At 45.1% G+C, this 144,179-nt stretch overlaps 1 protein-coding gene across 1 annotated transcript; it reads left to right on the forward strand.

The window, feature by feature from the left end:
- The first annotated feature begins 22,732 nt into the window (after positions 1-22,732).
- TMEM41B (transmembrane protein 41B) lies at positions 22,733-108,570 on the forward strand. The gene is made up of 7 exons (XM_069223635.1): positions 22,733-22,959; positions 61,363-61,480; positions 72,232-72,360; positions 82,371-82,464; positions 87,703-87,807; positions 96,555-96,693; positions 104,792-108,570. Exons 1-7 carry the CDS (start codon positions 22,884-22,886, stop codon positions 104,959-104,961), a joined length of 831 nt encoding a protein of 276 aa, XP_069079736.1. The 5' UTR covers positions 22,733-22,883; the 3' UTR covers positions 104,962-108,570.
- The last annotated feature ends 35,609 nt before the right edge of the window (positions 108,571-144,179 follow it).

Raw genomic sequence — 144,179 nt, forward strand, 5'->3', positions numbered from 1 at the left:
ATGAAACGCATTCACTGGTCCCTATTGCGCTTTGCAGGTCTGCAACCAGGGGTCTGACTGTACTCAGACTCTCACTAATATTTCAGCCCTGGTCGCTTCCCCTCAAAGACGCCTTCCAGAGGTTAGTAAATCTGGGAATCTGGTGAACCGGGCGTGTGACTCAAAATTTGCACACTTGTTACTCGGTCCACTTCACTATTTCCTACTCTAACTCCTCTGTTCTAACCGAAATATCTGTTAGGCATTCCCAAATGAATGTCTCTTCTAGGGGCTGCCCCCTAGGTAATGCACTACTGTCGTCCAGGGCTGCCCCCTGGGTAATACACTGTTGTCATCCAGGGGCTACCCCCCTGGGTAATACACTACTGTCGTCCAGGGACTACCCCCTGGGTAATGCACTGTTGTCGTCCAGGGGCTACCCCCCTGGGTAATACACTACTGTCATCCAGGGGCTACCCCCCTGGGTAATACTCTGTTGTCGTCCAGGGGCTACCCCCCTGGGTAATACACTGGTATCGTCCAGGGGCTACCCCCCTGGGTAATACACTACTGTCGTCCAGGGGCTACCCCCCAGGGTAATACACTACTGTCGTCCAGGGGCTACCCCCCTGGGTAAAACTCTGATGCCGTCCAGGGGCTACCCCCCTGGGTAATACTCTGATGCCATCCAGGGGCTACCCCCCTGGGTAATACTCTGATGTCATCCAGGGGCTACCCCCCTGGGTAATACTCTATACTGTCTTCCAGGGGCTACCCCCCTGGGTAATACTCTGTCTTCCGGCCCCTGGGTAATACTCTAAAAGTCTTCTAGGGGCTACCCCCCTGGCTAATACTCTAAATGTCTTCCAGGGGCTACCCCCCTGGGTAATACTCTAAAGTCTTCCAGGGGCTACCCCCCTGGGTAATACTCTAAAGGTCTTCCAGGGGCTACTCCCCTGGGTAATACTCTAAAAGTCTTCCAGGGGCTACCCCCCTGGGTAATACTCTAAAGGTCTTCCAGGGGCTACCCCCCTGGGTAATACTCTGATGCCATCCAGGGGCTACCCCCCTGGGTAATACTCTAAATGTCTTCCAGGGGCTACCCCCCTGGGTAATACTCTAATGTCTTCCAGGGGCTACCCCCCTGGGTAATACTCTAAAAAGTCTTCCAGGGGCTACCCCCCTGGGTAATACTCTAAGTCTTCCAGGGGCTACCCCCTGGGTAATACTCTAAAGTCTTCCAGGGGCTACCCCCCTGGGTAATACTCTAAAAGTCTTCCAGGGGCTACCCCCCTGGGTAATACTCAAAGTCTTCCAGGGGCTGTGAGAAAGTAGCCTCTTTCTAGCCTTGTTACCCCCACTTTTGGCCTGTTTGTGAGTGTATGTCAGGGTGTTTTCACTGTCTCACTGGGATCCTGCTAGCCAGGGCCCAGTGCTCATAGTGAAAACCCTATGTTTTCAGTATGTTTGTTATGTGTCACTGGGACCCTGCTAGTCAGGACCCCAGTGCTCATAAGTTTGTGGCCTATATGTATGTGTTCCCTGTGTAGTGCCTAACTGTCTCACTGAGGCTCTGCTAATCAGAACCTCAGTGGTTATGCTCTCTCATTTCTTACAAATTGTCACTAACAGGCTAGTGACCAATTTTACCAATTTACATTGGCTTACTGGAACACCCTTATAATTCCTTAGTATATGGTACTGAGGTACCCAGGGTATTGGGGTTCCAGGAGATCCCTATGGGCTGCAGCATTTCTTTTGCCACCCATAGGGAGCTCTGACAATTCTTACACAGGCCTGCCACTGCAGCCTGAGTGAAATAACGTCCACGTTATTTCACAGCCATTTTACACTGCACTTAAGTAACTTATAAGTCACCTATATGTCTAACCTTTACCTGGTAAAGGTTAGGTGCAAAGTTACTTAGTGTGAGGGCACCCTGGCACTAGCCAAGGTGCCCCCACATTGTTCAGAGCCAATTCCCTGAACTTTGTGAGTGCGGGGACACCATTACACGCGTGCACTACATATAGGTCACTACCTATATGTAGCTTCACAATGGTAACTCCGAATATGGCCATGTAACATGTCTATGATCATGGAATTGCCCCCTCTATGCCATCCTGGCATAGTTGGCACAATCCCATGATCCCAGTGGTCTGTAGCACAGACCCTGGTACTGCCAAACTGCCCTTCCTGGGGTTTCACTGCAGCTGCTGCTGCTGCCAACCCCTCAGACAGGCATCTGCCCTCCTGGGGTCCAGCCAGGCCTGGCCCAGGATGGCAGAACAAAGAACTTCCTCTGAGAGAGGGTGTGACGCCCTCTCCCTTTGGAAAATGGTGTGAAGGCAGGGGAGGAGTAGCCTCCCCCAGCCTCTGGAAATGCTGTGTTGGGCACAGAGGTGCCCAATTCTGCATAAGCCAGTCTACACCGGTTCAGGGGACCCCTTAGCCCTGCTCTGGCGCGAAACTGGACAAAGGAAAGGGGAGTGACCACTCCCCTGACCTGCACCTCCCCTGGGAGGTGTCCAGAGCTCCTCCAGTGTGCTCCAGACCTCTTCCATCTTGGAAACAGAGGTGCTGCTGGCACACTGGACTGCTCCGAGTGGCCAGTGCCACCAGGTGACGTCAGAGACTCCTTGTGATAGGCTCCTTCAGGTGTTGCTAGCCTATCCTCTCTCCTAGGTAGCCAAACCCTCTTTTCTGGCTATTTAGGGTCTCTGTCTCTGGGGAAACTTTAGATAACGAATGCAAGAGCTCATCCGAGTTCCTCTGCATCTCTCTCTTCACCTTCTGCCAAGGAATCGACTGCTGACCGCGCTGGAAGCCTGCAAACCTGCAACATAGTAGCAAAGACGACTACTGCAACTCTGTAACGCTGATCCTGCCGCCTTCTCGACTGTTTTCCTGCTTGTGCATGCTGTGGGGGTAGTCTGCCTCCTCTCTGCACCAGAAGCTCCGAAGAAATCTCCCGTGGGTCGACGGAATCTTCCCCCTGCAACCGCAGGCACCAAAAAGCTGCATTACCGGTCCCTTGGGTCTCCTCTCAGCACGACGAGCGAGGTCCCTCGAATCCAGCGACTCTGTCCAAGTGACCCCCACAGTCCAGTGACTCTTCAGTCCAAGTTTGGTGGAGGTAAGTCCTTGCCTCACCTCGCTGGGCTGCATTGCTGGGAACCGCGACTTTTGCAGCTACTCCGGCCCCTGTGCACTTCCGGCGGAAATCCTTTGTGCACAGCCAAGCCTGGGTCCACGGCACTCTAACCTGCATTGCACGACTTTCTAAGTTGGTCTCCGGAGACGTGGGACTCCTTTGTGCGACTTCGGGTGAGCACCGTTTCACGCATCCTCGTAGTGCCTGTTTCTGGCACTTCTCCGGGTGCTACCTGCTGCTGAGAGGGCTCCTTGTCTTGCTCAACGTCCCCTCTCTCTCCTGGTCCAATTTGCGACCTCCTGGTCCCTCCAGGGCCACAGCAGCGTCCAAAAACGCTAACCGCACGATTTGCAGCTAGCAAGGCTTGTTGGCGTTCTTTCGGCGGGAAAACACTTCTGCACGACTCTCCACGGCGAGAGGGATCCGTCCACCAAAGGGGAAGTCTCTAGCCCTTTTCGTTCCTGCAGAAACCTCAGCTTCTTCTGTCCAGTAGAAGCTTCTTTGCACCCGCAGCTGGCATTTCCTGCGCATTTGCCCATCTCCGACTTGCTTGTGACTTTTGGACTTGGTCCCCTTGTTCCACAGGTACCCTAGATTGGAAATCCACAGTTGTTGCATTGTTGGTTTGTGTCTTTCCTGCATTATTCCTCTAACACGACTTCTTTGTCCTTAGGGGAACTTTAGTGCACTTTGCACTCACTTTTCATGGTCTTGGGGAGGGTTATTTTTCTAACTCTCACTATTTTCTAATAGTCCCAGCGACCCTCTACAAGGTCACATAGGTTTGGGGTCCATTCGTGGTTCGCATTCCACTTTTGGAGTATATGGTTTGTGTTGCCCCTATCCCTATGTTTCCCCATTGCATCCTATTGTAGCTATACATTGTTTGCACTGTTTTCTAAGACTATACTGCATATTTTTGCTATTGTGTATATATATCTTGTGTATATTTCCTATCCTATCACTGAGGGTACACTGTAAGATACTTTGGCATATTGTCATAAAAATAAAGTACCTTTATTTTTAGTATAACTGTGTATTGTGTTTTCTTATGATATTGTGCATATGACACTAAGTGGTACTGTAGTAGCTTCACACGTCTCCTAGTTCAGCCTAAGCTGCTCTGCTAAGCTACCATTATCTATCAGCCTAAGCTGCTAGACACCCTATACACTAATAAGGGATAACTGGGCCTGGTGCAAGGTGCAAGTACCCCTTGGTACTCACTACAAGCCAGTCCAGCCTCCTACATTGGTTGTGCAGCGACGGGATAAGTGCTTTGAGACTACTTACCACTCTTGTCATTGTACTTTTCATAAGAGAAAAATATAAAAAACAAGGTCAGTGCCAAAAAGTTTTGCATTTCCTCTTTTCACTCTTTTCTAAGTGCTGAAAAGTACTTCTAACTTTCCAAAAAGTTCTAAAAAGTTTAAAAAGTTTTTTTTCTCTGTCTTTCTAAAAGCTCTGACAAACTTTTTATCTTTTACTATCACTTTAACTCTCTCTAAAAATGTCTGGCACAGGCCAAAATGTTGATCTGTCCAAACTTGCATATGACCACCTTAGCTGGAAAGGAGCAAGGAGTCTCTGTGTAGAGAGAGGTTTGAGTGTAGGGAAGAATCCTTATTTGGAATTATTGCTTAACATGCTTAGAGAACAAGATAAGGCCATAGGGGCCACATCTGTTGAAAAAGTAGCAAATGGTTCCCAATCTGATCCAGGGACTCCCCCAGGAAAAGATTCAGGAAAGAAACTTCCTAGCCTGCCCATTACTAGACAGTCTAGCATAGTTGGTAATGATGGAGAGCCTCACCATACAAATAGTGTTGTCTCACATGATAGCAAAAGCATTTATTCTCACCATACTGGTAGTGATGTTTCTGTTAGCCAAGCTGTTAGGGTGGCTTCTGTAAGGGACAGGTCTCCTTCTGTCCATTCTCACCATACTTCTGTTTCAAGGCATGTCCCTCCCACCCACCCTGATGACAGATTGTTAGAAAGGGAGCTCAATAGATTGAGAGTGGAACAAACCAGACTGAAGCTCAAGAAGCAACAGCTGGATTTGGATAGACAGTCTTTAGAATTAGAGAAGGAAAGACAGAAGTTGGGTTTAGAAACCCATGGTGGCAGCAGCAGTATTCCCCATAGTCATCCTGCAAAAGAGCATGATTCCAGGAATCTGCACAAGATAGTTCCCCCTTATAAGGAGGGGGATGACATTAACAAGTGGTTTGCTGCACTTGAGAGGGCCTGTGTTGTACAGGATGTCCCTCAAAGGCAGTGGGCTGCTATCCTATGGCTATCATTTAGTGGAAAAGGTAGGGATAGGCTCCTTACTGTGAAAGAAAGTGATGCCAATAATTTTACAGTTCTTAAGAATGCACTCCTGGATGGTTATGGCTTAACCACTGAACAATACAGGATAAAGTTCAGAGAGACCAAAAAGGAGTCTTCACAAGACTGGGTTGATTTCATTGACCATTCAGTGAAGGCCTTGGAGGGGTGGTTACATGGCAGTAAAGTTACTGATTATGACAGCCTGTATAACTTGATCCTGAGAGAGCATATTCTTAATAATTGTGTGTCTGATTTGTTGCACCAGTACCTGGTAGACTCTGATCTGACCTCTCCCCAAGAATTGGGAAAGAAGGCAGACAAATGGGTCAGAACAAGGGTGAACAGAAAAGTTCATACAGGAGGTGACAAAGATGGCAATAAGAAGAAAGATGGTGAAAAATCTCAAGATAAGCATGGGGATAAGGGTAAAACCAAAGATCCCACTTCAAATCTTAAACACTCTTCAGAGGGTGGGGATAAAACTAATTCTTCCTCTTCTTCTCAACCTGCACACATTAAAAAGCCTTGGTGCTTTGTGTGCAAAAACAGAGGCCATAGGCCAGGGGATAAGTCCTGTCCAGGTAAAACCCCTGAGCCTACCACCACTAATACATCAAGCTCTAGTGCCCCTAGCAGTAGTGGTACTAGTGGTGGGACTGCTGGCAACAGTCAAGTTAAGGGTGTAGTTGGGTTCACTTATGGGTCCATCATAGAAACTGGGGTAGTCAGTCCCATGGCAGTTTCTGTCACACCTAGTGGCATTGGCCTTGCCACACTGGCTGCTTGTCCCCTTACAATGGATAAGTACAGGCAGACAGTTTCAATAAATGGTGTTGAGGCCTTGGCCTACAGGGACACAGGTGCCAGTATCACTTTGGTGACTGAAAACCTAGTGGCTCCTGAACAACACATCATTGGACAACAGTATAAGATTATTGATGTCCATAACTCCACTAAGTTTCTTCCCTTAGCTATAATTCAGTTTAGTTGGGGTGGAGTTACTGGCCCTAAGCAGGTGGTGGTATCACCTAGCTTACCTGTAGATTGTCTCTTAGGTAATGACCTAGAGGCCTCAGGTTGGGCTGATGTAGAGTTTTATGCCCATGCAGCCATGCTGGGCATCCCAGAGGAATTGTTCCCTCTCATTTCTACTGAAATGAAAAAGCAAAGGAGAGAAGGCCTGAAAACTCAGGATCCCTCTCCATCAACAGGTAAAAAGGGTATCACAGTATCCCCTAACCACCCTACCATTCAGGATAGCATTCCTGTGGTGGGAGAAACCTCTCCTGGGGTGGCACCTGTTCCAAGGGAATCATCAGCTGGCAAAGCTGGACTCCCTGAGGTAGAAGTACCTCTCTGTGGGATAACTAACATTGGTGAGAAAAAGAGCACCATTTTAGTTAACATGGAGCATCCCTCCAACCCTCCCAGAGAAACTTTAGTGCAGAAACCCTGCACTGCCTCACAACACTTAGGACAGCATCCCTGCCCTAGTGTGGAGCTCAAAGGACAGCATCCCTGCACTGCTCCAACTCATGAGAAACAGCATCCCTGTTCTCTCTTCCAGCCATATGGACAAAGTTTTTGCCCAGCTATGGCTTTTCTGAGACAGCATCCCTGTCTGGCATTTCCATCATTACAAATAGGTTCAGTGGACAATTCCCACTGCTCTAAACTAAAACTTACTGATAGAAACTCTGAAAATACATCTTCACATTGTTGCTTAGCTACAAAACTTCAAACAGGGTGGTTTACATCCCCACAGGGAAGTAACCATATAGTGGATGATAAAAGGAGTAACCAGTCTATTGCAGAGCTACTCTCTACTTATCACCACTTAGACAATAAAGTCTCAACTGGCCAAGGTTAGCCTTATTGTCCTTCGTTTGGGGGGGGGGGTTGTGTGAGAAAGTAGCCTCTTTCTAGCCTTGTTACCCCCACTTTTGGCCTGTTTGTGAGTGTATGTCAGGGTGTTTTCACTGTCTCACTGGGATCCTTCTAGCCAGGGCCCAGTGCTCATAGTGAAAACCCTATGTTTTCAGTATGTTTGTTATGTGTCAGTGGGACCCTGCTAGTCAGGACCCCAGTGCTCATAGGTTTGTGGCCTATATGTATGTGTTCCCTGTGTAGTGCCTAACTGTCTCACTGAGGCTCTGCTAATCAGAACCTCAGTGGTTATGCTCTCTCATTTCTTACAAATTGTCACTAACAGGCTAGTGACCAATTTTACCAATTTACATTGGCTTACTGGAACACCCTTATAATTCCCTAGTATATGGTACTGAGGTACCCAGGGTATTGGGGTTCCAGGAGATCCCTATGGGCTGCAGCATTTCTTTTGCCACCCATAGGGAGCTCTGACAATTCTTACACAGGCCTGCCACTGCATCCTGAGTGAAATAACGTCCACGTTATTTCACAGCCATTTTACACTGCACTTAAGTAACTTATAAGTCACCTATATGTCTAACCTTTACCTGGTAAAGGTTAGGTGCAAAGTTACTTAGTGTGAGGGCACCCTGGCACTAGCCAAGGTGCCCCCACATTGTTCAGAGCCAATTCCCTGAACTTTGTGAGTGCGGGGACACCATTACACGCGTGCACTACATATAGGTCACTACCTATATGTAGCTTCACAATGGTAACTCCGAATATGGCCATGTAACATGTCTATGATCATGGAATTGCCCCCTCTATGCCATCCTGGCATAGTTGGCACAATCCCGTGATCCCAGTGGTCTGTAGCACAGACCCTGGTACTGCCAAACTGCCCTTCCTGGGGTTTCACTGCAGCTGCTGCTGCTGCCAACCCCTCAGACAGGCATCTGCCCTCCTGGGGTCCAGCCAGGCCTGGCCCAGGATGGCAGAACAAAGAACTATCTCTGAGAGAGGGTGTGACGCCCTCTCCCTTTGGAAAATGGTGTGAAGGCAGGGGAGGAGTAGCCTCCCCCAGCCTCTGGAAATGCTGTGTTGGGCACAGAGGTGCCCAATTCTGCATAAGCCAGTCTACACCGGTTCAGGGGACCCCTTAGCCCTGCTCTGGCGCGAAACTGGACAAAGGAAAGGGGAGTGACCACTCCCCTGACCTGCACCTCCCCTGGGAGGTGTCCAGAGCTCCTCCAGTGTGCTCCAGACCTCTGCCATCTTGGAATCAGAGGTGCTGCTGGCACACTGGACTGCTCTGAGTGGCCAGTGCCACCAGGTGACGTCAGAGACTCCTTGTGATAGGCTCCTTCAGGTGTTGCTAGCCTATCCTCTCTCCTAGGTAGCCAAACCCTCTTTTCTGGCTATTTAGGGTCTCTGTCTATGGGGAAACTTTAGATAACGAATGCAAGAGCTCATCCGAGTTCCTCTGCATCTCTCTCTTCACCTTCTGCCAAGGAATCGACTGCTGACTGCGCTGGAAGCCTGCAAACCTGCAACATAGTAGCAAAGACGACTACTGCAACTCTGTAACGCTGATCCTGCCGCCTTCTCGACTGTTTTCCTGCTTGTGCATGCTGTGGGGGTAGTCTGCCTCCTCTCTGCACCAGAAGCTCCGAAGAAATCTCCCGTGGGTCGACGGAATCTTCCCCCTGCAACCGCAGGCACCAAAAAGCTGCATTACCGGTCCCTTGGGTCTCCTCTCAGCACGACGAGCGAGGTCCCTCGAATCCAGCGACTCTGTCCAAGTGACCCCCACAGTCCAGTGACTCTTCAGTCCAAGTTTGGTGGAGGTAAGTCCTTGCCTCACCTCGCTGGGCTGCATTGCTGGGAACCGCGACTTTTGCAGCTACTCTGGCCCCTGTGCACTTCCGGCGGAAATCCTTTGTGCACAGCCAAGCCTGGGCCCACGGCACTCTAACCTGCATTGCACGACTTTCTAAGTTGGTCTCCGGCGACGTGGGACTCCTTTGTGCGACTTCGGGTGAGCACCGTTTCACGCATCCTCGTAGTGCCTGTTTCTGGCACTTCTCCGGGTGCTACCTGCTGCTGAGAGGGCTCCTTGTCTTGCTCGACGTCCCCTCTCTCTCCTGGTCCAATTTGCGACCTCCTGGTCCCTCCAGGGCCACAGCAGCGTCCAAAAACGCTAACCGCGCGATTTGCAGCTAGCAAGGCTTGTTGGCGTTCTTTCGGCGGGAAAACACTTCTGCACGACTCTCCACGGCGAGAGGGATCCGTCCACCAAAGGGGAAGTCTCTAGCCCTTTTCGTTCCTGCAGAAACCTCAGCTTCTTCTGTCCAGTAGAAGCTTCTTTGCACCCGCAGCTGGCATTTCCTGGGCATTTGCCCATCTCCGACTTGCTTGTGACTTTTGGACTTGGTCCCCTTGTTCCACAGGTACCCTAGATTGGAAATCCACAGTTGTTGCATTGTTGGTTTGTGTCTTTCCTGCATTATTCCTCTAACACGACTTCTTTGTCCTTAGGGGAACTTTAGTGCACTTTGCACTCACTTTTCAGGGTCTTGGGGAGGGTTATTTTTCTAACTCTCACTATTTTCTAATAGTCCCAGCGACCCTCTACAAGGTCACATAGGTTTGGGGTCCATTCGTGGTTCGCATTCCACTTTTGGAGTATATGGTTTGTGTTGCCCCTATCCCTATGTTTCCCCATTGCATCCTATTGTAGCTATACATTGTTTGCACTGTTTTCTAAGACTATACTGCATATTTTTGCTATTGTGTATATATATATCTTGTGTATATTTCCTATCCTCTCACTGAGGGTACACTCTAAGATACTTTGGCATATTGTCATAAAAATAAAGTACCTTTATTTTTAGTATAACTGTGTATTGTGTTTTCTTATGATATTGTGCATATGACACTAAGTGGTACTGTAGTAGCTTCACACGTCTCCTAGTTCAGCCTAAGCTGCTCTGCTAAGCTACCATTATCTATCAGCCTAAGCTGCTAGACACCCTATACACTAATAAGGGATAACTGGGCCTGGTGCAAGGTGCAAGTACCCCTTGGTACTCACTACAAGCCAGTCCAGCCTCCTACAGGGGCTACCCCCCTGGGTAATGCAGTACTATCTATTACACCAGCTAGTCTTCTGGTCTGACCAGGGAATCACAGTGTAGTAATAACATACCATCAAAACATTGCTTTAACCCCCTAGCTAGTCTTCCGGTCTAACCGGGAAATCACAATTTATTTTTTACCACACAGCATAATATTGCATTAAAACATTTAAACCCCACATAAATCATGCATGCATTTTGTCATATTATAGTTGCCAAAAAAAATCATGCAATTAAAAATAATAAGGTACAAGCCCGACCTCTCTTTACCCCTTTAGGACTGCAACATCTGGAATCCCCGACTGCCTGGTTGAATAGGCAGGTGTAATCTCACCTGTTTATGTTGCGCGCAGTGTTCTATTCAAGCAGTACAGACAGATTTTCCTTCAGCTGCGTCCGGAGAAGAGAAGGAGGGCTCCTGGCTGGCTGCGCCAAATGTTGTTGGCAGGTCACGAATAAAGAAAGACAGGATTCAGTTTGGCAAGTAATATGAGCATTTATGAATAACGGCCGGGAGGACAGCACAGCTCTAAGTCTGAAACTGCCCTCCAAATCATCAACTCAAGCAGCCCTTTTTATATACTTTTGCTACCTTGAATGCATCTTATCACATGTCATGCATTCTGATTTAAGTGCTCATGTGGTACATTGTGTCACTGCGTTCGTCAGCATAAAGCCGCATTTCTCATGAGAAAGCGTCTGTAGGAAGTTGGCTCTGTATGTGCTATTTCCAAGTAAGGAATAGCATGCACAGAGTCCAAGGGTTCCCCTTAGAGGTAAAATAGTGGTAAAAATAGATAATACTAATGCTCTATTTTGTGGTAGTGTGGTCGAGCAGTAGGCTTATCCAAGGAGTAGTGTTAAGCATTTGTTGTACATACACATAGACAATAAATGAGGTACACACACTCAGAGACAAATCCAGCCAATAGGTTTTGTTATAGAAAAATATATTTTCTTAGTTTATTTTAAGAACCACAGGTTCAAATTTAACATGTAATATCTTGTTTGAAAGGTATTGCAGGTAAGTACATTAGGAACTTTGAATCATTTCAATTGCATGTATACTTTTCAAGTTATTCACAAATAGCTATTTTAAAAGTGGACACTTAGTGCAATTTTCACAGTTCCTGGGGGAGGTAAGTTTTTGTTAGTTTTACCAGGTAAGTAAGACACTTACAGGGTTCAGTTCTTGGTCCAAGGTAGCCCACCGTTGGGGGTTCAGAGCAACCCCAAAGTTACCACACCAGCAGCTCAGGGCCGGTCAGGTGCAGAGTTCAAAGTGGTGCCCAAAACGCATAGGCTTCAATGGAGAGAAGGGGGTGCCCCGGTTCCAGTCTGCCAGCAGGTAAGTACCCGCGTCTTCGGAGGGCAGACCAGGGGGGTTTTGTAGGGCACCGGGGGGGACACAAGCCCACACAGAAATTTCACCCTCAGCGGCGCGGGGGCGGCCGGGTGCAGTGTTGGAACAAGTGTCGGGTTCGCAATGGAAGTCAATGAGAGATCAAGGGATCTCTTCAGCGCTGCAGGCAGGCAAGGGGGGGGCTTCCTCGGTGAAACCTCCACTTGGGCAAGGGAGAGGGACTCCTGGGGGTCACTTCTGCAGTGAAAGTCCGGTCCTTCAGGTCCTGGGGGCTGCGGGTGCAGGGTCTTTTCCAGGCGTCGGGACTTAGGTTTCAGAGAGTCGCGGTCAGGGGAAGCCTCGGGATTCCCTCTGCAGGCGGCGCTGTGGGGGCTCAGGGGGGACAGGTTTTGGTACTCACAGTCGTAGAGTAGTCCGGGGGTCCTCCCTGAGGTGTTGGTTCTCCACCAGCCGAGTCGGGGTCGCCGGGTGCAGTGTTGCAAGTCTCACGCTTCTTGTGGGGAGATTGCAGGGTTCTTTAAAGCTGCTCCTTTGGGTAAAGTTGCAGTCTTTTTGGAGCAGGTCCGCTGTCCTCTGGAGTTTCTTGTCGTCGTCGAAGCAGGGCAGTCCTCAGAGGATTCAGAGGTCGCTGGTCCCTTTGGAAGGCGTCGCTGGAGCAGAGTTCTTTGGAAGGCAGGAGACAGGCCGGTGAGTTTCTGGAGCCAAGGCAGTTGTTGTCTTCTGGTCTTCCTCTGCAGGGGTTTTCAGCTAGGCAGTCCTTCTTCTTGTTGTTGCAGGAATCTAATTTTCTAGGGTTCAGGGTAGCCCTTAGATACTAAATTTAAGGGCGTGTTTAGGTCTGGGGGGTTAGTGGCCAATGGCTACTAGCCCTGAGGGTGGGTACACCCTCTTTGTGCCTCCTCCCAAGGGGAGGGGGTCACAATCCTAACCCTATTGGGGGGATCCTCCATCTGCAAGATGGAGGATTTCTAAAAGTTAGAGTCACCTCAGCTCAGGACACCTTAGGGGCTGTCCTGACTGGCCAGTGACTCCTCCTCGTTGCTTTCTTTGTTCCCTCCAGCCTTGCCGCCAAAAGTGGGGGCCGTGGCCGGAGGGGGCGGGCAACTCCACTAAGCTGGAGTGCCCTGCTGGGCTGTGACAAAGGGGTGAGCCTTTGAGGCTCACCGCCAGGTGTTACAGCTCCTGCCTGGGGGAGGTGTTAGCATCTCCACCCAGTGCAGGCTTTGTTACTGGCCTCAGAGTGACAAAGGCACTCTCCCCATGGGGCCAGCAACATGTCTCTAGTGTGGCAGGCTGCTGGAACTAGTCAGCCTACACAGACAGTCGGTTAAGTTTCAGGGGGCACCTCTAAGGTGCCCTCTGGGGTGTATTTTGCAATAAAATGTACACTGGCATCAGTGTGCATTTATTGTGCTGAGAAGTTTGATACCAAACTTCCCAGTTTTCAGTGTAGCCATTATGGTGCTGTGGAGTTCGTGTTTGACAAACTCCCAGACCATATACTCTTATGGCTACCCTGCACTTACAATGTCTAAGGTTTTGTTTAGACACTGTAGGGGTACCATGCTCATGCACTGGTACCCTCACCTATGGTATAGTGCACCCTGCCTTAGGGCTGTAAGGCCTGCTAGAGGGGTGACTGACCTATACTTGCATAGGCAGTGAGAGGCTGGCATGGCACCCTGAGGGGAGTGCCATGTCGACTTACTCGTTTTGTTCTCACTAGCACACACAAGCTGGCAAGCAGTGTGTCTGTGCTGAGTGAGAGGTCTCCAGGGTGGCATAAGACATGCTGCAGCCCTTAGAGACCTTCCTTGGCATCAGGGCCCTTGGTACTAGAAGTACCAGTTACAAGGGACTTATCTGGATGCCAGGGTCTGCCAATTGTGGATACAAAAGTACAGGTTAGGGAAAGAACACTGGTGCTGGGGCCTGGTTAGCAGGCCTCAGCACACTTTCAATTGTAAACATAGCATCAGCAAAGGCAAAAAGTCAGGGGGCAACCATGCCAAGGAGGCATTTCCTTACACAACCCCCCCCCCCCCCAAACGAAAGAGGATGAGACTAACCTTTCCCAAGAGAGTCTTCATTTTCTAAGTGGAAGAACCTGGAAAGGCCGTCTGCATTGGCATGGGCAGTCCCAGGTCTGTGTTCCACTATAAAGTCCATTCCCTGGAGGGAGATGGACCACCTCAACAGTTTTGGATTTTCACCTTTCATTTGCATCAGCCATTTGAGAGGTCTGTGGTCAGTTTGAACTAGGAAGTGAGTCCCAAAGAGGTATGGTCTCAGCTTCTTCAGGGACCAAACCACAGCAAAGGCCTCCCTCTCAATGGCACTCCAACGCTGCTCCCTGGGGAGTAACCTCCTGCTAATGAAAGCAACAGGCTGGTCAAGGCCATCATCATTTGTTTGGGACAAAACTGCCCCTATCCCATGTTCAGAGGCATCTGTCTGCACAATGAACTGCTTAGAATAATCTGGAGCTTTTAGAACTGGTGCTGAGCACATTGCTTGTTTCAGGGTGTCAAAGGCCTGTTGGCATTCTACAGTCCAGTTCACTTTCTTGGGCATTTTCTTGGAGGTGAGTTCAGTGAGGGCTGTCACAATGGATCCATATCCCTTCACAAACCTCCTGTAATACCCAGTCAAGCCAAGGAATGCCCTGACTTGAGTCTGGGTTTTTGGAGCTACCCAGTCCAGAATAGTCTGGATCTTGGGTTGGAGTGGCTGAACTTGGCCTCCACCTACAAGGTGGCCCAAGTAAACCACAGTTCCCTGCCCTATCTGGCATTTGGATGCCTTGATAGAGAGGCCTGCAGATTGCAGAGCCTTCAAAACCTTCTTCAGGTGGACCAGGTGATCCTGCCAGGTGGAGCTAAAGACAGCAATATCATCAAGATAAGCTGTGCTAAAGGACTCCAAACCAGCAAGGACTTGATTCACCAACCTTTGGAAGGTGGCAGGGGCATTCTTTAAACCAAAGGGCATAACAGTAAACTGATAATGCCCATCAGGTGTGGAGAATGCTGTTTTCTCTTTTGCTCCAGGTGGCATTTTTATTTGCCAGTACCCTGCTGTCAAGTCAAAGGTACTTAAGAATTTGGTAGCACCTAATTTGTCTATGAGCTCATCAGCTCTAGGAATTGGATGGGCGTCTGTCTTGGTGACAGAGTTGAGCCCTCTGTAGTCCACACAAAACCTCATCTCTTTCTTTCCATCTTTGGTGTGAGGTTTGGGGACTAAGACCACTGGGCAAGCCCAGGGGCTGTCAGAGTGCTCAATTACTCCCAATTCCAGCATCTTGTGGACTTCCACCTTGATGCTTTCCTTAACATGGTCAGACTGTCTAAAGATTTTGTTTTTGACAGGCCTGCTGTCTCCTGTGTCCACATCATGGGTACACAGGTGTGTCTGACCAGGGGTTAGGGAGTAGCGTTCAGGAAACTGTTGTAGGACTCTCCTACAATCAGCTTGCTGTTGGCCAGAGAGGGTGTCTGAGTAGATCACTCCATCTACTGAGCCATCTTTTGGGTCTGATGACAGAAGATCAGGGAGAGGTTCACTCTCTGCCTCCTGATCCTCATCTGTTACCATCAACAGATTTACATCAGCCCTGTCATGGAAGAGCTTAAGGCGGTTCACATGGATCACCCTCTTGGGGCTCCTGCTTGTGCCCAGGTCCACCAGGTAGGTGACCTGACTCTTCCTTTCTAGCACTGGGTAAGGGCCACTCCATTTGTCCTGAAGTGCCCTGGGAGCCACAGGCTCCAGAACCCAGACTTTCTGCCCTGGTTGGAACTCAACCATTGCAGCCTTTTGGTCATACCAAAACTTCTGGAGCTGTTGGCTGGCCTCAAGGTTTTTGCTTGCCTTTTCCATGTACTCTGCCATTCTAGAGCGAAGGCCAAGTACATAGTCCACTATGTCTTGTTTAGGCTCATGAAGAGGTCTCTCCCAGCCTTCTTTAACAAGAGCCAGTGGTCCCCTTACAGGGTGACCAAACAGAAGTTCAAAGGGTGAGAATCCTACTCCCTTCTGTGGCACCTCTCTGTAAGCGAAAAGCAGACATGGCAAGAGGACATCCCATCTCCTTTTGAGCTTTTCTGGGAGCCCCATGATCATGCCTTTTAATGTCTTGTTGAATCTCTCAACTAAGCCATTAGTTTGTGGATGGCATGGTGTAGTGAATTTGTAAGTCACCCCACACTCATTCCACATGTGTTTTAGGTATGCTGACATGAAGTTGGTACCTCTGTCAGACACCACCTCCTTAGGGAAACCCACTCTGGTAAAGATACCAATGAGGGCCTTGGCTACTGCAGGGGCAGTAGTTGACCTAAGGGGAATAGCTTCAGGATACCTAGTAGCATGATCCACTACTACTAGGATATACATATTTCCTGAGGCTGTGGGAGGTTGTAGTGGACCAACTATGTCCACACCCACTCTTTCAAAGGGGACCCCCACCACTGGAAGTGGAATGAGGGGGGCCTTTGGATGCCCACCTGTCTTACCACTGGCTTGACAGGTGGGGCAGGAGAGGCAAAACTCCTTAACCTTGTGGGACATATTGGGCCAGTAGAAGTGGTTGACTAACCTCTCCCACGTCTTGGTTTGTCCCAAATGCCCAGCAAGGGGAATATCATGGGCTAAGGTCAGAATAAACTCTCTGAACGACTGAGGCACTACCACTCTCCTAGTGGCACCAGGTTTGGGGTCTCTGGCCTCAGTGTACAGGAGTCCATCTTCCCAATAGACCCTATGTGTTCCATTTTTCTTGCCCTTGGACTCTTCAGCAGCTTGCTGCCTAAGGCCTTCAAGAGAGGGACAGGTTTCTTGTCCCTTACACAGCTCCTCCCTTGAGGGTCCCCCTGGGCCTAAGAGCTCAACCTGATAAGGTTCAAGCTCCAAAGGCTCAGTTCCCTCAGAGGGCAGAACTTCTTCCTGAGAAGAGAGGTTCTCTTTTTCTGACTGTGTTGCAGTTGGTTTCCCAACTGACTTTCCTTTTCTCTTGGTAGGCTGGGCCTTTCTTCCAGACTCCAGCTCTACTTTTTCACCCTGTGCCTTGCATTGTGCTCTTGTTTTTACACACACCAGTTCAGGGATACCCAGCATGGCTGCATGGGTTTTTAGTTCTACCTCAGCCCATGCTGAGGACTCCAGGTCATTTCCAAGCAGACAGTCTACTGGGATGTTTGAGGAGACCACCACCTGTTTCAGGCCATTGACCCCTCCCCATTCTAAAGTTACCATTGCCATGGGATGTGCTTTAGTCTGATTGTCAGCGTTGGTGACTGTATAGGTTTTTCCAGTCAGGTATTGGCCAGGGGAAACCAGTTTCTCTGTCACCATGGTGACACTGGCACCTGTATCCCTCAGGCCCTCTACACTTGTCCCATTAATAAAGAGCTGCTGCCTGTATTTTTGCATGTTAGGCGGCCAGGCAGCTAGTGTGGCTAAATCCACCCCACCCTCAGAGACTAGAGTAGCTTCAGTGTGGACCCTGATTTGCTCTGGGCACACTGTTGATCCCACTTGGAGACTAGCCATTCCAGTGTTACCTGGATTGGAGTTTGGAGTGGAACCTTTCTTGGGACAGGCCTTGTCTCCAGTTTGGTGTCCAGGCTGATTACAGCTACGACACCAGGCCTTTTTGGGATCAAAGTTTTTACCCTTGTACCCAGGATTGTTTTGTGAAGAGGCTCTGGGCCCACCCTCCTGTGCAGGTTTTTGGGGGCCTGTAGAAGACTCTTTACTATTTTTATTTTTGGCTGTCTCACCACCTTTCCCCTGGGGAGGTTTTGTGACCCCTTTCTTTTGGTCACCCCCTGTGGAAGTTTTGGACACCCTTGTCTTGACCCAATGGTCCGCCTTCTTTCCCAATTCTTGGGGAGAAATTGGTCCTAGGTCTACCAGATGCTGATGCAGTTTATCATTGAAACAATTACTTCACAGGTGTTCTTTCACAAATAAATTGTACAGCACATCATAATTACTTACACCACTGCCTTGAATCCAACCATCTAGTGTTTTTACTGAGTAGTCTACAAAGTCAACCCAGGTCTGGCTCGAGGATTTTTGAGCCCCCCTGAATCTAATCCTATACTCCTCAGTGGAGAATCCAAAGCCCTCAATCAGGGTACCCTTCATGAGGTCATAAGATTCTGCATCTTTTCCAGAGAGTGTGAGGAGTCTATCCCTACACTTTCCTGTGAACATTTCCCAAAGGAGAGCACCCCAGTGAGATCTGTTCACTTTTCTGGTTACACAAGCCCTCTCAAAAGCTGTGAACCATTTGGTGATGTCATCACCATCTTCATATTTAGTTACAATCCCTTTAGGGATTTTCAACATGTCAGGAGAATCTCTGACCCTATTTATGTTGCTGCCACCATTGATGGGTCCTAGGCCCATCTCTTGTCTTTCCCTTTCTATGGCTAGGATCTATCTTTCCAAAGCCAATCTTTTGGCCATCCTGGCTAACTGGATGTCCTCTTCACTGGAGTTATCCTCAGTGATTTCAGAGTTGTTGGTCCCTCCTGTGAGGGAACCTGCATCTCTGACTATTATTTGTGGAGTCAGGGCTTGAGAAGCCCTGTTCTCCCTAAGTAGGACTGGAGGGGGGGAATTTTCCTCCAAGTCACTATCTTCATCCTCTGTGTTGCCATCCTCAGAGGGGTTGGCCTTTTCAAACTCTGCCAAAAGCTCCTGGAGCTGTACTTTGGTAGGTTTGGAGCCCATTGCTATTTTCTTTAGTTTACAGAGTGACCTTAGCTCTCTCATCTGTAGATGGAGGTAAGGTGTGGTGTTGAGTTCCACCACATTCACATCTGTGCTAGACATTATGCTTCTAAAAGTTGGAATACTTTTTAAGAAACTAAAACTGGTTCTAGAATCTAATTCAAACTTTTAACAAACTTTTAAACTCTAAAAAGAAATTCTAACAGGGACTAACACAAGGCCCTAGCAGGACTTTTAAGAATTTAGAAAACTTTTCAAATTGCAAAAATCAATTTCTAATGACAATTTTGGAATTTGTTGTGTGATCAGGTATTGGCTGAGTAGTCCAGCAAATGCAAAGTCTTGTACCCCACCGCTGATCCACCAATGTAGGAAGTTGGCTCTGTATGTGCTATTTCCAAGTAAGGAATAGCATGCACAGAGTCCAAGGGTTCCCCTTAGAGGTAAAATAGTGGTAAAAATAGATAATACTAATGCTCTATTTTGTGGTAGTGTGGTCGAGCAGTAGGCTTATCCAAGGAGTAGTGTTAAGCATTTGTTGTACATACACATAGACAATAAATGAGGTACACACACTCAGAGACAAATCCAGCCAATAGGTTTTGTTATAGAAAAATATCTTTTCTTAGTTTATTTTAAGAACCACAGGTTCAAATTTAACATGTAATATCTTGTTTGAAAGGTATTGCAAGTAAGTACATTAGGAACTTTGAATCATTTCAATTGCATGTATACTTTTCAAGTTATTCACAAATAGCTATTTTAAAAGTGGACACAGTGCAATTTTCACAGTTCCTGGGGGAGGTAAGTTTTTGTTAGTTTTACCAGGTAAGACAGACACTTACAGGGTTCAGTTCTTGGTCCAAGGTAGCCCACCGTTGGGGGTTCAGAGCAACCCCAAAGTTACCACACCAGCAGCTCAGGGCCGGTCAGGTGCAGAGTTCAAAGTGGTGCCCAAAACGCATAGGCTTCAATGGAGAGAAGGGGGTGCCCCGGTTCCAGTCTGCCAGCAGGTAAGTACCCGCGTCTTCGGAGGGCAGACCAGGGGGGTTTTGTAGGGCACCGGGGGGGACACAAGCCCACACAGAAATTTCACCCTCAGCGGGGGCGGCCGGGTGCAGTGTTAGAACAAGTGTCGGGTTCGCAATGGAAGTCAATGAGAGATCAAGGGATCTCTTCAGCGCTGCAGGCAGGCAAGGGGGGGCTTCCTCGGGGAAACCTCCACTTGGGCAAGGGAGAGGGACTCCTGGGGGTCACTTCTGCAGTGAAAGTCCGGTCCTTCAGGTCCTGGGGGCTGCGGGTTCAGGGTCTTTTCCAGGCGTCGGGACTTAGGTTTCAGAGAGTCGCGGTCAGGGGAAGCCTCGGGATTCCCTCTGCAGGCGGCGCTGTGGGGGCTCAGGGGGGACAGGTTTTGGTACTCACAGTCGTAGAGTAGTCCGGGGGTCCTCCCTGAGGTGTTGGTTCTCCACCAGCCGAGTCGGGGTCGCCGGGTGCAGTGTTGCAAGCCTCACGCTTCTTGCGGGGAGATTGCAGGGTTCTTTAAAGCTGCTCCTTTGGGTAAAGTTGCAGTCTTTTTGGAGCAGGTCCGCTGTCCTCGGGAGTTTCTTGTCGTCGTCGAAGCAGGGCAGTCCTCAGAGGATTCAGAGGTCGCTGGTCCCTTTGGAAGGCGTCGCTGGAGCAGAGTTCTTTTGAAGGCAGGAGACAGGCCGGTGAGTTTCTGGAGCCAAGGCAGTTGTTGTCTTCTGGTCTTCCTCTGCAGGGGTTTTCAGCTAGGCAGTCCTTCTTCTTGTTGTTGCAGGAATCTAATTTTCTAGGGTTCAGGGTAGCCCTTAAATACTAAATTTAAGGGCGTGTTTAGGTCTGGGGGGTTAGTGGCCAATGGCTACTAGCCCTGAGGGTGGGTACACCCTCTTTGTGCCTCCTCCCAAGGGGAGGGGGTCACAATCCTAACCCTATTGGGGGGATCCTCCATCTGCAAGATGGAGGATTTCTAAAAGTTAGAGTCACCTCAGCTCAGGAAACCTTAGGGGATGTCCTGACTGGCCAGTGACTCCTCCTCGTTGCTTTCTTTGTTCCCTCCAGCCTTGCCGCCAAAAGTGGGGGCCGTGGCCGGAGGGGACGGGCAACTCCACTAAGCTGGAGTGCCCTGCTGGGCTGTGACAAAGGGGTGAGCCTTTGAGGCTCACCGCCAGGTGTTACAGCTCCTGCCTGGGGGAGGTGTTAGCATCTCCACCCAGTGCAGGCTTTGTTACTGGCCTCAGAGTGACAAAGGCACTCTCCCCATGGGGCCAGCAACATGTCTCTAGTGTGGCAGGCAGCTGGAACTAGTCAGCCTACACAGACAGTCGGTTAAGTTTCAGGGGGCACCTCTAAGGTGCCCTCTGGGGTGTATTTTGCAATAAAATGTACACTGGCATCAGTGTGCATTTATTGTGCTGAGAAGTTTGATACCAAACTTCCCAGTTTTCAGTGTAGCCATTATGGTGCTGTGGAGTTCGTGTTTGACAAACTCCCAGACCATATACTCTTATGGCTACCCTGCACTTACAATGTCTAAGGTTTTGTTTAGACACTGTAGGGGTACCATGCTCATGCACTGGTACCCTCACCTATGGTATAGTGCACCCTGCCTTAGGGCTGTAAGGCCTGCTAGAGGGGTGACTGACCTATACTTGCATAGGCAGTGAGAGGCTGGCATGGCACCCTGAGGGGAGTGCCATGTCGACTTACTCGTTTTGTTCTCACTAGCACACACAAGCTGGCAAGCAGTGTGTCTGTGCTGAGTGAGAGGTCTCCAGGGTGGCATAAGACATGCTGCAGCCCTTAGAGACCTTCCTTGGCATCAGGGCCCTTGGTACTAGAAGTACCAGTTACAAGGGACTTATCTGGATGCCATGGTCTGCCAATTGTGGATACAAAAGTACAGGTTAGGGAAAGAACACTGGTGCTGGGGCCTGGTTAGCAGGCCTCAGCACACTTTCAATTGTAAACATAGCATCAGCAAAGGCAAAAAGTCAGGGGGCAACCATGCCAAGGAGGCATTTCCTTACAGCGTCTAATTACACATTTGCAGAAAAGCGAAGGTTACATATCTATCACGTGCACATTTAGTGACAAACAGCAATACCTTTTATCTCACGTTCTAAGGCTGTCTGTAGCTCCACCTTTCCTAACTCCAGGCTTGGAGCCCTCCCCGACTGTCTGGCCTCCCTCACACAGCTGCTGACCTTCTAGCATCAAAGCTTTTACATTCCTGTCCAGAAACTCCCTTTCCTCATTAACGTGGATTTGAAATGCGTGCCTTTCCTGTAACTATATTATCGAGTTATGATTCAAGCTTCCAGGCCTTTCTACGTGTAGGTGGTTTGTGGCTAACTATGCCTTTGTCTCTCATCTCTGTCTCCTGCACTGGCCTTTTACTTGGATGCCATGAGCACTCGGGGCCTGTATTCCTCTCTGAGCATATATGATTCTGCACATTTTCCTCCCAACTCTTGCTTTAGCAAAAATGGGCCCACTCTTTCTATATTTTCAATAACAAACCCTTCTTTAGCCTCACCCACTCAAAGGCCACCGATGACTGCATGTGTCTAGGGCAGCGCCACTCGCCCGAAACGGTCGGAGGGACTGGATACCTAAATCACCCCCGTCCCATCTCACGGTGTAATGACTGGGACAAAGACGATGGATGTGGAAGTATTGTTCTTGCCACTGGTCCACGTTCACGCTATAAACAAAAGCAATGCCAAAATGACAGCCAAGGTGGCTTAGGCGGTTCGCAAAGTTACTCTACTCTCATACCACCTTTTTGGTAACAAGAAAATAGAACTATTGCGAAAGGCAAGTAATCCAAATGAAAGAAAAGGGAGTCTTTCACGTGTACGAAAAATCAAAGGCTTTTTATCCCTGTACGACACAACCTTTTTGTACCTTAGGTACAGCCGCATACTTCCACGAATCAAACTTTTTAGGATACGTGTGACAAACTATTCAATCACTCCCGAGCCTTTCTCCAATCCGAGATGGCTGACGCACAAGAATCTGGATTGGCCTCTTGCTGCTCTCGTGCTTCCTTCTCTGTGACGTCACGTCAGGTCTGCGGCGCGTGCCGCGCGCATGGGCGATGCGGGTCTAGTCGTACGATGGAAGGGTTGGAGTCAGCAGGAGAGGGAGGAGGTCGGGAGGGAGTAGGAAGTGAGGCCGGAAGTGCCTGACAGCACCGGCTTTACACTTAGTGGCCACACTCCGATCCTCTTGAGCTGTCCTTGGACTACGGCGATCCCGGAGCAGCGAGGAGGAGATGGCTGGAACTAAAGTACAGGAAGTGAACCGGAGACAGGAGACGCGTCATGAAGACTCCGAGGACTTGATTAAAGGTGACTTAAACCGGTTGGGTGATTTGACAGATCTGATGTGGGAGGCAGGGGAGGGGTCGGCACTTCTTTCACATAAAAACACCTATACAATTACACATTCCCGACCAGTGCGGGGAAACAGTGAGGACGGGTGCCGCTCTCATACCATCCTCAGAGAAAAGCTATGCGGACACTATGTAACCCCTCTTCGACCGTATTAAAGTCCCCGATCCCCATCTTCCTGTCATGTCTCCAAAACGCAAATGCACGCTGTGTACTTTCGCCAGGCATGGAGAACACACTTTCACTCTCCCTCGCTTCCTCTCTCCCAAACTCCCCACCTTTGACACTCTTGCCAAGTATTCAATTTTTTTTAATTTCACGTACTACCCTAAGCCCTCTGAAATACAAAAATACTGTTGTTCTCCCCGCCGACCCTATAGTTCCATTACTATCTTGACCTAGGCTGTTTCTTTGTGACCCCTCTTCAAATCAGTCCCCTTTCTCCAGTCAGATGATCCATTTGTTGCTCAAGATGACCCCTGGGGTCACAGATTGGCAAAACTGTTTGCTCAGGCCTTTCAGGCTTCACTACTTAATCCAACTTCTTCGACCAATCTCCTCTCCCTTTTTCTTTTACTGCAGCAGTAAAAGAAGTAGTACTGAAGACAGATGTTGTCAATTTTACACACCTTTTAGCTTCTTTCTTGAATGGATATATCAACTACCTCTCACTCTCAGTTTGAAAAATCACTAGCAAACTTTTCCTTTCTGAACACTTTCATAGCACCCCACACTGTCTTCATTTTTTTAGCCAGTTTGAAACCCCACCCCTCTGTCTTGGTGCTAATTAAAAATGTTCGAGAAAGGTTACTGTGTGACAAGGCACATAAAAGTGCCTAGATTGTGTTTTGGCTTTGCCCTCAGGGATTCTCCTACCTCTACTATATTTTATAATCTGTCTCTCCAAGATGCTGACCAGAGGCTTATTGTGCGTGCTGATCACTGAATGAGTTGCAGCTGGACACCATGCTGTACTTCAATCCTTTATTACGTTTCATACAAGTATCAGGAACAGGCATACTCCGTCCGTCTCTGCCCACCGCTCACTGTCTCTCTCTCCCCGAATCCCCGATCCTTCAAGGTTCTATAATTCTAGCGTCATGGCAACTGCGATGACGCAGTAATTGACTGTGCATTGTTGTAACGTAGGTAATGTATGTAATTCTTTACACTTATGTATATTGATAGATTAGCACAGTCTTGTGCTATGATGTAGCATTAGAACCTTTGGTGTGGGGAATTCTATGGGTGGCGGTTGGAGTGGAGGAAGCTGGTGGTGAAGGATCCTCTGCCTGTACAATGTTGTCTGGGGCTGCTAAATAAAGAACCTACATCAAAATAAGACTGCAGTGATTACTACATGCATCACTTCTCTTCCTGGGAGCCTGGTTTGATCTCTGACAAAGGTTTCTCTTGATTATGCCACTCCCTGGTTGTCTTGAGCAATATAATTGTGCCCTTTCCTCCCTCTTTACCACCTTGCTTGGCATATCATCTCATTTAGGTTCCCAGACACCATTTTGTGCAGGGCTTTAAGTGGGATGAAAATACTTTTGGGGTTGTCTCTCAAAGGTCTGTGGCCGATGTAATTAAGGGTGTGGCCTAAAACACCTAAGCTAAAAATCTGTGTTTAGCATAGTGAGCTCGACTGGTATTTTGCTGCTTCTATTGTTGCATTCAGATATTTAATAGAAGTAACATTACACCTACAATGAGCCAGGGCTATTGGCTTCGTCAATGGTTGTTATCTACATAAGATAAATAAGCAACAACTATGGCGTTTGTATATAAAATTGAAAATGCTTCAGCTCTGAAATGATGAGACTGTAAAATAACTATACCAAGTTTATTTGAAGTTACATCAAAGGCAGTGAAGAATGGTAGTGTTGCAGAGTTATGATTATTTTTCACCCTGAGGTTGAGGGTAAAATTGGGGAGCCCAATAGGGACCCGTCTCAACACCTATTTTATTTATTTATTTATTTATTTATATATATATATATATATATATATATATATATATATTTTATAACTGCTAGTGCTGAGCACTGGAAGGACCTGGCTCACTTAAAGCCCTGATTGTTTGCATATTTGTACCTAACCGTTTTTGTTCCACTTACACACACACACACACACACACACACACACACACACCCACCCACCCTTCCTTAGACTGTTGAAAAAAGAGCATCCTATTACCTGTCATCCGATACACCACAATCCATTGCCATCATTCCATAAGCCTGTAATATTAGGGATGAATTTGATTAAATGTGACACTTCCTACTAAAGCAGCCTTGATATCCCTGCTCAACAGACTTAAATCTGCTCCATCTCACCCTAAATGCTGTGAAAACTGTTGTGAGATGTTCTTCATCGACAAACTAGACAACTATAGTAGCTTTTTCTTGAACCTCTCTCTTCAGACCCCGGGTAGTGACCTTATTTCGTCAAAATGTATGCTTTTAAATTCTCCTCATTCTGCCTCATATCTACCTTCTAGTACCAGGCTATTTGGCTTATGGTGCACAGCAGAGCTCTATGTCCAGAGCCTTCTCATTTGGTGTTCATATTTGTGAATTGCCTTAACCATGCCTGCTACACCAACTTGTCGGCAAGTGTCTCCACTACATTCTGACTTTTCTTCCTTCTAACATCACTGCTTTGAATTTTCTCTCCACTCAAGGTGAAACCTCCATCACAACCAACAAACGTTTTCTTAAAAAGCATCCCATTTGTCATGAAGAACTCAACATAAACCACCTTTTTACCCAGACTTTCATCACCCCCATTCCCTGTGCAGCTTACTGAGCTCTCTATTCTTTTGAGGAGAAATATTATAAAGCAGATTAGTGGCACCCTCCTATTGTAAAACAGTGCACACATACAGACTACATTTGTAGTTGTTGATACTATGGTTTTATTGAAGTCCTTCTCTTTTGTTAAACCAAGCACATAAAAAGTTAGGGGAGGAATGCTTGAAATAAGCCTGACCACTGACAGGGGTAGCGTGCCAACCCATCATTCTTTTGCCCACCATGTCACCTTAGTTTTGAACCAGCCATATGCAAATCAGCCTTGATCCTCCAGCAGGAACAGTCCAGCCCGAACTGCCAGGCCAGGTCCTATTTGAACCAAAACACAAGCAACCCAAGACCGGTTTTGCCCTGATTGTACCTCATCATTCAGTTGTAGCTTGATTCCAAGGGCACAGTGAGAACAGGACTCAAGTCAAGGCATACACTTGGCGCTCTGGGCAATGCATCAAACACCCAAAAGGTGATTGGAAGAGTGCTTGCAATACGTCTAACCACAGGCAATCACTTGGGGTAGCATTCCAACTAATCATTCTTTTGCCCACCATGCCACCTCAATTTGGATTCAGTTATATAAAATCAGTCTTGACCCTGCTCCGATAGGAACAGTGCAACCCAAACTGCAAAGCTAGGTCCTCCCCTGAACCGGAACGCAAGCTCTGTTAATATAAAGCCTGATTGGGCTCCTCAGTTAGGCGTAACTTCCAGTGGGACAGAGAGCACAGGACCCACGTATAGGCATAACCTTGCCACTTAAGGTGGCACATCAGGCACACAAAAGGTAATGGTAGGAATGCTAACAATAAATAAGCCTTTTGTGTATTTGACCTTTTCTTTTGTTAACCACTTTCCCCCATTAGATTAATCTGTTGTAATTATCTGTGCTCTTGCACATTTTGTTAGACTGTTCTTTTTTTCTAAGAAAGGTAACAAGGCAGTTCATCTTGAAATGGTAGGAATGTTCTAAGGGTTTTAGAATAATGTGAAAAAGAAAGTACATCATAAGATCCTATGGACATATATCACTTTTATTTCACACTAACCAAGACCTAAGAATAGGTAAACCTAACAAAATAACACATACAGAATTCACGTTGTCATCTTTTGTTACACAAAAATATCATCTAACATTCAGTAGTCTAAGGTGAAAAAGTTATTGTACCCTTTGACTCGTTATTCTTATTGTATGCCATGATTCACTATCTATATACAATAACCTTAGGTTAGTGCTTCTTGAAAGAATTTATCAATCTCGCGCATCATCTGGGAGGAATTCTGATTCGCCTCCCCTCCTAACCCCCTAAAAAACTTTTAACTTCAGTGGTATTCGAGCACATTTACCTATCTACACAGCCATCTTTAGGTCATACCAGTCATATTGGACTCTATGACTGAGAGACATCTAGGTCCTATGGTGATCCTGGGCCAAATAGTTACTTCACCGACATTATGCTTAGCTGTTGTTATGAGGTCATGTGGTTATATGAAATCTTTTTTACCTCAAAATAATGCAGGTGTGAAGTATAGCCAAACAACTCTTTGTTCTCATCAGAAGTCTTGTGGCTCATTTAGGTGCTGACTTTCAAACCCAAGCCACGCAGCGATGTTGGTTTGGAAATACATATATAATTTTTCTTTGCTACACTTCCCTAAAAATGAAACGTGGTCTGCCTTTTCCTAATGGTAACATTATGAAGTCTTAATAGTTCCTTTATTGACAGAGGCATTTAGGTTCATGGATGTAGCTTTGAGATCCATTGTAATCTCTTGGATTATCATAATGTCTGATTTGCTTCACTGCTGATCGAGCTGAAATACACACACACACACTGAAAAGAATCTTTAGTATGCAACTCTTAGTCTACGAAATACATTTATTAAATCACTCTGCGAGGTTTGTAAAGGAAGGTCAGTACAACCGAAAATGCACGTTTGAAATGTACTCATTAAGGAAATGAAAACACGTACAAAGAATCTTCAATCTATAAACGGCAAATATATATATGCAAAGACACATATATATATATATATATATATATAAACATACACAATGCAAAACAGATAGTAGGGTTCATCACCATGGAGCACAGTTGCTTCATCTTTCTCCCGTGAGCACAAAGTTGTTGGCCCCAGATCGACTGCGAAGAGAAAGAGATGTACCCTCATGGGAAGGATGACAGGCATTGGCGTCCTGACCCTGCCAGAGGTCTCTGAATCACTTCACTTCCATCTGGGTTTTGGCCCTCTTATATCTCCCTCAAACAAGCCAGAGAGGAAATTTCTAGAAAACCCCTCCCGCTCCACAAGTTGCTGTTAAAAAATGCTGGCTACTTCAGGTCAGTTGTGAAAGGAACATGTTGGAACTGGCCAGGATCCCAAGGTGCTCTCTCAAAATAAAAGCGCTCCTGCTGTACCATAAACATCATCTTAAAATTCTGGAGTCTTTCTTCAGTGATAGATCTAATATTGTAAGCTGGGAAGGCTTTAAAGCACCATCTTTTCATCTGCCATGTGGCATACCTCAGGGCTCGGCGTTGAGTCCAACGCTCTTCAGCGTCTATGTGGCCCCCTTGGCAAGACTTATCCGATCTTATGGTTTTATCCCATCCTCTTATGCTGATGACGCACAACTTATCATTCCGGTGTCCAGGAGCAATTGGGAGGAAGTGGCGGATCGGTTTAATAATTGTATGCAGGATATTAATAGGCGGATGAGACAGAACTGGCTTAAGCTCAATACAAATAAGACGGAGATTGTCTTGTTTGGTTGCAGTAAGGAACTATGGAGTTCGCGATGGTGGCCGGATGAATGTGGGCAACTACCTATCCCGTGTATAGCTACTAGAAACTTGGGAGTGATCTTTGATGACTCACTAAGCTTTAAACCACAGGTTAGTGCTATAGTCAAATCTAGCTATTGGACATTGAACATTTTGAGAAAAATTCTACTGTTCCTGAAGCAGGAGGAAAGAATTATGGTTATGTTAGCATTGATTATGTCCAGATTGGATTACTGCAACTCTCTGTTGTTGGACATTGATGAGAGTTCCTTGAGGAAACTGCAGTTAATTCAGAATAATGCAGCTCGTATGATTCTGGCACTTCCATGCTTAGCTTCGGCTTCCCATAGCTTTAAGTGTCTCCATTGGCTTCCGGTTGGCAAGAGGATTATCTTTAAAGCCCTCTGCCTAACCTTTAAATCCCTATATGGGAACGGTGCTGAATACCTGGCCGATAGGCTTAGGTGGTATCATCCAGGACGAGTCCTAAGATCAGAGAATTCCTACCTGATTCAGGTTTATCAAACGCTGAGAGTCAGGTGGGGAGATAAAGCTTTCACAGTGGCGGCGGCCAGATACTGGAATGCTCTTCCATTAGACATTAGTAAAGAACACAATTTCGCGATATTCAGGAAGCAAGTGAAAACTTGGCTGTTTCCACGGTAGGGTGATTGGCCTTCGGTCGCCCTCTCGTTATTTATCTCCTCGAGCGATTCGATGCTAAGGCCGGAAAGCGCTATATAAATTCTCATATACATATACATACATCATCCTAGCACATCCATAGCTCTCTAAGCCCTTGGTGAGAAAGAACACAAGCATAATAACATGAGCAAAAAGCACATTGCATAACATGGGCACGGAAAAATGCTTGCAGCTTCTGCACTTCTAATATCTGTACCTCTAACGTGGCAGTGGCTAACGCTAAAATAAATTCAATAGGCAAAATGAAGCTGGTGGTCACCAATGTGACGGTGTGCTGCTTGGCTAAGTGCAACGTGGAGTCAGTGGTCAAAACACAAATATCATTACACTGATCTTCAAGTACATTTTTCTGAACACCCCCCGCTGGGGAGTTTTTGGCAACCATCTTGAACTTTCTCAGTTTGTAAGTCATCTTTCTCGCTGAGGAACGAGAGACGTCATATTATTTAGAAATGGCAGTATAACCCTACCCGATAATTATTTGTCTGAGAGTGTCAGATCTCATTTGACAAAGGCATGATATTTTGCTACAAACCTAAGTCATTCTGTTTTTTATAAACAAGAAGAATCACTTCCTGGTGATCAGGGAATTAAGCTCATTTGTTTTTTTTCGCAGCACCAGATTCCATTTATCCTCTTGAGTGATATGGAAGCACTAAGGACGCTCTTCGTTTTTTACACACAGTTTTTGAACTAGCTTTTTTTTTTTGTTTTTTAATAATCTCAGTGAAAATTATGTGGTATTTGTCAAACGAGTTTGGATTTATTTATTGTTATAACTTAGTTAGATCTAGATGAAAGTGATATATAGTGTGTAAAAGCATAGAATCCAAAAATGGTGTGCTTTATGTTTGTCATCACTGTGCATTGAGATACTACATGTTTAGAGGTTCATCCAAGATGAAAGGATTTTTGACTGGTTATGATGGACTAGAATCTGAGTGTTGCACGTATGCATAATGAAACAAAGGAGCACATTTAATTGAGAAACGGATCTGTCCAAGCAAATAGTCTTGAAGCTATATTATTTTGAGAGTTCTGGCTAGGCACTTAGTAAAGCATATGCTTTTCTTGGGGTTAGTGCCGCCCAAATAGGATGCATTTCTTGCATACTTACAGGAAACGCAATGAACATTTTTTCCTTGAGCTGGAGTAAGGTGGCTCAGTGTTCCAATTGGTGTTCCCACGCTGTACGTCTTTGAAGATGGTTTAATTTCTGCTCATCTGTTAAAGTCTCTGATTTAGAGGATGTTGGTGAGTGGATCTATCAAGGAAAGTAGCAATTTCCATATATCCTTATCACTGACCTGCTGCTACATAGTTACGTTGTTGATAGGATTTTTTGTTATCCAGTGATATCAAAATTCTGTATTCTGGTTCAGGGCGTTACTTAGTCAACCAATGCTAACTTTACAAGCAATACTTTCATTCCTATTTTGGCAGTCAGAGGTATGTCCTTGGTAGTTATTTCAATAAATAACTGATGTTATATGAAGTTTAAAGCGTTTGTCTATCCTAAACATGACTTTAACGTCTGCTACCAGGGTGCATTGTTAATTAGTTCCTGCTAATGTCGTGACGATTTGCCTTTTTATTTGAGTGCAGATGTTTTTGTACCTGGTCTTGTTTGTCCGGTTTAACTAGACCTTGGCATTAGTTATGAAATTGGATGCCAAGAAAACTCTCAGGATTTACATCACTATGATTTCCATTCATTTATTCACTGTTCCTCCTTAATGTTTTTGGGGAGTCTTGTAAAGTCAATTTGTAGCATCAATAGGCTGATTACAGGCTCATACTTTCCCAATTCTACAGATAAGTAATATCATGCCCATGCTAAAATAAAAAAATAGAAATAAAAAAGCTCCTTTGTCACCATCACCCATTTCCTTGTTCACCTTCTCTTCAGTGTTTTCTTCGGTCTGGATTCCAGCAAATTTAATAGAAATACAATTTCATCAGGGTAGCATTAGGTCTGTCGTCAAAATTGTGTGTCGTGCTCTGACTTGCTCAGAAAATGCCAGAGACCGACTTTACTAATTGTGAAACTAGCGATCTGTTTAGGTAAGGAAAAAAAGGTGCAGATTTGCTAGGAACTGCACTCCAAGAGCGTTTTCTGTTCCTGATTTGAGTTTCCTTTTTGCCTTTCACATAAATTACGTTTGAGGGATAAACCACCATATTATGTGCCTTAAATTATTTTCCTGTAATGCCCAGTAAGAATCTTGAGATATGAATACTTTTAATCACCTTGTAGTGGCTACTGTTTTGGAGGTTAATGCTGGGCAGTCAGAAGCATTAGTACTACTAACTCTATGCCATGCAATCTTCTATTTCTGAAAATTAAATTCATTTAAAATTCTTTGAACATGCAATCCTTTTAAGTAGCCTTGCTTTATTAATTTGTATTTTGCTGTATTTAAATGTGTGAACAACTTGAATGTTTGTGTTTTAATTTTTTTTCCTTGTCAAAATAATTCCCTTTTGCTATGACACTCTTGAAGATATACACGTATACACAGGTATACACAACCACTTCATACATTTGCATGAACAGAATGTTGTCTTCTTGCTGCAATTTTTGCTTTTCCTTCTGTTATCTGAGGGTTATCTGTTCCCCCTCAAATTCCTGTTTCTGATTTGTATAACTGTCAAAACCAGTTCTCAAGACAATGCCCAGCAGCACTTCTCCAACAGATGGGAAAACATAACTCTTTATTACAGTGTCATACCAAAACATTGTTCGTAGTAGTGCCAGCTTTTGAATTTATTGCTAGATTTCTCATACTAATTTTACCTTGTGCACAACAGTGATGGTGAAGAAAGGACCAGGGGCTATTGTTCATTGTGTCAAGCACAGTTGGGGGCTGCAGGACAGACAGTCTACTGGGACCTAACTCTGGTAGTTGAAGTAATTTGCCAGATGTGTCCTGGGTTCTGTCCTGCTATGGCTCTAAACTAGTCCAAGAACACTCTTTCTGCAGTCGACTCTTGCATTAGCAGGTTTCAGCGGTCAAATGTTTAGTCTAGATGGTAGTGTTGGTGTCCAGAAAGGGGGGGGGAATAAGAGCTCAGGACTCAGCTGTCAAACAGAAAACACTATAAATTCTTTGTCAAATCATATGCTTAGTTTAGTAAAAAGTAAATCCCTTATTATCACAGTAGAGTCTAATAGAACAACATTCAGTATGGCTCAGCTGCAAGGACGTAAGTCCAACTACGATGTTATTTAAGTGGTCCACCAGCTATAATTCCCTCTTTCGGTTCTAAGAGTAGTTTTCATGTCTAGATCTTATATTCTGATGTACTTACAAGCACAGATGCAATTCACTAGGCCTCTAATCACTAAGGGGAGTCTAGATCAATAAACATACCCAAGTTAAAGGGATTGCTTAAGCAACATTCACTATTTCTGCATCGGAACTCTGCACATTTAGTTCAGCTTTTTGTGCAATGCCCCATTATCTGCCTACCCTGTTGCAGTCGACTGACCTTGGTGGATGCTCCTCTGGCTGGCACTCTCTGCTGATATGTGACTGTAGTGATGGTTTAACTTGGGACTGAAGCAGCGATGGGGAAGAAGGTCAGCAGGCATCTGTCCTGGCATATGCAGCCTCCAGGATAGGTAGGTGTGACCTCGGGCCATGTTCACATGGAGCATTGCACTTTGGGAAGTTGCAGCCTCTAGACTGTGATCAACTCCTTCAGCTGCAACTGCAGCTCCTCTTATGGATTCTCCTAGGGATGTGCAGCAGCAGGACCACGACGTAAGGCATAACTTGGGTATATGAGTGTGCAGGATGATTACTTTGCTTGATTTCTGTACCTGGTCCGCTGTGAGGGCCACAACTGGAGACCCTGAATGACATGTGTTAGTTATGTCTACCATTGTAAGGGCAGTCTGCAACGTCTGGGTGGTCCTTATGACTAGGAACACAGCTGGCTATCCCTCCTGAACAATTTCTCCTCATGCATGGCCTTAGCACTCTCCTTCCTTCCCTGAAGCAGGGAGGCAGGTGTCTAGGGGCTAGGCAGATCATCAGCTTCGTCAACAGTTATGCTGACTTCAGGTGTTGTCCCCTATCCTCTGAAAAACTGCCTGCCATGCAGACACCAGCCCTGGTTACACAGCAGTTCTTTGAGTACTCTGCGGAGCAGTCTTTTCCTTGGTCCAATAGTACTGGGAACTTGAACAAGTTGGGGTGGTGTGGATCCCACTTTTATACACATTTTCAAAACAGGGGATGTAAATCCACATCTAAGGGTTCATAGCTGTGTGGGTTTTTCCCTTCCAAATGTCATATTCTTGCTGCCCCACAGACACAGCCTTTGTGGAAGGTAGCAAAGGTGCTGATTCGCAGCAGGAGTATACAAAACGACAATACAAAGAAGTCTTTAGACCTTTGTACTCGAATATCAGCAGTAAGAATGTGCATACGAATTGGTATGCCCTGCCTAGAAACGTCCTCACCTTAAAAAACATAAACTGTAGCCCCCACCTCTCACCTTTGATATCTACCAAATCAGCAGCCCTTTCCAGTCAAGGTCATCATTGAATTTCTAAGGGAGCTCTGTCTTTATCCTCCCTTACAGGAATGCAGGCAATATGCTTCCACTGTCAGGAGAAGCTGTCCTCACCCATCCTGTGCCATGCTAGGCCAAGGGCATTCAGAGTGGAACCCACTGGTCCCAGTACTTGGCACATACCGCACACTGAATCCTTCTACCAAATGTACTACACATACACTCAGTCAACAAACACAAGGATGACGTACAAGGTTCTGGGCTTCACACAATAGCAGAACTTTGCATTAGAGGGTCAGGAGTCTGCACCCTTTATAACCATCAGGCTTGGTCGTACTAAAGATTCACGAAACATGGTACCCTGTCAGCACCGCTGTATGTGGTGCACACAGGGCAGTAACACTAGTCCAGTGTTATGTGCAACCCAGCAAGTCTCAGAACAGGTTCTGGACCTTGCATTACCAGGGGATAGGCCTGTCCCTCTGTGCACACACTAGGCTAGCAGGATGCGAGGGCCATGGTAAAAAATGAGATACTATTTTATTAAGCAGTCGGGTACACGCCCATGTGGGGGAGTTTTTCGACTCAACACCATTAAAGCCAGTGACAAGCTTTCTCAGAAACTCTTTGGTCAATCAATCTGGGAAAGCCCATAATTTGTTCTTTCATATTCCACCTTCAGCTTTACCTTGTACCTGTCAAAGTCACTGTACCCTTCATATTCAAGTCTCTCTTTACTTCCAGAAGAGACCTCTTGTATGAAAGCATCTCTGGGTATAGCTCAGAAAATAAGAGGCTGGTCCTTCCCCATCATCACTGTGCATTTTTTGATAATGGCTGATAACACTTGGTTGTGCGGTCCACGTTTTCAAAGTTCACCATCTCAGTTCCACCAGTGATCATATTGTTTCTCCAAGTACTCCCAAGCTGTGCATACAATTGCCCCATCAATGGGAGGAGTTCTCGATCTCATCTCAACCAGCTTCAATTACACTATACATAATGTTTTCCTCAAAGTGTCAGCCTGTATTAATGATGTGACTCAGAGTACTCTAAAGCTGCTTTCCTCATCAAAGACTATTGAGATGCTCAGACTTGGCATCCAGGTCCTTCACTTCATTGGTAAAGTTCCTCCAGGATTTGGAGCATCATCTTTGGTCTCCTGTTCCTTCTCCACTGTCTTCATTCTCTTGGCCAAGCCCTCCATCTCGCTTTCCTCAGCCTTCAATCCTTTGTCACTAGTTTTCTCTGCTATTTGGAAGTGCATGTCATTACTGCAGTTCTTTTATCATAGGTGAGCTTCATTCCTCACCAGACTCTGTTGGTGTGATATTCATGCTCTTGCCATGCACTACACTCTTGGGCTCAAAAAGTCTTCCTTGTGTCTGTTTGTCACCTATGTTCATTCAGAAACATGTAATCCGAGGCCAGCTCTAGCAGATAAGTATCTGCAGCCTCCCCGAAACCTAGGAGCCCAAGCCTTATTGCACAGGTTCACCAGTACTCCAAGATTGATTGTATTTTGCTTCTAAATCCACAATTGTCCGTATGCCAACTATCTCATTGTCAGGGTTCTTTTCAATAGCTCATGTAGTAAAGTCTCTTAGCTCTTCTTTCTGTGGTGTTTCCCTTTAAGACTGCAGCCCTGGTTAGACAATGGCACTCTGATTGGGCCTTTCAGGCCCCATCCAGCCATTTAGCCAGCATCTTTCTGGCCACCCTGGCTGTTGTCCCAAAAGCAAATCAAATAAGTCTGTCCCCATCAGCCGTATCATTTGATCGCATTCAGGGTACTGCAACACTCTACAACAGGGTCAGGTGGAGCACATAACCATACTGTTCTCCATCTGCAGGTCCCTCTGCAGCCTAGCCTGCAGGATGTGGTCCCGGTCTTTATAATGAAGTAGCTTAGCCACCATAGGGTGAGAGCTGTGGCAAGCGGCGACTGCGCCAGGACTCTGTATGCCCTCTCCTAAGAAAAGAAGGGGGAAAGACCTTCTGATGCCATGCTTCCTTCTGCCATTTTTTGAGGAACAGCAGCATGTTAGGCCCCTCAATCCCTCCCGGCAAGCCAGTCACCCAGATATTATTTCTCTGGGCTCTGTTTTCAGCGTCCTCAACCCTATATTTCAGGATCTTGACTGTCCATCACAGGTGCAATGTGTTCTCTCAGGGATTCCATCTCTGGGATCAAGTCAGTCAGGGTGCGTTCTGTGGTTGTAACTCGTTCTGCTAGGCACTGTTGGTCATCCTTTAGGATCCCCATATATGTCACAGTTGTGTCTATCTTTAGTTCTAAGGCTTCTCAGGTGTTGATAATCGCCTGAAGTATGGCATCCAACGTGACCCTCTCCATGGGCCCCAGGCGATCAGCTGTGGCCTTATCTCTCTCTCAGTATCACTTGGCACCAAGGAACAAGGTGCTGGGGGGGGTGGAGGTTAGGGGGGAGTGGATAATTTCTTTCTTTTTGGTTGTTTTGCCCATTGTAGCATTAAGCGGGAGGGCAACCAATTTAGGAGTCTGGCAGCAGCCCAAGAGTCTTCAAATCCAGGGGGATCCCCAACAGTTCAGATGTAGCCTTTAGAGTCCTTGCCTGGGAGGTCAGCAGGGCAGTTTTCCTCCAGACAGTTCCTGCAGGGAGTGCTCACAGGAGCCACCGGGGGAAGCGGTACAGTCAGGGCATCCTAGCCCCAAGGCAGCTATAGCTCACACCCATTATACACAGGTCCTCTATCACTGCCCAGCACCTGCTGCCCTTTGTCTGCAAGGTCAGGGCCTGTTTGCCCAGCACGTGTACCATAGAAGTCAGCCTGGTTCAGAGGTCTGGAACTCTCCCAGACCTCTGTGCCCCCCATCATTGTGAGCAGCCCTACCACCTAGGGTCTTCAGATCGGTTTAAAGTCCACCAGGGGTGGGGGATCAGCACATAACTGATACAGCTGCGTAATCAGGGCCCCATAGGGGGACCTCTGCACCTGTGTGCGCTAGGGGCTCTCCACTCGGGAAGCATGGGCAATACTCTGGGGTCAGCGTGAATATCCTCACTGTCTCAGAAGAATCTTGCATCCAAATACAGATTCTCCTGTGGCCGCTATAATCTTGGCTGCCCTCTGGGACCGGGCTTTCTGCTACAGCCCGCAATTGGCTGCAGGGCTCCCCAGGCACTCCCCTCCTATTGGGTTAACATGGCTTTCAGTCAGTTTCATATAATCAGACACCGCAGCGGGATGGGGCCGCAGATTGCCTCTCACTGTGCACCAGAGCCATAGATGGGCCTTCTCCCACCCTTCAGGGGACCCCTTGGGCACGTATTAGCTCAGGATGCCGCTGGATGTAATTGGCCGGTTGAGAGCAGTGGATCCCCAGCTTCACTCTATTGGTGTTCGGCCACGCCCCTCTACTCGGGACTTCTATATGCCTTTCTGCTCTTACCAGTCCTGCCCAGCATTTGAAAGAAGACCAGGCCCAAGTCATCCTAGTGGCTCTGAACTGGGCATGGAGAATTTGGGGTTCAGAACTGCTAGGCTTGAGCATGTTCTCCTATTACGTTCCCTGTCTGGGAGGACCTGACTCACAGCAATATGACAGAGTTCTGCACCCGGACGTTTGCACTTTCCAACTTTGATTGAGCAGCAGCAGGCGAACACCTTTGGCCTTTCTTTGGAGGTGGTTGCTGTTATCTTGGCAGCAAGGCTTCTTGGCAGCAAGGCTTTCCCGTATAAAAACTGTATGCGCCCGTCCTGTGGATTAGAAATTTGTGGCTTGGTGAGACACATGCCAGATTGACCCCCTCCTGGGCAAGTTATGACATTTTATTTGTTCTTTCCCTCTCCTGGTAAGACCTTACTGTTGGCACAGTTAGGGGTCATCTTTAGGCCCATTCAGCCTTCTTACGGTTGCCAGATCAGCCATCACTGTTGTGATGTGATTTCTGAAAGGGATTCAACATATATTTTCCCCTTCTCCATTTGTCATGTGTCAATTGGATTTTAATCTAGTATTGACATATCTGATGTGCACTCCATTCAGCCCGCTTCACAGGTGTGCCTTACGGCTGTTTATCATTAAGACTGTGTTCTTCTGGCCATCACCTCTGCACAGGAGTGAGTTGGCTTTAGGCTCTTTGTATCAGTCCACTATACACTACCTTCTTTTCAGACAAACTCGTTCTGCTTGACTCAGGCATCTGTCCTGCCAAAAGTTGTGACACTATTCCTCCATGGTCAAACTATCACTCTGCCAGAGGAGGAGTGACTCCTTTGCTTGGACCCCAAGAGAGTGCTAAACTTCTACATTGGTCATACCAAAGAACATTGAGTGGACAATTAGTTCTTTATGGAGTTCTCTGGAGTGAAGAAAGGAAATGCAGTGCAGAAGAGAACATTCTCCCACTGGATCGTGACTGCATTGGTCATACCATAGAACATTGAGTGGACAATTAGCTCTTTGTGGGGTTCTCTGGAGCGAAGAAAGGAAATGCAGTGCAGAAGAGAACATTCTCCCACTGGATCGTGACTGCATTAAGATCAGCTATATATTGGCTAGAGAACAGCATCCAGAGACTGTGTGCTCCTTCTACAAGGGCCAACACTACCACCACTGATTTAGCAAGCGTAGTCCCTGTCCTGCACATTTTCCAGGTAGCTACGTGGGCATCCCTCCATACTTTCGTGAAGCGCTATTGTCTGGACAGTCAGGTTAACCAAGAGGCACATTTTGCCTGCTCGGTCCTGTATGACTTTCTGGTCTGAGCCCTTCAAATAGGTACTGCTTTGGTATCTGCTCAAAAGGTGAGGAATCTGTGGTTAGGTGTCTGTCAGAATGATAAGTTACTTACCTTCAGTAATGCTCTTTCTGGCAGAGACTTAAGCTGCAGATTGCTTACCTTTTGAATACTCCCACCACCAGGATGTGATGTTAAAAGCAATACTGCTAGAATACCTTTACTATCTTGGCTAACATCCGAGATCACGTGCCTCCGCATTTGTTGATATATCACATGGTAACAACAGTGTTCATTCTCAATAAAATAAAATCCCCCTTCTGAGGATATAGGGCCAAATTACAAATAAGCCCTCCACCAATTCCAGACAGTTGATATGTAACAGATCCTGACCCAACCATCTGCCCCAGTGCCAGTGGAGACTTGGCAGCAGTGGGCTCCCCAGCCCCATCTGCTGGTACTGGATTCTTTTATCACCTCCGACTACAACCTGCAAAGGGCTCTGCCATTCCACATCTCCATATGCTGTAACCACCATGCCAGTTCTCCCTGTGCCTCCTGAAAAAGAGGAACTTGTCCGAATGTACCAGGCCCCATCAATGGTTTTGGGACTTGAGGTGTGCAGGGCTCTGTAATTGGCTGTGAAATATGGTTTGAATTGATGAAGTTGTGAGACAGTCCTGGCCACTTGCCTTAATTATGTTCTGAAACGTACACGCCAGCCTCAACTTCTTCTTGATACCCTGATTTTTTTGCAGAGTAAGTTTTAGTTGAAAGATTTGTTTGACATTTTTGCAAACTTTCGGTAATATAGACAGGAGAAGTCTTATTATGTATTGGTCCTGAAGAAGCGTCATAGGATCTTGTTAGACCACTGTACGCGAAACATGTTGACCATGTCCTAGGAGCCCGACGATAATCTCCTTAAGCTCCAGCACCATGCAGAAAGTGGTTGAGCATTATTCCTCATTTTACACTTTCCTTCTGTTTTTAATCTTGGTCCCGGTCTTATTCCATTGATTAATTAAATTGACTCGCTCCTATAAAGACTGGGAACCAATTTTAGCTTTCACTCTCCTGCCAGGATTAGCGCCTGACCGCAACACCAGGTCTTGTAGTGTCCGCTACCACGGCTGCTACCTAAAAGATCTCCGGCAAAGTTCCCCCTTACGGGGAGCCCGTCAGACATTGCAGCGCCGGTCTGACGAGGAGCTACCCGATGATGAAGCATGACATCCTCTCAGATGTGTGAGGGCTCTTGCTCCTGAACTTTAATGTTCCCCTAGTGATTATATTTTTCCATTTGGAACAGTGTACACCTTTTTTGTATGTTCAGTTAATTGGGAGACCGTACACTGGACCAACTAATCTCCCAGTCCCTCCCTTTGTTGATACTTTAGTTGAAAGATCGCCAGATTCCCTTGGAAGTCCGAGCACTCTGTTGTTTGAGTGAGTACAAATTTGACAACTTGACATTCACTATTTTATTGTAGAATCTGAAGCAACCGAATCGTCCGGAACAGGTGGAGTGTCACCATATCTTGATCCTATTCCCGAATGATGAGGTCATCAGAGTACACTATTACCCTGCACAGAGGAACTCCACTATTGGTTTCATCAGCTTCTTTAAGCACCACGGGGAAATGAGAGGCCAGATGGAAGTACCTGAAACCTGTACCACTGCCTGGCAAACTGAAACGGAACAAAATAATCTGAGCAGAGAAATTTTGGCACTGTGAGACGTGCATCTTTGAGGTCCAGGTGTACCATCAAATCTTGCAAAAGATGGATGCCATCCATTTTGAAATGCTTGTATAAGGTCCAAGAATTTAACTCTTTCAAAATTCATACCAATCTACACCCCCTGCTTTTCTTCTGCACCAGTAATATGTTGCTTACAAACCATGTGGGTTGGGGCTCTGAGAAGTAAATTGCATCTTTGGCAAGCAATTCTGCAATTTCTGCATATATGAAAGTACTCTGTTGTACTCTTGTAGGGGAGGGGGTGAAGCAGTTGCTTATGTTTTGAGACCTGACTTGGTGTGCCTTCAAATTGTAGCTTGAAACTTTTTATTAGCTCTAATGCCCTTGCATCTCTTATGATCATCTCCTATGCACAAAATTCCAAAGTGTTCACCGCAGAGTAATCTGCGGCACTGGAATCAGTATTACCTGAATATCCTGTGGTAGAGCTTCCACCTATTAACGCTCTTCTATAATCATCTCTGTGATACCAACCTCAGCCAACTTTGGTACATGTGGGGACGAAATTGTGACTTCTTGCACTGATGTGCAAACTGCCTCATCTTCCGAAGACATATCCTCGCTGAGGGCCTTGTACATAAGTATGGCCTGGCGTTCAGCCTTGGATTGCGTGGCCTCCCCAAAAAAGGCTGACTGAAATAGTTTCTTAAATGAAGAAGGGCCCTTATCTAAAGCAGTGAAAGTGGAAACAAATTTTCTTAAATCTTTGCTACCTGGCCTATCTCAGCTGAGGCTGGTTCTGCTTGTTTCAGAGCGATCCATAGAATGGTAGGTTTTCTTCTTCCTGTCTGAATGGGGCAGTTAGCAGTGCTGAGTTGAAACACTGCTCTCTACGCCTAGCCATTCAGTGTGTCTGGATCAGTAGTGTCCTCGGACTCATTCGCTTAATAAGCTAGTTCAAGGATCTTAGGAGTCCGAAGAAAATCAAGTAATTCACCTTGTCATGCTTTTCATTCCCAGTCAGTTCCCTTTTCATAGTCTTTGGAGAATTTCTGTTCAAATGTGAGCATGTGGGGTCCACAGCTGGTGTTTATGCCACATTCTCTGCTAAGGAAGAATAAGGGCCCTCTTTTCTGAGGTAGTTTCTGACCACCTTGTCAAAGTGGTTAGGAAGCCTCGTTTGAACATAGTTCGCCACTTCTGGAATGGAAACACACTCTGAGCAAGGATGTATTATATCATCATGGTCAAAGGACAAGAGTCCCGTTTGGGAATGTGATGACATCACGGACTGTCACTGGCTGATTTTTGCTTTCTATTTTTTTTTCAGGTTTTGTGATTTCATAGCCACTGGCAGCTGTCTATTAACTGACTGTTAGACCGAATCATCCAATGCTTTGGCAATATCATCTTCCAAATCATCATTGGCAACATCCACATCCTAATAATGATAGTGCACATCAGAGTCAAGAGGCTGGGGATACACCATAATGTCAGATCTATAGAGATACCTAATGAGGTGTGGCTCTTGTGGGGGAACAGCCCACAAGCCTCCTGCACAGCAGGTAGGGCTAAGAAGAAGTGTATTTGAGATGGCAGGTGAAGCCCTGCCCCTAGGAGAAAGCCTCCTTTTAAAAAGATGTTAGAGCCCCACCCCTTCCACGATTGTAGGGCTTCACTGGGCTCACGTGCTCTCCAAATATGAATATCTTAGTTGGGATCAAACAGCCAGTATGAATAAATCCTGAGCACGCTCCTCTTGCTCGATTACAGGCCTTAGCCGGTGACTGTAAACCTACTGGTTCGCGGGCATGAGCCACATGCATGCAGGCGGCATGTGCATTTAGAAAAGGAACTACTTAAGCTGAGTTCCCTCTGCTTTGTGGTCAACCTGCGACCTTGTCTGTCACTTCACCATCACTAAATGTTACAGAAAGAGAGTGCATAGCTTTTTTTCACTCCATTGTGATCCCCAAACTACCTGGAAGTATGTGTGTGACAGGAGGCACCAACCTATCTGGGATTACAAATTACACCAAAAATAAATAAGCATGTACATTAAGTGGCGGCTCACTTACGATAAAGCAGCCCAAGCAGGTAAGAATAAAGCACTGTAACAAAACAATAAATTGGCCAATAATCATCAAAAGACAACCATAGAGTAGATCTCAACTGACTGTGGCAGCAGCAAAGGAGAAGGCTGGAAGATGGGATCAGTCTTATTTGAAAGGAGTATTGCCTCATGATGGCTCGATCTCGTGTTTATGGGAAATGTAGATTTTTGTTTTATTGTTAATTTCTTTTAGGAGGCTGACCCTCTATGCAGTGTGCAAAACCAGGCACACTGTGTAGAGAGTCCGGGCAACCACAAGTTGGTTTACAGAGGTAGAAACTAGCCCATCTAATGCTCTATTTTTTATGGTAGCTTTGTTGAGCAGTTAGGCTAATCGTGTTGTACTCACAGTATCAACTAAGCAAGACACATACTTAAAAGAATAACTCGAGACCAATTTACATAAGTACTTCAGGTTTTTATACAATTTTTAAGACCAATATCATCAAAATCAGGTAAGTACTTTTTAAGTTATGAATTTAAAAAAATTAGCAAAAATAGTATTTTTGTGCGTAATCACGCACCATAGGAATCAATGGAGAAATACTTAAAAAATGCATATAAAATCAGGCAATGCTTTACCAACGTCTCCTTTTACAGGTATGTTGATGTCATTGGTGGGCACTATGGACCAGCTGGAAAAGTCCAGGTGATTCCCCGTTTCAGCAGGAGTGACTGCAGAAAGTCATTGGAGCTGGTGCCAGGCCACTTCGGGGGACCACTTGGAAAAGCACTGCACAGGTGGACTTAAGGTAAGTCCGGTGGGTACCCTTGAAGTGTTAAGGTCTCAAGATGTGGGGGACCCTTAGGGCACAGCTAGATCTTCGGTGTAGGGCACAGAGTGGCCGGGTGCAGATGGAATCGGTGAGCCAGGAGCTGTTCGCAAAGGTGCCCTTGGAAGCAGGAGGTAGGTCACTTTGAGGGTTGCTTGCAGGTCAGCAGAGGCACTCTGGTGGGAGACACTGGTGTTTTCAGAAGTCCCTTGACTGAGGCTTCCTCCTTGTCCTTTTTCAGTCCGCACTGAGCCGTCCTTCTGGGTGTCTGATGTTAGGTGACCACTATCTTGGGCAATGGTGCAGTTTAGCCGCTGGAGGGCGCAGAGCCACCAAACTAGGCACACTGCCCGAGTTTGTCCTCACGGTCCGTTGAGTCGAGTTTGGTTGGGCTGTAGCGCCCTGTTCCTTGGTCAGCAGCCAGTCAGTGAAGTGGCCTTCACTGGGTCTTTGGTCTTGTTTGCAGGGAAGTGATGTCTTCATTCTGGAGGGAGATCTTCAGTGATTTACGAAGTGTGGTGGTCCTCTGGGGGTTTGTAGACTCGGTCCAACGTCCAAGCAATCCCTCAGTGGGGATTGTTGAGTCCTAGGTGCAGCAGGTAGGGTTTGGCACCTTTTTTGCTTGATGCAGCAGAACTTCATTTCTCGAGCCTTGGGTCTTTGTTGCTGGTCTTCTTTTGTCCTCGGAATCAGATTTTCTGATCAAGGGATGCCCACTGAATACTGTATTTAGTTGATGTTTTGGGGAGTACCTAGTAGTGATCAAAGGATCGTCTTCCTTAGGTTGGCCGCACCCACTAAGTTACCACTTACTGTGGGCAGAGGTCACTTCCCTACACCTGATTGGCTATTTTCCTTCCATGAAAGGTGGAGCAAAATGAAATGGAGGGGTCATCTCGCATTCAACCTTAAGGGTGGGGCAAGCTGGGGCTGACCACTCCTTGTGTCCTTTGTGTGTTTTCCCTTCGTTGCTCCTGCTGAAAGTGGGGGTTTGCAATGGGGTGTGGCCATCGGCTGCTTAGCAGAAGGCTTGGGAATCAAGTTTCAAGGGTGGTAAGCCCTTTGTAGCTCGCTAGCAGGGCAATGCATATTCCTGGGGGGAGGTGTGATAGCATCTCTGCACAGGAAGGGCTTTGTTCTGGGAGCCAGAGAGCAGTAACTTGCACCCCAGGGTTCCAAAATCTTGTCTGGCGGTGGCAAGCTGGTTGTGACAGGCAAGCAACCATGTCAGGGTAGTTAGCTTTTGCAGGGGGCATCTCTATGGTGTCCCCTGGGTACATTTTGGGATAAATCCAATGCTGGTACCAGCTTGGATTTATCATTTTGAGTTGTTTGATACCAAACAACCCAGGGTTCAGAGTAGCCATCATATAGCTGTGAAACTCGTGCTAACCAGTGTCCAGCACATGTATTAAAATTGCTGTTCTGTTCACTTAGTATGTCCCATGTTTGGCAGGGACACAGTAGAGGCATATTGTTCATGCATCTATTCCCACACTGTAAGGAAATGCCTCCTTGGCATGGTTACCCCCTGACTTTTTGCCTTTGCTGATGCCAAGTTATGATTTGAAAGTGTACTGAGGCCTGCTAACCATGCCCCAGCACCAGTGTTCTTTCCCTAACCTGTACTTTTGTTTCCACAATTGGCACACCCTGGCATCCAGGTAAGTCCCTTGTAACTGGTACCCCTGGTACCAAGGGCCCTGATGCCAGGGAAGGTCTCCAAGGGCTGCAGCATGTCTTATGCCACCCTGGGGACCCCTCACTCAGCACAGACACACTGCTTGCAGATTGTGTGTGCTGGTGGGGATAAAATTACTAAGTCGACATGGCACTCCCCTCAGGGTGCCATGCCAACCTCACACTGCCTATAGGTATAGATAAGTCACCCCTCTAGCAGGCCTTACAGCCCTAAGGCAGGGTGCACTATACCATAGGTGAGGGCATAAGTGCATGAGCACTGTGTCCCTACAGTGTCTAAGCAAAACCTTAGACATTGTAAGTGCAGGGTAGCCATAAGAGTATATGGTCTGGGAGTCTGTCATACACAAACTCCACAGCACCATAATGGCTACACTGAAAGCTGGGAGGTTTGGTATCAAACTTCTCAGCACAATAAATGCACACTGATGCCAGTGTACATTTTATTGTAACATACACCCTAGAGGGCATCTTAGAGATGCCCCATGAAACCTTAACCGATTACCAGTGTGGGCTGACTAGTTTTAGCATCCTGCCACACACCAGACATGTTGCTGGCCACATGGGGAGAGTGCCTTTGTCACTCTGTGGCTAGTAACAACGCCTGTACTGGGTGGAGGTGCTTCTCACCTCCCCCTGCAGGAACTGTAACACCTGGCGGTGAGCCTCAAAGGCTCACCCCCTTTGTTACAGCACCCCAGGGCACTCCAGCTAGTGGAGTTGCCTGCCCCCTCCGGCCACGGCCCAACTTTTGGCGGCAAGGCCGGAGGAGATAATGAGAAAAACAAGGAGGAGTCACTGGCCAGTCAGGACAGCCCCTAAGGTGTCCTGAGCTGAGGTGACTCTGACTTTTAGAAATCCTCCATCTTGCAGATGGAGGATTTCCCCAATAGGGATAGGGATGTGCCCCCCTCCCCTCAGGGAGGAGGCACAAAGAGGGTGTAGCCACCCTCAGAGCTAGTAGCCATTCGCTACTAACCCCCCAGACCTAAACACACCCCTAAATCGAGTATTTAGGGGCTCCCAGAACCCAGCAAGATAGATTCCTGCAACCTAAGACGAAGAAGGACTGCTGAGCTGAAAAACCTGCAGAGAAGACGAACTGCTTTGGCCCCAGCTCTACCGGCCTGTCTCCCCACTTCTAAAGAAACTGCTCCAGCAACGCGTTCCACAGGGTCCAGCGACCTCTGAAGCCTCAGAGGACTACCCTGCATCTAGAAGGACCAAGAACTCCAGAGGACAGCGGCTCTGCTCCACAAAGACTGCCACTTTGCAACAAAGAAGCAACTTTGAAACAACACACGTTTCTCCCCCCCCCCCCCCCCCCCCCCCCCGCCTGTCTGCATCGCTGAAGAGACCCCTTGGTCTCCCATTGAAACCTATTGCGAACCCGACGCCTGTTTGCACACTGCACCCGACCGTCCCCGTGCTGCTGAGGGTGTACTTTCTGTGCTGACTTGTGTCCCCTCCCCCCGCGGTGGCCCACAAAACCCCCCTGGTCTGCCCTCCGAAGACGCGGGTACTTACCTGCTGGCAGACTGGAACCGGGGCACCCCCTTCTCCATTGATGCCTATGCGTTTTGGGCACCACTTTGACCTCTGCACCTGACCGGCCCTGAGCTGCTGGTGTGGTAACTTTGGGGTTGCTCTGAACCCCCAACGGTGGGCTAGCTGGGTCCCAACTTTGAACCCTGTAGGTGGTTTACTTACCTGCAAAACTAACAAACACTTACCTCCCCCCAGGAACTGTTGAAAATTGCACTAAGTGTCCAGTTTTAAAATAGCTTATTGCCATTTGTGTGAAAACTGTATATGCTATTTTGCTAATTCAAAGTTCCTAAAGTTCATAAGTGAAATACCTTTCATCTAAAGTATTGTTTGTAAATCTTGAACCTGTGGTTCTTAAAATAAACTAAGAAAGATATTTTTCTATATAAAACCTATTGGCCTGGAATTGTCTTTGAGTGTGTGTTCCCCATTTATTGCCTGTGTGTGTACAACAAATGCTTAACACTACCCTCTGATAAGCCTACTGCTTGACCACACTACCACAAAATAGAGCATTAGAATTATCTCTTTTTGCCACTATCTTACCTCTAAGGGGAACCCTTGGACTCTGTGCATACTATTCCTTACTTTGAAATAGTACATACAGAGCCATCTTCCTACACACACACACAAACACACACACACACAGTATAATGCACCCTGCCTTAGGGCTGGAACGCCTGCCAGAGGGATGATTTACTTATAGTACATGCCGTGCGTAGTGGACAGGCCACACAAGCTGTGTGCTGGATCTAGTTTGCCTTTTTAGAATTGCATCAGAACACTCGGACTGCAATGGCAGTGCTGTGTGCTTCTGGCTGCATGGCCCTAGAGAGTAGCACAATATGTGTGGCGGCCCTCAGGGGCCTACCCTTAGTACCCCATGCCCTGGGTACCTAAGTACCATTTACTAGGGACTTATAGTGACAGCTAAAGGTGTTGCCAATTGTGCCAGTGCATCACAACAGTTTTAGGGAAAGAGATATGGCCCAGGGGGACCTGGTTAGCAGGGATCCTGGGCCCTAACAACTTTGAGACTGCATCATATACCAGCCAAAAAAGTGGGGGCTAACTGACAAAAGAGGCCTTTTCTCTCAGTACCCCCCCCCCCCTTCCAAACAGAAAAGGATGAGGCTACCCTTTCCTTAGTGAGTCTTCATCATTTGAGTGGAAGAACCTGGAAAGGCCATCTGCACTGACATGGGCAGTCCCAGGTTTGTATTCCACTTGAAAGTCCATTCCCTGTAGGGAGATGGACCACCTAAGCAATTTTGGGGTTCACCCTTTATTTGTTTTAGCCATCTGAGAAGCCTGTGGTCAGTCTGAACTATGAAGTGAGAGCCAAACCAGTATGGCCTCAGCTTCTTCAGGGCCCAAACCACCGCAAAGGCTTCCCTCTCTATGGCAGTCCCATTTTCGTTCCCTAGGGAGTAGTCTTCTGCTTACAAAAAGCAACAGGCTGGTCAAGTCATCATCATTTTTCTGGGCTAGGACCGCTCCTACTCCCAGTTCTGGCATCTGTTTGGATAATACACTGCCTGGAGTAATCTGGAGCTTGTAGGACTGTAGCAGAGCACATAGCATTCTTCAGAGAGTTAACAGCCTTTTTCAACTCAATGTCCAGTTAACCTTTTTGGGCATTTTCTTGGAGGTTAGCTCTGTGAGGAGGGCTACTATTTTGCCATAGCCCATCACAAATCTCTTAGAATACCCAGACAAGCCAAGGAATGCTCTGACGTGTGTCTGGGTTGTGGGAGCTTCTCAAACCAGAATGGTCTGAATCTTGGGTTGGAGGGGTTGAACTTGGCCTCCACCAACCAGGTTGCCCAAGTAAACAACTTTACCCTGCTGCATCTGGCACTTACTGGTCTTGATAGTCTCAAGGACATTTCCTAGGTGGACTAGGTGATCCTGCCAGGAGGAGCTTTAGACAGATATGTCATCTAGGCAAGCTGCACTAAAGGATTCCAGCCCAGCAAGGTCTTGGTGCACAAACCTTTGGAAGGTGGCAGGGGCATTCTTTAGTCCAAAGGGCATAACAGTGAACTGATAATGTCCAGTAGGAGTGGAGAATGCTGACCTCTTTTGCTCCTGAGGTCATGCCAATCTGTCAGTATCCTGTTGTTAGATCAAAAGTACTCCGATATTTGTCTGCCCCCTAGTCTGCCACTGAGCTCATCCACTTGGGTGTGTATCAGTGTTTGTCACAGAATTGAGGCCCCTGTAACCCACACACAACCTTATTTCCTTTTTCTCTCCTTTAGAGTGAGGTTTGGAGACAAATGCTATATGGCTAGCCCAGAGACTCTCTGATGGTTCAGTAAAACCCAAATCCAACAGCTTTTTGACTTCTGCTTGTATGCTGTCCCTGACATGGTCAGACGGTGTGTATATTTTGTTTTTGGTACACCAGTCAGTCTTCCCAGGGGGTCAGGGAGAATAACTCAGCATTCCTGTTGAGGACTTGCCTACAGTCGGCTTGCTGTTGTTCCAAGAGAGTGTCTGACAAGACCACTCCATCCACAGAACCATCTTGTGAGATGCTGGAGAAAAGATCAGGGAGAGGTTCTCTCTCTTTTTCCTGTCCCTCATCTGTAACCATAAACATGGTCACATCAGCTCTGTCATAATAGGATTTTAGGCAGTTGACATGCATGATTCTTTCAGGATTTTTGCAGCTACCTACGTCCACCAAATAGGTGACTGTAGTGTAGGTAGGTTTGACCACTGACTTTGTGTTTCACCACTGTGCATAGTAGTTGTTCATTGTTCACAGGGTGCAGATTACATTTTGTATTCACTTTAGCTGCCTATTGGCTTTATCGTAGTGTTAGACATTGCAGTTGAGACATTGCAGATGAACTGTGTTTTTCCACATGGTAAACTAAGCTTGTGTTCTTCGTATTTTCTCTTACCGAACACGATAGCATGATAAGGAAGGACATATTTTTTGTTTTTCTTCAGTGCAGGGAACAGGTTGGCCTTGGAAGGGGAGCCTTGAAAGGTTGGACAATTTTCAACATTTTTCTTCCAACTCTGACCTACAGTAGCCAGCGTGGTTGAATATTTCCATCTGAGCGAGGAGGGCCTTTCAGAAAGCTTTTTCCATGATTGTTTAAGCTATAAAAAGGTGGCCCTGGTCAGTAGTGAGGGGAATTTCCGAGACCCCAGTCAGGATTGGATGTCAAATGCCTGACACAGACACTTGTCCCGTGAGGGTGGATAGCTCTTTCTCGCAGTTGAACAGGGGTCATCAACTTGCTGGCTTGAGAAAGATGAAGTTTGGAAGGCCCTATGGTGATGAATTTTGACTTTAACATTTGTTTTGCAATTATGCTATAATATTATTACATATATTTGCTGTGTACATTGCAGTTGAGAATCACTTTGATATATTTTCCTTTCATTACTGTGACTATTTTTAAACGTGTGGCTTCGACCTAATAATCTCCTTCATTTTTTTAGCAACCTCGTGGTGGAATAATAATAAATGTCTTCTTTAAACTAAGAAGTGCATTCCAGAGATTTTGGTCAGCTCTGTTATTAGTGAAAGCAAAACAGTGACTTACTGTAAGGAAATGCCTCCTTGGCATGGTTGCCCCCTGACTTTTTGCCTTTGCTGATGCTATGTTTACAATTGAAAGTGTGCTGAGGCCTGCTAACCAGGCCCCAGCACCAGTGTTCTTTCCCTAACCTGTACTTTTGTATCCACAATTGGCAGACCCTGGCATCCAGATAAGTCCCTTGTAACTGGTACTTCTAGTACCAAGGGCCCTGATGCCAAGGAAGGTCTCTAAGGGCTGCTGCATGTCTTATGCCACCCTGGAGACCTCTCACTCAGCACAGACACACTGCTTGCCAGCTTGTGTGTGCTAGTGAGAACAAAACGAGTAAGTCGACATGGCACTCCCCTCAGGGTGCCATGCCAGCCTCTCACTGCCTATGCAAGTATAGGTCAGTCACCCCTCTAGCAGGCCTTACAGCCCTAAGGCAGGGTGCACTATACCATAGGTGAGGGTACCAGTGCATGAGCATGGTACCCCTACAGTGTCTAAACAAAACCTTAGACATTGTAAGTGCAGGGTAGCCATAAGAGTATATGGTCTGGGAGTTTGTCAAACACGAACTCCACAGCACCATAATGGCTACACTGAAAACTGGGAAGTTTGGTATCAAACTTCTCAGCACAATAAATGCACACTGATGCCAGTGTACATTTTATTGTAAAATACACCACAGAGGGCACCTTAGAGGTGCCCCCTGAAACTTAACCGACTGTCTGTGTAGGCTGACTAGTTCCAGCAGCCTGCCACACTAGAGACATGTTGCTGGCCCCATGGGGAGAGTGCCTTTGTCACTCTGAGGCCAGTAACAAAGCCTGCACTGGGTGGAGATGCTAACACCTCCCCCAGGCAGGAGCTGTAACACCTGGCGGTGAGCCTCAAAGGCTCACCCCTTTGTCACAGCCCAGCAGGGCACTCCAGCTTAGTGGAGTTGCCCGCCCCCTCCGGCCACGGCCCCCACTTTTGGCGGCAAGGCTGGAGGGAACAAAGAAAGCAACAAGGAGGAGTCACTGGCCAGTCAGGACATCCCCTAAGGTGTCCTGAGCTGAGGTGACTCTAACTTTTAGAAATCCTCCATCTTGCAGATGGATGATTCCCCCAATAGGGTTAGGATTGTGACCCCCTCCCCTTGGGAGGAGGCACAAAGAGGGTGTACCCACCCTCAGGGCTAGTAGCCATTGGCTACTAACCCCCCAGACCTAAACACGCCCTTCAATTTAGTATTTAAGGGCTACCCTGAACCCTAGAAAATTAGATTCCTGCAACTACAAGAAGAAGGACTGCCTAGCTGAAAACCCCTGCAGAGGAAGACCAAAAGACAACAACTGCCTTGGCTCCAGAAACTCACCGGCCTGTCTCCTGCCTTCCAAAGAACTCTGCTCCAGCGACGCCTTCCAAAGGGACCAGCGACCTCTGAATCCTCTGAGGACTGCCCTGCTTCGACGACGACGACAAGAAACTCCAGAGGACAGCGGACCTGCTCCAAAAAGACTGCAACTTTGTTTCAAGAAGCAGCTTTAAAGAACCTTGCAACTCCCCGCAAGAAGCGTGAGACTTGCAACACTGCACCCAGCGACCCCGACTCGGCTGGTGGAGAACCAACACTTCAGGGAGGACCCCCGGACTACTCTACGACTGTGAGTACCAAAACCTGTCCCCCCTGAGCCCCCACAGCGCCGCCTGCAGAGGGAATCCCGAGGCTTCCCCTGACCGCGACTCTCTGAAACCTAAGTCCCGACGCCTGGAAAAGACCCTGCACCCGCAGCCCCCAGGACCTGAAGGACCGGACTTTCACTGCAGAAGTGACCCCCAGGAGTCCCTCTCCCTTGCCCAAGTGGAGGTTTCCCCGAGGAAGCCCCCCCTTGCCTGCCTGCAGCGCTGAAGAGATCCCTTGATCTCTCATTGACTTACATTGTGAACCCGACGCTTGTTCTAACACTGCACCCGGCCGCCCCCGCGCCGCTGAGGGTGAAATTTCTGTGTGGGCTTGTGTCCCCCCCGGTGCCCTACAAAACCCCCCTGGTCTGCCCTCCGAAGACGCGGGTACTTACCTGCAAGCAGACCGGAACCGGGGCACCCCCTTCTCTCCATTGAAGCCTATGCGTTTTGGGCACCACTTTGAACTCTGCACCTGACCGGCCCTGAGCTGCTGGTGTGGTAACTTTGGGGTTGCTCTGAACCCCCAACGGTGGGCTACCTTGGACCAAGAACTGAACCCTGTAAGTGTCTTACTTACCTGGTAAAACTAACAAAAACTTACCTCCCCCAGGAACTGTGAAAATTGCACTAAGTGTCCACTTTTGAAATAGCTATTTGTGAATAACTTGAAAAGTATACATGCAATTGAAATCATTCAAAGTTCCTAATGTACTTACCTGCAATACCTTTCAAACAAGATATTACATGTTAAATTTGAACCTGTGGTTCTTAAAATAAACTAAGAAAATATATTTTTCTATACAAAACCTATTGGCTGGATTTGTCTCTGAGTGTGTGTACCTCATTTATTGTCTATGTGTATGTACAACAAATGCTTAACACTACTCCTTGGATAAGCCTACTGCTCGACCACACTACCACAAAATAGAGCATTAGTATTATCTCTTTTTACCACTATTTTACCTCTAAGGGGAACCCTTGGACTCTGTGCATGCTATTCCTTACTTTGAAATAGCACATACAGAGCCAACTTCCTACACTTACCCTTTCTTTTCAAGAATGGATAGGGCCCAAACCATTTGTCCTTGGGAGCCTTTGGAGTAACAGGCTCAAACACACAAACATTCTTCCCTGGTATGGACTCCACCATGGCAGCTTTTGTCATACCAGAGCTTTTGCAGCTCCTGGCTAGCCTGAAGATTTTGGCTTGCTGTCTCCATGTACTCTGTACTTGGCCTACATTCAAGGATGGCAAAGTCCACAGTCCCTTTCTTGGGCTCTGAGAGGTTTCTCCCAGCTTTCCCTTACAAGAATTAGTGGTCCCCCAACAGGATGCCCAAACAAAAGCTCAAATGGAGAGAAATCAACTCTGTTTCGTGGCACTTCGCTGTAGGGAAAAAGCAGACATGGAAGTGAGACATCCCATCTCCTTCTGAATTTGTCAGGGAACCCTCCAATTATGCTTTTAAGATTCTGGTTAAACCTTTCAAGCAGCCCATTTGTTTGTGGATGGTAGAGGGTAGTGAACTTATAAGTCACCCCCTGCTCCTTCCGCATGTTTTTTAGGTATGCAGACATTAAGTTAGAACCTGTGTCTGATACTACTTCCTTAGGGGATCCTACTTTGGTAAAAATATGCAGGAGGGCTTTTGCAACTGCAGGGGCAGTTATGGCCCTAAGGGGTAAAGTGTCAGGATATCTAGTAGTATGATCCACTACCACTAGGATACAACATATGTGTCCTTATGCTGTTTGAGAGTCAAGGGGGGTCAACAGTATCCATCCCTACCCTTCCGGGGGGGGTGGGGTGGGGGGAGATCCCCAACCACAAGTAAAGACCTCCTAAATGCCACTAAGTGTCCACCTGCCTTGCCATTGGCTTGGCAGGTAGTGCAGGACTGGCAAAAGTCCTTCACTTTTTGGGACATTTCTGGCCAGTAAAAGTGGTTAACCAACCTACTCCAAGTTTTTATTTTGGCCCAAATGCCCAGCTAGGGGAACGTCCTTGGCTAGAGTGAGGAGAAACTCTCTAAACTACTAAAGTACTACCACCCTCTTAGTTTGCAGCAGGCTTGAGGTCTCTGGCCTCAGTGTACAGGAGCCCATCCTCTCAATAAACCCTGTGGGTACCACTGACACTACCCTGTTCTTCCTGTGCAGTGTGCTGCCTCAGGCCTTCAAGAATGGGACAGATTCCCTGCCCCTGGCACAGATTCTCCCTAGAGAGTCTCCCTGGGCCCAAGAGCTCTGGGTGGTAAGGCCCACGCTCTGTAGGCTCAGTTCCCTCTGGCAATGGCAAGACGTCTTCCTGGGAGGAGGGGTTCAGACTTGTGATCTGATTTTGAAGTTGATTCCCCAGTCTTCTTGCCCTTTCTCTTGGGAGGCTGGTCCACTATTTAAGAATCCAACTCTCCCTTTTCTCTCTTAAGTTTACTTTGTGCCCCAGTCTTGACACAGGCCCATTCTGGGATCCCAAGCATGGCTGCATGGCTCTTCAGTTCTACTTCAGCCCCGGGTGAATGATCCATGTCATTTCCAAGCAGTCAATCTACTGGGATGGATGAGGGCGCATCCACTTCTCCCTGCCCTACTACTCAGCCTCCCCCCCAAAAAAAAAAAAATCAAAGGTTGCCATAGCTATGGGATGGAACTTTGTCTCATTTTCAGCATTGGCGACAGAATAAGACTGCCCTAGCAGATACTGATTTGAGTGGACCAAGTGCTGAGTTACCATGGTAACACTAGCTCCTGTGTCCTGCAAGAATTCACCTTTTCCCCCATTAATCAAGGATGCTGTCTGTATTTTTGCATATAACTTGGCAAGGCAGCTCATGATAATTCAACCTCTCCCTCAGTGACTAATGTTGTCTCTGTTGATCACTGACATGGTCAAGTCACACCTCTGATCCCATCAGGAGATTAGCTACTGCATTTACTGTAGGTTGGCTAGAGGCATTCTTTTTGTTTTTACAGCTAGGATCTCCAGTTTGGTGTCCTCTAGTCTTGCAATCATAGCACCAAGCCTTGTTGTGATCAAAGTTCTTTCCTTTGTACCCACCCCTAGGCTGTGAGGAGTCTCCTGTGCAGGTTTTTGGGGACCTTGAGAAGACTCTTTATTTTTGTTTCTGCTCCCATCTTTCCCTGATGTGGGGGAGGGGGGGCAGGGGGTTGGCCTATTTCTTTTGGTCTCCCCACCAGTGGTAGTTTTGGTTACCCTTGTTTTGACTCAGTGGTCTGTCTACCTCCTCAACTTTTGAGAGGAAAGTCTACCTTGATCTACCAGGCATTTATGTAGCCTCTCATTGTAACAATTCCTCAGCAGATGCTCTTTCGTTAATAGTCAATAGTTATACAGCCCATCATAACCTTGTACCTTGTTACCAGCTAACCAATCACCCACCGACACACCCACAAACTCCAGCCAAGTTTGACTATGCGTTATGTTTTTTTAACCTCCCTGAACTTTATGCAGTACTTTCAGATGTAAATCCAAATCCCTCAATCAGGTTACCCTTCATGAGCTCATAGGATTTAGAATATGCCTCATTCAGTGTCAGCAGCCTATTCCTGCACTTTCCGGAGAATAAGAGTGTGTCCCAGTGTTTTTTCTTAATTTCTCACCCAATGCAAGCTCTTTCAAAGGCAGAAAACCCTTTCACTATATCCCCACCTTCTGTGAAGGGAGAGAACTCCTTTTGAGAGTTTAAGATTGAAAGGTCTCTTTCAATACTTGGATGCTGCCACCAGCGATGGGTCCTATGCCCTTTTTTCCCATTTACAAAAGCTGACTCTAAGGCCAGTCTTTTGGTGAGCCTGGCTAAAACCATGTCTTCCTCTGTGGGTGCACTAGTGCTGTGGTTAGAGGAGCTGCCCTCATCCCCAGTGTCCTCAGTGTCCTCTTCTCCCCCAGAGACTTAATCAACTATTTCATCTATGGGGTGATCTTTGTCATGCTGGGCCACCAGAAGCCTAAGCTTAGCTCCACTGGGGCTCTTTCCAGTACAAATCTGATAGTCTACAGCGTTTTCTTAACTGGTCATAGTTATATGCCTGGTAAGGGGCCAAGTCCGGCTCCTGGCTCTGGGTCTGTGTATCTGTCATGTTTATTTTACTACATCTGGGACCTTTATTTAAATGTGGAACCCTTTTTTGGATAAGGCCAACTAAAGTAAGGACCTTGCGAGTGTTGTAGGGACCTGACCAGGGCCCTAAATTTTTTTTAAAAAAATTTGCAAACATTTTAGCCAATTGAAAAAAATAAAATTAAGCTAAAGACAATTTGAAGAGTTATTCATGTGCTCAAAAATTGACAAAGTGATATCAGCAAATGCAAAGTCTTTATCTCATCGCTGATACGTCTAATGTAGGAGATTGGCCCTCTATATAGTGTGCAAAACCTGGCACACTGTGTAGAGAGTCTGGGCAACCACATGTTTCTTTACAGAGTAAAAAATAGACCACTGAATGCTCTAATTTTTATGGTAGCTTGGTCGACCAGTTAGGCTAATCTTGGAGAAGTGCAAAGCATTTGTTGTACTCACAGTATCAATAAATCAAGACACGCACTCAAAACAATACCTCGAGTCCAATTTACAAAAAGACTTCAGATTTTTATACATTTTTTAAGACCGAGATGAGCAAAATTGGGTACGTACTTTTAAGTTATGAATTTTAAAAGATTAGCAAAAATAGTATTTTGGTGCGCAATTAGCACCATAGGAATCAGTAGAGAAATGCTTAAAAATGCATATAACATCAGGCAACGTGTTAATATCTCATTTTGAAGGTATGTCAAGGTCGTCAGTGGGCACTATGGACCAGCTGCAGAAGTTCGGGCGGTTCCCGGTTTCAATGGAAGCAGCTGCAGAAAGTCATTGGAGGTGATGCCAGGCCACTGCGTGGGAACAACTTGGAAAAGCACTGCACAGGTGGACTTTAAGTTAAGTCCTGTGGGTCCCCTTTGAGTGTTGAGGTCGCAAGGAATGGGAGACCTTTTAGGATACAGCTAGCTCTTCGGTGCAAGGCAAAGGGTGGCAAGTTGCAGAGTGAATCGGTAAGCCAGGAGCTGTGCGCAAAGATGCCCTTGAAAGCAGGAAGTAGGTCACTGTGAGGGTCGCTTACAGGTCAGCAGGGGCACTCTGGTGGAAGGTCCTGGTGTGTTCTGAATTCCCTCAACTGGTTCTTTTTCAGTCCGGAGTGGACTGCCCTTCTGGTTGTCCAATGTTAGGTCACCACTACCTGGGGAAATGGTGTGGTTCGGCTGCTGGAGGGTGCAATGCCACCAAAGTTAGCACACTGGCAGGGTTTGTCCTCATGGTCTGTTGGGTAGAGATTGGGCCGGCTACAGTGTCTGGTTCTTTGATCAGCAGCCAGTCAGTGAAGTGGCCTTTACTAGGTCTTTGGTCCTTGTTTGCAGGGGAGTGATGCCTTCACTCTGGAGTGAGATCTTCTGCATTTTTCGAAGTGTGGAGGTCCTCGTTGTGGGGTTGCAGAGTCGGTCCAATGTCCAGTGGCGACTGTTGAGTCCTGGGTGCAGCAGGCAGGGTTGGGCGCCTTTTTTCTTGGTGCAGCAAGGCCCAAGCTTGGGTCTTCTTTGTTGATGGTCTTCTTTTGTCCTTGGAATCTGATTTTCTGGTCTGGAGATGCCCACTAAATACTGTATCTAGTGAGCGTTTAGAGGAGTAGCTAATGGTAGGTCCTCTTCCTCAAGGTGGTTACACCCACTAAGTGAACACTTCCTGTGGGCAGAGGTCACTTCTCTACACCTGATTGGCTATTTTCCTTCCATGCTAGATGGGGCAAAATGAAATGGAGGGAGTCACCTTGCATGCAATACCTTAGGTGTGGTGCAAGCTGGGGCTGACCACTCCTCCTGTCCTTTGTGTTTTTTGCCTGCCATTGCTCCTGCCAAAAGTCAGGGTCTGCAACGGGGCGGCAACTGCTGCTAGCAGCAGCTTGGTGGGGTCGCGTTTCAAGGGCGGGAATTCCTTTCAAGCTAGCAGAGCAGTGCATATTCCTGGGAGGAGGTGTGATGGCACCTCTGTCCAGGAAGGGCTCTGTTCTGGGACCAAGAGAGCAGGATCTCTCACCCCAGGGTTCCGGAATCTTGTCTGGTGGTGGCAGGCTGGTTATGACCTGCCAGCAACCATGTCCGGGTAGTTGGCTTTTCGGTATATTTTGGGATACATCCAATGATGGTACAAGCTTGAATGTATCATTCTGAGTTGTTTGATACCAAGCAACCCAGTGTTCAGAGTAGCCATCATATAGCTGTGAAACTCGTACTGACCAGTGTCCAGCCCATGTATTAAAATGGCTGCTCTGTCTCTTACTGTGTCCCAGGTGTGGCAAGGACACAGTAGGGGCATATTTCCCATTCATCTGTGCCCGCACACACAGTGTAGTGCACCCTGCCTTAGGGCTGGAAGGCCTGCCTGCTAGAGAGGTAACTTATAGTGCATGTGGTGTGTAGTGGACAGGGCACACACGCTGTGTACCATGTCGAGTTTGCCTTTTTACGATTACATCAGAACACTCAGCCTGCAATAGTAGCGCTGGGTGCTTCTGGCTACCCTAGAGGGTGACACAATCTGTGCTGCCTCCCTCAGGGGACTATCCTTACTACCCCATGCCCTGGGTACCTAAGTACCATTTACTAGGGACTTATAGTGTCAGTTAAAGGTGTTGCCAATTGTGCCAGTGCATCACAACAATTTTAGGGAAAGAGATCTGGCCCAGGGAGCCTAGTTAGTAGGGGCCCTGGACACTAACAACTTTGGGACTACATCAAATACCAGGCAAAAAGTAGCGGCTAAATGACAAATTCTCCAGGGACGGCTCCTCTGTTTGGTGGGGGGTGTGGTGGGGGGGGGCGGGGGGAGAGGAGCGTTGCCCCCCTGCCAGGAGCAGCAGGAGCTGCAACCTTTAGAAACAAAACAACAATAAACGCTGTTTTGTTCCTAAAGGGGCGGGGCCATGGAAGTGACGAACATAGAGGTTAATGCACAGAGCACTCCCCTCAGTGCGCATGTATGTTTGGCCGGCCGTCTCAGCTGGCCAAACACACGTGCACAAGGGCTCTCTCCAACCCGACACTGTGGTGCCAAGTTGGAGAAATCCTGCACAGGCTCCCAGGTTGCGCTGGAGCGCCCAGCAGGGGAGCTCCAGCCAATCATAATGCTGCTCTGAGCAGTGTCATGATTGGTGCAAGGCAAGCTGGGAGCCTGTACCTGGAGTGCGACAGCGGCGACCCGGGAGCAGCGCGGGTAAGAGGTAAGTAGAATATATATATATATATGTATGTTTGGCCCCCCAGCCCCCATGCTGAGTCACCAGCCGCAACTGTTTTTCTCACACTGTTTCTGCTTTGCAGTAAGGAAATGAGTAGCAGAATGTGAGCCTGCGGTCCTTGCCTAGAATCTCCTTCATATCCTGTATTCAAGACAAAAACTTTAGTGGGAACATTATTCTGTTAAGGAAACTACTGTAACTAACTTTAACTATACTTATAGCATAACGCAGAAGTTAGTTACTTGTGTTTGAAGAAATTACCTCTGACAACCTATTGTTTCAACTCTGAGTGGCTTTTGCAAACCAGTCGGCTTGAGGACAAGTCGATGCCACAATCAAGCGCAAGGGTGCCCATCTCTTATATAAACTTTATGATCAGCACCAGTTTTCCGGGGGGAGCCGGAAGGAGGTTGGAGAAGGAAGCTACAACCTTACTATTCACTCTGTTCCCTCCACTCTTACGCTTTTAGAGGGCTCTCGGTAGTGCGTGTTTCTTTCAGGTTACTTTACAATTTAATATTTTCATCTGGAATATATGCCCCATTGCCAAAATCCTGCCTCGAACATTTCCAACTCAGAAATGTATTAAAGCCCCAGTTTTCACGCTTCTACCACTCACCAAGAACCGTAGCGTGGGGCATTGTTGAGTAAAGTACCAGGAGACTATTTCATTTAGCGTGAGCGCTCCTCACAAACCTTAAACAAATAAAACTAAGGGCTGTTTGCTTTGCGCCTTAATGCTTCAAACTTGCAAGTCTCCAGGAGTCTGATACTTTGAGCTAATGTGTCAGGAAATCAGTAATTGAATGCATTTATCTTAACTTCCCTTGGCAGGCAGTTTTTCGGTGTTTAACTATTTAACGTTTGGATGCTAGTGGCGCGGAGTTTGTGGCTTTACGGTCAGAGCTGCCGACCTGAGAACTGGGAAACCAGGTTCGAGTGTTGGTTTCAGCTCAACATTCTGTGATTCTGGGCAACTCATGTAATCTCCGCCTAAACAAATGTGTGTTTATGTGTGTAACTGGCGCTCCTGTAAAGCGCGCCAATACCTTTGGGTCGAGTTAGTGCTACATCAAACTGGAAAAAAAGTAGTTGTGGAATGAGTGCGACCTCTTGAGAAGTCTGTAGTTTAGTTAGCATCTCTGAATAGCGTTCCTATTAAACAAGTATCCTGGGGATTATATTGCTGCTACTAAACATAACATCAGTTATTCCGGAAACCTGCAAGATTTTAATCTTCTGATCTGGCGAACGGATTACACTGTGATATTCAGTTTTATAAGTAAAAATAATGAAGCTAGGGCTGTTTGCTTGTTCGTTCATGCTTTTTAATTATGCCTGAATGTTCACTTCTCTTCAAAACGTTGTTTCTTTGTACTGTACCGTGAAGCAACTCGTACGCCGAAGAGGGCCAGGGCTATAGTTTTCCTTGTCTTTTGCCATATAAACAGCCATTCCTTTTAAAGCCAAACCATACTTTTAGGAGCCCAAAATTGACACAGGTCAAGCACCAAAAGTTGCTACCATCCAGGGGGATACATGCCCCCCCATGCATGAAGGAGACTGACAGTTTTCATCTTGTCTCCACGTCACATCTTTCTGTCATTTTTCTTGCGTTTCTTTCGAGGCTTGTTTAATCCATGGGCCTTCTAGTTCCTGTTTTGGCGCAACACACATCTTTTTTTTTTTTTTTAAAGTTGAAAACTATGAGGATTTTTGATGTGTTCCATTGCTTTCTGCCAGGAACTGCTAGAAACTGATGCCCGAGTGTTTGATGCCTTTTTGTAAGATTCAGAATACTTAGGCTTTCACCCATCGTGCCCTACTATATAAAAACAAAACACCACCCCATCAGTTGCACAAACTATTGTATTCTGATGACAAAAGCACCATGGCAGCTACCGTACCAGATTGCTAATGCATGGGGAGTCACTAAGATCGTGAAGCACATGTGGCTTGTGTAGGAAATTGAGTTTCCCTTTACTTCTAACATTCAATTTCTGAAGTCTCCTGTCTTCGTAGAGTGTACAGGACTGCCTTTTTTGTGACTTTGTTTAGAGTGATTTGGCAACTGTGAAAGGGTGAAATTAGAGATGTGTGTTTACCATTTGGGCAGTGATCCTCAAATCAGGCAGTATTATGGAATGAGGCTTGGCTGCATGTTATGAATAAGGGCTCCATCCTGAAATCTGTGATAACGAAGGAAGGAGAGTCCTATAATAACATGTAAATACAACACATTGCGGTAATTATTTTTTTCCTAATACGGGCCTCACCCTACAGAATGTGCAGTAACATGCTTGTGTAACTCTTAGGCAAGCAAAGCATTTCCTTCTGGTGTGTTGTGTAAAGCGTGAACTTTGTACTTAAAAACAATGTCTTGGTTTGTATATGGCAGTATTTCAAAATGTAGCTGAAAAGCAGCCTGTATTCTATTTGATGGATTAATGTTATATTTCAGGAAAAGCACACTCCGAAGGCGGCTCAGCGAGGACCTCCCTGCTTATATTAACATCTATTTTCCTTGCTGCTGCTTTTGTTATGTTCCTGGTGTACAAAAATTTTCCTCAACTTGGCGTGTAAGTATGTCAAAATATATTGTTAAACTCATTGCCACGGTCTCATGTTTGACATTGTTGTATACTTAGCACTACAAAATAGCCCTTTGCTCTTATAAAGATCTGCTATGTCCTTGTATAATTACATGATTTGTGACGGTCTCTAGTATATATAAGTTTCCTCTAGTTAAGCATTTCTTAAATTTGAGTTGCTACTTTAAAAATGCACAAGAAGTTTATATAGATTGTAAAAAGGTGATTTAAAAAATAATAATACTGTACTCTGGTCTTTTGCTTGTATATATATATTTTTAATTGCCCATGTGTAATAGTTTACAACTTACAGGAACATATTTATAAACTATAAAACGAGAAAGCAAAGTAAATTTGAGGTTTTTTTTCAAGACACGACCCTACTACTTGTGATAAACATTTGAACGAGTCTGTGGGTTCGTCAGTCATTTAAAGTAGAAAAGGATTGCTAGAATAGTAGCATTGAGCAACTTTTTCAAGAAAGCAAAGTGAACACCTTTTTAAATGGACTAAATAGGTATGCGTGCATGTTTTTTATGAGCCAATCGTGCTCTAGCATCTGCGATTATCTTTGGATTGTATGTACTGAATGGCAAAGGAAAATAGTACAAAGATAGGTCATGCAGGCTACTATGATGTTTAGTAAAGATTTTTTTTTTGTAGTATAATCTTGCAAGCTCTGTATTAAATACATGAGCAAGTTAGAGAGGAGTGTATTTTTAATTTTTGCAAAGGGAAAGAGAGGTGACAATAGGAAATAATGGACTGCAGGATTTCTGAAGCAATGGTCCTAACGTGCTAGCAGAGATGGATAATACTACCTTACATTGAAGAGTAAAATAACATCTGAGCTAACCTGAAATAATGTATAGGCAACTCCTGGAGTATTTTGCTGGTTAGTAAACTCTGTTAGACCCTCCTAAGACGTGTTATGTACCAGAAGTATTAGCATAACATGTAGACAAAAGGGTGAAAACGTTTGTAATTTTATACAGTTATGCCAGAAAGGAGTGAAAGATGGATCTTGTCTGAAAATGGCTTAAACCTCCATCCACCTATATGGCATGCTTCATTAGCAGATTACTATTTGCCAAAGAACTGGTCCTTTGCCTGAGCTCTCCTTGAACTGTGTGTAAGAGCTGAGTATTGAGAGTAGAGGGATTGATTATCTTAATCATGATGGGTTTACCCAACTGCTCAAGCATTTGGTAGTAGGAGGTTGTTTAAGTTTATTGTTCACCCTCTTTCACATTATTAAAAATGAATGTTATTGGTAACATTTCATGTCCTTGTGCTGGTCAACATTTTTCTGCCCTCAAAAAAGCCTAAAAGGTCTGCAGCATTCATCAGGGCTCTGCCCCTTAGACCCTCTCCTTAAACCTACTCTATAGGTGAAACATAGCTTGTGTGGAAAGATAAGAATGAAGTACAAATTGTACTTGCCATCTCAAGTACACGTGTCTTACATCTGATGTCGTTATTTGCCCGTAAATCACCTGTGAGAAACAGTCAATCATAACCTTACCAAATGTATGCAGAAGGCTTGGGTTAGGAAGGCACACGACTGAACCAGTGCTTTCAGATTTAAAAGTATGGATAAGGATTAGTATTCCCACAGCGTGTGAGAATAAGGTGCCATTTGATTTGGGCTACATTCCCAGCAGCTCACTTTTCACATCTGACACGTCAGACCAGCTGTAGTTTAAAAAGAAGTAGACCTACCCAGTGTGGCCCGATTAACTGAAAGCGGTCCATTCCACACTGTGGCTCTACTCATGGATATTGGGCCTACAGTGTCTCAGATATTGGTCCTCCAGTCCGAGTATGTAGTATGCAGTGGTGCGTGCAGCAAATTGTATATACTCTGCGTCACATGTAACATTTGACTTCATATGTTGGATACAGGAGTGAGGTGCTGGAAAACTTGGTCCCAAGAATGCTTAATGTGATCAAACAGGCCTTTGCGTGAAAATATGTAAGTGTGAGTGTAAATAACATTTTGTATATGAAGACTGTATCACTTTGCAGATAACCCTCTTAAATTGGTATAGGAACGTACTAGGACTAGTAATATTTGTCAGAATCGTGTTCTTATATGAACTTTGAACTGGACAACAACATTGTAACTCTGGTCTCTTCTCAAATATTTCACAGTTTTTTTCCCTTCAATCTATTTGACCTCATTAAACCTACTCATTTGACACCTAATTTTTCTTTTGTCCTTTAGAAAACATAGACCGCTGGTCTTTGATGTGTAATGAATTGAATGGACCCACTTATAGCATTGAACTCAAGTTTTTTTAATGATTGACCTTGTTATTTTCTGAATGCTGGCACAAAGGATGCCTGTTTATTGTTCTACAGACTTGGTACTCACCTGGTGCCACGGTGTCACACATGATATTGGCTCCCTACACAGTCATGCGGCGAGGAGCCAATATCACACGGTGGCAGGGAAAACAAGCTGGAAACCACTGTAAAGAGTGGATTTCCAGCTCATTTGCAGAGGCTTTTAACTACTGACGTTCATTAAGGGGTGTGAAAACACCCCAGAAAATCGGCACCAGCCTCAGGAGTTTTTTCCCTTGTTTTGGAGAAAGGTGTTTGGGGATGGAGCGAGGGAAAAAGTGCCTCTGAGGTACTTCTCGGACCAAGTCCATGCCATCTCCAAGGACCTAACCCCTCCTCACATTGTGAAATTTTTGTTTTGTCAGGTCTGGTTCTATACAATATGCTCTTACTTTTCTGGTGCTCATTCTGATGTCTCAAGTCATAGGGATATGCAAGGGTTTTGCCATGTGGTCTGTGATGCAGTTAAAAAAATGCCTTTTGTTTCTATGGCGTTTGTAGGCCTAGATTATTGTTTTTGTAGATTTTGTGTGTTTAGATATTCTGCATTTGCTACAGGGATAATGATATGTAACTGTAAGATATTGTTATATGAATGTGTGGTGTATTTTTAGGACAAGTATCTACTAGACACATTCTTAGGCTCTTGCTACTTCTAAATTCAATCAGTGTTTTTATTTATCTTTTATTCCCTATATTGATGTTTCACACCTGTTAATTTAGAAATTTGCATGAGTATGATAATGTAGAGAATTTTGTAATGCACATTAATGATTTCATTAGCGCTTCTTAGAATTGTTTAAAGTAAAGCTTTTCTATTGTTTCTAGCTCTTTTTTTCTTACTTTATGTAGTAGCTTTTTAGGGCTATTGGTAGGGGGTATAGCCAGGTCTCGGGCTGTCTGTCAACTTTTCAGATCACTGCAGTTATGTAAAATATGTAGATGGGTTAAGAAGGAGAACTTCTTTCTGAGAGCTGTGTATGGAAATAATTCCTATCAACTGGTTTCCTAAACTCCTTTTAGAAAACTGTCTGTTGAGAACCAAAAATATGCCACTTAGTTTTGTGATTTGGTGAATTGTTGATGCAGATCTTATGAGTTTAATTACTCTAAACAGCAGGCAACTTAGCCTTGTTTCCCCTCCAGGTGATGTATATTGTTTCCATATCCAAATTCTATCTGAATATGGATTGGTGTCTGTGTAAGAATGGAAATAACGTTAAACCAGACTTAGCTCAGAAGTAGTTCTCACTTGTGCACCGCCTACCTAATTATAATTAGTGGACACATTTTTTCTGGGTTCAAAAGGCCCAATACTGTGAATTTGGTGTTTGCGGCCAGAAAAATGCATTTTGGTATGTATTAATTCCAAATTGTGATTCGCTAATATGTTACCAAATTGCAGTTTGGAATTGCGAATAAATACCCATTCAGTATTAGGAAGGGACGTGTGGAGAGACCCTTCCTTATACCAAATCGCAGTGGTATGTAAGAATGTTTTGCAACCCAAATGTGGTTTCAAAACATTATTTTGCCACCTGCTGAAGGTAGGTGGTAACCCATAGGCAAATGGTAAAGGGACCCTTTCCTCTTAGTGAATGTTTGTAAAAACATTTTTTGAGAGCAGACAGTGGTCCCATGGCCTACTGCCTACTCTTTAAAAAAGAAAAATGAAAAGTTTTCTTTTCATGTTTTAACACATCCCATTTTCCTTTAACGAAAACGGGCTGCTTTAAAAACAAAAAACAAAAAGCGTTTTCTCAATTAAAATACAATCACAGACATGGTTGTCTACAGAGCGCTGCAGGCCATCATCCCTGTGATGGCGGTGATTCCTAATGGGTCACAAATTGTGGCCTACCTCATTATATTCATGAGGGAGGCCTATTTGTGACCCACTAGGTATCTCTAATGAAACTCAGAGGAGTTTCATACATTAAGAATATTGATTACCTAATTGTGATTCAGAGCGAATCGCAATTAGGAAAACAGTATTCCCATTGTTGGTAGATCTGGCTCATAGTGAGGAATTCCTTTAAATTGAATTGGATTCTCCAGTGTCTTTTTAGAGATGGTGATCTATATGTGATTCCCTGCAATATCAAACTCATTGACGGAAATTAATATCATCATTTTGATACAGGGACTAATTCTTAAATAAAACCACTTGCATTTGATGTTGCAAGAGCCTGAGAGATTGTTTAGTACACTATTGTCCTAAACATAATGCTACACCACACCCTGATGCATTGTTTTACAGTTATCTGCTACTGTCCCTGTGGTACATTTGTAAATATACCACAACAATTGATCGACACCCATGTACCCTATGGGAACTGTGGAATCTCTTCAACTGCAATGACCACATGGTAGACAAAGTTGAATGTTGCTGTGCTTTGAGATATATCAGCCTGACCAACCGAAAAGTGAGAATGTATACAATAGAGCTCAAAAGAAGCACCCACTGTGCCTGCCTAACCACAAGATTAGTTATCCATTTCAAGAAGTAGGGTCATTCAGAAAATATTGAGTTTTTTTTTAATCTCTCTCATTGAGAAACTCAAGCCCAGCGCCAAAAGTAGTTAATCTTTTCATTTGCTGCACACAATGAACATCCTTGGGGATTATTTTCTTTTCCACTTTGAGGATGAGCTATAAGGGTTTAAATGATGAGGTTGAATGGCAATGACTATTACAAAGGAAAATAATCCTGTGAAATAATTGAGAACAGAACAGTGCCATACAAACCTTTTGTCCTAGATTAAGTAAGAAAGATAATTTCATTTTAATAATTCCATGATATTGCAGACACCACCTACCACTTACTGGGGTGTCCTATAAACAATATAGTTTTAATATTCAAAATTCGTCATTCATAATTAGGGCTTCCAGTTTTATGGTATTTTCCTCAACACATCCGTCTGTATTTATCCATATTAAATTTTTGGTCGTCTTATTGGTATTTACCCATATGTTTTGAGAGCAAATGGAGTCGTATGGTATATTTCCACAGTTAACTGGTAATGCTTATTGCGTTGTAGCACATTTAGCAGCCAAATATATCAAAACATTATACCCACTGGTAAATGTTAGCATTATCTACAAATATTTTAACATATGCCTTTATTTAAGGAAATCTCATCATATTTTTAACTCCTCTGGATGTCTATCTGCTCAGCTTCTGGTTGGGAATTCACGAAGGACAGCATTGGGAGTCACTCACAAGAAGCACAATTTTCAGAATTTTTCTTCTGTTTAAAAATACAGATTGGAAATACATTTGTTTTCTGTCTGTATTTATCAGTAAAAATGGAAAGGTGGGAGCGTTATTCATAATAAATGGCTTACATATTTTTGGGCAAATGCTTTTTGGGTCAGCTTGAGTGTCACTGGGACTACAGTCCCAGAAACTCCCTTTTTACATCTGACACGTCATCAGCTGTTGTGTGCCACTCTTTATGTCCATTGTGTAACAGGCATTACTGTGTACCTTGTTGCTGGGGTAATGGCTGTATGCGTTACCTACTTTAGGTCTGATCGCCACTATTTGGAGCCTGCCCGGAGGACATGGCAGCATTCATTTAGTCCACCTAAACAAGACTCTGCCTTACTGAAATGTAAGGCAAATGGCACTTAACTCTGATAGCATTTTAGGACTACTAACCCTTATCCATATATTTAAATCTGAAGACAATCATTGACTTTCTTGCAGCTAGGTCACTCTGCCCTGACCAGGTGACCTAACTTATTTTTCAGAGTGTGTAGTATACATGCACTGACCGTTAAACGACACATACCCCTGAATTTGTAATAGTGATCTTACTCATGTTTTCTGAGAAGATAGTCCTAGTAATACACTGTAAGTTTAGAACTACAGACAGTGCAGAACCTCATAGCTTGGTTTGCTGTGTCACAAGTGTGGGGGGAATGTGTTATGGGGTGTTTTGCTAAGTTAAGTAATAGGTATATAAGCAAGGTCAGTCAAGATAGCCTTAGCCCTAGTTTGTAAGCATGCAAGCATTCACTATGTACATTGTACCCTTAATGGGTAGGGGGGGAAACATTTGGTTATGCCTCCAGGTTGTCCTCAGAAACTGAAGCTTTCCTCATGAAACTTGTAAGATTCTCACATGATTTTCTCCCTGCTATATCTAAGTAAATAACCTCAGCTGAAGTAAGGCACTTGGTCTGCTGACAGCAGATAACATTTTTTCTTCTTTCCACTCACAATACATTTTACCAACAGAGTAGGTCTGAGCAAAATGGATCCAGAGGCTAGATTACTGATGAATGCACCTGATCTATCAGGATGTTTTGAGGGCAGAATCATGCTGACCACCTTAAGAACATGAATTGACTGGGAGAGGTAGCCATGAAAATAAGTGACCTACTGCTACACAGCTTTTTTTTAGTAATACATTTCTTTATTGAACATTTTATATTTTTAACAATAGAAGGCATTTGCAGCAATAACACACACCTTATATGCCATTTACCACTGCAAATGTATGTGCCAAGTCTATAATCCACATTCAATGTAACTGATATATATTGTCATATTGATTTGTATAGGGTGCTAATCACCCAAGAGAGTATCCAGATGCTTAATAAATATATTATCAATATGTTATTCCACCCTCTATATTGTCAGGCTATTTCTTAAAATCAGGGGCAATTTACCCATGAAACTGAAAGGCAAGTTGCTGGAAGATTACGCCCCTTGTACATAGCACTCTTCCGAGATCATTAATTTTTTTAATGTTCCTGGGGACAAACATGTGCATCATAAATCAGGATCTCTAATATTCTGCACCCATCCACCCTCCCTTCCTCTGTTTCCACACATTAAGCAGGGGAGGAGTCTCACTTCTCAGTGTGTGGGCTCTATCCCTCTTCCCTAGTGTAAGACACAATCTGATCAATATCTTTTCTACATGTGTAAAGTTTTTATCATCAACTATATTGAGTAGAGTAAGTTTTCGTGAATGTGTCATTGGCCTCTGTAAAATCTCTTGAAGCAGTTGAAAGATACCCGAACTAAAGGACTCCAGGCTTGGAAATGCCCATTTTATATGCAAGAAATCCTTTGCTGTGGAGACATTGACGCCCTGTTCCCCCTGTATGTGCACAATCATCTCAGCAGTGGTAGGTGAATTCTGTGTACATCTTTGAATTATATATAACAAAGTCTATAGGTTATTCATGCTTCTCATGGGGCCATGAGCACCAACAGCCATTCCTCTTCTTCCAGAGGGTCTTCGTCGGCCTCCTAGGTCTCTAAGTTTACCTAGATCGTTGGGGAGGATTAATCATCAATGATTAATATATTGGGAAAAGTTTTGCCTTTTTGGAGAGTGGGAACATCATGACCTGAGCCTCCAAAGGATCATATTTTGTATCTCCTCAAGTTCCCCAAGATAAGGGGTGAGGGCATGACAGAGTTGAAGGTAAAAAAAAAAACGGCATGTGCAATAACACATTTTACTCTCCTAAGTTTGCCAGTGATCTCATTATGGCCTCACTAGGCATCACCCCAGGGGTAGTGATCCCCAGGCAATCCTAGCCCTCAAATCCCTTCAAGCCAGGCACGTTCGGGAAGACATTACCTACCCTTAGGTGTGTTTGTTCATTAATTCTCTTTTCTAGTCCCAGATATCCATGAGTGGCTTTTCGGCCATCGAATGCTATTTTGGTTGCTGGAAGGACTGGAGTTGAAAATCTGCTGCCATAGAAAACATTCAAAGGTGATTTTCTTTTCATAGGTTCACATTTCGAGAACATAGGCTGGATCTTTCGTGTGTGCCACATTCAATGTGTGTATCCAATCATTAGTGACTAGCAGGCCGGCTGCCCAATTATAGAATTTAGGGCCAGTCATGCCTAAATCATCTTCATATGTGGATTTGCAGCATTTCTCAAGGGCACCCATATGGTTTCCTGAATCCATTGGAAGGTTCTTAACGTAGATGTCATAATCTTGATTGAGCCCCACAGCAAGGGATGCGGTTGTTTAGTAAAGTGTGTGATACTAGGCATCTTCATTAGTGCCGCTTTTCTTTTCATGTACAGCGCTATGGCCATCCACGTTTGTGGGTTTCTACATGTATTGCCCAGCACTGCGGTTATGCTCCCAGTGCAGGCTATTTCATCCACCCCTGCCAAGTGTGTCCCTAAGTATTTAATGAAGTGGGAAGTGACCGGAATTCCACCATCTACTACTCAGGTTCCCTTGTCACCCATCCCTATCAGCAGGTAAAGCAAAGCTTTGGTCCAATTCAACTTCAGTCTTGAACGTAGAGCAAAAGTGTCAAGCAATTTCAACATCCTATTACACAGTTCTCAAAAGTTAAATCACCCCATCCTGATTAAGATAATCAGCCACTCTGCTCTTAATAATCAACTCTTAGGAAGAGCTTGAAGAGAGCCCGCCTATAATGATGGAGTATGTCGTAGGCGAGGAGTATGCAATAATGATGCTTAAGACCTCATGTGAGTGAGGGTTTGTGTCCTTTTTTTGATAGATCTACCCGCACTCCTTTTGTGACCATAACCATCCACAGTTAGTACTTTTTCGCTCTTTAGTCTTTAAGATGTGGTTATCAAATGAGAGAATTTGGTTTTGCCTAGATGTAGCTGGGCGCAATAAAATACATGCTTATATCAAGTTCAGTTGGAGAACAAAACTTATGTTGACAGTTATTAATTCCCAGTGCATTTGAATGGTTTCAGCAAATCCAAAATATACATTCCTAGTAATGTATCAAGTTCTGGTTATGCATCACCCCTAATTTTGCTAGATAAGCCCTGCAAGACTTTACAAAATACACTCTTTTTTGAGGCATCAATTTGAGAGTTGGTTGTGGATTAAGCAATCCACTTCAAAGTGTTTCCACCTAAAAGAAAAACAGTGGCTCCAGGTCCGTGTTCATCTTTCTGTTTTGTGTAATGAATATTTCTGATTCCAGTGTTCATGGTTGTTTAAAGATGTTTACTCAAAATACATTCCTATGCAGGTATTGTAAGAAGCTCCTACAGTGACTTTTTTTTGTATGGACCATGATTCCTCTCCAACACTGAAACGTGCTTCTAATGAAACAATAGCACATAGCTTTTTGTGTATCCATTTTCAAGCCTATGCAGAAAATTAGGAGCCAATGTGTGTCATCGGTGGTGGTCAAGAATAGTAACCAAATGTAGTTCTGAGAATGCTCTCTGTTGTGAAAGATGTTGTGGTCTGTTGAAACATGACTCGTCATTTGAAGTTTAGCATTTATTCAAGCTAGAAGTTGTTTACAAATTTGCAGACTTGTGTTGGGGCAATCTGAGGGGCGTTCTGTTTTTTAATGCTTTATTTTATTTTTTTATTTTTTAAAGAATTGGTGAAGTTTATAAAATACGAACACATGTTTTAAAAAGCATATTTGCCCTTTCACTAAACCCATTGCTACTTTTACGTCAGATGTTATTGTATACAGATAAGTGTGAAGTGAAAGATGAACCCCTGTTGGGTTCTAAAGGAATCTAACTCCGTTTTAAAGTTTGGATGTTGCCTGCATCCATTTATGTGGATCTTGCTCAGTAGATGAAAAATAATTTTAAAGGGATGCTACCTGCTGAATAGATGTGTTCATCTAATTTTAAAATGTTTGTAATGACCTATTTGAACTCCATTCTTTACTTACCCTTGTACCTGTCAATGTCTTCTGTTCATTGAGTTTACTGAAAGTGAATGACTATAGATGTGAAAAGGTTGAAAAACGAAAAGGATATTGCTTGCCTGTTTGGATATTCTGTGCACAACGCAGTGGAAAATGTGGAGGGAGTGATTGTTTTCCTCACGCTGTAGTCCACATTATAATGGTTTGGTTGTTTTATACAGCTCCAATTTAGTGCCCTGTGTCTGCCTCAGAGCGTGATTGTCACCTTTTGAAAATGTGACCGACAGTGTGGACTGAGTTTTTAATCCTCATACGTACTAAATGTAAAAAGTAGATTTGAACGTGTAAAGGTCCACATTCTTGGTTCAGATTGTGCTGTATTAAAGGACACATGCACGCCTTCCAAAGTATCCTGAGAGCACTTGATAACAAAAAAACCTGGCCATTGCATAAGTCAACACACTTTTTCTTTCTGAATTTCTGCTACCTAAAATTATCATTGGTTAAATGGGTATCAAAGTAATTGAAATCTAATTGTTAATTAGGTATTGAAAATGTAGAATTTCTCTTTCCAAGATTTTTTGTAATCTCCTCATGTACTCTACTTTCATTGTTACCGACCTCTAAAAAATAATGTCTAGCTCAACTTTTGTATTTGAAAAATATGCACAGGGTTTAATACAAGACTATAGAACTGTATTTGTCATTTACCTGTTTGCAATGTTATTTCAGTGATGAAAGGGCGGCCATAAAAGTTCCAAGAGACATGGATGATGCCAAAGCCCTGGGGAAAGTTCTTTCCAAATACAAGGACACCCATTATGTGGAAGTGATGGTAGCCTATTTTACGACATACGTCTTGTATCCTTTTTACGGACTCAAAAAATATTTTTTGTTTTGATGAAGAATAATGTTTAAAGAATTCCATGCTTCTAATATTATAGTTTTGCTTTTCAGCGAAAGGAAAGCTTGATTACAAATCTTTTTAGTTTTGCAGCCCCACTCTGTTCAATCCCTACGTGTCCCCACTCACCAGAATTATCCAAGCCCACGCAGTCACCACGTTATCCTTCTTATCAACACCCAGCTCACACACTCCCTCTCCGACAAAAGGCCAAGCATCCAGACCAATTTCTCCATCTACATGAATGAAGTTGCTAGATCAGAGGTCTTCAAACTGGGGGGCGGGCCCCCCTTGGGGGGTCTCAAGTGATCCCAGGGGGGGCGCCAAGCTCTGCCCAAAATAAATATTATATAGATAACATGCCTTTGTTTTAATCAGAAGCATGCTATTGCAGTTTTAAAAAGGTAACAGTACTTAACTGCAATGTTTAAATAGGTTTAGACCTATTTAAACATTGGCATCTTTCTAAAATAATTGTGAAAAATTCTGAGGGGGGGGCCCAATGATTTTTATTTTTCAACTGGGGGGGCACGGCATTAAAAAGTTTGAAGACCACTGTGCTAGATGGATGAAAACAACTGCCTCTGGCTCTTCACAGACAAGACAGAAGTAGTAATATTTGGCAAAGCCTCCACCTGTTGTCCTGCTGAACTTGGGCCCATACCCCTGCCGAAAACACACACACAGAACCTCACCACAGTTTTCCCAGTGAAGGCATTCTACGTTTTCGCCTTCCACACGCTCACGCTGCTCAAGAAGATCTTCAAATGGCTCCTCATCAACATTTGCAGAACAGTCATCCAAGCCCTTATCACCAGCAAGCTGGACTACAGCAACGCACTCTATGCTGGAATCAATGCTCAACTGACCAGAAGACTCCAGAACATACAGTACTCAGCATCCAGGCTCTCCCTTAACCTTCAGCCCTGCACTCGCATTTCCCAGCACCTGGAAAAGCTCCACTGGCTCCCAACCCACAAACTAGCACTCTTCAAACCAGTCACACATACATACAAAGCCTTACACCTTTTGGCCTCATGTGTCTCAACAACCACATAAACTTCACAAACCTACTGAACACTTCTGCTCAGCCAGACTGCTGCTTGCATAAACCCCACGTGTATGCAGAACAAGATCTGGCAGTCATGCCTTCTCTTACCTCACGCCTAAAGCCTGGGTCGACTGTCCCTGCACATCAGAGCTTCCTGCTCAGTTTTTGAATTCTGAAAGAAACTGAAGACCTGGCTCTTCACCTAGCCCCAACTCCAGCTTTCCCCATACAGATCCTGCTTCATTGCCAGAACAGCCTCCGGGTAGAGTTGTGTGCTATACAAGACATATCAGCCCTCATTAAGAGTCTGGTGGTCCCACTGCCAACAGGCTGGCAGTGGAACCCCCACATTATGACTGTGGCAGAGCCGCCACGGTCCGACCACCGACAGAGCCAGGCTGCCGCAAGACGGCAGTGTGAAGTGGTCAGTAAAATAAAGTACTTTATTTAAATACAATCACAAGCATGGTGGTCTGCTGACTACTACATGCGACCATGCCCATGTTGGCATCCAGTAGGAGTGAGTCGCAATTTGCAGCCTACCGCATGCATATTGATGAGCTATGCTGAATTGCAACTCAGTTTAAATGGTGATTTTGCAAACTGAACTGTTGTACATAGACTGTTCAGAAAATCAGTTGATTCACAAAAAATCGATGCACTATTTACAACCTATTGTGAATCAGTTCTTTGTACATCTGACCGTACGTTTTGCACCCCATTCTTGCATGCCATATTAAGTGATTCCTCTTCAGTTAACCCTATCATAATGAGCAGCTAAATTATCCATTCTCTTCTTATCACTGACAATAGTATAAATCTATTGTTGTGAGTGTTTGCATTTGATGTTTATTTTGCCAACGTTTCACATTTTTCATCTTTTACATCTCTGAATGATTTTGCTGCAGACCTTTAATTTTTCAAGGTTGTTTTATATGCTGTATTCGTCACCTAACAGAGGTGATGGCTGCACACCAAGGTATACCTTTTCATTCTTGTCAGTTGTTTCTGCTGCCTAGAAAGCCTCTGACATAAAACACAGGTATCTTGTCATTTGGGCAGCAGGACCTATTAGTTGTAATTGTGGTACCCATAATGTTATTTATTTTGGGTGTTTAATATAGCGTAAACCTCTCTTACCAAAAAGCAGCATGTCGCTTGCCAGTAAACACTGTATTACAGCTGAAGTAGCTCTTACAAGTGGTGCTGTGCCTAGAATAACAGTTCTTTTGTATGTTTATCCCATTTGAAACCAAATAACAACAATCTGGCTGTGATAAAGGTAGGCGAGATGGGGACACATTATTGGAAGGCACATTTGTGTTTTCTTACATCACCCATGCTTGCATATTTCACATATTTGGCCATTATAAGCATTTATAACATGTAACACAGAGAAATTCCAAATGCCTCAAAATGTCACCATAATTTCAAGTACCCAGGATGGGATTCCTCAAGTTCTCCAGATTCCAAGGTCAGCATTTTAGCCCCAAGGCCCTATTTTTACATTTAAGATTGCAGTCATATCCACCTCCCTAGCTCATTGTAACAAAACATCTCTGAACATTAAGGAGCACATAAGTGTACAACAAGGCATAGGTTTTTCCAAAATGGTCTCTTATCTGGCCTGAACAGAGACTGTGTTCCTGGATATAACTTAGTTAATCTTTGCATTTGGCTTATCTGAAATCAGTTCTGTTACATGCACACCATTCACTTTCTTCATGGTGTGCCATACCCGCACTCTGCATGCAAGAAAAGGCTACTACGTTATTTGTTAGTTATAAAGTCCATATCTGATATTTGTGAGAAGGCCACATGTTAATATTATAACAAAACAGTATGGTGCTATAAATGCTTAAAGATAAATGTTATTATATCAGACTGTCCAGAAAACATATACTTTCTCATCCCACACACCAAAACGTTAAGGAGGATGAGAGTACAGTCAATGCATGGACATGTGCAAACAGAACAAGTTAAATGCCTATACCATTGGTTTGCAGCCTGTTCTGTTTGAGGTTTTTATGTGGCATTTCCCCTCTCTATGGTCAGTGGAACAAAAGTTTATTTTTGGCACAGTAGCACAAACATAAAATTTAAAGGAGGAAAAGTATGTATCTGAGATGGGATTTGTGCCCCACTGTATTCTGGGCATCAGTGGACATGATCAAGAGACATTCATTATATGCCCAAAGTTTAAAAGCAAAACTTAAAAAAGCAAGTTGCATTATTAGTATTTCATAACCTTCACAGAATAACAGGAATGTTGCATACCTCTGGCTACCAAGAAGTAAAATTCTCCCTTCAAAATGCACTGAAGTAAAAGTCTGAAGGGGAAAGTGTAGGAGCACTTATTCATCAATCTATATCAAGTAAATCTTTTATTTGGATAACTTACCACTCCTAAGTGAAGCAGGTCTGTTCTGTTCCACCCTTGAAGATATATACCTCTCAGGTGAAACCCATTGCTTTGAGGACAAATGAAAGTGTGATGATTTAAATGTCCTTAACAGTCATCACTTTTTTCAAACCTTTGCCCTATCACAGAGACATTATCCCTTAAGTACGGGATATGCTTTTATTCAGATATTTTCACGCTGGAGATCATAGAATAGAGACATTCTCTGAGGTTTCACCAGTGGCCTTCTTCCTAAGTGCTCTTATTTTGAAAGATGCTACTTTGCATGTCTGAGTACAAACTATTCACAACTATGAAGAGGTTTGTAGTGGGGTAAATACTAATTGAGAGTACTACTCTTTAACTAGAACAGTGCATCAAGAGTGTTCACTGTTCTCATACCTAAAAAGACTGAGTTTTGGTTGTTTATTACCTTGGAAGCAGGATGATTAATGCTTCCACTCAAGATCTTACTTGTAGTGATTTGTAGCTCAATGTAAATTTGGTCCATTGTTTGGCTGTCAGCATATCAGGAAAAATTACAATTCATTCTTTTCCACAGTACTGCTTTCATGTATCAAAACGGATACACCTCTGAGCTGAGGATGTTTGTTTAATGCAAAATGTCTTTTTTTTAATGTATGTTTTTAATATATCATTAAACACAGTTTGACTCAGTTTCTGTGTGCTGTGGGTGGGATCAGAAGGGCACAGGGGGAGTGCACAACAGTCCATAACAATCAGCTTGTTAGTCCAATTGCTTAAGGACAGTCTAGGGCATATGTCCATTTACAAGTTGGGAGATATGGATGACCCTTAATTGGTGGTAATTAATTAAGCTCTAGAAGGGTGTTAATGGAACCTTCTCCATCGGTGCCTCCTGGCCAAAGTGAGAGTGGTGTTTTTTCTGTGGTTCTGCAAAAAGCTGATGGTCTCAGAAGTGAGACTCCCATCTACAAAACAGTACATTTCGACCCAGATTGTAGTTCAGTTGTGGAGAGAGCATTTTAGGTTTTACATTAGGCTACTGTTGCTCAAATCCTTCCCACCAAGAGTCGTTGAATGTGGTAATTGAGTCCTTATGATTTAGTTGTATTGCTTACTTTAGGATTCAATCTGGTTTTATGAGGAGGTCACGTTTCACAACAATGCTTAGCCGTATGTACTATTGAAACTTTTTGTACTTAGTTTAGCAGAAATGTGCTCTACTTCTGATAGACAACACAGCGATCTGTTCCCAACAAGCACATAGAAGTGCCATCATGCTATTGTGTAAAAAAGTAGGTTCATCAGAATCAAGTGTTGCTTGATGCAGTTAATCTAGAGCTTGAAGAACGTATACATGGATTCAGAGTTGGAGGAAATGTGATTCATGTGATCTTGAGATCAGTCTCTTGGTGAAGTCTTCCACCCTGGATGGCTCCCAGTGTATACTTTTGCCTCCACAGAAAAATGTGTATTGGATTTGTTAGTCTAAAACTCGTGCAAAAACAGGATTGTTCATGAATAATCTTTCTTATGCTTGCCTTCAATGGCTCATTTACCAATTATTCCACTTTGTCTGTCTTGTGAACTGTACCAGGAACAGAATCCTACTCCATGGGATGCCCACAAGTATGTTTGCTCCTCATGAAAGGCTACAATATACAGAGCTGATCCAAAGGTTTTGCAGAATTCCTCCAGGCCATCACTAAGTCTGAACCCAACACTATGTAGAGATCCTTTTACATACATGTTATTTTTGTTTAGTTTAACTGGAAGTCTTTGACCCTTTATCATACCTAATTTACCTAGTTATCTTGATTTTGCAATATCATATTTGTTGTCTTTATGAAGCATGTGGTTTTAGATCTCAAACAGCTTTTAGTTGTGTATTTGCAGAAGACCTCTTGTGGACCATACCAAAAACGTGATGGGCTTTATGACAGCTCATCCCTTACTATCGATTGTTCTTTTTTTGTCTCTCATTTACTTTCTTCTTACATGATGGCTTACCTTCCTCTTCTTGTGTTTTCCCTCCTGTGGAAGATACATTCTTTGTCATCTCTTTGCTTGAGTGACTTATATCCTTCCACTGCTCACATTCACTGAACAATTTTTTTTTCTTTTCCTATATGAATTCCATGTAAGTGCATATGTTCCTGTCTGCACTGTTGTGTTGTACAGCCCCCTCCTCAAATACCTGTCTCTCACACCTGCCTTGTCTGCCCTATACATTTCCCACCCCCACTTTGCTCTTTTTGATTATTTGTTTATTTATAAACTGACCCTACCAACCCCCCACCCATCCCTGGCCTCAACCTTGATCTGTTGCTTCGGCCACCCAGTCCCCTTTGTTTACCTTCCAACTGCTCTCCCACCTATTTTGAACCTTGAAATAAAGTATTGTTTTTTGGAAGACCTGGCAGCTGTCAATTGCTGCTGGGCTGTTCAGTTTCCAAAAGGGCTTTTGCACGTGTAAAAATTGATTTATTTATTTACTGAACCACGTGCTGTCTCCCATCTCTGATTGGTAAATAAAAACAGCAAAATGGCACCCACAACATTCTGTAGGTGTGTGTTTGCGCCAACATGTCAATGATTATGCACACATAAGGAAGGATGCAGCGCTGTGACATGCACTTTGGCATCGTCGTACCTTTTTTCTGTTCTGTTTTTTTGAGGCTGCACATCCTCAGCATAAATCATTGGCAAAGCTAATAGGTCAAAATGGAAGTCCTACAAACTTTTTCAATGCCTGCTCTAACTGGGTTGGAAATATTTGAATGTATGCAAGATGGAACTGAACTTCACACTAGCTGCTAGTATGATAGGACAACAGAAAATAACATTCTGTTAAAATGTCTCTTCACCCCCTCTTAGTAACTGCTTGGCAGTAGGTGATTCCAGTAGTAGGAACACGCCTACCAGTACTTTGAAGGGGGGGGTTGATGTTGCTTATGTGTATTTAATGTCATGATTAAAGATGGTAAAAACAGCAGATTAGTTTAAACCTCTAGGATGTGGTGTTTTTGTAATGGGGCTTGGATGGGATTTGTGATACTAAATGGTACTTAATATTAAATTCATTGTAAGGAAATGCCTCCTTTGCATGGTTACTCCCCTAACTTTTTGCCTTTGCTGATGCTAAGTTATGATTTGAAAGTGTGCTGGGACCCTGCTAACCAGGTCCCAGCACCAGTGTTCTTTCCCTAAACTGTACCTTTGCTTTCACAATTGGCACAGACCTGGCACTCAGATATGTCCCTTGTAACTGGTGCCAAGGGCCCTGATGCCAGGGAAGATCTCTAAGAGGTGCAGCATGTCTTACCCAGCTCATGCACACTTCCTCACAGCTTGTGTGTGCTGGTGGGAAGAAAATAACTAAGTCAACATGGCACTCCCCTCAGAGTGCCATGTCCACCTCACACTGCCTGTGGCATAGGTAATTCACTCCTCTAGCAGGCCTTACAGCCCTAGGGCAGGGTGCACTATACCACAGATGAGGGCATATGTGCATGAGCACTATGCCCCTACAGTGTCTAAGCAAAACCTTAGACATTGTAAGTGCAGTGCAGGGTAGCCATAAGAGTATATGGTCTGGGAGTTTGTCAGACTCAAACTCCACAGTTCCATAATGGCTACACTGAAATCTGGGAAGTTTTGTATCAAACTTCTCAGCACAATAAATGCACACTGATGCCAGTGTGCAATTTATTGTAACATGCACCCAGAGGGCATCTTAGGCATGCCCCCTAAATACCAATCCGACTACTAGTGTAGGCTGACCAGTTCCTGCCAGCTTGCCACAAACCAGACAAGTTCCTGGCCACATGTGGAGAGTGCATTTGTCACTCTATGGCCAGGAACAAAGCCTGCACTGGGTGGAGGTGCTTCACACCTCCCCCTGCAGGAACTGTAACACCTGGCGGTGAGCCTTAAAGGCTCACCCCCTTTGTTACAGCGCCCCAGGGCATCCCAGCTAGGTGAGAATCCCGCCCCTCCGGCCACTGCCTCCACTTTTGGCTGCAAGGCTGGAGGAGATAATTAGGAAAACAAGGAGGAGTCACCCACCAGTCAGGACAGCCCCTAAGGTGCCCTGAGCTGAGGTGACCCCTACCTTTAGAAATCCTCCATCTTAGTTTTGGAGGATTCCCCCAATAGGATTAGGGATGTGCCCCCCTCCCCACAGGGAGGAGGCGCAAAGAGGGTGTAGCCACCCTCCAGGACAGTAGCCATTGGCTACTGCCCTCCCAGACCTAAACACACCCCTAAATCTAGTATTTAGGGGCACCCCAGAACCAAGGAAATTAGATTCCTGCAACCTGAACCAAAGAAGGACTGCTGACCTACAAGCCTGCAGAGACGACGGACGATGACAACTGCTTTGGCCCCAGCCCTACCGGCCTGTCTACTGACTCGAAAATCTGCAACCAGCGATGCATCCAACAGGGACCAGCGACCTCTGAAGCCTCAGAGGACTGCCCTGGCCCCCAGGACCAAGAAACTCCTGTGAGCGGCGGGTCTGCTCATAAACAGCAACATCTTTGCAACAAAGAAGCAACTTCCAAAGAACTCACTCTTCCTGCCGGAAGCGTGAGACTTCACACTCTGCACCCGATGCCCCCGGCTCAAGATCCAGAGAACCAACACCACGGGGAGGACTCCCCGGCGACTGGGACCCCGTGAGAAGCCCGAGACGACCCCCCTGGACCCTCACAGCGACGCCTGCAGAGAGAACCCAGAGGCTCACCCTGACCGCGATTGCCTGTAACAAGGGACCTGACGCCTGGACAAAGCACTGCACCCGCAGCCCCCAGGATCAGAAGGAACCAAACTTCAGTTCAGCAGTGACCCCCCAGGAGACCCTCTGCTGAGCCAAGGTGGTGGCTGTCCCGAGAAGTCCCTCCCCGTGCCTGCCTGCACCACTAGAGTGACCCCTGGGTCCCTCCATTGTTTCCTGTCTAAAACCCGACGCCTGCTTTGCACACTGCAGCCGCCGCCCCTGTGCCGCTGAGGGTGTATTTTGTGTGCTGACTTGTGTCTCCCCACCCCCCCTCCCCCAGTGCTCTACAAACCCCTCCCTGGTCTGCCCCTGAGGAAGCGCGTACTTACCTGCTGGCAGACTGGAACCGGAGCACCCCTGTTCTCCATAGGCGCCTACGTGTTTTGGGCACCTCTTTGACCTCTGCACCTGACCAGCCCTGAGCTGCTGGTGTGGTAACTTTGGGATTGCCCTGAACCCCCAATGGTGGGCTGCCTTGCCCAGGAACTGAGACTTGTAAGTGTCTTACTTACCTCACAATCTAACCTTTACTTACCTCCCCCAGGAACTGTTGGTTGTTGCACTGTGTCCACTTTTAAAATAGCTTATTGCCATTTTAACAAATACTGTATATGATATTGCTCTAATTCAAAGTTCCTAAATTACCCGTATGGAGTACCGTGCATTTTATGTATTTACTTCAAATCTTGAACCTGTGTTTCTTAAAATAAACTAAGAAAATATATTTTTCTATGTAAAAACCTATTGGCCTGGAGTAAGTCTTTGGGTGTGTGTTCCTCATTTATTGCCTGTGTGTGTGTACAACAAATGCTTAACACTACCCTCTGATAAGCCTACTGCTCGACCACACTCCCACAAAATAGAGCATTAGAATTATCTAATTTTGCCACTATCTTACCTCTAAGGGGAACCCTTGGACTCTGTGCACACAATTTCTTACTTTGAAATAGTATATACAGAGCCAACTTCCTACATTCATTGTATAGTTTCAAATGATGACGCTCTTTTACCTGAGTCTTAAGTCGAGAAGGGAACAAATTAAAAGTGGAGACATGCATGTGTCATGTGCCTTTGATCTTGTTTCCTATTTGTCTATGATTTACCTGCTCTAAGATGATGCGTAACAGTAGATCTTCTCAAGACTGCTAATCCTTGATATTATTGGGAATTTAGTAGCAAAATAATTTAGCACCTTACATACACACAGTGTACTTTCCACCTCTTCCCCTTTTTATCACTCATTTTGTCACATTCCCTGCAGTTTTCTCAACTCTTTCCCTTTGGTTCTATGGTCACCCTCCATTGATCTCCCTTTTCCCATTAGCCTCACCCTAGCTCCTTAACACTGTCCTGCTCCTTCAGTCTGCTTTCTCCCACACAAAGGACTACAGCTTATTCAGCTAGCCTGAGCAAAGATGAAGACTGGATTAAGGATGCTTCTCTCCATAACTATTTATTTTATTTGAATTCTGTTTCCACCTGGTAAGCAAACATTGAGGAAGGTTCGCAAATACTGAGGTAGCAGGTCCTTAATGAATATGAAGCTGATATTTTGTCACTGGCTTCAGTTTACCTTTTGTGATATGTTTATGTTAACCAATATACTATGGCTGTTTACAGGAAAACATTTTATCCTGGTCACTGTCTTTATTATAGTTTATGATTAAGAACTACATACTACAAATTAAATGAGTAATTGGTTTGTAAATTGTGTGCAAAAAGTCATCATCCTTAACTGGCCAGTGCATAGCCTCCAAACGTTTGCTATTCCTGGCTCCATATTCCTCAGTATCCTCTCTGGTTTCCTTTATCCATTCCCACTGGCTTTGTTTCTGGTCTGTTTGGTAAGTATATCTAGCAGAGTCCTAAATTTTGAGGTTTTTGGAACATTTGTTTTTCTGCTTCAGAGATTAAAATGCTTTATTTTACATGAGTATAATGTGATAAATGGCGTCATTAATATGCTGTCTGTGCTTAAGTAGGTAACAGAATGAGAAAGGCAGTAATTTGTTATTGAGACTTTGAATAACATGACAAATATTTTATAATGCTAGTGACCAGGCCACAGAAGGGTCAACATAAATAAACCTCCCACTAAAATGCAAAACAAAAAAAGTGTCAACATATCCAATATGTTCAATTTCCCTATCCTTATAATGTGGTGTATTTGGGGGAAAAGGGTGCATTACACCATAGATACAACACACTGACTGACCCCATTCTATACACCATAAAACTATACCAAAATGTCTCTTAACCACACAACCATCCGTTACACTTTATACACAGGAGGCTTTGTGTTGCAGAATCTCTTCAGCATAATCCGATGATGTCTACAGTTGGTTCATATCATAGTTGGACGTGACAGTACAGACTGCTATATTTTTTGTTTGCTGTTGATTTAGTCTGAATAGTCACATTAAACAGGGTTACCAAACACTTGGCATAAGTAACATTTCTGAGGATTGTTATTTCCCAGTAATTCTTTAAAATGCTGCTTCAGCTCAGAAAGCTAGAAAGTTTTATCATCCTATAGCACCTACAGTTATGTTGTGGTTCTCCTTAGCACTAGGTCTGGACTGAGTCCGCGAAGTGACCAAAAAACTCCAATAGTCTAACAGAGAGCAAATGTCTGTATGAACTCCGAAAGCTAAGAGTGAGGGAGTCCACCTATGTGTATGCACTATGCTGTGCTATCTGTTCTTTCCCTGGGGCGCTTTTTAAAATCGAATTACAATGAGAACAATTTATTACAAATGTTTCAGCTCAGTTATTTAATCATCCAATGAACAGTCAAGAAGAGCGCGAAACAGGAACAGTTTCCATAAAAATGGTAATTTCTCACTAAGGCAGTTTTAATATAAGGTACATTTAGTAAACGTTTTTCATATACTGCTACACAGACATTTTCACAGCCATCCCGATCTCAGAAAGAAATTACATCCATGTAAGTTTTATGTACAAATAACTTCCGTCATTTCGATTCTCATACATCTCCACACTAAAGCCTATTCATTAAGAAGCAAGTTTCAGGTTAGTATAGCAAGTTTCGACATTCCAATGCAGGTCAAGCAGTTAAAAATAATAAAATAATATAGCTTTCTTTGTTAGCATAGGAACACTGCATCATGCAAATGCCAAGCAAAAGTTTTGGTAGAAATTGTTCTACTGAGTACATGCTGTTTGGAATTTGTCAACGTTAGCAAATCTAGCAAGTCAAGCAAATGCGGGTCATGCAGAGTTAAGAAAGGAAAGTGCACTTTTCAAAATGCACCTTTTGGTTAGGCCTAGATTTCACTCATATGTGTAATTCATTTAGAGAATTTTATTTTTAATGAAATCTGTAGCAGTTTCCCCCATCTGATGGTTTGGAACCATCAGAAAAAATCCAATCCACATTTATTGTCAGAGTTCACTTTCATCTTCTTCTTCAGTATTTTTTCTCGTCCCTTATAGATTTTCACTTTCTTTCTGTCTCTCATATTCCTCATACACTTTGTCACTCAATACTGAGGTGCTCTTTACGTAAGGTAAGGTAATGTACTTAATGTACCCCTGTGGGACATGACACCATGCTAATATTTCCTCTCAGAGCACAAGTATAGACTGTCTTCATGCAATGGAAGAAAGCCTGGCAGAGATCAATCGCAGTAAACCATTCAGCTATACATGGAATTTGATAAAAGTATGGTGGCTCGATTCGGTACCACAAGACAACATTGGATTATGCTATCATTCACCTTTCTCCAATCGTGCTCAGTTCTAAATTTTCCATTAGGCTTTCACAATCCCATAATTGGTGAGTTGCAATGGGCTACCAATTATTTATCTCAGAATGCCCTTCTCTAGCATATCCGTGTTCTGGGAAAAACTGCATTGGGATTTACGTTTATTCTGACTGGTTCAATTCTTTTGATGAATCCAATATCCTTTCCTGTGAAATCCCACACTTCTGTATTAACTGTTTCCTTTAAATCTGCAGGCAAATGTTTTGTTGTTAACGTTTGATGGAGCCCTTCTGTCTCTTGTTGGGAAATTTTAGAATCCACATCCTAATCATGTGTCTGGAGTTCGACTCCTTGCGGCGTGCAATAGATAGTACAATTTAACTTGCACAATAAATCTCTCATAAAAGGTTAACAGTATTTGACTTACATACCACAAATGGATGATTCTCTTCAAATGATCCCATTTGTACAGGGACTTCTTTCCAAATTTGATTAGCTATCTGTTTATTTGTAACTCCCACAACATGGATCTCTTTTCCCGAGAGGGGTAGGTCTAGTACTTTCGCTGTTCTCACAGTGGATCGGATAGCTCCTGTGTCAATCAGAAATGGCACTTGGTGGCCATTTACCTCACATTCCACAAATGGTCCACTCTGGTCTACCTTTAAGACTGCAGCAAGCACGCAGTCTACCTCTCCTCTCAGGCACCATTATTGTAACATGCCTGAATCTAACATCTTAATGTTATCAAACATGGGAAACTGCTAGACTGCATTTTGATTTTAAACCTGCATCACGTTAGACTCATGTTTAGCAACGGGTTTTGATTCAGTCTTGCATTGTTTATATTTGACTGAATCACAGGTGCTTGTGGCATGGGTGCCATTTGAGTTTGATTTTGCATTGGTACTTGCATCTGTGGCATAGAAACATTTGGCATCTGCATTTAATTTACTCCCTGCATCTGATTATTGACAGTTCTATGTGGATTGAGCCTATACTTGCATTTTCAATGCCCCGCCCTGTTACACAAATGACAAGGTGTCATTTTCTTCAGCATCACAACATTACTGTACTCAGGTCAGTGGGAGGACCGAGTCTTCTTCCTTGAGACACCATCATTCCTCGCTGTACACCCTGCACTCCTGTTCAAAAACAACCTATTTGCATTCGGAACTGCACCACCATTTCCAGCTAACAGCTGATTCTAAAATCTGCATTGCAGAGATGTAATCTGAGCCAACATAAACCTCTCCTTAATTTTGTGTTCCTACTCTTCACTACAATACTGTGCATACTCAACATCCCATAAAAGACTTTACCAGCCAACAAATCACATTCTGTTGTATGTTCTGACAAATCTCAAGTCTTAAATCAAGCACAAACTGAGTAATGAAGAATCCCTTATGTGTCGGGTCAAGATGTGAGTGTCCTCTATGCTGCTGAAATGCTTTCATCAACCTTTCATAGAATTTGTGAACAGTTTCCTTAACTTCCTGCTGCATTCAATTCAATTTCAAATCATTTACATCCTTAGGTGGAACTCTACCTTTCAAAAAATGTTATCACTTCATTATACTTGGTCATTACCACAGGTGAAGGCACATTTGTGACCGGATCTCTGGCTGGTTCTGCATCTGGCCATTGAACAGCAATCTTGCACTCTGCCCATATATCACTCTGAACAACAATATCCAAACATTTATTTAAATCAACCCACAATACTTTTCTTGTATTGCTTTGGCCCACTCTTCCTGCCTGATGCCACCTTCTTACTGCATCCAAAAGGTCAGTAATGGTCAATGTGCAAGGGCTGCTTCTCAGATGTGCCAACATTGGCTGTGCAAAATGGCCTGCAATGCCCATTGTATTATGTGTCACCCTGGATTCCGAGTTTCAACGATACTTAATGTCCCTGTGTTAATTCACAAATATGCTCAGTGTTGCAGGTGTCCACCTGCAGTATGCCCTAGTCTGCTCTGAGTACCTGTGGTGCAGGTAAAACTGGCCAAAGCTGATTAGCATATGTTCAGGGTGGTTTCTCTAATATGCCGGGGCTGCCCAGTATCTCAGTTACTTAGAAAAGCAAAAAGTGATGGATGGTGTGTTTCAAGAAATCTCAACTACTGGTTAGACCTTTGGGCCTTATTCCAGGCCATGACTTTAGTTTTTGGTCATTTTGCCATGACAAACTGAGACCTACTACATTCTGATAATTTGTGATCTGGCCACAAAAGGGACTGGACAACCTTTATGGGATAACAGACCGCTACAGGTATGTTTCTGTCTTGTTGGTCCTCAATATTCAGATTCACCTTCAGTCCAATAGCACAGCCAACTATGTTACATATGTGTGGCTATGCCCATCGGTAGTGACATTCCATTTTGTGATGGCTTCTAAACATTGATCATGTTTGGCACAGAGCAAATATTTACTGTTAATCATGCAACATTTGCGTAGTGCATGCCACTTGTGGATGGCTTGGGAGTTATGAGGGCGAATGAGTGAGGAGGATAAAAGGGAGCAAGCATGTAGGGGCGACCAAGCTTGTGTTTACACAAAGGAGGTGAGGACTAAGGCAATTTGAAGATCACTGATTTAAGTAATCTTGAAGAATCTTTCAAGGAACACGCGTTTGGTAGGCAATTCTTTGTTTCTAGTTGAGTAGGCTTCTGGAGTTTGAGTGGTGAAAACATATTGTGAATATTGCTACCCCTCCCATGACATTTTTGTGAGAATTCCCACCAGGACTAACATAAAGTGACATGTTCTTAATAAGCCAAGGTGACCAATTTCCAGGCATGTATTGTTTCACTTGAGCAGACAGTTCCATTCTTCATTCTCCGATTGTCTACTCAAAACCGAGATATTTCTGACGTTCACCATCTCATAATTCTTGCCAAATAAGAGGAAGAGAGAGGTAGGACACTTTATAGAGGCGGTAGTGACCCTCCGATTATTCAACAAATACTACCCTTCTTCTGTCACTCTACTAGTGGCCCTTCCTAGGGTTCATTGGTGAATGCGTAAATAGTTCAGTGTAAAGGGTGTCAAACACTCCTCCACAGACTTGTGGCATGCTTCATGCTTGTGGGAAAGCAAAACCACTAGAAGTTGGGGACATCTAAGAAATTACTTTTAGTTGATTATCCCTGTTCAAGAAAATTGTGTAACAATAGGTTTTACAAACAGAAAATAACATGTTTCCAATTCCTCAAATAATTGAAAGAGGTTTTTAATATATTTGTGCTTCTCGGCAGCTGCTTCTAGAAAATGTAGACTGCAGGTCTATTTGTGACAGTTTGTATTCTTTTTCCAGCTATTTCTAATCTTGTCTCCTTTTGTATTTGCAGTGCTCAGGGCTAGGAGCTTCGTTTTGTTACATGCTTTCATATTTGGTTGGAAGACCAGTAGTGTACAAATATTTTACAGAAAGAGCAATGAAATGGTCACAACAGGTAATATTCAAAAATAATAATAACCTGTGTTTTTTCTTGTATTCAGTGGTGATGATGTATTTGTCAATGTGAAAGTGTTCTTCCATTTGTTGATGAGTATTATAGCAGTTTGGGATGCTTACTGGCTTTGCAAATGAGAAGAGCACTTTAGTAATTTTCATTTGTTAATTCCCAAGTTACATGATAGAACGGCATTGCTTATTGCATAGGCAAATAGAACTTGAACATATTAATGCTAAACCTCCAGACATTTAACGTTTTTAATTCCGTGTTTTTCCACCAAATGAAGTCATATCTCTGCATCCGTTGCTTTGTCTTGCAAGTGCCATTGCATCATGCTGCACAGTATTGCTATACTCCTTTTTCCTATTTCACACGACTGAGAAGTGACCACAGAAACCAAAAGCACCCTATGTTTTGAGTTTCTTGCCGAAGTCTTATGTAATCTTCTGTGCTACAGTGTTTTTTTCTCTGGGTAGGCCACTTTGGAGCACGGAGGCAAGAGTACTATTCTCCGCTTGCCTTTCTTGCATGCTGATGGGAAAAAACAATCTGGTTGACTTTCATTCCTTGTCTGCAAAACAGAGTACTTATAAAAAGGGCCATCTGCTTGTATTAAGCACTAGATTAAAAAGTTACATTGGTTTTATGTGCTTTTGTCATATCTCCAAACATTGTTCTGTGGCTGAATTGCCTAAGTGTTTGCCATTGGTATTTGGCTTATGCTTTAATGTTGCCACAACAAAACCTTACAAGCAATGTCAAGTCACATTTATTTGTTTCAGGTAAAACAAGCAATGCAAGTGAGACATAGCATTTGAAAGTTAGGTTTAAAAAGAAATTCTGAAAGAGACATTCAAAATAATTTTATCTTGACTGGATAGATCCAAAATCCCTAAAGCAAATCAAATTGAGTATTAATATATAAAAACAACATGATTATAATAAGTTAATGATTAGTGGTTAGAACCTTAAGGAGAACCAGTTCCCAAGCCAAACAGAAGTTGTCCGTTCAGTAGCATAGCTTTAATGCACCCCCTCCCAAAACCCCCCCAGTGCTATATGCTGTATGTTTTAAAGAGTGGACAAAGAAACTGTCTCCTTCCCTGCAAGGAAGTGGCACATAGAAACATAAAATGTAGCACTGGCTCTTAGCCCTCAGGATGCACAATTGCTAAAACCCGAGCAGGACATGTTGATAGTCCACCTTTTAGTATAGGCCAGAACTGGAGAATTCCCTGTCTAAATCTGTGGTACCGACTCCTTTTTGGCTTCAGGATTAGACAGTCTGTATGCAAGTTTCATGCAAGCTTGGGGCTTTAACACTCAAATACCGTGATATGAAACTGCTCTCTGTTTTTATAAAACGTGGCCAGGGTCACTTACCAGTAATGCCTCTATAAATGCCAGCAACCACATTTGGAGAACTGGCTCTATTGATCTTTTGCCATATCTGTTAGAAAAGCGTAGGACAGCTCCTATATTCTGACTCATAATTACTCTTTCATCAAGATTTGTTCTGCCCAGGTCAGTTTGTCATCGATGCAAATTCCTAATTATTTAAAGTTGTTTCCTTTAGTTCAGTATCACAAATTTAGTATTTTCATTACAGCTGCGATATGTTTTGAACCCTTTTAACAGGTGGTAGATTACCAGCTAAGTACGTGCCAGCAATATCCCGTCATTGGCGAAAAGTAGTAAAGGTAACATATCTTCTCCCATCACTTGCACATCCAAATTCAAGTCTATTAGTTATTTGCTGACTTTGTAAATAGGTTAAATAAAGTTGGGGCTGTTACACAACTTTGCCTGACCAATTCTAGTATTAAATTCAGATATACATTCCCATCTTCGACCATCTCTCACGTTGGCTGTGTTTTTCCAGTATAGTTCTTGTGAGCATCTAGGAGATTTTCTGACAAACCTTTTTCTTTTAATACAACCCATTCTGTCCAATCAAAAGCAGTTTTTGGATCTATCATCAAGACCATATACAGAAGTGGGTTTTTTATTTCTTTTTTTAGTTGCTGTATACTTAGAGTACAAATCGTAATCTCATTACTTGGTCTGTCGTCCCTGCTCCGTTCCTGAAACCTGCTTGAAGATGGGATAGAATCATATTATCTTCAACCTGATTTTGAATGTGGGTTAAGAGCGGTTTAACACTGATTTTTCAGTACCTTCTTGCAAGGAAATTGGGCAATAGCTTGCAGGGTCCGTTAGAGGGCCTTTTCCAGGATGATGGAACTTCTTCTTGCTGACAGATGAAATTGTATGGTATCTTAGGGAGAGGTACCTAGAGTAATACGTTATTGCAGAAGACATCTGTAGGGATTCTGTCAGGTCCTGGCACTTTCAGTATTCTTTGACTAATTATTGCTTTACAGGCATCTTTCTCTGTGAACTCAAGAGTCCATTTAGGGATAACCTCTGTTGCTAGAATCTTGGCTGACACCGCAGTGAAGTAGTCATTGTGCCATGCTTTTCCAGGATGCCTTCCACTGTTAGCCTGCAGTTAGTCATTGACTAGTTATTGCCTTACAGACATCGTTCTCTGTGAACTCAAGAGTCGATTTAGCGATTACCTCTGGTGCTAGAATCTTGGCTGCCATTGCAATGAAGCTGTCATTTGTGCCATGCTTTTCCGGGAAGCCTTCCACTGCTATCCTGCAGTTCAATGCTTTCTGGTACAACAAGTAGAAATATTTAAATCAATTGGCTGGTTGATTCCTGTCTCCAGATTAACTGGAGGTTCCTCGCAACCCCTTCTGACCAATTCCCCAAATTACCTTTTTTCCCCTAATTTGAAGCATCACCCAGGCTTTATACTTTAGCTGCTCCTTTTTGTACTTGATTAGGGGTTTGCAAGCTTGTCTTGAATATTTAAGAAGTTCTTCCCTCCTGCACCCCTCCCTGCACTGCAACCCCACAAACCCTAGATAAAAGAGCCTTTTTTAGTGTCTGCTCAGGCTTTAAGCATTCATCATGAAATCACTAAATGAGGGTCACCCATGGTTTGGTGGTCTGGTTGAAGCACACTGTTTGATACTGTTGGTTGAAATTGAACTTGTTGTGTCTCTTGGCCCTTATTGTTCCTTTATCAAATGTAACGTCCATAATTAGCCCTTGGTATTTTTGTTTCTAGATTTCACTAGCCTCACAGACGCTTTGTTCATGGGATTTATGTTCTCCACTGAGTTTCTTCTGATTTGGCCTAATGGCTAGGTTGTTGAGCTATAAGCGACAGTCTATTTTGGGGGTACACAATTATCACGCAGGTGCAGTTTTGCAGTTGGCAGGTCATAGTCACTTTTGACTCATCATAAAACACTCATATCAATGACAAGGAGCCATGACTCTAGATTAGCAAAATATAGTCTATTAGATTTACACAACATGAAGTATTACTCCACTGGTGTATCAGATTGGGTGCGACCATCAAGTGTATGCAGGGCGCTGGCTGTATCAATCTACTTAGTTTTTGGCCTGGCTTCTTTTTCATGAGGTCAAATAAAAGAGATGCCCCGTGTTGACTCCTCATTGAGAACCTCTTGATCCAGCATCATGGGATATGGTTGATGATAAAATTGCCACAGACAAGTTTTAGTCTAATTTTATCTTTCCTTTCGGTATTCGTCTTTGATCTAGATGCAGTTCTGTCATATAGCAGAGCCATCCTGGAATTGATATTCCCTAGTGGAATTTGAACTTTGAAAATATTGAGCGACCATGTCTTGCCAATTAGCCCTAGGTGTTATATGTTGTTAATGATATTTGCGCTTAATTGTGATGTAAGTAATTAAGAGGCATGTTGAGACTCAAATGGTTAATCCTCCCTTTTTCTGCTTTGGTCGCTGGGATGCTAAGTGTAGTATATCCATCCAGCTCAACTTCTTCCACATCTGAGGTTTCTTGAAAACCATCTATGTAGTGACATTTTGTAAAAGTAGGATAATCTTTATTGTCTTTTTTGGCTATCATCATAGTATTGTGTGAAGCTCAAGGCCCGGTTCAAGAAAAAATATATCCTATGGTTGTCATTTTGGTTGCCCACGTAGTTATGCAGATAGCCACCACAATTGTCACTTTTTTATTAGTAGAGGGGTAGTAATTTTAGGATTTCCTTATTGTAATGATTCTTCCTTCCTGTTACATTGGTAAATTCGTTTTTTTATTTTTTCAAGTTTTGTTGATCTCCGTATTCTAAATAGTCTGTAGTTGGACCAGCAGCTGATCTGTAGGCAGTTTGAATGTGCGTTCTGTAATTTTGGTTTGCTTCTTCCAAGTCACCTAGGATCCTTCCTTGGATAAGGCTTGTACCTTCCTCCATGGATTGTTATTTCCTAGTTTCCTAGTGTATCATGATGGATGGCTCAGAATTGTGTCTGCCAAATTCTGATTTGTCTGTAACATCTCAGTGTGCTCTCTGGCTTCACCAGCTGTAAGTCCCAGGGATCGCAGATAAAATAAATCTTTCAATGAGACGTGATCCTGCCCAGGTAAGGTGTCATGCGGGACCCTAGAGCAATACAGTGGAATGAAGAGTATGGTATGGGTTACCTCTTTGTCCTAGACTCTGAGATTTCCCGGGAATGCTCCATCTTTGTCCGGTTTACCAACATTTTCAAAACTACATCATCTTCTTCAAGAGTAATCCTGGGCTTGTTCAAAGCTCAAATCTTCCTTCCTTGTATTAATGAAAATTCCATTCTCCTATGTATCTGAAGGCCATCTACCATCTAACAACTCAGAGTCCCTGAGCTGAAGTTCATTGGCTAGATAAATTTAATTTGCTGGAAGTGTTCAGCTTTCTGATGTCTTTTACATGATACCCATGTGCGTAGTGGTTTGTGATGATTTAGCATTTGTTATGGGTTTCTGTCATCGTATTGAAGGGGGAAATGTTAAGAAGGATACTATTTGAACCATTTTTTTCTGGGGATTGCCAGTGGCACAGAATAAATCACAGATGGAGTAGCCAATGTAACAATGCATGCACTTTGCCCTCACCCTGTTCTTAAGGGGCCACTAATGAGAGCTGCTTGATTGAGTTAGTGGGATCAGCAAAGAAAGTAATTCTTTGCTCTTGGTGTCTTTTAAGCCAGTATATTCTCCAGGGTTTGTGATCACAAAGATGTTTTCTCTTGGGTCAATATTACAGGCAGTTACACTTCAATTCCCCTGCAGGCCCTTCTGCAAGATGAGATACAATAGCCCAATCTAATTTATATGGGGAGACAATCTTGGGCTGGCACTTCCTGTGGTCTTTTTTGTATCTTTTGTATAGCTGTCACTTGTGCAAGTTTTTTTTTTTTTTTTTTTTGGCTACAGTGTATCTGATGGTAGGCTCCCTATTCGTTGCATTAGCATCTTTCTCCAAGTTTGCCTTTAGTTGTCCATGATTGCATTCTAGAAAGGATTCAGAGTTGGGGATAATATCCGATTCATGTTTACCATTTTTGCTGGTTGCTAATTTATATGAAAATGATTTTTCCGCTTTAAAACATCTCTTGCAGTCTGTCTGTATTGACAGTATAACCTCTGGAACTTCCAGGTTGGCTAGGATTGCTGACCAGTTGCAGTTTCAGAAAAAGTGGGCTGATTTTTCTGTGATTCCCTCACTGCCTCCTCCATCACCTCCATTCTGTTTTTCAGTGGCAGCAATGTATGTTGATATCTCCTTCACTGCTGCTGTTTGGGCATCTAACTTTGCTGTCTGTGTAACCAGGCTCCCAGTAACTATGTCCATGGTCCTGCACATTGTTCTCATAATTGAGAATATGGATTGAGCCTATGTATTTCTGGGATTGTATGATTTTTGCTGGAGTCCAGACCACTCAGCAATGGACTTGTGTTAATGAGGCCATTTAAAGTACTATTTAGGAGACCAGTGGTGGTAACAAGCGATGCTACAAAGGGAAAGTCAAGTATACACCATAACTAGATCACCCTCTTCGATTTGAAACACATCTTCTCCATTAGTTAATCTCTAAGCACATTTACGTTAAGGCAAGAATATACAAGCTAGAATGTAATTCACATCGTCCACTTGTGTGGTAAGCTGGGGACTGCACTGCAGTGAACCAAGCAATCTATTTTCCTCAGAAGGTGCCTGGTGTGTTTCTGAAGTCACTGTCTTATTGATTGCGTGACTAGAAGGGTTAGTCAGCCTGGCATTTCTCATGTTACACTTCAGAGATGTAGTAGTTGGCCTGATGTGGTATTAGGCCTAATGGTTTTACATCCAAAGACTTGTGAAGAAATATTGAACCATTTTTTTAAATAATTTGCTACTCTATTTATCAAATGCGTCTTTGGTTTAGAGGGCAGGCCTGCACCAATGCTAACTTTTCACCTTCGAAAGAGTGCGGTAACCCTTGGCATGCCACCTAATTCCATACCCACGGTCAACCAAGTCCAGCCTTCTCTCCCATGACCACCATAACTCCACTGGCTGTCCGGCCAGCTGGTGATAGCAGCCGTCTGTGGGTTCCCCAGCACAGTGGTTGCAGCCGGCCAAAGCTTTGCAATTCGTAAACCAGACTAGGCGGCTACATCGAAAGGGTGGAAGTAATGTCAAAATGGCTTGACTACTCTCAATAGATAGGTTTTCAGGGAGGGCAGGAGTGCCCATGGCCAATTCCACGGCCATTAGCAGTAGACCGTGACTGCATCGACTGCAACATCAATGTGCCAGCAACACTTTCACACAACTCAACACAGCAGCCTTTTCTTTCTGTTACATTGTAGCTGCTAAGAAGAGGGAGGCTGGATGAGCGCCCTGCGTGCATTGGTCTCACGTCCCTCACTCTGCTCAAGCACTCGGGTTGGTGGTTTCACATCTGTAACACCCTGCTGAAGGGCAGGACTTTAGTGTCGCTGCTCACATGGGAGATATAACTGTGGAGAGGCATGGACATACTCATTAAGTTGTTGGGCAGTGACTCCCAGTCAGCAGGCCCTGGTGAGTCTGCACAGGGCAAGTAGTACGTAAGGACATGTGCCGCATCTGGCTGTTTGGTAAGCATCTGCTCAGATACTTCATCTATGCCCTGTTCATGGACTGCAGTACAGAAACTGGTTCCTCCTATCATGTGAGGTTCTATGATTGGAGTTGTTAAACTTTGGCACATCCATCTGAGTGCAACTGATTCATATATCAGCATTGCCCTATTTCTAAACCCACTTTTGGGCATGGTTGCTTTAATTAACTAGAAATCACTTGGGTCGTAGTATCTGTATTATCGCTTGGATTTAAGATACCTGTAGCGCGCTTTGTTTAAACTTCAGGATCTTGGTAGTGCTTCTTTTCTCCTACTGTTAGTGGCGACCAGGTTCTGGTCAAGGAAGGTCTCCTAGTCTGACCATTTTCTGTTTGCCCTGGGGAGATAAGCTCTAGCATGTTGACTTAGGTTCTCAGTCCAAGAATCTTGGCAGGTGAGAGATCAGGTTTTATTGCTCAGGCTATAAACCCTGAGGTCCATTGACCTCTGTGAGAGATTTCCAAGTGGTGTAGTTGGAGGGAATTTACTGTGAAGGTCTTTCTCTGGTCTTTTCCATTCATTTAGTCATTGAGGAATAGTGCAAGTATGAGGCCATGACCAGCACCAAAGAACTTTGCGCACAGCTGATGGCCATGCCCATTGATCTGTTAGGGCATTCAAAGCCAACTATCCACATCTGAAGACCATACTTGGTGGGCCCTAGAGGGTGGGGTGTTGACTGCAAGGCCTAGCTGCAGGGCCCAGCCTAATGTTAGGCCTTGCAAACGGAGCAAGCTGTCCATGGAAAACAGCTGTGCCTGTTGATCTGTTTGGGTATGGACATTGATCACTCATCTGGCCGAAGGTAGGCCTTTTTTGTTTAGTAAGAGAAAATATTAAAATGACAGTTACATGGTCATGGGTCTGTAAATAGGCTTTGGTGCTCTGGAGTAAAACCTGTTGTTTCTGGTTACTTGCGTGGTACTTATTTTTTCCCCGAATGCCTTTTTAAGGTGCTATTTCCAAATAATTGTGTTGCCAAACAGCATGAAATAGTAGATGTTATTCACTGAATCAAGATAGGTTTCTTTAGAGGGCGTTGAAGCCTCAGTGTTTCAAAGTCAGCAGCTGCTACTACATGGACCTTTCTAGGTAGGTTGTTCTATATTAACATTTTGTTCCTCTTTTAGTTCCAGGAGCTCTTGTTGGTTACAAGGTCACTTCACCATCAATGCACTGAGCGATTTTAATAGAAACCCAAGTTTGACCCATTGGCTTTGCCAAACTTAGTTTCAATAAAGCGCTGGCATAAGGAAGCCCATTTAAATTCCTTCAAGTGTATAGCAAAGCCCCAGAGGAAGAGGGAGGTTTCGTTTGGTGTACACTTACTAGCCAACAGCAGAATACATATTCTTTCTGGAGACAAAATAGTTTATCAGTCTGATAACTTGCCTTTTTTTTATTTATTTTAATTTTTACTTTTAACTAAACATTCTATCCTAACCAATAATTGCACCACAGAGTGGTGTATATTAATATGTACATATATTATTACAGAACACTTCTACAGAACAAAACTTTGTGCTTACGGTACTCCCTATCCAGTTTTCTAAATACATTTTGTTATTTGCTGCCTACACACCCATGCCCTCTTTACTAGGATTCATTTCTACAATATTTTTAACTTTCTGTTCACTCACCAATTATTATGTTATGGGTACAACAGACTATGGCTAATTATCTGTGTTTTTTTTATTCTTGCAGGTTGATAGACACAGAGACCATCTTATTAACTACGTCATATTTTTGAGGATAACACCTTTCCTTCCGAACTGGTTTATCAATATAACCTCTCCTGTAATAAATGTTCCATTGAAAGTGTTTTTCTGGGGAACGTTTCTAGGTAAGATATTTTCATACTTTGAGGACCATGATTTCAAATCGAAGGGAGATACCACCTTCTGGCCAGGTTATGCATTTGCTTAATTTTTTTTTATGTCAAACAAAATGAAACTTGAAGTTCTTGAGGAACAATAGGAAGTCTTTGAACTCTGGATGGCTAGCTGACAGGTCCTTATACTGTGGTTTAGGTTCGAGGGATCGCTTTGCAACCATTAATTGGGACATACTGACCTATTAAACGCATTTTAGTTACAACATCCATTGCTGTATTGAAAGTCCCTCATTAGAAAGGATTTCATTTAGGACATTTATCTCAGTGGCTCACTGCTAAATTTGAGTCCATATTTTCTCTCTGGACAGTGTTGGAGATTTGATGCTATTCTAAAACTTTTAATCATACTCTTGCTATGTTTAGTAACCATGAGTGCTACCTGTTCTCTATTACAGCTGTTTGCCACAGCGGGTGGGTTGAACTTACATTTTGCCTAGAGGTGGGCAAGCCACAAAATTCATGAGGAGAGCAAAGCCATGAGTCTGGCTTCACCTGAGGAGACAGGAACTTTCAATGGTCTTGCAATCCAAAGACCCACCATGTGATTTGTGCTGTAGATGGCATGTAGAGCTAGGACCAGAGGCTTTAAAAAATGTTAAATAGTTTTTACATTTGTTAGTAATTCAGTGTATGCAAAAGATTACAATACTGCATCAAATGGCCGTTAATAAATGTAATCATTTATATATATATATATATATATATATATATATATATATATATATATATATATATATAAAAAAAAATAAGAATGCTTTGAGTTCTCATGAATCCAAGTTCATGACTGTCTCCATACACCTGTAGTAACATATAGTGTATTAAACCACGCATGGATTATGCAGCATAATTAAAAACATACCTACTCTTTCCAAACATTCGCAGTCAGGAAAAAATTGTTTCAATGTTGTTAAATGGTTTAGCACCATAGCCTGCTAAACCCAGCAGTGCTGAAACCTCCACCCTGCTGGCTAGATGCCCCAGCAATTAGAGGCCCAGAATCTTTCCGCCCACCACGACCTTTAAAATGAATGCTTTTGAGGCCACATCGCCTCTCCCTATTTCTACCTTACTTCACTGTTTGTTTTTTTTTTTTTAGTTTAAAATGGTAATTCTAAAATTACATTTTCACCTAGCTTAAGCATCACTCCAACCTTTGTTAGAATCAGAAAGCATAGCCAACAAAATTACTGTTCATGTGCAATTGAGCTCTGGGGTCGAAAAATCTGACAGATGCCAGCAAATTTGAACCTCGGAGACCAAGATTTTTAGAGAAACTGCTGCTAGGGATATGCATGCCAATGCTGCAGGGTAAGGTGAGGTTACTTACCTAATGCATGGCAATGTGCACTTCGCAAGATGTTTCTGTTGCACTGGTATGGTGAACCTAATTGGTGTGAAATTCAAGGAGATGTTTAAGTCGTTGGGTTAGGAGGGAAAATGAGATCACCAACTGTTAAAGCATGACATTCTCTAGTTGAAATTGCTGCTAGAAATTGTAAGCTCGGCAATTGTTTTTTCAAGTTCTTGTGAATATCGTATTTCAGTTCATTCTAGAACAGTGGTTCTTACCCTGTGGTCTGGGGACCCGCTGGGGTCTACTCAGCATACTCAGATCCTCTACGACTCCTCAGAAAACTAATATTAATGGGTTAATAAAATGTATGTAAATAAAGAAGCAAAATTAACAATGTTAAACTTTCTGTAAATGTTAGGAATTTGAATTTGGGGGCTAGAAATTAAGTTAGAATCCTCTGATTGGTGGGAGCAGTGCAAGTGCATCAAACAGAATATTGTTTGGAGGACGACTGCCTTCAGTTGAAGTTAGAAGAGTACCAACACAAAATTAAATGTTTTTAACTTTTTTTTAATATTTGTGTTTATTTGTGTATTTCTTTGAAGTCTTCTTTTTGTTTTTTTGTGTATTGTTTTTGCGTTTCAGTTGACCGAAAAGGCTTACTTAGGCTGGGGGTCCTGAGATTCCAGTAATGATTCAGTGGAGTACAGCTTCGTGATTAAGTTGGGGTCCACAGAAGTCAAAGTTTAAAAACCGACTGTTCTAGAATAATGTTTGTCAGTTCGATATGTCATGTTCGATGGCATCTGTCGCTGTAGATACACATGTTCTGCATAGCTCGCCATCTGGTGTTGGGTCGGAGTGTTACAAGTTGCTTTTCTTCGAAGAAGTCTTTCGAGTCACGGGACCGAGTGACTCCTCCTTCTGTCTCCATTGCGCATGGGCGTCGACTCCATCTTCGATTGTTTTTTTTCCGCCATCGGGTTCGGACGTGTTCCTGTCGCTCCGAGTTTCGGAACGGAAAGTTAGTAAATTTCAGAAGATTTTCGTCGGTATTGTTGCGTTCGGGATCGGCGTAGTTAGATTCAACACCGCATCGAAGATCGACGCGCTCCGGTGCCCTTCGGGGTACTTTTCGATCCCCCGTCGGGGCCTGGTCGGCCCGACCGCGTGTCTAACACCGCCGATGGAACGGACCCCGTTCCGTTTTTGTCCCAAATGCCACAACAAATACCCGTATACAGACCAACATTTGGTCTGTAACCTGTGCCTCTCACCTGAGCACAGTGAGGAGACTTGCGAAGCCTGTCGCGCGTTCCGGTCCCGAAAGACACTCCGTGACCGTCGAGCCAGGAGACTTCAGATGGCGTCCACGCCGACAGCGCACTGAGAGTTCGAGGAACAAGAGGAAGAAGAAACCTTTTCGATCCACGAATCGGACTCCGAGGAATTCGACGATCAAAGAACCGTGAGTAAGACGTCGAAAACAACACATAAGAAAAGTGACAAGGCCCAGGGGACGCCACTGCCACCAGGCCATGGCTCCACCCATAAACTCGGTGACCGACCATCGGCACCGAAAAAGGCCCACACAGTGCCGAGATCGTCCGACTCCGGTCGAGACACCGGCACGCAGCCTTCTCGGGATCGAGAAAGTGCTGGAGAGAAGCAACGACACCGAGATAGCGGTGTAGAAACGGCTCGACGCCGAGACAGCGACACCGACGAAGATCGACGCCAAGAGGTTTCGACTCTAAAAAAGAAAAAAGCCACCTCGGAGCCGAAAAAAGATACAGGCAGGGTTTCGGTGCCGAAACAACCCGTAACCGACCCAGGTCCAGGCTCTTATACAGAGGAGCAATCACTGTCCTCTCAGATGCGAAAGCATAGGTTTGAGGAAGAGCTGCAATCCACCGAAGTGGACCATACGCAAAAACGTATTTTCATACAGCAGGGAACAGGAAAAATAAGTACCCTTCCCCCTATTAGGAGAAAAAGGAGACTGGAGTTTCAAACAGACCAGGCGCCACAAACAAAGATGGTGAAAAAGGTGACTCCGCCACCCTCTCCTCCACCTGTAATTAACGTCTCACTGACGCAAACTCCGTCACATTCCCCGGCTCACACCACCATGAGCCAAGGTGACCAGGATCAAGACGCTTGGGACTTATATGACGCCCCAGTGTCGGACAACAGTCCGGAGGCATATCCAACAAAGCCCTCACCACCTGAAGACAGCACAGCATATTCTCAAGTGGTGGCTAGAGCAGCACAATTCCACAACGTAAACCTCCACTCAGAACAAGTCGAGGATGACTTTTTATTCAACACCCTCTCCTCCACCCACAGCTCCTACCAAAGCCTGCCTATGCTGCCAGGTATGCTTCGGCACGCAAAGGAAATCTTCAAGGAGCCGGTCAAAAGTAGGGCAATAACGCCAAGGGTGGAAAAGAAATATAAAGCACCTCCTACAGACCCTGTTTTCATCACCACACAGCTGCCACCAGATTCCGTCGTAGTGGGAGCAGCTCGGAAGAGAGCCAACTCCCACACATCTGGGGATGCACCACCCCCAGATAAAGAGAGCTGCAAGTTCGATGCAGCTGGGAAAAGAGTCGCAGTACAAGCTGCAAACCAGTGGCGCATCGCTAACTCTCAAGCACTACTTGCGCGCTATGACAGAGCCCATTGGGATGAGATGCAACACCTCATCGAGCATCTACCCAAGGAACTTCAAAAAAGGGCAAAGCAGGTGGTTGAGGAAGGACAGAACATATCAAATTACCAGATACGATCTTCTATGGACGCAGCAGACACAGCTGCAAGAACAATTAATACATCTGTGACCATTAGAAGGCACGCATGGCTAAGAACGTCTGGGTTCAAACCAGAGATACAGCAGGCAGTGCTCAATATGCCATTCAACGAAAAACAACTGTTCGGACCAGAAGTGGACACGGCAATCGAAAAACTTAAAAAAGACACTGACACTGCTAAAGCCATGGGCGCACTCTACTCCCCGCAGAGCAGAGGAACCTACAGCACCTTCCGCAAGACACCCTTTAGAGGGGGGTTTCGGGGTCAGGCCACACAAGCCAGCACCTCGCAGGCAACACCGTCCAGCTACCAGGGACAGTACAGGGGAGGCTTTCGGGGCCAATACAGAGGAGGGCAATTCCCTAGGAATAGAGGAAAATTTCAAAGCCCCAAAACCCTACAGCCAAGCAGTGACTCAGATGTCACTCACCCCCTCCACACAACACCAGTGGGGGGAAGAATAGGTCATTATTACAAAGCATGGGAGGAAATAACTACAGACACTTGGGTCTTAGCAATTATCCAACATGGTTATTGCATAGAATTCCTACAATTCCCTCCAAACATACCACCAAAAGCACAGAAATTGTCAAAACAACATTCCGACCTTCTGGAAATAGAAGTTCAAGCACTATTGCAAAAGAATGCAATCAAATTAGTACCAAACACACAAACAAACACAGGAGTCTATTCACTGTACTTCTTAATACCAAAAAAGGACAAAACACTGAGACCAATCCTAGACCTCAGAATACTAAACACCTACATCAAATCAGACCACTTTCACATGGTCACGCTACAAGAGGTGTTACCATTGCTAAAACTACAGGACTACATGACAACCTTAGACCTCAAAGATGCGTATTTCCATATACCAATACATCCATCTCACAGAAAATACCTACGGTTCGTATTCAAAGGAATACATTACCAATTCAAAGTATTGCCTTTTGGTTTAACAACCGCACCAAGAGTCTTTACAAAATGTCTAGCAGTAGTGGCTGCACACATCAGAAGGCAGCAAATACCTGTATTCCCGTATCTAGACGATTGGCTAATCAAAACCAATTCACTAACAAAGTGCTTACAACACACAAATCAAATCATACAAACCCTCTACAAACTAGGTTTCACCGTCAACTTTGCAAAATCCAACATTTTGCCGTGCAAAGTACAACAATACCTGGGAGCCATAATAGACACAACAAAAGGAGTAGCCACTCCAAGTCCACAAAGAATTCAAAATTTCAACAAGATCATACAACGCATGTATCCAACACAAACGATACAAGCAAAGATGATATTACAACTCCTAGGCATGATGTCTTCATGCATAGCCATTGTCCCGGACGCAAGACTACACATGAGGCCCTTACAACAGTGCCTAGCATCACAATGGTCACAAGCACAGGGTCACCTTCTAGATCTGGTGTTGATAGACCGCCAAACTTACCTCTCGCTTCTATGGTGGAACAGTATAAATTTAAACAAAGGGCGGCCATTCCAAGACCCAGTGCCACAATACGTAATAACAACAGATGCTTCCATGACAGGGTGGGGAGCACACCTCGATCAACACAGCATACAAGGACAATGGAACGTACATCAAACAAAACTGCATATAAATCACCTAGAAATGCTAGCAGTTTTTCACGCATTACAGGCTTTCCAACCAATTATAACTCACAAATACATTCTTGTCAAAACAGACAACATGACAACTATGTATTATCTAAACAAACAGGGGGGGACACACTCAACGCAGTTGAGTCTTCTAGCACAGAAAATATGGCGATGGGCAATTCACAACCACATTCGCCTAATAGTGCAGTTTATTCCAGGTATCCAGAATCAACTTGCAGACAATCTCTCTCGAGATCACCAACAAGTCCACGAATGGGAAATTCACCCCCAAGTTCTAAACACTTACTTCAGACTCTGGGGAACACCTCAAATAGACTTGTTTGCAACAAGAGAGAACGCAAAATGCCAAAACTTCGCATCCAGATACCCACACAGGCAGTCCCAAGGCAATGCCCTATGGATGAACTGGTCAGGGATATTTGCCTACGCTTTTCCTCCTCTCCCTCTCCTTCCTTATCTGGTAAACAAATTGAGTCAAAACAAACTCAAACTCATTTTAATAGCACCAACTTGGGCAAGGCAACCCTGGTACACAACACTGCTAGACCTATCCGTAGTACCCCACATCAAATTGCCCAACAGGCCGGATCTGTTAACACAACACAACCAACAGATCAGACATCCAGATCCAGCATCGCTGAATCTAGCAGTCTGGCTCCTGAAATCCTAGAATTCGGACACTTACAACTTACCCAAGAATATATGGAAGTCATAAAGCAAGCCAGAAGGCCGTCCACTAGGCACTGCTATGCAAGTAAATGGAAGAGGTTTGTCTGCTACTGCCATCATAATCAGATCCAACCTATACACGCAACTCCAAAGGATGTAGTGGGTTACTTGCTTCACTTACAAAAATCTAGCCTAGCCTTCTCTTCCATTAAAATACACCTTGCGGCAATATCTGCATACCTGCAGACTACCTATTCAACTTCCCTATATAGGATACCAGTCATTGAAGCATTCATGGAAGGGCTTAAAAGAATTATACCACCAAGTACACCACCTGTTCCTTCATGGAACTTAAATGTTGTCTTAACAAGACTCATGGGTCCACCTTTTGAACCCATGCACTCTTGCGAAATACAGTTCCTAACCTGGAAGGTTGCATTTCTCATCGCCATTACATCTCTAAGAAGAGTAAGCGAAATTCAGGCGTTTACAATACAAGAACCTTTTATACAACTACACAAAAATAAAGTCGTCCTAAGGACTAATCCTACATTTTTACCAAAGGTTATTTCACCGTTCCACCTAAATCAAACAGTGGAACTACCAGTGTTCTTTCCACAGCCAGATTCCGTAGCTGAGAGGGCACTACATACATTAGATGTCAAAAGAGCATTAATGTACTACATTGACAGAACGAAAAACATCAGAAAGACTAAACAACTATTTATTGCATTCCAAAAACCTCATGCAGGAAACCCAATATCAAAACAAGGTATAGCCAGATGGATAGTTAAATGCATCCAAATCTGCTACCTTAAAGCAAAACGACAACTGCCCATTACACCAAGGGCACACTCAACCAGAAAAAAAGGTGCTACCATGGCCTTTCTAGGAAACATCCCAATGCAAGAAATATGTAAGACAGCCACATGGTCTACGCCACACACGTTCACCAAGCACTACTGTGTAGACGTGCTATCCGCACAGCAAGCCACAGTAGGTCAAGCCGTGTTAAGAACGTTATTTCAAACCACTTCCATTCCTACAGGCTGAACCACCGCTTTTGGGGAGATAACTGCTTACTAGTCTATGCAGAACATGTGTATCTACAGCGACAGATGCCATCGAACTGAAAATGTCACTTACCCAGTGTACATCTGTCCGTGGCATCAGTCGCTGGAGATTCACATGTGCCCACCCACCTCCCCGGGAGCCTGTAGCAATTCGGAAGTTAGCTTCAACTTTGTATATTTGTATATATTTTATTTTAGCCTTAAATAGGTACATACTTAGTCACTCCATTGCATGGGCACTATTACTACAACACAACTCCTACCTCACCCTCTGCGGGGAAAACAATCGAAGATGGAGTCGACGCCCATGCGCAATGGAGACAGAAGGAGGAGTCACTCGGTCCCGTGACTCGAAAGACTTCTTCGAAGAAAAACAACTTGTAACACTCAGACCCAACACCAGATGGCGAGCTATGCAGAACATGTGAATCTCCACCGACTGATGCCACGAACAGATGTACACTGGGTAAGTGACATTTTCATTCTGTCTGTTTAATGCGTTTGAGGATGTTTTGATGAAGGTGCTGTGTCGATTTTTCCCCTGTTGTAGGTGTTGCACCTCCATCGTTTATAGCAATTAAAGCAGGAACAACGCTATTTCAGCTCACAACAGCCGGAGAAGCTGTTTCATGGAACTCCGTCATTGTTCTGGTTATTTTAGCGGTGCTGTCTATTTTACCAGCTGTCTTCCAGAAGAAATTGAAGCAGAAGTTTGACTAACGCTACATTTTCTGGTTCTCCATTGATCAATTCTGCTCTCTGATATCCCTTCATCTTCACCGGCTTCACCAGTTCAAAAAATAATGAAGATACTGTAAATCTTTACCTGCTAATTAGAAATGTTTGTATTTATTTGATGGGCGTTTTCACAGCCTATTCATTAGACAAATATATTTTAATTAAGTGTTATAATTTGCTGCATAGACGTCAAACTATCATATAGTTTGCTAGTTAAATGTGGAGGATTGAATACAAATCGGATGTGAATATTTGAAAGAAGGAAGAAATCGTATGCTGAAATATATTTCAGTACGCCCTGTATATATTTTAATTTATAGCGGAGTTCAGTATATAAGCGGACCTCTGTGCCATATGTGCTTAGGTAGTACAAAGACTGAGTAAAAATGCATGGTGCAGAATAGTGTTCACAGTACGAGATGGGATTGTGCAAAATTTTCTCAGGTTAACATATGAACATTCACATTTCATCATACACGTCCAGTGGCTAACATGGGATTGCAATTGAGTATGTTTGTTTCCAGGCCACTTTGAAACTTGAGTTATGTGCATCAGAGTACAAATGATCTCTGGTTTGAATTGTGCAAGAGCTGGAATTTCAGCAGAAATGGTAAAGAAGTTAAATTCTCATGCCGTAAAGAGTCAGTAGTCTGTTTTTCTGGTATTCTGTCACGAAAACTCTTCTAAACGTAACCGTAGACCCTGGAACAAGTAACTGTGACCTGGTTGTGTTTACTGTGTCTTCGGTTCAACTTTATTTTAGAATAATTCCTCAGTCAGTAGCAGCACTTACAGAAAGTAAGGATAAATAAACACAGCTTGGTTTAAGATAGAAAAAGGAAAATTGTGCCTAAGTGCTTATCCTGTGTGTGCTTCCTCTCGTTTTACATTTGTTATTTATTTCTCTACGTGCCTGTATGATCTAAAATGCCTGCATCTTTTCATTGTAGTTTTTACAAGCACATACTTTTTCTTTTCAGTTCTTAGCCACAACTTTACATAAGTTCACAAACGTGTTATGAGGTGCTTTGTCCAGACTGTGTGAAAAGAAAGCATTTGAAACGTACTGTTGTAAAATATTGTTTCCAGGCACTATTGCAAAATGAATTTAGTTTTGTCATTTGTGTATTTCTTTTACGTGTTTTTTTTTTTTTTTTTTTTTAAACAAATGCGTCTTCAATAGGTATATTTTGGGTAAGATGGAGTCTGAAGGGTATGGCAGATTTAGACCTTGTTGGTGAAAGGTGCCAAACAAGAACAATTAGTTGATCTAAGAATAGGAAATTGAGCTTTCAGTCCTCATATAAACGTTTGTTACCGTTTGCCAGGTAGTTTTATGAGTGGACCAAGAAGATGATAATCTTCCATGATGAATAAGAATTACTCTGATACATCTGTGCAGGCACACAATGGTGCATAAGCAAGTTTTTGTAATCTTCCATCAAGTGCTCTTTATTTGCCTTGCTTTAAGATCTTTTAGCCAATCCATTTTTTTCTCCAGCATAATCGCCTGGAAAACCCCAGGGCTTATGTAATGACATAGAAGCTCAGAGTTTCCTCAATCTTTTTGTATATGGAACAATTCTAATGCAGTGTCAAAGTGTGAAAAAGTCAAACCACTAAGTAGCTTGGTGTGATTCCGATGGAGAGTTATCAAGTTTGAAAATTTAAAGTAATATAGTAGCTGTCACTATCTTATAATCCTTTTGAACAAGCTTCATGTAGACAAGTATAAATAGGCGGTGTAGTTGAGCCCACAGTGTATCCAGGACCTGTGCAGAGTTAACCAGCTGTTACAGCACCTAGGCCCAGTGTGTGTCCCACTGGCAAGAAGTTAGCTAGAAGCTCTTGAAGGATGGAAAATAAAAAAATTATTTACTGGAAGAATTCTTACAAGAACTTGTTTGTCACATTACTTGCTTGCAAGGTTTTATGACCATATTTTTAGTTTCACTTGAACTTGGGGGTATTAGCGTGGCTGCACCCTCTCTTGTTTTAGCACCTTTAGCATCTTTAGATACTGTGAAATACTTTGGGAGATTGTTTGCCCTGACCGAACTCTGACCACCTGTATTTTTTATGAATGAGAATTACCCTATAAAAACAGGTGTACAGGAGGACGGTTTCAGTATTAGTGGAAGCCTGCAAATATTCATAGCATAATGTTAAAACCACATCAGATATGCTGTCTACTTACTTCAGTTTGTTTTATGTAACAGTCGTGACCATAAAATTGTCAAAAAATTGCTCGGTCCTAGAGACTTAAGTCAAGCGGCAAATTCTCATTCTTACCACAGTTAATTGGATAAACCTGTCTCCGTGACAGTCACTGACCGGTTTTGGGGGCTAGATCCTATCAATGGTAGTGTCTTGAGCGCTCCAGGAAGGAGCCTGGCCATGGGAGTAGGATTTGGGCAGGTAGGCAGAAGCCTGTAGTTGTGAAAGCACGTGTAAACTCCTGAAGAGATAGCCCTGCAACTTTCAAATCTACTTATGTTGGTCACAGAATTCAAAGTCCTGTTAGAACTACTTTTCTGCATCATTATTATTTGACACAATTATCTTGTGGGTGTGCAAGACCTTTGTAGGTTTGTTTTTATTGTTAGTCTGGCAAGTAGAGTGGATCTGCCTACTGGCTCTCCTCGGAGTCCAAGATTTCTCCACATTTGTGGTCATTCGGAAAAATGACCTGTGAAAGAATCACAGTTGAGGCAACTCACATAACTGGTAAAAATGTCAAAGTACACCTTCGTCCTGCCTTGTAATGCTGACACTGTAGAGCTCCCACCTGAGGGCATTATAGTGAGTTTCCAATGTCTAAGAAGCATAGGCAGTTAGACTACTTCTCCTTTTAGTCTTAAAGTAAAGTTTCAGTCTTAAGGTATAGTAGGAAGTCAGTGCTTTCATCTTGTCCGGTGTCACCACTACCAGACAAAACCTATAATAACAGGAGGTTTCACAGCCATTCTTCTTGCTTAAGTAATGTAGCCCAATTGATGCTGACATGTGCTGGCAACTTTCTTGATTAAGGCGCTCGAGGTGAACAGGACCAATGTGTTGGCTGACACTCTTCAGAGAGACCTGCAAACTCTTTAGCTTAAGCAGTCTTTTCAAGAGCAGAACAAGCAAACTCCTTAAGCTCTACAGGCCTGTGGCATCAGAAAGGAGATTCCATATGGTGCTCATTTGAGCATTGGTGTATAGCGTTTCTGTGTGCCTGTTGAATCTGTGCACACCTGTGACTGAAAATTTGTCTAAGTGGCATGTGGTTTCTAAGTTTACAGTACAAAGCATGTCCAAATAGGATGTAGTTCACTGGTGGATAGTTTATTTGGCAACCCTACAAGGAAGGCTGTCTGTGCACCCTTGTGGCTTAGCCCCCTTACTCAACATTGTTTTCAGCTATTGTAAATAGGATGGGGACTGTGCCATCTTATTTAATGTCAGTAATAGGTGGGCACCTGTTCTTATGAATCAGAATTTCACTTACCAGGACTGTTTTTGAATTGTGACGGTGTGACTTTGGACTAAGATTCACGCTCGAGGTGGGAATTGTTGCATATATGGAATAAAATCTCATTTGTTCGCTGCAAAAAAGAAAACCAAGATAGATGTAGGACACAGGGGTTTGTGAAGAATTTAGGACATCTGATAATTCATGTTTGACTTGACAACTCTCCTTTGGTGTTGATACGAGTTAAACTGCTTAAGCTTTCACTTGATGCCAGATTATTTTCAATATAAAGTAACTCTTAAGAGTCAAACACCCCGTGTCTTGCATACATGTAGCCATTTACCACACGCAGCCTCTCATGACTCCCACATTATCAATTTGTTCTCCGTGAAGTTCACTGACGTAAAAAGTGCACATGCCTTGCTTTCAAACTGTACTACTGTCCCAAGCTTTTGGTTGCCGGACTTTTAATTCTTACACTTTTTTTAGTGTTCTACTTACAAGTCAATTATACACCAGGTGTCATCATTTTGTAATTGGGTCATGAGTGTGTCATTTCGTTTTACGTGTGGATTACTTTGCCTCTTGCGTTCAAGAAACATCTGAAAGCACGGTCACTGCCAGCTCATTAGTAATAAGACTTTGCGTGCCTAGAGTGGATCTGTTGCCTTTTTTTGGATGTTTTTCTCATACTATTTTTTTCTTTTATGTTGTACTGTTTCTCTTTCTGTCTCCATGCCTTTGTCTCCGGGTGCTCTAATGATGTATGCATATGCACCCAGCGTACAGAATGTTGTATACCCAACGTTAATCTATTTGGATATGTGGTTTACTTGTTAACACATACTGTGGACTATGAGTAATGTCGGTTAAAGTGAAATCTGCTGGAGACAATAAAGTATACATGAAGGAGGTGAGATGTACAACATCATTGACACTTGGGGATTGCAGGCAACCATTTAAGGTGGTGCTGGATAAAACCTGCACCCTTCTAGTGAATGTTGTAGCTTTCTACAATGTGTAATTCTAGAAGAAAACACTCCAAGCAAGGACGCTTTTCAGCGTTGGCAAATGTACTTTGTTGAATTAGCTTTTCGAGCAGTTTTATTGAACTACCTTGGCGTTTAAGCCTTCTGTTTGTCCCTGCACCTTTATTTACAATACTTTGGAGCAGCAAAACTAGTATCAAGTGCTACAGTTTAAAGAAGATTCACTGAAGCAGGAATCTGATAGTACAAACCGGAAGCCTCATAAAATACTTCTTGAGTACTATCTTTTGCACTATATATTTTCATACACCAACAATGTATTTAACCTAGTTCTTAAAATAGGTGAAAAATACCCACCTGTGCAATATAAACCCAGAAGATTTTGTGTAACGCATTTTATGCCTTCCGGCTTTGGTCAATTATGGTTTAAATGCTGGCAGTTCAAAAGTAAACACACCTAGCAGTATTTCTTTCCTTTCAATTAGACAAAGAATGCTTATCTAAGACTGTATGCCCCCAAGCAGTCCTAAGAGTAGCTCCCTTTCCTGAGCGAGCACGAGAAAATCCTCGTCATTGTTGTATTGTGACTGAAATGCCGATCTCCTTGAGCTTTTGAGAAACAATACTGTAAAGTTTTGTAGTGATACATGAGAGATGACTGTCTATAGGATACCGTAGTGAAATACACATTATGGTGTTTTCATTGGCAAGAACCCCCTGAATAAAATCTAGGGCACTAATGAGGACACCTATTTTCATGCTTGCTACCTCGATAAGTCATTTCCGGGATTCTGAGGTGCTTGCTGCTTAAATTAAGCTTTGCAAAGTTGTTTATGAGAAACTGCCTGCTGAAAATAATCTGTGTAGCTTGTACGTACATGTATTTTCTATATTTTCTATGTGTGTCCCATGAAACCTCAACTGTGTGTATGAAGACATATGCCCTGTATAGCTGCCGTATGAGCAGAAGACACGCAAGCTCATGCATGAATTTGCATATGTGCAGCCATATATATATATATATATATATATATATATATATATATATATATATATATATATATATATATAGTGTGTGTGTGAGAGGTGGACTGTTAATTTGTGAACTCCCACTTACTGTCATTTTGTCCACCCACTGTAACTTTTTAAAATGTTCATATTTGTGTGTCCTGCACAAATTGCCTGGCTTAACTAAGGGCATTAAAGTAGGGTATATAGCCCTAAACAATGGCTATACTTACGTTTCAGAAGTGATCAGAGGTGTGAGCGGTGGTAATTGGTGAAGCTCATCCTACATGTTTGCGGTCAAAGAAACACATGCCTGCTTGTAAAAATTTGGACATAACCATAAAATTAAATGACTTGAATTGATAATTGTTGCAAGTTGTCCTATAATTTGTGAATGGCCCATTCTGAAGTTTAGGTTCATTAGCAAAACGAAACAAATGAGTTATGAAATGAATGCTGTTACTGTATTTTAAGTCATCTTTACTATTTGTTGCATAGCATATCTTGCTTGGCAAGTTTATGGGTTTATGTCAATTTAGATCAGCGCTTCAGTTCACTCTTCAATACAGTATTTGCAAACCGTTTAATGTAAATATGCAGAAAAGTTGGGATTATCATTCTATTTTCTAAAGGTTTTCTCTTATAACAACGCATATTTCATTGATTGTGTTAATGTACAAATAATCTTTACAATATCAGAGATAAATAACTACACGTTAGGTTGATAAATGATTGTATAAAGGTTTGTAATTTTATGCTTATGTTAACTATTTATTAAATTAAATCATTTTACTTCATCTCGAAAGGGTATTTTTTTCTTAGTATGAAGCATATATTCATAGATTTTAAAACAAATTACATTGTAACTTGTTTGTATGGTGATTTTGTAAGAAATATAAGCTAAATCAAAAACACTTACTGAACATAGTATATAATCATCTCATGACTTCCAGTGTAAAGGTTACGTGGTGAAGCAAAAAAAGGGAGTACATTTCTGATTGTCCATGTGATGCTCAAATCAGAAAAGATATTTAGGAATGTCCATTTACCTCACAGATACCTCAGAAATTACCATTGAGTACACAGATACTTGGGTTGAAACCATAGCAGTCTACCATATTAATCATCCCCATCAACTAAACACTCCACGGAGTAGAAAAGGTTTTCACAATATCGGTCCCAAATGGTCTGTGTCCATCTATAATTTCTGCATATTTGTCATGATAGAGCCTCTTGTAAATGTCTTTCTTGTAGAGGCACGTGCAGGGAGTCTGTTTACTTCCACAAAGAACAATCCTGGAAGTGGCCAATAGCATAGACACATGCAAGAACTGCCTATTTGATTCCTCTACTTTGGTTATCAGCTCTGATACACAATGCAGTAATGCACAATCTTCTTAGTTGCATTAATTATTTTTCCTGCAAACCTCTGCCCATAATTCTGCCGTGTGGGGCATTCCTGAATCAAGTGTACAAGTGATTCTGTAATGCCCAGAAACAGTTGCTGGAGTCAGTTGATTCAAATTTGTGTTGTCATAAGGTCATATATATTCCCTATGTAGAATCCTGAACATTAACAATTTATTAAGAGTATTACAGAAAAACGTTTTATATGTATGCATCTATGTACAGCTCATGTGTAGAATCTTGAACTGTAACTATGTATGCAACATTGTAATCAATAAATAGCATCTCCCCATTCATCTGGTAACTCACAAGCTCAAGGGCTGGCAGCCCTCATTAATCCCTATAAACGTTTAACTTGACCACTAATTTTAGCTGTGGTATCAAGAGTGGCAAGAATTATACTGAAAGAGAGGTCGCCCAGTAAATTTGAAACTGGATATAATTATATATCTATTTTCTATCAAATTTGTGTGCCTCTACTAATTTGCTGGTTGACTTGAACCCCTGAAGAGCCCCACAATTTTTATGCAACCCTCCATGTTTGAGCCTGCCATAGCTCCAAATGTGTCTCTCTGCTTTACTAATTCCCCATTACGAAGCTGATCAGTCAGTCGTTAAGACATTCTTTAAACCATCCAGTCATATATTGTAGTTGAGTTGTCCAATAGTACAGCAGTATACTTGAAACAGGAGTATACTTGAAACAGCTATCCCACCAATGCAATCCCAGTGATCTTGCATGTCCAAACATATTTCCCCAATGTCATATAAGTAGCTTTAGGGATAAGATATAGATGTTTGTAAACACATAAAACATTCTATGTAGTACTATCATCTTTAGTATGTCAGTCCTTCCCATGGTGAGTAACAGTAGTCTATTCCACTCATCTAGTTGATGTCCGATATAACAGTAAAATGTTGATCTCCCTGTCCATGTGCAAAGTATCCAAATCACCATAAGAGAAAAGGCTCCAAACATAGTGAAATTCATTGTAAGTTTAGCAGTGGACTGGAGTTTTCCGAATCTAAGTTATGGGACTAGATGTATGGCTTGCTATAAACAATACATTGCTTCCATATAGTGAAATTAGTGAATCCACAATCACACTCCTAATTCCCCTAGAGCTGTGCCTCTGACATCAATGTTCAGTGTTTCAAGTCCTAGGGTGTATAATGTACTTGAAAAGGAGCTTCCAAGCCTCTAAGAAAAGAAGACAGAAAGTTGTTGGACCTGACTGACACAACAGGGCATTATCTAATCCAGCAGTGCTTACGTTGACAAATGCCCACTGCTTGCTGCACCCTATGTACCCACTGCCATTTGATGGAGTCAAAGTCTTTCTACGTATCAAATGGAAACTGCAGGCTTGTGATACTCCCCAGTGATACAGACCATAACCAAAAGCAAGTTTCTTAAGTGCCTATATATATTTTCTTTTTAAAAATATATTTTATTGAATTTTTAATGCAAGTCTTTACAACATGAATATGCAGTTACATTGAAAGGATTTTGTGGATTTGTTATAATTGTGCTTCCACTCGTGATGTCATAAAAGAAGAGAGGAGCACAACAGGATCAAGAAAAAGAAAAGGAAATACATATGATATGCAATGCAAAGAACAAACGAACACTCCACTCTAAACTTAGGTCTTATTATTACTTACAGTATACATATTTAACTGCCGTGCAAGATTGGAGAAGCATTCTTTGTGGCACCTATTGGTCCCGACACAGGACCCCTGAGTGATGTTGTAACTTAATAACACTTATTTAGTTATATTGGGAGGGAGGGGGGGCTCAAGCTTATTTCTGATTATTCAATGTGCACGTGCTGCTTGTGTGCTCTACCCTGAGTGCTGGTTATGAGTGTCACTGAACTCTGAAAAGCAGGTGTGGGCTCTCGGCACTTTCGCAGGTTGTTCTGTGGGTGTTATTTTGGTTAAGCTTCCGCTGAGTGAGTGCTGGTCGGGTCGGCGCCCGGACCATGACTCTGTCTGGTTCAAGGCAGCCTCTCATAATTTTTTGCCTCTAGGCGGGCTGCCAGTGTTTCCCAGGTTTCCATTCCCGTGTGTTGTCGTCCCGCCCGTGCTAGTGTGCTCAGAACTTGAGATTCTGTCCGAGTCCAGCACAGTGTGAGGGAGTGCCAGGCTTTCAGGTCGGGTGCCCTGGGCGCCTTCCAGTTCATCGCTATCAACCTTTTATCCATCACGAATGCTAGGTCTACAAACTTATGAAAATATCTATGCTTCTTTTCTCTGGGTTTCAGCCCTAGCAAGCAGGATTTGGGGTCTGCTGCAAGTGTCAGTCCTGTTAGTTCTGCTACCTCTTCTACCACTCCACTCCATTCCCTATATATGTGTGCACACTCCCATACCATATGGTAGAAGTGTGCTTCTGAAGCATCACATCGCGGGCAGGCCGACGTCGAGCCAGGGAACATACAGTGAATCCTGGCTGGGCACAGGTATGCTTGGTGCGTGTAATTGAATTGCGTGTAGCGAAACCTAGGGTTTCTGGATACCCCCCGAGTATGATAGAGGGCTTTCGGCCATTCCGTTTGCGATATCGGGTCAGTGAGTACTGCATTCCACCTTTCTCTCGTTCTCTCCAGATTAGGCTCAGGGGGTTTGTTCAAGGTTTTGTATAAATGTGTCACTATTTTTGTTTGATCGTCAAATTGCAGCATATGGTGCAGTGTGGGAGAACTCGATGGCTCACCGTCCCCAGCCGCCCACGTCTTTTTAATTAGGTGGCTTATGGCGTAGTAGGACAGAAAGTGCCCAGGGTTCACCGCCGTGAGGGCCTGGATGGATTCAAATGACATCAGTTTCCCTTCTTCGAAGCAGTCCCCAACCATTGTTATTCCAGCCTCGGTCCACGGCTTAAGTGAGTGTGGTCCCACTGCGTTAACCCAGCCCGGGATCAATTCCAGTGGGAGGATAGGTGAGTATGGAATTGCTTTGTGGCCCTTTTGTATGTACCTTTGCCAGCACATGTGAGCTACTGCCATCAACGGGTTGCCGAGTTCCCCTCTAGGAATTTTGTTCATTAACCATGTGATCAGTGGTGTCCCGTTTAACCGCACCCGGAGCCACATGGACTCCGCCTCTGTTGGCCTATGCAACCAGTTCAGTATCCACTGTAGCTGTGCAGCCGCATAGTAAAGTTCAAAGTTGGGAGCCCCTAGCCCTCCCGCAGCGAGCAGGTATTGCAGTGTGGTGAGTGCGACCCTCGTCCTGCCTCCACCCCAGATGAGTTGCAGTAAAACTGCATTCAGATCACTGAAAAAGCTCCTGGGGACCCAGAGTGGCAGTGCCGCGAAGTAATATAATAGCCTAGGCAGCAACAACATGTTTGCCTATGCCACTCTGCCCAGGGGCGAGAGTGGGAGTTTGGTCCAGAACCGCAGCGATCCCTTCATAGAGGCCAGTGCTCTCCCTAGGTTCCCATCTCTAAGGTCTTCGTTTTTATGGTATATGTGCACCCCCAGGTATTTGAATGTATCGAAGCACCATTTTAAGCGGCCAACCGGGGCGTTCGCTTTTCTTGCTGGTGACCATCTAGTTAGCGGAAATATACACGATTTATCCCAGTTCACCACTAGCCCAGATAAGTCCCCATACTCGGTCAGGAGTGACATTACTAAGGGTATTGTCTTGATCCCGTTCCGCACATATACTAGTGCATCATCTGCGTACAGTGATATACTGTGGTGTAGCCCACTTCTGACCACACCCCAGCTCTCTTGCATAGCACTATTCGGGTAGCCAGCGGCTCCATCGCTATGGCAAATAACAAGGGGGACAGGGGACACCCTGTCTAGTGCCTCTTGTGATCGAGAAACTCTCAGATATGACCCCGCCTGTTTTTACCCTGGCTTGTGGTTTGGCGTACAGCGTCTGTACCCATTGTATATAAATAGGCCCTATTCCCATGCCCTGCATAGTGGCGAACAGGAAGTCCCACTCCAGAGTGTCAAATGCCTTCTCAATATCTAACAACAGTACCATCTCTTCATGCGCCTCCGGGGGGGGTGTCGCCCGGTACCCCCAGGAGCCTGCGGATGTTTAAGAAGGTATTACGTTTTGGAATGAAGCCATTTTGGTCTTCATGTATCACCGTATGAATTAGGGGGGGCCAACCTGTTGGCCAAGATTTTGCCTAGTATTTTACAGTCTAGGTTCAGGAGGGATATGGCCTGTAGGATTTAACATCGGAAGGATCGCGCCCCTGTTTAGGGAGGACCACCACCATTTCCTCATTTAATGTTGGAGGTAGAGTTTTGTTCGACCATGCCTCCTCAAACACTTTTAGCAAGTGCAGCTTCAAGTGTGTCGAGTATGTGGAGTAGTATTCTACTGGGAGTCCATCTGTTCCCGGGGCTTTATTCCTGGGCATTTGCGACACTGCTCTATCTAACTCTTCCAGTGTCAATGGAGCCTTTAGTGTCTGCCTGTCTGTCAGTGATAATTGCGCCATTGGGGAGCCCGCTAAGAAATCCTGTAGTTGTAGAGGTGTGCATGTTGTGCGTTTGGTGTATAGGTTTGTGTAATATTCCCTAAACGCCCCGTTAATCTCTTCCTGTGTGGTGAACATTTTGCCTGCGGCTCCCTTTATAGTCCCTATGGGGGATTGCTGCCGGTTTTCGCAGAGGAGCCACGCCAGCAGTCTGCCAGACCTATCGCCCTCTGAATGTAAGCGCATTAAACGGTATTTATGATCGTGCAGCCGAAGGCGAAAGTCTGCTTCGTTATATTTTGTTCGTATCTCTTTTAGCGCTGTGTATGGAGTCATATTATTTGCTACCGCTTTTTCTATTTCCCCCAGTTCCTTTTCTAGCTTATTTATTTCCGCATGTATCGTGCGCCGGACTCCCCAGCTGGTTGAAATGCAATACCCTCTGACTACGACCTTGTGTTCCTCCCATTCTGACGCTCTGGAGCTGGTGGATTCCTCGTTAATCTCCCAATACTGCTTCACTGCTGCATTTAATCCTTCCCTGTACGTCTGCTCCTGGAGGGCCTCACCCTGCATTCGCCAAGTGGGGATCTGCGAACGTCTCCTGCCCCAGCTCAGAGTTATTCTAAGTGGAGAGTGATCGGATAATGTTTTGGCCAGATATTCTGACTTGTTCGTCAGGTCGCAGATATCCCGAGTCCCCCGTACTATGTCTATCCTTGTGTATACCTTGTGGGGTATTGAGTAGAATGAGTATTCCCTCTGCTGAGGGTGTTTTGTGCGCCATAAGTCAAATATTCTCATATCTGCCGCCCAGTTAAGCAAGGGGCTTCTAGCTGTTCTATTTAGTATTGCTTTCGGGGTAGTGGTTGACCTGTCTAATTCTGTGTTCGGGATGCTATTAAAATCGCCCCTCCAAATAGCTGGGGCTTCAGGGTTTACTAATAATGTTGGGGTGAGTGTGCCCAGAAATTCGGCTATCGCACTGTTGGGGGCATAGATGCCAATTATTGACAGTTGCTTCCCATCTAGGTGCCCCTCTGTTACCACATATCTGCCCCCTTGGTCTATTGTCTGTAAGGTTTGGACAAAGGGAACCCCGCTTGCTATCCAAATCAGCACTCCCCTGGCGAATGCCAAGTACGTTGTGCCCACCACTTGTCCGCCCCATCTTTCTCGTAGTTCCCGCAAGTCAGGCTCCAGGCAGTGTGTCTCCTGTAGTATAGCTATGTGTGCGCCTGACTTCTGAGGCGGTCATAAACCCGGATTCTTTTGCTTGGAGCGCCCAGGCCTCTCACAGTCCACGTAATTATATCATATTTATGCAGTGAGGGATTAGCATTTAACGCCATTTCGCATTATGTGTAGTGCCTGTCCATATCACCCAGCTATTGACTGTGTCCTCGTGAGTCCCCTCCAACCCAATTAGGTGTGTCCTCAAATGTAACAGCGCTAGCAGTATTACCTGTGTTTTATATTGACCTTTAAAATTCGACTTAACTATTAATCCCCATATACTCCCTCTACTGACACTCAACCCCAAATTATTAACTAATATCAAGCTACCAAACACACTAATACTTAACAAACTTTGTGTCCATGTGAATACCTGAGGAGCAGCCATGTTAGCAACCAGATGCGGCTCACGTGTGGGGCACACAACTTTCCGCAGCCATGGACTGCATGTACATCTGGGCGCTCCCGGGCCGACCTCCCCCGCCCCGACAGGACGACCAAAGACATTAAACCTTCTTTTCAGTAGGAGCAGTTAAATAGTCAGAGGTTACTCATGGGCCGTAGCGAAGTTCTTCAGCGTGCAGGTACGCGTAAAGTTAATCTGTACCTCCTTGCGGGTTTGTCGTTCTACTCTGCGGGGGGAGGGGGTAAGAGAAGAGGGGGGGCGAAGGGGGCGGCCGGCATCTCTCGGCTACAGTTGGTCCGCTGTTCGCAGCGTGAGCTTCAGTCCCGCAGGTGACTCTGTGAGCGTGGAGGCTGAGCTGGTCGAGTCGGAATCTGGGCTGTCCGCCAAAGCCTCCCGGAGTGCCTCAAAGGTGTTTTGTGTATGCAGAGGAGTTTCTTTCAAGGCCTTTGCCCTTTCCTCAGCTGCCTGCTGTTCAGTAGGCTGGCCCTTGGTTTTTTTCTTGGGGCGCTTCCGCACTGGGTTGGGCAGCCATTCCTCTCCTTCATCTATTCCGGATTGGGGTCGCGCCAAGCCCTTGGCGTGCAGCCACGTCCAAGCATCTTCGGGAAAGTTAAATACATGGGTGCGCTCGTCTGATATTACTCTCAGCTTTGCGGGGAAAAGCAGGGCATATTTAATGTTGTGCTCGCGGAGGCGTTGTTTGATTTTCACAAATGAGCTGCGCTGTCTCTGCACCTCCTGAGTGAAGTCTGGATAAGCGTTAATTTCTGAGGCCTCGTATCGGAATGGGCCTTTGCTGCGGAATTGCTGTAGAATTAGGTCGCGGTCCCTGTAATTTAAGAGTCTCGCAATCAGAGGTCTGGGTGGTTGACCCGGGGCCGGGGGTCTCCCCGGTACCCTGTGTGCCCTTTCCACAGAGAAAAACTTCGACGGAGTCCCACTTAATACCTCAATCAGCCATTGCTCCAAGATTATTTCTGTATTCTGCTCTGTTAGCTTTTCGGGGAATCCCAAGAAGCGGACGTTGTTGCGCCGGGATCTGCCTTCCGCTTCTTCGGCGCGGCGCCATAGTATTTTTACCTCAGCATCCAGCCGTTGTAATTGTTTTTGGTTAGCCAAGACCGAGGGGTTCAAATCTTTTAGCTCCGATTCCGTTGACTTCACTCTCTCCGCCAAGTTACGATGATCCACTCTAAGCAAATTTAGGTCTTGTGATACTGAGTCTATCCTGTTCTCCAGAGAGGTTTTAGTGTCCATTATTGCTTGTAATACTTTTTCAAATTGGGTTGAGTGGGCCTGTAGTGTGGTTTCCAGTGCTTGCAGAGTCGGTGCCAGCTGCTGGTCACTTGTTGAATAACCCAATGAGAGTCGGTCTTGGTTTTTCGCAGATTTAGTTCTTCCAGCCATAGTGTGCACTGAGTAGGCTGCTCGCAACGAGCGTGGCTGCGTGCCGTGGCCCTCAGCTGAAACCCCTGCATGCCGCTAGTTGGGCCTCCCCGCGCGTTACAACCAGCCCGGCCTGCAGTACTCACCGCGCAGAGAACAGGAGGGGGGGGGGGCAGTTTTTCAGCACATTCCTCCGGCTCCCTCTGCCTGCAACAACTCGGGTCCCGCAGGCCTTAGTGATCACACAGGGGCAGTAATCCACCTTGGTTCTCCATGTGGGGTGCCGCTGTGTGGTGTGTTGCGTTTTCCTTGTGTGAGGTGCCCTGCTCTGCCGCTTCTAGTATTGCCAGCCTACTGGTAGGTGTGCCCACAGTCTACACCTCAGCCTGCGGCAGCTGACAATTACATTCGCTGAGGTCCTCTCAGGGGTTTTGGTCCTGTTCTCTCTTGTCCACGCTGCCGCGTCCCATCTTCCCCCTCCGTGAATGCGGGGCCAAAGCTATCCGTCTCGCGGCCGAAACCAGGAGGGGGGGCGGGGGGGAACGGAACGGAGAGGGAAGCCCTCCTCCGCCGAGGCCCGCCCCGTGCACGCGGTCCTCCGCCGCAGCCTCCTCCACCCGTGCCGGGGACAGAAGGGGGCACCCCACGGCAGTTGTTCCCAGCCGATCCCCGGGCCGAGATGTTGACTCTTAGCGCCGCTCCTCCAGTTGTGGAGCGGCAGCTGGCGAGGCTCTCAGCCGGCAGTTAGAGCGCAGGGTGGGAGGCGAAAGCAGCGCACCAACCCCCCCCCCCCTCCACAACAGGCTCTGCGATCCGAGGGGTTGGGCGCTCCCTCGGCCTCGTCCACCAACCCGAGTTTGGGCCCTCCGGGGGGCCTACCACAGTATGCTCCGCGCTGCCTCCGTGTCAGCCACGCCTCGCTGAGTGTGCTGCATCGGCACGGCCCCCAGCTCCTCCGCGGCCCGCACCTTCGCTCGGTTCATGAGGCGACACGATCAAACGCAGATCACTCCTGGGGGCCGCCGGGTGCTTGCACCGCCCCCCCCCCCCCCCCCTCACCTGTGCGGCCGCCCAGGAGCGCCAACCAGGATATTTTCTTGTGGGCTCGGGTCAGAACTCTAACTCAAGCTTCCGTCCTGGCCGCCATTTTGCCTCCTCCGTCTTAAGTGCCTATATAATATCCCTTTCCAGTGCCAAACCCAGACTGATTGGATGAACTAGCTGCGATAACACTGGACAGCACTTGCTGAAGAACACCTTAGCCATTATCTTCCTTTCACAGTTCAATATCAATAGATTAATATTATGAATATTGTATGACCATAGTGGCATCCTCCACAAGGATAGGGGCAAAAAGCAGATGGATAATGATTTAGTGCAAAGTTTCTAAAGGTGTCATTGTAGATTGTCGTGTCATTCTGAATAAAATCCAGATTCAACGCTATCCCTGTAGACACTTTCTCTGGGATGCCCTTCTGAAATCTCAGAATCCTCTCTTATTGCATAACTTCTTGAGTGTCCAAGAATGTCAAGTCACATTGCCTAGCTTGTGAATATAACTAGAGCATGAATGTAGGTAAACCCACCTTCCTACTGTTCATGCAAGCCAGTATCTATCCTGACTTGTCTCCCTCCATGTGTTGTCTGACCTAGTTCCTTTAATATCTCTATCTGCACAGATGATCAGAAAATGCTGTGTGTTGTCACCAGAGATCAAGAAGTTTGGCATTGCCAACCACTGACCCACAACACACATCTGATAATTGTGTGGTGCTAATCGATTTGACTTGCATGCCCACTGTCAACTCACTTAGTGAGTCTCCATTCAACTAACAAATGCCTATTGCATCCAACTTACATGTGTAACACACCGATTGGAACTGATTTGTGGACCTAATTAATGTTCTACCTTACTATGAACCTGCACTGCAGATCCAGAAGAGACTTTGGCAGTAGTATTCATATATGGTATTTTGATGCCTTAGAAATTAGATAAAAAGGAGTGATCAGGAACAATCCTGATGTGTGCAGAATCCTACCTCTGTCATTGAAATCTCATCTGTTGTCTTAGGAACCCAAAAGTACAATGAGTAATCCCACTGTTTGGCATAAATATATCTCCAGCTGTCCACCTGACCAAAAGTACTGCACACAGACTGAAGTGATAATGTATTTCACTATGAATGTGTGAGAAGCAGGAGAAGATCTGTCCAAGTAGAGGTTCGGTTCAAGTTGAAATCACCCATGTAGAATCGATACAGTTACAGATGCAAAGAAAGTGAAGAAGTCAGGGTAATCCCGGTTTGGGCCACAATTATTTAGAAGGGGCACTGCTTTGCTGTAGAAAGCACCTTAAAGTGATACCCACCTTCATTGTTTCTTAGGATCTGGACCTTCAGGAGGAAAGCCTTGCACAACAGCATGCAAACTACTGTTGCATAAGACATAAGACATTAATATAGTATTGATTCCCTCACTGTCTGCCTACTTAAGTATGTTCTGCTTTCATCAGGTTTGTTACTCACAAATAGACCACTTGAGCCCGTCCTGTCTCAAAATTACATAGCTGCTTATTTAGATCATTAGTTCTTTTCATACTAATGTATACAGACCTACCTCATATTGAATGAGCAGGTAAAAGAATCTTGAGGCTGGCCAGTCTAAGGTCTCCCATATTTCCAATGCCTCATTGTACAGTCGCAATATAGTAAAACCGTATGATCTGAATTGTCTCGTTCCTCTGCAAGACACTCTGTCCCAGCACACCCCAGCTCTTCCCCAGCAGCCAACCCCAACTCTGCAACTAAACCAATGACTGCTCCAATCTTAAACTCAAGTTTAAATGCTCCACAGTCATCGGGTATTAAACTACTCGTGCAAAGTTGCTCACACATCTCTCATTGGTCACCTGCTATAGTGAATGGAGCTTTGGTCGGAAGGTGGGAGTTAAGTAAAACAAGCATTGGTAAAGCCAATAGGTCTCGCCTTTGGGACCTGTCGGCATTGCCAGTGACTGTAGTCATGTTGTATAGCATCCCTGATGCTGTGCAGCACGGCTTTTAAAACATTATTTATCCGTGTCATTTTCTATGAGCGCCCACAAAGTGAGGCAAATAATTTAGTTTATGTTTGCCAATCGGAGTTGGATTTGTAAATAAAAATAAATAGTGGATTGGGAAAAACCATATGGGAAGCGCAAAACAATATGGAGGAGGGGGAAGCAACACAAGGAAGGGAGTACATAGCAGTAGAGGGTGCGAAGCTGTTTCCATGTTTAGTAGTTGTCTCTGTCTTTCAAGCTTTTCGTTTATTTAACGTGAACAACAGGAACCAGAAGACTCAAGCACAAGTAGGCTGGGCATGACCTGAGAGACAGGAAAGCAGAAGGTATGTGTGGCGAAAGAGAGTGTGATAAATATCTGAAAGGAGACTGGTATCTAGAACAGAGAAGTACGGAGGTGCAGCAATGATGGAATATGACATGCCAGATAAGCTTGGGATAAGCAAAGCAAATCAACTCAACGCAAGGGGTTTTGAAGGAACATGAAGGGGGTGGGGTGGCAAACAGAGAGAGAGTGAAACATCTAGGGGAGGGACAGTAGGAAAACACATTCACTCTTAGAGGGCTTAAACAAAAAGAAAAAAGTAGTAACAGTGGAAGGACAGAAGTAGTAGGTCCAAGCACCAGGGGAGGGCAAACCCAAGAAGAGGAAGTGAAGCCCACACATGCTAACGAATTAGAAGCAAGCAAATAAGTGACAATCAAGGCAACCAAGGGTAAGTAATGGGTGGGCTACAAGTCCACTTTAACCCCTGAGTGCCCTGGACGAGCTGCTCTTGGCCACGGTTGCAGTGTGCCGGGGACGAGACCAGCTCGTCTTTTTTTCTTAGGCCAATCTGCCTCCAAGGGGGGCAGAAATCACTAGACACCAGGGACTCTCTTTTTTTAACCTCAGTTTCACGCAAAGGGAGTGACCCTTTAGGAAAGGGTCGCTCCCGGGGGGGGGGGGCAATTTTATTTTAGGCCATTTCTGGCCACCTTGGGGGCAGTTTTACCTATTTTTCTTAGGCCAATCTTGGATTTTTTTAATGTCAGTTTCATACAAGGGGCAAAGGTCGCTCTCCTGGGGGACAATTTTTTTTAGGCTATTTCTGCCCCCCTTTGGGGCAGACTGGCCAATTTGAATTAGGGGCAGACCCACTAGGCACCAGGGATTGTTTTTACAGATGGGTAGTGACCTCGTAGGCAAGGGTCGCTCCCCTGGGGAGAAAATTAATTTTAGTCCATTTCTGCTCCCTTTGGGATTAGTGTGTGTGTGTGTGTGTGTGTGTGTGTGTGTGTGTGTTTTGTCTTGGGGTGGGGCAGCCCCTTGGGCAAGGGTCGCTCCCCATGGGGGCACATTGCTGTTGGCCATTTCTGATCGGCCTATTTTTGTAAGGCCCATCTGCCCCCAAGGGGACAGAAAGCTCACTAGAGAAGATTTTTTTTTTCTTTAAAAAAAAAAAAATAAAGTGTGGGGGGGGGGGGTGCGTATGGCCATACCCCCACCCCAAATAAATGGGGACAAAGTTGTTCTGCCCACAGGTGGGCAGATGGGGCAACTACTCCTGATCTACTCCCTGGGGATGCAGAAAGCCTTCTAGACTAGGGAATGCAAGAAAAATAAATAGTGCAGTGGTGGCTACCAACCAGTATGGGTATGCCCCTACCCCATCTGAAGGGGGGTAGTCTTTCAGCTCTCCCCTCCACACTAAAACATCTTATCCCATGGCAAGCAAGAGGACATTTGATTATTTTGGGTTTTGGTTGTACATTTGGGCCATGAGAGCTTGGCTAACTCTCAAAATCGTCCCACTTGGAAAGGTAAGGGCTGCACTTTTTGGACTTTGGGAAGCTACCATGTAGAAAAATCTACGAGACCTACACTCATCTGAAAACAACACATCTGGGTGAGTCTAGGGTGGTGTGCTTCACATGCACCCTGCACCATTTTCTTACCTGCAATGCCCTGCAAACCTTCAACTTTGCTTGAAATCACACACTTTTGCTACATTTTTGTGATGGAACCTTCCGGAATCTGCAGGAATCCACAAAATTCCTACCACCCAGCATTGTTGCATCTATACCGATAAAAATTCTGTCCCACTTGTCAGCCTAAAAACGTTTTGGTTTTCAAACTGCCCTTTTGGACCCGCTTTGGTTCCCCCTCATTTTTGCCATGTTTTTGGCTCTTCCCTGTCATAGGCACTTGGCCCACCTACACAAGTGAGGTATCATTTTTACTGGGAGACTGAGGGGACCGTTTGGTGGTAGGAAATATGTCCCGGTGCAGTGATCCCACAAACAAATGTAGGATTTGTTTTTTTTTTTTTTTAGCTAAATTTGAGGTTTGCTGAGGATTCTGGGTAAGAAAATACTGGGAGATCCACGCAAGTCACACCTTCCTGGACTCCCTCGGATGTCTAGTTTTCAGATATGTTTGGGTTTAGTCCATTTCCTTAGATGGCTGCTGTGCCCAGGACCAAAAATGCCGGTCCTCCCCTCCCCAACCCCTTGCAAAAACAGGTTGTTTTGTATTTTATCATTTTGATGTCTCCATGTTGTGTTTTGAGGCATTTCCTGTTGCGGGCACTAGGTCTACCCACACAAGTGAGGTGCCGTTTTTAATTGGGAGACTTTGGGGGAATGCTGGGTGGAAGGAAATTTGTGGCTCCTCTTAGATAGATTCCAGAACTTTCTATCACCGAACTGTGAGGAAAAAGTGTTTTTTTTGCCAAATTTTGAGGTTTGCAAAGGATTCTGGGTAACAGAGCCTGGTGGGAGCGCCACAAGTCACCCCATCCTTGGTTCCCCTAGGTGTTTAGTTTTTAAAAATGCACAGGTTTGGTAGGTATGAGCTAGAGACGTAAATCCACAGCTAAGCACTTTTGAAAAAACACACCAGTTGTCAATGTAAAAATGTGATGTGTCCATGTTACGTTTCCTGTCGCGGGCACTAGGCCCACCCACACAAGTGAGGTACCATTTTTATCGGGAGACTTGGGGGAGCACAGAATAGCAGAACAAGGGTTATTGTCCCTTGTCTTTCTCTACATTTTTTCCTTCCAAATGTAAGACGTCTATTTGAAAAATGCCCTGTAATTCCCATGCTAGTATGGGGACCCCGGAATTCAGATATGTGCAAATAACCACTGCTTCTCAACACCCTATCTTGTGCCCATTTCGGATATTAAAAGGTTCCCTTGATACCTATTTTTCACTCTTTATATTTCATCAAATGAATTGTTGTATACCTGGTGTAAGAAGTTGGCTCTGTATGTACTATTTCAAAGTAAGAAATAGCATGCACAGAGTCCAAGGGTTCCCCTTAGAGGTAAGATAGTGGCAAAAAGAGATCATTCTAATGCTCTATTTTGTGGTAGTGTGGTCAAGCAGTAGGCTTATTAGATGGTAGTGTTAAGCATTTGTTGTACACACAGAGGCAATAAATGAGGAACACACACTCAAAGACAAATTCCAGGCCAATAGGTTTTTATATAGAAAAATGTATTTTCTTAGTTTATTTTAAGAACCACAGGTTCAAGATTTACAAACAATACTTTAAATGAAAGGTATTTCACTCAGGTATTCTAGGAACTTTGAATAATCACAATAGGATGTACAGTTTTGACAAAAAAGGCAATAAGCTATTTTAAAAGTGGACACAGTGCAAAAATCAACAGTTCCTGGGGGAGGTAAGTAAATGTTAAGTTCACAGGTATGTAAAACACTTACAGGGTTCAAAGTTGGGTCCAAGGTAGCCCACCTTTATGGGTTCAAGACAACCCCAAAGTTACCACACCAGCAGCTCAGGGCCGGTCAGGTGCAGAGGTCAGTGGTGCCCAAAAAACACAGGCTTCAATAGAAATAGGGGTGCCCCGGTTCCAGTCTGCCAGCAGGTAAGTACCCGTGTCTTCGGAGGGCAGGCCAGGGGGGTTTTGTAGGGCACCAGGGGGGACACAAGCAGGCACAGAAAGTACACCCTCAGCAGCACAGGGGCAGCCGGGTGCAGAGTGCAAACAGGTGTCGGGTTTCCAATAGGAATCAATGGGGAGACCCGGGGGTCTCCAACGATGCAGGCAGGCACAGTGCGGGCTCCTCGGGGCAGCCACCACCTGGGCTTGGCAGAGGGTCGCCTGGGGGTTGCTCCTGCACTGGAGTTCGGTTCCTTCAGGTCCCGGGGGCTGCGGGTGCAGTGTGGTTTCCAGGCGTCGGGTTCCTTAAAGCAGGCAGTCGTGGTCAGGTGGAGCCTCTGAATTTCCTCAGCAGGCATCGCTGTGGGGGTTCAGGGGGGGTCAACTCTGGCTACTCACGGGCTCGCAGTCGCCGGGGAGTCCTCCCTGTAGAGTTAGTTTTCCGCAGGTCGAGCCGGGGGCGTCGGGTGCAGAGTGGAAAGTCTCACGCTTCCGGTGGGAAACGTGTGGTCTTTAAAAGTTGCTTCTTTGTTGCAAAGAGTTGCAGTTTCTTGAACAGGGCCGCTGTTCTCGGGAACTTCTTGGTCCTTTAGATGCAGGGTAGTACTCTGAGGCTTCAGAGGTCGCTGGACCCTGTTGGATGCGTCGCTATTGCAGTTTTTCTTCGAAGTAGGGAGACGACCGGCCGGTGGGGCTGGGGCCAAATCAGTTGTCGTCTCCGTCTTCACTGCAGGGCTTCAGGTCAGCAGTCCTTCTTCTTCTTTAGGTTGCAGGAATCTATCTTCCTCGGTTCTGGGAGCCCCTAAGTACTCAATTTAGGGGTGTGTTTAGGTCTGGGAGAGCAGTAGCCAATGGCTACTGGCCCTGAGGGTGGCTACACCCTCTTTGGGCCTCCTCCCTGTGGAGAGTGGGGGGCACATCCCTAATCCTATTGGGGGAATCCTCCATCTGCAAGATGGAGGATTTCTAAAAGTAAGAGTCCTCTCAGCTCAGGACACCTTAGGGGCTGTCCTGACTGGGGAGTGACTCCTCCTTGTTTTTCTCATTATCTCCTCCAGCCTTGCTGCCAAAAGTTGGGGCAGTGGCCGGAGGGGCGGGCATCTCCACTAGCTGGGATGCCCTGTGGCGCTGTAGCACTTAAAATGTCAAAGGTTTTGCTTAGACACTGTAGGGGCATAGTGCTCATGCACATATGCCCTCACCTGTGGTATAGTGCACCCTGCCTTAGGGCTGTAAGGCCTGCTAGAGGGGTGACGTACCTATGCCACAGGCAGTGTGAGGTTGGCATGGCACTCTGAGGGGAGTGCCATGTCGACTTAGTCATTTTCTCCCTACCAGCACACACAAGCTGGCAAGCAGTGTGTATGTGCTGAGTGAGGGGTCCCTAGGGTGGCATAAGACATGCTGCAGCCCTTAGAGACCTTCCCTGGCATCAGGGCCATTGGTACCAGGGGTACCAGTTACAAGGGACTTACCTGGATGCCAGGGTTGTGCCAATTGTGGAGACAAATGTACAGTTTAGGGAAAGAACACTGGTGCTGGGGCCTGGTTAGCAGGGTCCCAGCACACTTTCAAATCATAACTTGGCATCAGCAAAGGCAAAAAGTCAGGGGGTAACCATGCCAAGGTGGCATTTCCTTACACAACCCCCCCCCCCCCCAAACGAAAGAGGATGAGACTAACCTTTCCCAAGAGAGTCTTCATTTTCTAAGTGGAAGAACCTTTCAAAGGCCATCTGCATTGGCATGGGCAGTCCCAGGTCTGTGTTCCACTATGAAGTCCATTCCCTGTAGGGATATGGACCACCTCATTAGTTTAGGATTTTCACCTTTTCTTTGCATTAGCCATCTGAGAGGTCTGTGGTCAGTTTGAACTACAAAGTGAGTACCAGAGAGGTATGGTCTCAGCTTCTTCAGGGACCAAACCACAGCAAAGGCCTCCCTCTCAATGGCACTCCAACGCTGCCCCCTGGGGAGTAACCTGCTAATGAAAGCAACAGGCTGGTCAAGGCCATCATCATTTGTTTGGGACAGAAATGCCCATGTTCGAAGGCATCAGTCTGCACAATGAACTGCTTGGAGTAATCTGGAGCTTTGAGAACTGGTGCTGTGCACATAGCTTGTTTCAGGGTGTCAAAGGCCTGTTGGCATTCTATAGTCCAGTTTACCTTCTTGGGCATTTTCTTGGAGGTAAGTTCTGTGAGGGGTGTCACTATGGATCTATATCCCTTCACAAACCTCCTATAGTAACCAGTCAAGCCAAGGAATGCCCTGACTTGAGTCTGGGTTTTTGGAGCTACCCAGTCCAGAATAGTCTGGATCTTGGGTTGGAGTGGCTGAACTTGGCCTCCACCTACAAGGTGTCCCAAGTAAACCACAGTACCCTGCCCTATCTGACATTTGGATGCCTTGATAGAGAGGCCTGCTGCTTGCAGGGCCTGCAAAACCTTCTGGTGGACCAGGTGATCCTGCCAGCTGGAGCTAAAGACAGCAATATCATCAAGAGAAGCTGCACTAAAGGACTCCAAGCCAGCAAGGACTTGATTCATCAACCTTTGGAAGGTGGCAGGGGCATTCTTTAAGCCAAAGGGCATCACAGTAAACTGATAGTGCCCATCAGGTGTAGAGAATGCTGTCTTTTCTTTTGCTCCTGGTGCCATTTTCATTTGCCAGTACCCTGCTGTCAAGTCAAAGGTACTCAAGTATTCGGCAGCACCCAATTTATCAATTAACTCGTCTGCCCTTGGAATTGGATGGGCATCTGTCTTGGTGACAGTATTAAGTCTTCTGTAGTCCACACAAAACCGCATCGCTCTCTTGCCATCTTTTGTGTGAGGTTTGGGGACTAAGACCACTGGGCTAGCCCAGGGGCTGTCAGAGTGCTCAATGACTCCCAATTCCAGCATCTTGTGGACTTCCACTTTGATGCTTTCCTTAACTTGGCCAGACTGTCTAAAAATGTTGTTTTTGACAGGCATGCTGTCCCCCGTGTCCACATCATGGGTACACAGGTGTGTCTGACCAGGGGTTAGGGAAAAGAGCTCAGCAAACTGTTGTAGGACTTTCCTACAGTCAGCTTGCTGTTGGCCAGAGAGGGTGTCTGAATAGATCACTCCATCTACTGAGCCATCTTTAGGGTCAGTGGAGAGATCAGATCAGGGAGAGGTTCACTCTCAGCTTCCTGGTCCTCATCTGTAACCATTAACATGTTTACATCTGCCCTGTCATGAAAGAGTTTGAGGCGGTTCACATGGATCACCCTTTTGGGGGTCCTGCTAGTGCCTAGGTCTACCAGGTAGGAGACCTGACTCTTTCTCTCTAGCACTGGGTAAGAGCCACTCCATTTGTCCTGAAGTGCCCTGGGAGCCACAGGCTCCAGAACCCAGACTTTCTGCCCTGGCTGAAACTCAACCATAGCAGCCTTTTGGTCATACCACATCTTCTGGAGTTGTTGGCTGGCCTCAAGGTTTTTACTTTCCTTTTCCATGTACTCTGCCATCCTGGAACGTAGGCCTAGTACATAGTCCACTATATGTTGCTTAGGCTCATGAAGAGGTCTCTCCCAGCCTTCTTTCACAAGAGCTAGTGGTCCCCTTACAGGATGGCCAAACAGAAGTTCAAAGGGGGAAAACCCTACTCCCTTCCGAGGCACCTCTCTGTAGGCGAAAAGCAGACATGGCAAGAGGACATCACATCTCCTTTTGAGCTTTTCAGGGAGCCCCATGATCATGCCCTTCAATGTCTTGTTAAACCTTTCAACAAGACCATTGGTTTGTGGATGGTATGGTATGGTGAACTTGTAAGTCACCCCACACTCATTCCACATGTGTTTTAGGTAAGCTGACATGAAGTTGGTGCCTCTGTCAGAAACCACCTTCTTATGAAATCCCACTCTGGTAAAGATACCAATGAGGGCTTTGGCTACTGCAGGGGCAGTAGTAGACCTAAGGGGAATTGCTTCAGTGTACCTAGTAGCATGATCCATTACTACTAGGATATACTGATTCCTTGAGGCTGTGGAAGGTCCAAGTGGACCCACTATGTCCACTCCCACTCTTTCAAACGGGGACCACCACCGCTGGAAGTGGAATGAGGGGGCCCTCTGGATGGCCACCTGTCTTACCATTGGCTTGACAGGTGGCACAGGAGGCACACAACTCCTTGACTTTCTGGGACATGTTGGGCCAATAGAAATGGTTGACTAACCTCTCCCATGTCTTGGTTTGTCCCAAATGCCCAGCAAGTGGAATGTCATGGGCTGAGGTCAGAATGAACTTCCTAAACTCCTGAGGCACTACCACTCTCCTAGTGGCACTAGGTTCGGGATCTCTTGCCTCAGTGTAAAGGAGTCCATCTTCCCAATAGACCCTGTGTGTTCCACTGACTTTTCCTTTTGTTTCCTCAGCAGCTTGCTGCCTAAGGCCTTCAAGAGAGGGACAGGTTTCTTGCCCCTTACACAGCTGTTCCCTTGTGGGTCCCCCTGAGCCTAAGAGTTCAACCTGATAAGGTTCCAACTCCATGGGCTCAGTTCCCTCAGAGGGCAAAACTTCTTCCTGGGAAGAGAGGTTCTCTTTCTTTTGCTGTGTTGAAGCTGGTTCCCCAGTCTTCTTTCCTTTTCTCTTGGAGGGTTGGGCCATTATTCCAGGCTCCAAAACCTCTTTTTCACACTGAGCCTTGCACTGTGTCCTTGTCTTGACACACACCAGTTCAGGGATACCCAGCATGGCTTTTGAGTTCTACCTCAGCCCATGCTGAGGACTCCAGGTCGTTTCCAAGCAACGAGTCTAATGGGATTGCAGAGGAGACTACCACCTTTTCAGGCCAGTGACCCCTCCCCATTCTAAAGTTACCATGGCCAGTCAGGTATTGTCCTGGGGAAACCAGTTTGTCTGTCACCATTGTGACACTGGCACCTGTATCCCTCAGGGCTTCTACACTAGTCCCATTAATTAAGAGTTGCTGCCTGTATTTTTGCATATTAGGGGGCCAGCCAGCCAGTGTGGCTAAGTCCACCCCACCCTCAGAGACTAATGTAGCTTCAGAGTAAACCCTGATTTGCTCTGGGCACACTGTTGATCCCACCTGGAGACTGGCTATTCCACTGCTAACTGGAGTAGTAGTAGAAGTGGAACCTTTCTTGGGACAGGCCTTGTCTTGTCTCCAGTTTGGTGTCCCTGCTGATTACAGCTACGACACCAGGCCCTTTTGGGATCAAAGTTTTTAACCTTGTACCCAAAATTGGATTGTGAAGAGGCTTTGGACCCTCCCTCCTGAGCAGGTTTTTGGGGCCCTGTAGAAGACTCTTTACTTTTACCCTTGGATGTCTCAACACTCTTCCCCTGGGGAGTCTTTGTGACCCCTTTCTTTTGGTCACCCCCTGTGGAAGTCTTAGTCACCCTAGTCTTGACCCAATGGTCTGCCTTCTTTCCCAATTCTTGGGGAGAAATTGGACCTAGGTCTTCAGATGCTGATGCAGTTTATCATTGAAACAATTACTTAAAATGTGTTCTTTCATAAACAGATTGGTACAGCCCATCATAATCATTTACACCACTGCCATTAATCCAACCATCCAGTGTTTTGGCTGAGAAGTCAACAAAATCAACCCAGGTCTGGCTTGAGGATTTTTGAGCCCCCCTGAACCTAATCCTGTACTCCTCAGTTGAGAATCCAAGGCCCTCAATCAGGGTAGCCTTCATGAGGTCATAGGATTCTGCATCTTTTTCAGAGAGTGTGAGGAGTCTATCCCTACACTTTCCAGTGAACGTTTCCCAAAGGAGAGCACCCCAGTGAGATTTGTTTACTTTTCTGGTTGCACAGGCCCTCTCAAAAGCTGTGAACCATTTGGTGATGTCATCACCATCTTCATATTTTGTTACAATCCCTTTGGGGATTTTTAGCATGTCAGGAGTATCCCTGGCCCTATTTAAATTGCTGCCACCATTGATGGGAGCTAAGCTTTTGGCCATCCTGGCTAACAGGAGGTCATCTTCATTGAGGCTGCCCTCAATGTTTCCAGAGCTGTTGGACTCCCCTGTGGGAGAAGCATCATCTCTGACTATCACTTGTGGAGTCAGGGTTGGAGGAACCCTGGTCTCCCTGACTAGGAGTGGAGGGGGGGTGAGATTGTCCTCCACTTCACTAGCATCATCCTCTGTAAGGGTTTCTTCAGAGGGGTTGTCTCTAGCAAACTCTGCCAAGAGCTCCTGGAGCTGTACTTTGGTAGGGTTTGATCCAGTTTTTATCTTTTTGATTTTACAGAGAGTCCTTAACTCTGACATCCTAAGATGCAGGTAAAGGGTGAGGTTGAGCTCCACCACCATATCTTCTGTAGTAGACATTATTTCTGTAAAAGTTGGGATAGTTTTAGATTCTTAAAAAGTATCTCTAGAACTTAATACAAACTTCTACATAACTTTTAAACTCTAAAAGAAATGCTAACAGGGACTAACACAAGGCCCTAGCAGGACTTTTAAAAATTTAGAAAAATAGCTCAGATTTCAAAAATCAGTTTCTAATGACAATTTTTGGAATTTAGTCGTGTGATCAGGTATTGGCTGAGTAGTTCAGCAAATGCAAAGTCTTGTACCCCACCGCTGATCCACCAATGTAGGAAGTTGGCTCTGTATGTACTATTTCAAAGTACGAAATAGCATGCACAGAGTCCGAGGGTTCCCCTTAGAGGTAAGATAGTGGCAAAAAGAGATAATTCTAAAACTCTATTTTGTGGTAGTGTGGTCGAGCAGTAGGCTTATCAGAGGGTAGTGTTAAGCATTTGTTGTACACACACAGGCAATAAATGAGGAACACACACTCAAAGACAAATTCCAGGCCAATAGGTTTTAATATAGAAAAATATATTTTCTTAGTTTATTTTAAGAACCACAGGTTCAAGATTTACTTCAAATGAAAGGTATTTCACTCAGGTGTTCTAGGAACTTTGAATAATCACAATAGCATGTACAGTTTTGACAGCAATGGCAATAAGCTATTTTAAAAGTGGACACTGTGCAAAGATCAACAGTTCCCTGGGGAGGCAAGTAAATGTTAAGTTCACAGGTAAGTAAAACCCTTAAAGGGTTCAAAGTTGGGTCCAAGGTAGCCCACTGTTTGGGTTTAAAGGCAACCCCAAAGTTACCACACCAGCAGCTCAGGGCCGGTCAGGTGCAGAGGTCAAAGTAGTGGCCAAAACATATAAGCTTCAATGGAAAAAGGGGTGCCCCGGTTCCAGTCTGCCAGCAAGTAAGTACCCGTGTCTTCAGAGGGCAGACCAGGGGGGTTTTGTAGGGCTCCAGGGGGACACACAAGCAGGCTCAAAAAGTACACCCTCAGCGGCACAGGGGCGGCGGGGTGCAGAGTGTAAACAGGCATCGGGTTTCCATAGGAATCAATGGGGAGACCCGGGGGCCTCTTCAACGATGCAGCCAGGCACAGGGGGGGGGGGGGGGGGGCTCCTCGGGGTACCCACCACCTAGGCTGGGCAGAGGGTCGCCTGGGGGTTGCTCCTGCACTGGAGTTCGGTTCCTTCAGGTCCTGGGGGCTGCGGGTGCAGTGTGGTTTCCAGGCGTCTGGTTCCTTGAAGCAGGCAGTCACGGTCAGGGGGAGTTAACTATGGCTACTCACGGGCTCGCAGTCCCCGGGGAGTCCTCCCTGTAGAGTTAGTTTTCCGCAGGTCGAGCCGGGGGCATCGGGTGCAGAGTGGAAAGTGTCACACTTACGTCGGGAAACGTGTGGTCTTTAAAAGTCGCTTCTTTGTTTCAAAAGGTTGCAGTTTCTTGAACAGGGCCGCTGTTCTCAGGAGCTTCTTGGTCCTTTAGATGCAGGGTAGTCCTCTGAGGCTTCAGAGGTCGCTGGACCCTGTTGGATGCGTCGCTGTTGCAGTTTTTCTTCGAAGTAGGGAGACAGGCCGGTGGGGCTGGGCCAAATCAGTTGTCGTCTCCGTCTTCACTGCAGGGCTTCAGGTCAGCAGTCCCTCTTCTTCTTTAGGTTGCAGGAATCAATCTTCCTCGGTTCTGGGAGCCCCTAAATACTCAATTTAGGGGTGTGTTTAGGTCTGGGAGGGCAGTAGCCAATGGCTACTGGCCCTGAGGGTGGCTACACCCTCTTTGTGCCTCCTCCCTGTGGGGAGGGGGGCACATCCCTAATCCTATTAGGGGAATCCTCCATCTGCAAGATGGAGGATTTCTAAAAGTAAGAGTCCTCTCAGCTGAGGACACCTTAGGGGCTTTCCTGACTGGGGAGTGACTCCTCCTTGTTTTTCTCATTATCTCCTCCAGCCTTGCCGCCAAAAGTGGGGGCAGTGGCCGGAGGGGCGGGCATCTCCACTAGCTGGGATGCCCTGTGGCACTGTAACAAAGGGGGTGAGCCTTTGAGGCTCACCGCCAGGTGTTACAGTTCCTGCAGGGGGTGGTGAGAAGCACCTCCACCCAGTACAGGCTTTGTTCCTGGCCACAGAGTGACAAAGGCACTCTCTCCACATGTGGCCAGCAACATGTCTGGTGTGTGGCAGGCTGGCAAAAACTAGTCAGCCCACACCGGAAGTCGGGTATGTTTTCAGGGGGCATCTCTAAGATGCCCTCTGGGTGTATTTTTACAAAAAAGTGCACACTGGCATCAGTGTGCATTTATTGTGCTGAGAAGTTTGATACCAAACTTCCCAGTTTTCAGTGTAGCCATTATGGTGCTGTGGAGTTCGTGTTTGACAGACTCCCAGACCATATACTCTTATGGCTACTGTAAGGAAATGCCTCTTTGGCATGGTTACCCCCTGACTTTTTGCCTTTGCTGATGCCAAGTTATGATTTGAAAGTGTGCTGAGGCCTGCTAATCAGGCCCCAGCACCAGTGTTCTTTCCCTAAACTGTACCTTTGTTTCCACAATTGGCACACCCTGGCATCCAGGTAAGTCCCTTGTAACTGGTACCCCTGGTACCAAGGGCCCTGATGCCAGGGAAGGTCTCTAAGGGCTGCAGCATGTCTTATGCCACCCTAGGGACCCCTCACTCAGCACAGACACACTGCTTGCCAGCTTGTGTGTGCTAGTGGGGATAAAACGACTAAGTGGACATGGCACTCCCCTCAGGGTGCCATGCCAACCTCACACTGCCTATAGGTATAGATAAGTCACCCCTCTAGCAGGCCTTCCAGCCCTAAGGCAGGGTGCACTATACCATAGGTGGGAGCATAAGTGCATGAGCACTATGCCCCTACAGTGTCTAAGCAAAACCTTAGACATTGTAAGTGCAGGGTAGCCATAAGAGTATATGGTCTGGGAGTCTGTCATGCACGAACTCCACAGCACCATAATGGCTACACTGAAACCTGTGAAGTTTGGTATCAAACTTCTCAGCACAATAAATGCACACTGATGCCAGTGTACATTTTATTGTAACATACACCCCAGAGGGCACCTTAGAGGTGCCCCCTGAAACCTTAACCGACTACCAGTGTGGGCTGACTAGTTTTAGCAGCCTGCCACACACCAGACATGTTGCTGGCCACATGGGGAGAGTGCCTTTGTCACTCTGGCTAGTAACAAAGCCTGTACTGGGTGGAGGTGCTTCTCACCTCCCCCTGCAGGAACTGTAACACCTAGCAGTGAGCCTCAAAGGCTCACCCCCTTTGTTACAGCACCCCAGGGCACTCCAGCTAGTGGAGTTGCCCGCCCCCTCCGGCCACGGCCCCACTTTTGGTGGCAAGGCCGGAGCAGATAATGAGAAAAACAAGGAGGAGTCACTGGCCAGTCAGGACAGCCCCTAAGGTGTCCTGAGCTGAGGGGACTCTGACTTTTAGAAATCCTCCATCTTGCAGATGGAGGATTCCCCCAATAGGATTAGGGATGTGCCCCCCCTCCCCTCAGGGAGGAGGCACAAAGAGGGTGTAGCCACCCTCAGGGCTAGTAGCCATTGGCTACTAACCCCCCAGACCTAAACACACCCCTAAATCGAGTATTTAGGGGCTCCCAGAACACAGCAAGATAGATTCCTGCAACCTAAGATGAAGAAAGACTGCTTAGCTGAAAAACCTGCAGAGAAGACGGAGACACCAACTGATTTGGCCCCAGCTCTACCGGCCTGTCTGCCCACTTCTAAAGAACTGCTCCAGCGACGCGTTCCACAGGGTCCAGCGACCTCTGAAGCCTCAGAGGACTACCCTGCATCTAAAAGGACCAAGAACTCCCGAGGACAGCGGCTCTGCTCCACAAAGACTGCAACTTTGCAGAAAGAAGCAACTTTGAAACAACACACGTTTCCCGCCGGAAGCGTGAGACTTTGCACTCTGCACCCGACGCCCCCGGCTCGACTTGTGGAGAACAAACACCACAGGGAGGACTCCCCGGCGACTACGGGACCGTGAGTAGCCAGAGTTGACCCCCCTGAGCCCCCACAGCGACGCCTGCAGAGGGAATCCCGAGGCTCCCCCTGACCGCGACGGCCTGCTTCAAAGACCCGATGCCTGGTAAAGACACTGCACCCGCAGCCCCCAGGACCTGAAGGATCCGACCTCCAGTGCAGGAGCGACCCCCAGGTGGCCCTCTCCCTTGCCCAGGTGGTGGCTACCCCGAGGAGCCCACCCCTTGCCTGCCTGCATTGCTGAAGAGACCCCTTGGTCTCCCATTGGATTACATTGCGAACCTGACACCTGTTTGCACACTGCACCCGGCCGCCCCCGTGCTGCTGAGGGTGTACTTTTTGTGCTGACTTATGTCCCCCCCAGTGCCCTACAAAACCCCCCTGGTCTGCCCTCCGAAGACGCGGGTACTTACCTGCTGGCAGACTGGAACCGGGGCCCCCCCTTCTCCATTGAAGCCTATGCGTTTTGGGCACCACTTTGACCTCTGCACCTGACCAGCCCTGAGCTGCTGGTGTGGTAACTTTGGGGTTGCCCTGAACCCCCAACGGTGGGCTACCTTGGACCCAACTTTGAACCCTGTAGATGGTTTACTTACCTGCAAATCTAACAAACACTTACCTCTCCCAGGAACTGTTGAAAATTGCACTGTCTAGTTTTAAAATAGCTTATTGCCATTTGTGTGAAAACTGTATATGCTATTTTGCTAATTCAAAGTTCCTAAGTGAAATACCTTTCATTTAAAGTATTGTTTGTGAATCTTGAAGCTGTGGTTCTTAAAGTAAACTAAGAAAATATATTTTTCTATATAAAAACCTATTGGCCTGGAATTGTCTTTGAGTGTGTGTTCCTCATTTATTGCCTGTATGTGTACAACAAATGCTTAACACTACCCTCTGATAAGCCTACTGCTCGACCACACTACCACAAAATAGAGCATTAGAATTATCTCTTTTTGCCACTATCTTACCTCTAAGGGGAACCCTTGGACTCTGTGCATGCTATTTCTTACTTTGAAATAGTACATACAGAGCCAACTTCCTACATTGGTGCATCAGCGGTGGGGTACAAGACTTTGCATTTGCTGGACTACTCAGCCAATACCTGATCACACGACTAAATTCCCAAAATTGTCATTAGAAACTGATTTTTGAAATTTGAGCTAATTTTCTACATTTTTAAAAGTCCTGCTAGGGCCTTGTGTTAGTCCCTGTTAGCATTTCTTTTAGAGTTTAAAAGTTTTGTGAAAGTTTGAATTAAGTTCTAGAGATAGTTTTAGACTCTTAAAAAGTATTCCAACTTTTAAAAACATAATGTCTAATGCAGAAGAGGATGTGATGGAACTCGACATCACCCCTTACCTCCATCTTAGGATGAGAGAGTTAAGGTCTCTCTGCAAATTAAAAAATATTAAAGCTGGTTTAAACCCTACCAAATTACAGCTCCAGGAGCTGTTGGCAGAGTTTGCCAAAGACAACCCCTCTGAGGATGACCTCCCAGAGGAGGAAGCTAGTGATGTGGAGGAGAATGCCCCCTCTCCAGTCCTAGTTAGGGAGATCAGGGCTCCTCAAACCCTGACTCCAAATGTGATAGTCAGAGATGCTGCTTCCCTCACAGGAGGGTCCAGCACCTCTGGAGTCACTGAGGATAGCCTCAGTGAAGATGACCTACTGTTAGCCAGGATGGTCAAAACATTGGCTTTAGAGAGACAGCTCCTAGCCATAGAAAAGGAAAGACAAGAGATGGGTTTTGGTCCCATCCATGGTGGCAGCAACATAAATAGGGTCAGAGATTCTCCTGAGATGTTGAAAATCCCTAAAGGGATTGTAACTAAATATGAAGATGGTGATGACCTCACCAAATGGTTCACAGCTTTTGAGAGGGCTTGTTCAACCAGAAAAGTAAACAGATCTCACTGGGGCGCTCTCCTTTGGGAAATGTTCACTGGAAAGTGTAGGGATAAACTCCTCACACTCTCTGGAAAAGATGCAGAATCCTATGACCTCATGAAGGCTACCCTGATTGAGAGCTTTGGATTCTCCACTGAGGAGTATAGAATTAGGTTCAGGGGGGCTCAAAAATCTTCGAGCCAGACCTGGGTTGATTTTGTTGACTACTCAGTGAAAACACTGGATGGTTATATTCAAGGCAGTGATGTAAATGATTATGATGGGCTGTACAATTTATTTGTGAAAGAACACCTGTTAAGTAATTGTTCAAATGATAAACTGCATCACCATCTGGTAGACCTAGAACCAATTTCTCCCCAAGAATTGGGAAAGAAGGCGGACCATTGGGTCAAGACTAGGGTGACCAAGACTTCCACAGGGGGTGACCAAAAGAAAGGGGTCACAAAGCCTCCCCAGGGGAAGTGTGTTGAGACATCCAAAGGGAAAAATAGTAAAGAGTCTTCTACAGGCCCCCAAAAACCTGCTCAGGAGGGTGGGCCCAGAGCCTCTTTACAATCCAATTTTGGGTACAAGGGTAAAAACTTTGATCCCAAAAAGGCCTAGTGTCGTAGCTGTAATCAGCCTGGACACCAAACTGGAGACAAGGCCTGTCCCAAGAAAGCTTCCACTTCTAACTCTACTCCAGCTAACACTGGAATGGCCAGTCTCCAAGTGGGATCAACAGTGTGCCCAGAGCAAATCAGGGTTCACACTGAAGCTACATTAGTCTCTGAGGGTGGGGTGGAGTTAGCCACACTGGCTGCCTGGCCCCCTAATATGCAAAAATACAGGCAGCAGCTTTTAATTAATGGGACAAGTGTAGAAGGCCTGAGAGATACAGGTGCCAGTGTCACCATGGTGACAAATAAACTGGTTTCCCCTGGTCAATACCTAGCTGGACAAACTTATCCAGTCACCAACGCTGACAATCAGACTAAAGTACATCCCATGGCTATGGTAACTTTAGAGTGGGGAGGGGTCAATGGCCTGAAACAGGTGGTGGTCTCCTCAAATATCCCTGTAGACTGTTTGCTTGGAAATGACCTGGAGTCCTCAGCATGGGCTGAGGTAGAACTGAAAACCCATGCAGCTATGCTGGGTATCCCTGAACTGGTGTGTGTCAAGACAAGGGCACAGTGCAAGGCTCAGGGTGAAAAAGTGGTGTTGGAGCCTGGAAAAAGTGCCCAACCCACCAAGAGAAAAGGAAAGAAGACTGGGGAACCAGCTTCCACACAACAAGAAAGAGAACCTCTCTTCCCAGGAAGAAGTTCTGCCCTCTGAGGGAACTGAGCCTCCGGAGTTAGAACCTTATCAGGTTGAGCTCCTAGGCCCAGGGGGACCCTCAAGGGAGCAGTTGTGTAAGGGGCAAGAAACCTGTCCCTCTCTTGAAGGCCTTAGGCAGCAAGCTGCTGAAGAGTCCAATGGAAAGATAACAGGAACACATAGGGTCTATTGGGAAGATGGACTCCTTTACACTGAGGCAAGAGATCCCAAACCTGGTGCCACTAGGAGAGTGGTAGTGCCTCAGGAGTTTATGGAGTTCATTCTGACCTTAGCCCATGATATTCCTCTTGCTGGGCATTTGGGACAGACCAAGACGTGGGAGAGACTAGTCAACCACTTCTATTGGCCCAACATGTCCCAGAAGGTCAAGGAGTTTTGTGTCTCCTGTGCCACCTGTCAAGCCAGTGGTAAGACAGGTGGGCACCCAAAGGCCCCCCTCATTCCACTTCCAGTGTTGGGGGTCCCCTTTGAAAGAGTGGGTGTGGACATAGTGGGTCCACTTGAACCTCCCACAGCCTCAGGGAACCTGTACATACTAGTAGTAGTGGATCATGCTACTAGATACCCTGAAGCAATTCCCCTTAGATCGACTACTGCCCCTGCAGTAGCCAAGGCACTCATTGGTATTTTTACCAGAGTGGGTTTTCCTAAGGAGGTGGTGTCTGACAGAGGTACCAACTTTATGTCAGCATACCTGAAGCACATGTGGAATGAGTGTGGGGTGACTTACAAATTCACCACACCATACCATCCACAAACCAATGGTCTTGTTGAAAGATTTAACAAGACATTGAAAGGCATGATCATGGGGCTCCCTGAAAAACTCAAAAGGAGATGGGATGTCCTCTTGCCATGTCTGCTTTTCGCCTACAGAGAGGTGCCTCAGAAGGGAGTAGGGTTTTCCCCCTTTGAACTTCTGTTTGACCATCCTGTAAGGGGACCACTAGCTCTTGTGAAAGAAGGCTGGGAGAGACCTCTTCATGAGCCTAAGCAAGATATAGTGGACTATGTACTAGGCCTACGTTCAAGGATGGCAGAGTATATGGAAAAGGCAAGTAAAAACCTTGAGGCCAGCCAACAGCTCCAGATGTTTTGGTATGACCAAAAGGCTGCAATGGTTGAATTTCAGCCAGGGCAGAAAGTCTGGGTTTTGGAGCCTGTGGCTCCCAGGGCACTTCAAGACAGATGGAGTGGCCCTTACCCAGTGCTAGAAAAGAAGAGTCAGGTCACCTACCTGGTAGACCTAGGCACTAGCAGGACCCCCAAGAGGGTGATCCATGTGAATCGCCTCAAGCTCTTCCATGATAGGGCAGATGTGAATCTGTTGATGGTAACAGATGAGGACCAGGAACCTGAGAGCGAACCTCTCCCTGATCTCCTCTCCACAGACCCTAAAGATGGCTCAGTTGATGGAGTGATCTACTCAGACACCCTCTCTGGCCAACAGCAGTCTGACTGTAGGAAGGTCCTGCAACAGTTTGCTGAGCTCTTTTCCCTAACCCCTGGTCAGACACACCTGTGTACCCATTATGTGGACACAGGAGACAGCATGCCTGTCAAAAACAAAATATTCAGACAGTCTGACCAAGTTAAGGAAACCTTCAAGGTGGAAGTCCACAAGATGCTGGAATTGGGACACATTGAGCACTCTGACAGCCCCTAGGCTAACCCAGTGGTCTTAGTCCCCAAACCTCACACCAAAGATGGAAAGAGAGAGATGAGGTTTTGTGTGGACTACAGAGGACTTAATTCTGTCACCAAGACAGATGCCCATCCCATTCCAAGGGCAGATGAACTCATTGACAAACTAGGTGCTGACAAATACTTAAGTACCTTTGACTTGACAGCAGGGTACTGGCAAATCAAAATGGCACCATGAGCAAAAGAAAAGACAGCATTCTCCACACCTGATGGGCATTATCAGTTTACTGTTATGCCCTTTGGTTTAAAGAATGCCCCTGTCACCTTCCAAAGGTTGGTGAATCAAGTCCTAGCTGGCTTGGAGTCCTTTAGTGCAGCTTATCTTGACGATATTGCTGTCTTTAGCTCCAGCTGGCAGGATCACCTGGTCCACCTGAAGAAGGTTTTGAAGGCTCTGCAATCAGCAGGCCTCTCTATCAAGGCATCCAAATGCCAGATAAGGCAGGGAACTGTGGTTTACTTGGGTCACCTTGTAGGTGGAGGCCAAGTTCAGCCACTCCAGCCTAAGATCCAGACTATTCTGGACTGGGCAGCTCCAAAACCCAGACTCAGGTCAGGGCATTCCTTGGCTTGACTGGGAACTACAGGAGGATTGTGAAGGGATATGGATCCATAGTGACAGCCCTCACAGAACTTACCTCCAAGAAAATGCCCAAGAAGGTAAACTGGACTGTAGAATGCCAACAGGCCTTTGACACCCTGAAACAAGCAATGTGCACAGCACCAGTTCTTAAAGCTCTAGATTACTCCAAGCAGTTCATTGTGCAGACAGATGCCTCTGAACATGGGATAGGGGCAGTTTTGTCCCAAACAAATGATAATGGCCTTGACCAGCCTGTTGCTTTCATTAGCAGGAGGTTACTCCCCAGGGAGCAGCGTTGGAGTGCCATTGAGAGGGAGGCCTTTGCTGTGGTTTGGTCCCTGAAGAAGCTGAGACCATACCTCTTTGGTACTCACTTTGTAGTTCAAACTGACCACAGACCTCTCAGATGGCTGATGCAAATGAAAGGTGAAAATCCTAAACTGTTGAGGTGGTCCATCTCCCTACAGGGAATGGACTTTATAGTGGAACACAGACCTGGGACTGCCCATGCCAATGCAGATGGCCTTTCCAGGTTCTTCCACTTAGAAAATGAAGACTCTCTTGGGAAAGGTTAGTCTCATCCTCTTTCGTTTGGGGGGCGGGGGGGTTGTGTAAGGAAATGCCTCCTTGGCATGGTTACCCCCTGACGTTTTGCCTTTGCTGATGCTAAGTTTTGTTTTGAAAGTGTGCTGAGGCCTGCTAATCAGGCCCCAGCACCAGTGTTCTTTCCCTAACCTGTACTTTTGTTTCCACAATTGGCACACCCTGGCATCCAGGTAAGTCCCTTGTAACTGGTACCCCTGGTACCAAGGGCCCTGATGCCAGGGAAGGTCTCTAAGGGCTGCAGCATGTCTTATGCCACCCTGGGGACCCCTCACTCAGCACAGACACACTGCTTGCCAGCTTGTGTGTGCTAGTGAGAACAAAATGAGTAAGTCGACATGGCACTCCCCTCAGGGTGCCATGCCAACCTCACACTGCCTACAGGTATAGATAAGTCACCCCTCTAGCAGGCCTTACAGACCTAAGGCAGGGTGCACTATACCATAGGTGAGGGCATAAGTGCATGAGCACTATGCCCCTACAGTGTCTAAGCAAAACCTTAGACATTGTAAGTGCAGGGTAGCCATAAGAGTATATAGTCTGGGAGTCTGTCATGCACGAACTCCATAGCACCATAATGGCTACACTGAAAACTTTGAAGTTTGGTATCAAACTTCTCAGCACAATAAATGCACACTGATGCCAGTGTACATTTTATTGTAACATACACCCCAGAGGGCACCTTAGAGGTGCCCCCTGAAACCTTAACCAACTACTCGTGTAGGCTGACTGGTTTTAGCAGCCTGCCACACTCCAGACATGTTGCTGGCCACATGGGGAGAGTGCCTTTGTCACTCTGTGGCTAGTAACAAAGCCTGTACTGGGTGGAGGTGCTTCACACCTCCCCCTGCAGGAACTGTAACACCTGGCGGTGAGCCTCAAAGGCTCACCCCCTTTGTCACAGCACCCCAGGGCACTCCAGCTAGTGGAGTTGCCCGCCCCCTCCGGCCACGGCCCCACTTTTGGCGGCAAGGCCGGAGGAGATAAATAGAAAATCAAGGAGGAGTCACTGGCCAGTCAGGACAGCCCCTAAGGTGTCCTGAGCTGAGGTGACTCTGACTTTTAGAAATCCTCCATCTTGCAGATGGAGGATTCCACCAATAGGATTAGGGATGTGCCCCCCTCCCCTCAGGGAGGAGGCACAAAGAGGGTGTAGCCACCCTCAGGGCTAGTAGCCATTGGCTACTAACCCCCCAGACCTAAACACACCCCTAAATTCAGTATTTAGGGGCTCCCCAGAACCTAGGACCTCAGATTCCTGCAACCTAAGAAGAAGAGGACTGCTAAGCTGAAAAACCCTGCAGAGAAGACGGAGACACCAACTGCTTTGGCCCCAGCTCTACCGGCCTGTCTCCCCACTTCTAAAGACACTGCTCCAGCAACGCTTTCCACAGGGACCAGCGACCTCTGAAGCCTCAGAGGACTGCCCTGCA

Source organism: Pleurodeles waltl, chromosome 3_1, assembly GCF_031143425.1.
Source record: "Pleurodeles waltl isolate 20211129_DDA chromosome 3_1, aPleWal1.hap1.20221129, whole genome shotgun sequence".
NCBI lineage: Eukaryota > Metazoa > Chordata > Amphibia > Caudata > Salamandridae > Pleurodeles > Pleurodeles waltl.

Excerpts from the sequence above, each read along its gene's own strand:
- TMEM41B (XM_069223635.1), top strand. The coding sequence starts at position 22,884 with ATGGCTGGAACTAAAGTACAGGAAGTGAACCGGAGACAGGAGACGCGT. Across the intron at positions 72,361-82,370 it reads TATTTTACGACATACGTCTT|CCTCCAAACGTTTGCTATTC; the intron begins GTATCCTTTTTA and ends GCCAGTGCATAG. Across the intron at positions 82,465-87,702 it reads CTTTGTTTCTGGTCTGTTTG|TGCTCAGGGCTAGGAGCTTC; the intron begins GTAAGTATATCT and ends TTGTATTTGCAG.